Genomic DNA, 139,475 nt, shown 5'->3' with positions numbered 1-139,475 from the left:
CCTAATCTCTGCACGGAGAAATGCTCTAGCCCCAGTCCATAAGCCCCCACTGCTCTGTTACTGACTTCATACCTATCCAGTACATCATGATGCTAGAATATGGTAAGAGGAAAAATGAATCTCTATACTCACTCAGCATTCATTTCTGTAAGATGCTGATCACTCTGGCACCAATCTAATATTTGTGGAAGTGTAAAATCCCATTGATTTCAATCGGAAGCCTTTCAGGATGTGTGAGACCTGGTCTCATAGTAGTCTCATGGTCAAAAATCCTGGAGAGAGTCTTCAGGACCCCACCTTCTGAGCTGAAACAAGAAGTCTTTAGAGCAGACAGACACTGCTAAAGAGATTCTTCCTTTCTTGTGAAAGGAGTAGAAGATCCACTTATCAGAGCAGAAGGTATTCTATTGTTGTCAGAAAACCTCTATGAATCCAGACTAATGTTCAGGGATTGCTGGGGTTTTCTGTGGGATGGTAGAAAGCCAAGGATACATTGGACATCCATAGTTGTCAAGGTCACATGCTCTCAGGCAAACTTAATCCACATACGGAAATAGACAGTCACGTGTTAATGATAAAGTTAAGAAAGGGTCCTATTTCGCTGCAGGAATCCTTGCCGTGGCAGCATTTGCATCTCCATATTCTTAAAGCCCAGCTCCAGACATACAGATATTTTATTTTTAGATAAAATCCACCCCCGCAACAAGAATTTGTTCTGGGCCTGCCATTTCTTCTTCTTTTCACAAGGAGGGCTTAAGAGGTGCCATAAGCATGGAGTGAGCCCCTCTGCCCTGAAGCAAATATCATCTTTAAACCTTTCTAATATATAATCTCCTCTCTGTTACAGTACTACACCAGGCTCTTCCTTCTCTGATACAGTCTGCTCCCAGAATGATTCAGGTTGCAGCAGCAGTCCAAACAGCCAGTGGACTCACAAAGACAGAAGTCCATACCAGTGTTAACTGAAGTATGTTGTAGTTTGAGAGCCAAGGACCAAGGACAAAGGAGGGAGAAACAGCAGAAGTTCAGGCATCCAGCTGCCCTGAGGGCAATAGCAGAAGAGCATGATGGTTTGGTCTGTGGCTCTTCCCTGAAAGTGGAGGTAGGTACATGTTATGCCTGCTGTTTCTGCTGTGCCTGCAGGAAGTCAGAGCTGAGGGTGCTGCAGAACTGCCAGCCAAGCAAACAACATCATGAGATATAAGCTCATCAAAGCACCTCTTGTTTGAGTGAAACAATTTTTAGATGATGAATGGCTTTTGAGAAACGAGAGCTTTTCTTTTCTTTTTTCTCTTTTTCTATAGAAAAATCTGTTCGGAGACACATGACCTGATACTATCACTTCCAGAGGCATGAAAAGATTGAAAACATGCTTAAACATGCTTTCAGGTTTTATACTTCTTTATTGAAAACCTAAAACACATGAAGAAAAATCTCAGAGATAAAAGCAATCCTGATTGTCTCCACATGGAACATTGCACTGGAGAACTGGGGACCACAGCAAGGAGGAACTGTGCTTATAGGCCACAGACACTCATCTGCTCCCAGAAGAACTACATTTCTCATACTAAGTCACCTTCCAGCTAGAATCTCCTTGACTCTGTGACCTGTGCATACGGTGACCCACAGAGAAATCACTCCCTATTTTTTATGTGTAGCAGGAGGCTCTGTCTTCCAAGAACACCACCTCATAAGGAGAATTTTGCACCATTCTACAGATAGAATAACAGGAAAGCAGCTGAGATGTGCAGGCATTAGTCAAGTCATGACTGTATGTACAATGATTTAGCCTGAACAGCTGGCTAGGAGGTCATAAAAGAAATGTGTTTTACTACATGAGTGCTAGATGAAATGACCTTGTTGCCAAACTTGGCTAAGAGCTGGAACAGCCACAGAGCATACACAGGATTTATGAGACTAACCTCTGGATTCCTTCCTGAGCCCAGGAAATTGCATTCCTTTGAGGTCTGGACTGATGTTCATTGGCAATGCAAGATTACGCTCTTCTCCAGGGAGAAGAAAAGAAAAGCAGAAGTACTGGAAAGCCAAATAGCCTTATGTGGAGAACTGAAAGGAATGAGATAATAAATTACCCTCTTAAAAAATTCTATTCTCCTCTCAACCCAGGGGAAGGGAGAATTTGCACATGCAAAGGACAGGGAGCAAATGACTCCTCCATGTTCTTAAAAATTCAAGTTAATTTTCTTAAATTTGTGAATTGAAAGGTAGAGTGGTATTACCTGCCTCAGCCCATTATCATACTGTGTGTGGTGTCTGTTATATGGCTAATCAGGCAGACATACATGATGAAAATAGCCAGAAAACAAATGGAACAAGCAGAAAATGAAGCAGAGAGAGAAGACAGCTCAGGCCTGAGTATGACTGAACCCTCTCTGCCTAGGAACTACTAGGCACTAGCACCTTCCAGGATCAAAGCTTTCTCTTAGACATCAGAAGATGAAGAGGCCATCCAAGGAGATGAATGGGGTTGGCTTTTTCCAAGCAGTTCTTTTGCTAGTGGACAGTGGTTCTTAGGCTATCAAAATGCACTTAGTAGCCAGAGACAATTAAAAAAAAAAGAAAAAATTAATTTCTCTCTGGTCTTCCTTCCACCTCTTCAGGGCATAATATTCCAGAAGAATCAAGGGAAACACAGACAGGGCATGGCATGATTCATATATCCTAAGGAAGCTAAATTACCAAAAGACTAACTTCACATTATATGATGTGTAAGGTAACAGTTGATAAGAGAAAGCTTTCATCTCATGAAAAAATACCAAGATTTCAAAACATATTGGTTTAATGTGGAATAAAAATCAAGAATTTCTTCTGAATCCACTATAACCACCCATGTACCAATAATCAACAACCTGCTGATCAGAACACTAGTCTGGGAAGTGGTAGAAGCTAATCAAGAACAGCTGAGGCAGAAGTCTCAGCCTCCTAATCCCCCTGGAGAGCTCCAACTTCTAGTTTAACAGCTGTTTCGAGGAGACTTTTACCACTTTTCTTTAGGAGGATAAAACAGAGTTACACAACTAAGTGCTAATCTTTTCCCCAATGGGAGAAAAATATTATTTTTTTTTAAATACCATTCTTACGTTAGGACTCTCTAGCAGTTAGAGAACAAAGGACCATATTATTTTCACGTCTGATTACTGATTGAAAAATACGAGTGGAATCAACAAGAAACAAAGTAAGTAGAATTTGTTCCTTGGTTTCTACATCGACCTCAAAGGGCAAAAGGGTTCTGGGACAGGAATTAGCAGGGCTCATTCGGAGAGCTTTAAACTAGATTCGAAGGGGGATGGGGTTGTAGCTGGGCTTGCACCACTGGGGCAATGCTCTAGTGTTGAGGTAGACCAGGAGGCCTCCCATGCCCCTAGGGTGAAACCGGCGTGCTCAGCTCGCTCCCTGAAATGCCTGTACACCAATGCACGCAGCATGGGAAATAAACAGGAGGAGTTGGAAATCCGTGTTCGGTCGGGGGGCTGTGATCTAGTGGCAATTACAGAGACTTGGTGGGACACCTCGCATGACTGGAATGTGGTCATGGATGGCTATGTCCTGTTCAGGAAAGACAGGCCAGTAAGGAGAGGTGGTGGAGTTGCTCTTTATGTGAGTGAGCAGCTAGAATGTATTGAGTTCTGTCCAGGGGCGGATCAGGAGCGAGTTGAGAGTTTGTGGGTGCGAATTAAGGGGCAGGCTGGCAGGGGTGATACTGTTGTGGGTGTCTATTACAGGCCACCAGATCAGGATGAGGAGGGTGATGAGGCCTTCTACAGGCAGCTGAGAGCAGTCTCTCAATTACAGGGCCTGGTTGTCATGGGGGATTTCAACTACCCTGATATTTGCTGGGAGGACTACTCAGCCAGCCATCCTCAGTCCAGGAGGTTCCTCCAGTGCATTGATGATAACTTTCTGATGCAAATGGTGGATGAGCCAACCAGGAGAGGAGCGTTGCTGGATCTTGTTCTCGCTAACAAGGAGGGTCTGGTTGAAGAGGTGAAGGTTGAGGGCAGCCTTGGTTGTAGTGACCATGAGATTGTAGAGTTCAGGATCTCATGTGGCAGGAACAGAATAGCTAGCAGAATTACAACCCTGGACTTCAGGAGGGCCAACTTTGGCCTTTTCAAGCAATGCTAGGGGAAATCCCATGGGACAGGGTACTAGAAGGTAAGGGGGCCCAAGATAGTTGGTTAGCATTCAAGGACTGCTTCTTCCGAGCTCAAGATCAGAGCATCCCAGCAGGTAGGAAGTCAAGGAAGGGTACCAGGAGACCTGCATGGTTAAACAGGGAACTGCTGGGCAAACTCAAGTGGAAGAAGAGGGTGTACAGATCATGGAAGGAGGGGCTGGCCACTTGGGAGGAATATAAGTCTGTTGTCAGAGGATGTAGGGAGGCAACTAGGAAAGCTAAGGCCTCCTTGGAATTAAACCTTGCAAGAGAGGTCAAGGACAACAGAAAGGGCTTCTTCAAATACATTGCAGGTAAAGCCAACACTAGAGGCAATGTAGGCCCACTGATGAATGAGGCAGGGGCCCTGGAGACAGAGGATAAAAAGAAGGCGGAGTTACCGAATGCCTTCTTTGCCTCTGTCTATATTGCTGGAGGCTGTCCTGAGGAGCCCCGGACCCCTGAGGCCCCAGAAGAAGTCAGGATAGAGGAGGAATCTGCCTTGGTTGATGAGGGCTGGGACAGGGACCAATTAAGCAACCTGGATGTCCATAAATCCATGGGCCCTGATGGGATGCACCCACGGGTGCTGAGGGAGCTGGCGGAAGTCATTGCTAGGCCACTCTCCATCATCTTTGCTAAGTCATGGGCAACGGGAGAGGTGCCTGAGGACTGGAGGAAAGCGAATGTCACTCCAGTCTTCAGAAAGGGCAAGAAGGAGGACCCGCGTAACTATAGACCGGTCAGCCTCACCTCCATCCCTGGAAAGGTGATGGAACAACTTGTCCTTGGTGCTGTCTCTAGGCACATCAAGGATAGGGGGATCATTAGGGGCACTCAGCATGGCTTCACCAAGGGGAAGTCATGCTTAACCAACTTGATAGCCTTTTATGAGGACATAACCAGGTGGATAGATGGTGGTAAAGCTGTGGATGTGGTCTATCTCGATTTCGGTAAAGCGTTTGACACGGTCTCCCACAGCATCCTCGCAGCTAAACTGAGGAAGTGTGGTCTGCATGATCGGGTAGTGAGGTGGATTGTGAACTGGCTGAAGGAAAGAAGCCAGAGAGTGTTGGTCAATGGGACAGAGTCCAGTTGGAGGCCTGTGTCTAGCGGAATCCCTCAAGGGTCGGTACTGGGACCAGTACTATTCAATATATTCATTAATGACTTGGATGAGGGAATAGAGTGCACTGTCAGCAAGTTCGCTGATGACACAAAACTGGGAGGAATGGCTGACACACTGGAAGGCTGCGCAGCCATTCAGAGGGACCTAGACAGGCTGGAGAGTTGGGCGGGGAGAAATTTAATGAAATATAACAAGGGCAAGTGTAGAGTCCTGCATCTGGGCAAGAACAACCCCATGTACCAGTACAAGTTGGAGACAGACCTGTTGGAGAGCAGCGTAGGGGAAAGGGACCTGGGGGTCCTAGTGGACAGCAGGATGACCATGAGCCAGCAGTGTGCCCTTGTGGCCAAGAAAGCCAATGGCATCCTGGGGTGTATTAGAAGGGGTGTGGTTAGCAGGTCGAGAGAGGTTCTCCTCCCCCTCTACTCTGCCCTGGTGAGGCCGCATCTAGAATATTGTGTCCAGTTCTGGGCCCCTCAGTTCAAGAAGGACAGGGAACTGCTAGAGAGAGTCCAGCGCAGAGCCACGAAGATGATTAAGGGGGTGGAACATCTCCCTTATGAGGAGAGGCTGAGGGAGCTGGGTCTCTTTAGCTTAGAGAAGAGGAGACTGAGGGGTGACCTCATTAATGTTTATAAATATGTAAAGGGCAAGTGTCATGAGGATGGAGCCAGGCTCTTCTCAGTGACATCCCTTGACAGGACAAGGGGCAATGGGTGCAAGCTGGAACACAGGAGGTTCCTCATAAATATGAGGAAAAACTTCTTTACGGTGAGGGTGACCGAACACTGGAACAGGCTGCCCAGAGAGGTTGTGGAGTCTCCTTCTCTGGAGACATTCAAAACCCGCCTGCACGCGTTCCTGTGTGATATGGTCTAGGTAATCCTGCTCTGGCAGGGGGATTGGACTAGATGATCTTTCGAGGTCCCTTCCAATCCCTATCATTCTGTGATTCTGTGATTCTGTGAAAGACCTTGAGAAAATCACTATAACCTGTCACTAGAGCTTCAGTGATGGAAAGCAGTTATTACCTCTTCATAAAATCATTAGTTGTCAGTGTCCCAAAACAATAACTGTACTAATAATAACTGATTGTAAATCAGTTGTTGATGCAACTGGCATCTCCTAATCATGCTTATTCTACCCAGAGCAGGCAGCGGTTACCGTACGCTCACCTCTGGCACCGCACAGTGAAACCAACCATCTGGTCGGGACCTGAGCCACCTTGCTTTCACTTGCATATGTATGTTTTCTGGCAGAAGGAGGTTTCTGCTGGGGACCTTACATTCTACAAAAAACATACAAGTAATTACAAAACAGATTTTTTTAATTTTCTGTTTTTCGTTTTCTTTCCATTCTCCATTCCTCCCCTCCTTTCCAACACACATTTATATATACCCATACCCACACACACGCACACACACACACTCACATACAGCCTCTTATGAAGGGAAGAAATTTAAGATTTGATACTCCTTGAATGCACTTTTTTCTTTCTTTTCTTTAGAAATGTGCAATTTATACCTCTATTTTAGTTGATTTTTGATTTTGCTCAGCTGGGTTATGATTTTGATTTTAGGTATTGCACATACTGAAATTTCACTGCATGTACTAGACTGGAGTGAAATATTTCTACATATTTTCCTATCATGAAGTACAAACTAGTAAAAAAAAACACTTGTGAGACAGTAGCAGGCAACAGGGCTTGTAACAGATCACTTCTAAAAAGCCACCATGTCTGAGCTGCAGAGTATTTTCTTCCACAGAGCTGAAGGATGATGATAAAATGTTGATAAGAAGCACTGGCAATCATTTGCAAGAGTGGAAAACGCAATAAATCAGTGACTACAGGTTGAAGGCATTAACCTTTCACTGATCACAAGAACTCTGAAGTAACTGAGATTGAGAATGATAAGAAGTCTTACAGGAGCTGTGACAGGAATACTACCATGGCAATCACAACCAAATTTTTATGGTCACACTTTAACAAAATTACTTTCATGGTGAGTTTTGATTTTAAAAGGCAAAACCCTGTCCCCGATAAAATCTAGGCATGTTTGAAATAACTGCCTTCCCTTTTCTATGGGGATGCTCCTGACATGCTCCTGACAAATCAAATGCACAGATTCTTCTGCAGGATACTCTTTTTCCCTTTCTCCTTCCATTTTTTAATAAGGCAAAGGGAGTGATTTATAGAGAGACTTGGACTGTAATATCTAGTCTGATGAGAAGAGCAGAAATAAGCCAGTACACAAAATGAAGCATCACTCAGAAGTCAGCCTCACACCCAGTTTTCTCAAGAATCACATTTTTGCTCTGTTCCAGTACAAGCCAACTAAAACTGCACTATGATGACAGCATTTCGTGCAGCTGTTAGAAATCTCTCATAACTTCAAAGCAAGGGTTGGGTTTTGCTCTGTAGCAATAAACATACAACACCACTGACAGCTTTGGATGGAAGGTATGTTGTGGGTGGCATAGACAGGTTCACTCACTGCCACTTGCCAACTGCTTCTCCTGGGTTTGTAAATTTTCAGTGGAGAACAATAAACAGAACAACATAAAAGTAAGAACTGGTGTCTCCACAGGAGCTACTGTTCTTTTCATTAATCAACAAACCTCTTCCACCACTTAGCTGTACTTTGACATGTACCTACAGTACTCACAGTATTCACTCATTAAAACCATCCTAAAGATATCTTTAAGACCCTCAAGTGCACTATGGAATTGTTTGCCTGCTAGGCCCAGTGGTAGCATCTTTTCAAAACTCTACTAGTTCCTTTCAGACTGGAATCTGTTTCTCCCTCCAAAAAAGTATTTCAGTTCCAGTATGTACTTTCTTCTTCTAAGAGAGTAATCTTTCCTGAACACCTGTCTCAACAGAACTGACTGGAACTGTGTCATTCACTGCCTGGTTAAATTTATCCTTCAGTTTCTATGAAAGAAGATGCCCAAGGCGTGTACACATTCCAGAAGACAGGAGGAGATACTACATACCCTCCTGAAGTACTCATACATTTGCTAAAGGAAGTCATAGATTCCTGTACCTGTTCTTCTGACTGTGGATATAATGCATGAGTGGGGCTTTGAGCAACCTGGTCTAGTGGAAGGTGTCCCTGCCAATGGCAGGGGGGTTGGAACTAGATGATCTTTAAGGTCCCTTCCAACCCAAACCATTCTATAATTCTATGATTCTATGTATACCATTTAAAAGGATAAACAAACATCTGTTTAACACCTCATGAACCAGCCTTTCTATTTCAGGCAAGTGCACTTCATGCTGGGGAAAGAGAATCTGAATATGCCATTTCTTAGAATCTCAAAAAATTGGAAAGGGCTCTCAGGGTCATCTCATCCAAACATCTGATCAAAGCAGGACTAACTTCCAAGGTTAGATCATGTTGCTCTTTTTTTTTTCCAGTCAAAAATGTTCACAGACAGTGATTCCACAACCAATTTGGGCACCTCTTCAGGCACCTCTTCTAGTGTTTAACCACTGTCACTGTGAAGAATTCTTTTCTCTGTTGTTTCCCAGTTTTTCTATGTTGCAAACTCTGACCACTATGTGTTGTCCTTGCACTGCACATTTCCTGCTAGTAGAATAGAGAACACTCAGTCTGTATCACTTTTTTAGTTTGAACTTTTTTTTTCCTTCAATAGTGTCCCAGGTGGTGTCAGTGGCTTAATTAGTTGAACTCTCTCTCAAGGTCTGAGTGTTTCGCGTACCTGCAGATGCAAGATAACCCACAAACTGAATGAAGTAGCTCTCTAACCACCCTCCTCAGCAGAACAGCTGTGAGTGTTTTCCAGCCACCATGTCTCTAGTGTGCAAATTATTGTAGAAAAGATCAGGTATTCAGCAGGGATCTCTAGGGTACCTGATCTTTCTTATTTAAACCCTTGAACACTGTCACAATAATCTATCACCAATACACACTCCAGCACAGCCTGTTTCATATGTTTGTTTATAAGCATGGACCCATAAGCAGGATTTTAACCTTGATCCTGAACTTACAGGGAAGGGTAGCATGTGATTGTGTTCTTGAATTATAATTCATCTTATGGAAAATAGTCAGGAAGGTTATGAAGGCTATTAGAATAATGAAAGGCTTCAGATGGCTTTACAGTGTTAACATTCACCTACCTCATACTACAAACAGGAATATGAATATTCACCATAAAGTTGCAGCCAGATATAGTTTGATAGATACACCACAAAGATTTTTTTTAAAATTGCAGCTGCGTATATTGTAAGAAAGGAGACCATGGATTTATTCAGAACAACAGTCCAACTGAGGCAAAAATTGCCCTATATGAATTGCCACTTACAAACTTTTCTTGTAAGACAAAAAAATGCCCTTACCAGCAAATAAGGTCCTTCCAAACATACCTTTCACTGGAAAACAATATCGTCATGCTCCACTTTCCAACAGACAGTGCACACTCCACTGGAACATCCCTGAAGCTAAAGCAGCGTGCTCTCTCTTCAGTCCATTGGCAGCAGCCCAAAGCTGTATGCCAGGCACTTAAGGGAGGGTTTACTGAGAGTTGTAACAAACAGGTCTCTGTCAGGTGAGAAAGAGACGAAAAATAATTATTTTTTCCTCCTTTAGGCATTGCTAGTTCTGTCACAAGTAAGGGGAATGCCCTAAGTGCTGCAGGACTATGGTGCTGCATGGAAAGACCCACGGCTTCCTCCTGACTTTCAAATGCTACATGATCTGTGTACAGTTCAGCAGCTCCTAACCCATTTTGACACCCAAAACTGAAAAGGATTATTCCTCGTGTGCACACTTCATCTAGAAATTCCTGCCTCCAAGAATATCAGCATCATGTATGTTACCCTTGAAAGAAGAAAGACACACAGATTAAATCCCTGATGTAAATGAGGGACAATATATGACTGTTTCCATGTTAGAAACGGACAAGAATTTCCCCTTGCTGAGCTTTTTGAAGTTATATTCAAAGAGATGCCAACACTCACTCATGGTGTGTTCTATCTAGGTAAGGAAAAACTCCTAATCCACACAAGAAGCAAATGACAGAGTGTCTTAAGGAAAATATCTTCTTCTGCTTTGCTTGTGTTTGCTTTCTTTTCTAATCACTGCACAATTACTGCATTTTCTAACGACTCATGATCACTGCACATGAGGAAGCCCTATTCTCTCCTTCTCAGTTGCTGAGGTATCTTTTCATCTACTGCTTTGCAGTAAAGTGTAGAATTTCACAGAATCACAGAATCACAGAATCACAGAATTTTAGGGATTGAAAGGGACCTCGAAAGATCATCTAGTCCAATCCCCCTGCCGGAGCAGGATTACCTAGACCATATCACACAGGAACGCGTGCAGGCGGGTTTTGAATGTCTCCAGAGAAGGAGACTCCACAACCTCTCTGGGCAGCCTGTTCCAGTGTTCGGTCACCCTCACCGTAAAGAAGTTTTTCCTCATATTTATGTGGAACCTCCTGTGTTCCAGCTTGCACCCATTGCCCCTTGTCCTGTCAAGGGATGTCACTGAGAAGAGCCTGGCTCCATCCTCATGACACTTGCCCTTTACATATTTATAAACATTAATGAGGTCACCCCTCAGTCTCCTCTTCTCTAAGCTAAAGAGACCCAGCTCCCTCAGCCTCTCCTCATAAGGGAGATGTTCCACCCCCTTAATCATCTTCGTGGCTCTGCGCTGGACTCTCTCTAGCAGTTCCCTGTCCTTCTTGAACTGAGGGGCCCAGAACTGGACACAATATTCCAGATGCAGCCTCACCAGGGCAGAGTAGAGGGGGAGGAGAACCTCTCTCGACCTGCTAACCACACCCCTTCTAATACACCCCAGGATGCCATTGGCTTTCTTGGCCACAAGGGCACACTGCTGGCTCATGGTCATCCTGCTGTCCACTAGGACCCCCAGGTCCCTTTCCCCTACGCTGCTCTCCAACAGGTCTGTCTCCAACTTGTACTGGTACATGGGGTTGTTCTTGCCCAGATGCAGGACTCTACACTTGCCCTTGTTATATTTCATTAAATTTCTCCCCGCCCAACTCTCCAGCCTGTCTAGGTCCCTCTGAATGGCTGCGCAGCCTTCCAGTGTGTCAGCCATTCCTCCCAGTTTTGTCTCATCAGCGAACTTGCTGACAGTGCACTCTATTCCCTCATCCAAGTCATTAATGAATATATTGAATAGTACTGGTCCCAGTACCGACCCTTGAGGGACTCCGCTAGACACAGACCTCCAACTGGACTCTGTCCCATTGACCAACACTCTCTGGCTTCTTTCCTTCAGCCAGTTCACAATCCACCTCACTACCCGATCATGCAGACCACACTTCCTCAGTTTAGCTGCGAGGATGCTGTGGGAGACCGTGTCAAACGCTTTACCGAAATCGAGATAGACCACATCCACAGCTTTACCACCATCTATCCACCTGGTTACGTCCTCATAAAAGGCTATCAAGTTGGTTAAGCATGACTTCCCCTTGGTGAAGCCATGCTGAGTGCCCCTAATGATCCCCCTATCCTTGATGTGCCTAGAGACAGCATCAAGAACAAGTTGCTCCATCACCTTTCCGGGGATGGAGGTGAGGCTGACCGGTCTATAGTTACCCGGGTCCTCCTTCTTGCCCTTTTTGAAGACTGGAGTGACATTCGCTTTCCTCCAGTCCTCAGGCACCTCTCCCGTTGCCCATGACTTAGCAAAGATGATGGAGAGTGGCCTAGCAATGACTTCCGCCAGCTCCCTCAGCACCCGTGGGTGCATCCCATCAGGGCCCATGGATTTATGGACATCCAGATTGTTTAATTGGTCCCTGACCCAGCCCTCATCAACCAAGACAGATTCCTCCTCTATCCTGACTACTTCTGGGGCCTCAGGGGTCCGGGGCTCCTCAGGACAGCCTCCAGCAGTATAGACAGAGGCAAAGAAGGCATTCGGTAACTCCGCCTTCTTTTTATCCTCTGTCTCCAGGGCCCCTACCTCATTCATCAGTGGGCCTACATTGCCTCTAGTGTTGGCTTTACCTGCAATGTATTTGAAGAAGCCCTTTCTGTTGTCCTTGACCTCTCTTGCAAGGTTTAATTCCAAGGAGGCCTTAGCTTTCCTAGTTGCCTCCCTACATCCTCTGACAACAGACTTATATTCCTCCCAAGTGGCCAGCCCCTCCTTCCATGATCTGTACACCCTCTTCTTCCACTTGAGTTTGCCCAGCAGTTCCCTGTTTAACCATGCAGGTCTCCTGGTACCCTTCCTTGACTTCCTACCTGCTGGGATGCTCTGATCTTGAGCTCGGAAGAAGCAGTCCTTGAATGCTAAGGAATTTAGGAACAAGCAGGCAGGAGATACATGCGAGAGCATGAACACAGGGAGGCAGCTAGCATGCACCTTGTCCATTGAAGCAGGAGTTGATATATGACTCCTGGAAATCTGAAATAGGACTCTATTACAAGAGTAACCAAATTCATGGCAAACATGTTACGATAAGACTGATTTCTCTGCTTCAGCCCAGCAGACCACCGAGCCCAGCATCCTGGCTCTGTCAATGGTCAAAGAAAACATCCACAGGAGAATGCAAGAACAGGACAAGTCTGTTGCGGTAATTCTCCAGAATACTCTTCCAGACTTGTAATTTGTGGTTCTGGGACTCTGAGAGGCAGAGGTAGCATCTTTGAATTTAGTTAATCTTGATGGATTCCTCTTACATACATTTGTCCAATGCTTTTCTTTTGTATCTAATCGGTACCTTGCATACTTAGATGGTAAATCATTGTGGTGTGGGCTTGTTTGCACAGCATCAATCAGGGTGGGGCCCATTCGTATCAACAAAGATGCTTTGAAGACCAATGGGAAACATGGCTGACATGGTTGAAGCAAAGGACAAATATATTTTATCTATTATTTGCAGATTTAAATCTAGTATTAGCAATATTCTGTCAGTAGCGCAAAGGATCAGTATGGTAGATAAGCATTCACGTCGCACTCAGTGCCTGGCAGGGAACTGATGACTGATCAGCAGGCCAAATGCATTGAGTCCAGCTCATACCGTCATTCCCAAATTCTGCACAGCATCAAGGTGTGAATTCTAAGCCATGGCTTAAAGCTTGAATTTTTAGGCTCAGCATCCAGAATTCATGAACAAATGCAGCTTAATCAGTGCAGGTATTCATCAGTCTAACATCAATCTAATCTGTATAGGAGACTCTCACAAGAATTAGGTCAGGTTGAAAGATTTCTCCTTTCATCTCACTCCAAGCCAAGTTGCATTACTTACATACATCACTATGTACAAATTGCACTGTCACCGGTGTACTTCTCTGATGTCACACAGGGAAGTAACCTTCAAATCACAGATGTGTCTCATTTTGCAAGTTCTGTCACCAGAAATTGAAAGTTGAGCAGGCTGGGTTTGAACAAGAACACTCTACAGAAAAGATAGGCAAGGAGAATAGAAGCATAGTCCGCTGTGCTGTGCTGTGTTTTTTACTTTAGAAGGTCTTGGAGCACTTTGCAAAGTCCAGATACCTGTGTTCTGCTAGCGTGGTGCTAATGGCTTTTCCCAGTGTTTCATTCGTGCTCAGTCATAACAGTTGGTCTATTTAAGCCAGCACTTGGCTCTGTACCCAGTCTTGGCTGTTCTGTGACCTACCAGCTCCCTTACATACAGACATGGTCAAACTAGCTGATTTTTGCAGCAGATGTTACTTTTAACCAAGCACAACCAAAGCAGTGTCACATGCATTCCTTTCAGTAACAGCAAACCCGACTCAAAATTAACAACACGGAAACAAGAGCCACTTTCAGGCTCCCGCTGTATAATTTTACAAAACTAAACACTAAACTAAACCAAATGGCCTCATCTAAATGGCCTATCACTCTCCTAATCTCACTTTTTGCTACTGAGGTGCCACACATGACACACCTTTCCAGTGTTGTTCACCACGTACAGAACATGTTGCATACAATCATCAGCCACTAGAAATATGCTGCAGCATGTCCCATTCTCAGTGCTAGTAGCAGATCATCCCTGTAGTTTTACAGCTCTTAGACTGGCAGAGATGTTTCATCACATCCAATCTACCACTGCAGAGTTGTCTTTCTGACTGACCTAAAGGTAGTTTGACAGAAACAAGACCAGTTTGAGGTCATGTCTTAACAAGACAACATAATATCATCCGGTCTTCACCAGTTGAAGCATCACAATTCCTCATTGCCAATGTTACCAATGGCTTCTGGCTTTGGCCTTCCGTATTGCTGAGAGTGCTCTCCCCTCCACCAGCAGATCATGCAAAGCATCAGGGTGACCTCGAATTGGAATGGCCTAGGTCATGGCCAGCAGGACAGGAGCAAGACTGTGCAAAATGTAGAGAAAAAAAAAGAGAAAGCAGACATTATGCCCTCAGGTGAGAGTATAGATGGTCACAGAAGGAAGAAGATTGCTAGGACGCATGAAAGTGCCTGAGTTGCCCCTGCACATTGCTGATCTAAATGGAGCCTAGGAGGTCTCAACTTTACAGGGAGTGGCATGCAGACTGCCAGGGAAGCAGTAAGTGCTGGGCTGTTCCAGCAATCAGATGCGATATTTCTACTCAAAAGTACAGACCACTGACCTCTTCCCCTTCCACTACAACAGTAGTGATGATGTCAGGTATCAAAGTAGGCTTCCTGCATCAAGAAGAAAAGTATCTCTGATCCACAATGATCCAAAGATGGGAGGATAGCTGGAACCAAAGCACTGCGCAGCCAATGCCTAGGCTAGAAAAATTAATCCACTTTGAGTTAGTGCTTGATGTTTGAGAACATCAAACTGACACTATCCAGGGATGGACTCCTGCAGATGCCATAGGCTTATTGATTCAAAACTGTCTTACTGAATTCATAGCATATTAAAATGATGGCAGTGCATTTGAACTTTCTCTTCTAACTTTAGGCATAGATATTCACACATTAACCATACTGTGTTCCTATGCAGGACATCACATCTCCCTCAAACCATCTAGCCAGCTTGTCTCCTACCTGATACTCATATTTCACAACTTTCTCTCCACTATCAAACACCTTACTCTTTCAGGACCAGATCCATTGTAAACAGGGGCAGCGCACAATGAGGCACCAAGCATTCACTTCACTGTATACAGAAACAGATCATAATTTAGAATCAGATGGACTAGTTATTACAAACATAAATAAAAGCTCTGCTAGAGTTAATCAATTATCTTGATGTGGCATAAGGGCACACTGACTCTGAAAGGTACAGTATCACTCACCCCTGCTTCCCCTGATAACCCCGTGCACGTTCCTGCTACTTCCTTCTGTGTTTCAGCTGAACATTTTAATCTTCTTCTGTGGGCGTTTTTCCCACAGGATTAGCTCTCCATTAGATCAGCAAACAGGAAAAAGGCATGACTGTCCCTTTGGCAGCAAGGTATTCTTAGAACAATTACACTGGAGCATGAAACCACAGCTTTCACTAAAGTGACTTTAACGCAGACATAAATTTACAGTCTAAACACAAGATGTTAAATGTTCAGTGGCCTAAGTCACTGAAAAGATACAAGCCTAAATTAATAGAATGCAACTAATGTAATTATTTTTCTCTAAGTGCTATCTAGAGTCAGGGCCCAGGCATTTTTAGGTTTAATGTAAATTTTGCATGGACAACTTTTTAAGGCTCTGAAAAACAGTGAGTTTTAACATTTTTAATTTTTGTCCTAGACAATGACAAATGGCAGTGATATTTTTTCAGGAAATGCTGCAAAGACCGTTAGTTTGTTGGAAACATTAATTTTCCTTCTAGCCAAATTTCAAACAAAATATCACTTTCTCTGCACTTAATACTACATTTGGCTCAGATCCCACTTCTTAATGACATGTGTGGAGCACAAAAAAAGCGCAGAATAGTGTTTTTTATTCTGAAATGGTAGAATTATAAATTTCTTAGCAAAATACTAATATAGCAAAAATTTTTACTATTTTTATTTTGTCATAAATGTTGGTATTATCCCACAGGTTGATAACAAATGATCTGGTAATGTATTAGAGAACTCAGTAAGCTTTCAATTGAAAAAAAAAAAGTCCCCGATCATCTTTAGACTTCCAAATGCACACAGGAAGCAGAAACAGGGAATGGAGAAAGGTCACCTCTAAATTGCACACACAAAGTATATTCTCATCTTTCACTTCATTCCTTCTGTCCTGTGACCATGAAACAACCTTGCTTGCAGAAGCCATCCAGAGACACTGCTTCTCCTGGGGAAGAAGCTACCAGTGTTACAGGAGCACATTTGCACTGAAATATCCTTGTCCGCCACAGTCCCTAGTAAAATTCCACTGACATCGCAAATACCCACCACTTCTGCAGAGGCACAGTGCTCGATGTATAGCTACTTTCTCAAAGATGTGTCACATCTTCTGTACCTGTGGTTCACTTTTCTCTAATAAAGGCATTTTGACTACTTCCATTCTGCAGTTTCCTCTGAGTTATACTATATGTACACCAAAATGCTTCAGGATCAGTTTTAGCTTGTGTTCAAATAAATACCTGACTGGACCTGGTACTTTTAGGTCTCCAGTGAAGAACATCAGGAACTTCTTTCTTCCTCAGCTATACACAACCTAACAACATATATGGCAAAGTATGGGGAAAGAACCCCATAAGCTTTTTCAAGAAGCCTTGAGAAGTACAGAGGACATTGCTCCATGCAGTGCCCAAATGTTTCCAAACTGTTAGGAGTTTCTGGAGCTTTTCATGAAGGTTTACTGAGTAGACAGGACAGCAAGATGGAGCTAATCATCTGCATTGTGATACAGAAAGCCTACAATGAAAAGGATAAGCTGGGTCCAAAGGTCTCACAGTGTGCAAACAGCCTGTGGCCTGCTTCAAAGACACCTAATTCAAAATAACATGCTATATATGCTTCATATAACTTAGATGCATTCACCAGATTATCTTAGATTCATGGGGTCTGGGCAGTAAAGCTAAAGTAGAGTTTAGAGACATTCCACTCAAGGACATGTTTTTTCACACTAGTTCTCTTCTTTTTTGGGGTAGTCTACTTTCTATGTAGAGAGACCACGAGCTCAACCAGAGCAAAGAAAGAAAATTTTAAGAATGCACTGACACATCAGCAATCTCTATTGTTGCCTGACTCCAAATTAGCTAGGGAAATCATCCTGCCCCAAAAGAGCACTGCAAGATGTACTGTTCCCTTATAATAAATTTGTTCATAGTAGCTTACATGTGGGGAGATTGCTTCTCAGTTCCTTAAGAGAAAACAGCTTGTCACAAGCTGTTCTCATTCTCATAATAGATATGTAGTGCAATGTGCTAAACAAAGGGATGACTGATATAAGCACCAAGCCAAGATCTTTCGGTTTAAGCTAGTCCTTTGATGCTCTGTTTTGTCTGAAGCACTTTTCAATTGCAAGCAGACTACAAGAATAGCTTTCCCCACCCAATTTTTATTGGTTTTATCAGTTGTGCTTGGTATAGGCTCTCTTTTGCAGCTAAAGGCCAACTATCTTTAATTAAATAATAACTTTCACATTGTTCTTGAATAATGTTGTCTGTAAGCCTGGAGAAACTATATAAAGTACCCTGACTCTACATCTGCAATTAGTAGAATTTTTGCCACTAACTTGGAAAAAAATATGATCTTAGCCCCATTTGTTTAAATCATCTCTTCAGCATCTACCATTTTGAGAAAGGGCTGGGGTGGGAAAATCAGAAGTAACTGAAGGGGCACACTCTGCATTGGATGTATTGCATGAGAGACTCTACAGCCCTGTGAGGCCCAACATGCTCATTTTGAGCAACCATTGCTCCCTGAAGCAAGAAAACTGAGGGCATGGTTCTGCCCTTGGCAGGATCCAGGCTCCTGCAGGGCTTGTGTCTCAGCAGGAACTGGAAACCAGGGATTACTGCTCTCTCAAAGGCAAGATTTTACTGCCTCAGTGAAGGCAGAGACCGCCAGTTCCTGCTGGCTTCTGTGGTCAGAATGGGAGCCTTGACCACTCCAGGAAGCAAAATTTTCTCAGTTGATGCCATTTGCTATCTAGAAAATGCCAGCAAGCTGCTGTATGCCACTATCCCACAAATGCACGAGGTAGATCACAGTCATCCTTGGCGGGTTTGGACCTCAGTAAAGGGTGAGATAATGCACGTTCTCCCCAGAAGGCAAGGTCAGTCCTCTCTGAAGAGTGGCATTTCCTAGCCGTCACCGAGCCCACAGCTGTCTGCTATAGCGGCAAGACCGCAGAGACAGCCCACTCCACAGAGATCCTGGGAATTCACTAGCAGCAGTGTTTATTCTTCCTCCCCAAAAACAGGGATAAACTGACTTTCAACATTCAAAAGCAGGTACTTAGCATATCTACATCACCCCCATCTTAAGCACTGTGCAGACCCCTACTGCAAACTCCACCACTCCTCTTACCAATAGGAGGTAAGGACTTCTGTATATAAACTCCTAAGCCAGGCGAAGCGACAGCTTGTGACTACTCCAGGATTGCTGCCTATGTATTTATAGACATAAAGACAGTCGAAGGCTTCATTCAGATAATTTCAAGTAAACTGTGCATTTATTGAGTAGTGCAGTGGAAACTTTACCCTGACATGTAACTTCTCTGGAGTCAGCAGGAGATACAACAAGTGTAACCTGGTTAAGATTCACTACTTCTGTTTTTTGAGGTACCAGAAAAAAAAAAATTATCACTGCACTTCAGAATAAGTCAGCAGAGTGCCTCTTCACTTAGTTGAGATCGGAACTGCCCCAACCTTTTTACTATGAAATGTGAGAAAATTATATACCAAGAGGAAAGGTGTACTGATGTGCTGTCCCAAGAAATTGCTCTTTATATCTAGATTAGTAGAAGGTGCAAGACTAAAAAATTCAATGGAAAACTCCTCCTACGACAGTATTCCTTGCTACGAAAGGAAATGGTTGGAGACTGGGGGCAAAGATAGCTCAGTACAAACACAACCTGCATGATGGAATGCTGGGTTTTTCTCAGATGACTCCAGCACGCAAGCAGATCAGATGGTGCCAATCTACAGTGCAGCTGGGGCCAGAAGACAACTAAAATTTAACTAAAAAATGTGAAGTTATTTGGGGAATTAAAATAAACAACTATGCAACAGTGGGATTTAGAGGAAGGCAGGCCAGGAAACTTTCAATGAGTTTCCAAGATTCAATGAGAGCTGAGATACCAACCCTGGTCAGCATCTTTAGCAGCTTCCACTACAGCTTGCTCTTAGAGATGTCCGAGTCCATCAAGTGTTGCCAGAAAAAGGCCTGTATCCTGTGCCATGCATCTTCTTGGGCTTTGGCATGCTCCCTCCATTGCCCTCCCCAATGCACAAATACCCCAAGCACTTTATGGATCGAAGCCTGGCACAGAGGCAAGTATGGTGGCTCCAAGAGGTGCCCTGCTCCGGAATAGGAGCAAAACTCCACTTCCCGTCCATACTGCTGAAGGCGCTGAACAGCATCCTGGCAATAGAGGTCACTTTTCCAGTTCGTGTCATCCAGTCCGGACAGGAAGAGGAACTTGGCCAAGGACCTCTCCACTGGAATGCGACAATCCCAAGTCGCTGGGTCCGTGTGATCATCTAGGACATCTGAAAAATCTACGAGGCCAGACTCATCACTGGTCTTCATCCTCCCCAAATCATATGGGTGGGGAGGAACAGTGAAGCCATCCCCCCGCAGGGGAATGAAAGAATTAAAACCACTTCCAGATAGGCTGACAGCTGCCTTGATGCCAGGTAGAAACGTGGCCATGGAAAGGGCTAGATCAGCTCCTTTAGACAAGCCCAAAACGCCAATCCCGGTATCTTTTACCTGAAACACAGTTATGAAGCAATGATTATCAACGACTCCTCATTTCCCGGGCTGACATAACATCTCCAGTTCTGCTTCCCCACTCCTCATCCAACCAAGACTGCCCATATTTCACCCCTTCCCTCTCTCTGTTCAGGTTACATCACTCCCATATCTATCCCTTTGCTGAGTCTCCACAAGAGTGACTATGAATTCTACAGCTCCTCAACATTTCTCCTCCTGTAAATTTTTCTTCCTGATGACCTCTACAGACAAAGCCTCTTTGTTCCCTCCACATCCAGGCTAGATACTTGCTCTCAGTATTGTATCTTTTACTGCTCCTGCCTCCAAACCCCCTCATCTTCTCTCCTCAGGTCCCCTTTGGAAAACCACTTTTTCATGGGTTTACTTGCATTGATTTTCTTTCATGCCATTGTTTTTTAATACTCTCCTACAGCTGACCTGTTACCTTGTCAAGCATAGGCTACCCAGGGAAGTGGTTAAGTCACCATCCCTGAAAGTACTTAAAAGACGTGGAGATGTGGTGCTTAGGGACATGGTTTAGTGGTGGACTTGGCAGTGTTAGGTTAACAGTTGGACTAGATGATCTCAAAGGTCTTTTCCAACCAAAATGATTAGATGATTCTTCTGGGGTTTTTTTGAGCACATAAGGTTCATTACACCTGAGGCTGAGTAAGCCCAACAACAGTTTAAATCAACTTATAGTGAAGGCTCTTCACACCAAATTAATTTTGCAATGTGTGTCTTGTAAGATACTCTGGAAGTTTCAGAGCTCCATGATGAACAAGACGAAAAAGCAAGGCTGAATTCTTCTCTCACACTAGCTACATTCCTGGTGTCCACGTGCTTCACAAAATAACTTTGTGAAATGAATACCTCATCAAGTAGCATTCCATTCAAAGCTTAAATACTACTTGATTTCTCTTTGTCTCTTTTGGTTTAAGTATGATCATATATTGCTATAAACTGTCCTTCTCATCCCACATGCTTGTTCAAATACAGCCCCAGCTTCTTAAGACATGGCACACTCTCTAGTGCTACAACTGTAAGGGATTCTGTTGTTAAAGTGTTTTATTACTGTTTTGTGAAACTTACTCGGAATCAAAAGCCTGTAACATTTCAGGAAGAGTAGAAAAAGTCAATGGATTTTTTTTCCCTTCTAAAATCTTGAAAGATGCAAAAGTAGGGAAAAAAATTAAGCAGTTCTGTGCATCTAGTCCAGGAACTGATTTGACTTAATCTTACAGAAATGCTGGTTTGCACAATATTCTATGGACTGTTATAAGATGCTCTGCAAAACCATCTGTCCAACTACTTGCAAAATTGCAGTTGAGGCACGTGCTTTTCCACCTCTCAGACCATGCTTTCAGACAATGCTGTCACCTTGTAACATTTCAGAAACTTAGTTGCATTCAGTGACATATAGCATTTCACATGAGAAAATTGGAAAGTAGTTTCCAACAGGATGAGCACCATAATTTGTTTCTTACCTGCTGCTGCTTCCGCAAAAAGTTTACAGCTTCCTCAAAATAGCCCAGTTCAAGAATCTCTGGCATAGCAGGGAGATCTTCAAAGGCCATGTAAGCAAGAGCCAGAGTCACGAAGCCTCTGCTAGCCAGAAGACTTGCTCTGTATTCAACAAGACCTCCTCCAGATCCATACAAATCGATAAGTCCAGGGAATGGACCAGGTCCTGCAATGAAAGGGGTGTGTGTGTATATATATACATATACTCAAAGAGAAAAGTTTCCACAGTTGTCCTTTCAGTAGTGCCCCCTCACCACACATCAGGACAGTAGATATCAAAAGGAAAGCATCCTCTGAAGCTTTCCATGGAGGTTCTCATTCTCATGCATACATACAATCACTGTAAGGACACTAATTTGGATATTTCTCTCTTAGGAACTCACTATAGGAAGTTCATATGTTGGGCATCCTTCTTGCACCATGAATTTCAGCTGAAATTGGCCTAGATGGTCTCAGGCCATTGGGGATGGATAAACAAACAGTAGTGCTGCATGAGCTGTGTTTCTTTAGGAACTATGCTAGCAAGTTTTCCAGGGAGGGAATACTTGAGTTATGAAATGCACCTACAAATGCCAGCACTGACCGCCAATTCAGGCTTGAGTCTGATCTGGGTAATTACCCCTGGGCTTCTCAGTTCTCCTCCTGCAGCCACAGGTTCTTCCTTTCCTGCTGCTGCTCTATCCATTCTTATAGCCAGACTTCCCTTACAAGATTTGGTGTCGCAGCAGCTGCAGGGGACTTTTTATTCATTACAGAGCAAGACATTCACGTTTAAGTACTGCTCAAGGAACAAAAACAGTTCAGGGCTCAGGGCAGCTTTACACAGGCTCCAGTCTCCCTACTGTCTCCATATGGAGCTGTGGAATGTGACGCCTGTCTAATTAAACACCTTGCTTTTCTCATTTGTCTCCCATCTTCCTAAGTATTCTGTGCAGTCAAGCTGCTCAACCAGGTAGCGACTTCTTTCTTTGGCTTTTCCTTAGCCAAAGAGAGGGACAGAGACACAAGTCCAGAGCCTGCAGGAAGATCTGTGGCAGCTGCTGGAGAAGCCTAGGCTAGCTGCAGCCCGAGTCCAGTGCTCCCACCACACCTCATCACTCCTCACTCCACAGCTGGAGCTGTCATGCCTCACAGCTCTGCTGAAGACCGGGGCCTCTTTGTCCTGTCAGCTAAATAGAAGAGCCAAGAAATAAACACACTTTTCTCCAGAGCTCTCACTGCAGGAGAGGTCTTGACCCCCCTCAGCTAGAGCAAACAGGACATGCCTCATGTTACCACTGCTGCCCTCCCTGCACCCCCCGCCTCAGCACTTGACCCGCCTGGGCAATGCCTGCTCCTCCCCGCTCTGCTGTGAGGATCCAAGTAGCTGGACCAAGCACAGGCTGAGGGAACCACCAGCTGAGGCTTTGCTCTGGGTTCCCAAGTGCATCCAGGGGCTACAGGGCACAATACGTAGTGTAAGTCACACCTGGAAAAACAGAATGGAATTAAAACTCACCAGGAGGGAGGAAGAGGGTTGCTTTCAGATGACCTTCTCGGACCGAAATCCTCTTCACCCCCTCTCCTAAAAACCATCGCTCATTGGTGCATTTTCCCAGCAACTGGCTCATGTCCCCGTGGCCCTCATACACTTCGAAGTCCACACAGAAAGGGGTCAGGACGTTCCTCTTTGCCAGCCGCTTATAAGGCGCTTTGGACTGCAGAGACCACAGCAGCCCCATCGGCTCCACTCCTGAATAGCTGCCTCCCAGTGCAGGGGAGCGGCTGAGGTCGAGCTCTCCGCTGCTCCCAGCTCTGTAGTGAGCGTGAGCTTGGAAAAGCTCCCCGCTCTCGTCCACCAGGCTGGCTCGGAGGGTGACCGCCTGCTGCGGCCGAAGACCCGACACGCGGATCTGCACGGGGTCATCGAACAGACACTTGAGGGAAGGCAGAACTGTCACCTGCACCGCCATCCCAGCTCTGCTGGTGGAGAGAAGAGCAGCCCCTTTCTGAGGCGAGACACGGGGTGCGTGAAACAGGATCGTCAGGAGCCTGTCGCTTCTCAGGCTTAAAATCTCTGCCCGAAGTCCAGGAGGAACCACCGTGACTGCTTCCTTCAGCCGGCCAGCACAGGCTGCTGGGAGAGGTAGTTCAGAGCACGCCTCCCTCCCTCCACACACACTGGCTCAGAGGTGCTGCAGTAACACCATCCGCTTGCACAGACACAAGCTGTCATTTGTTCCTGGCATGCAGTCTTACTTTTGATTATAGAGAGACTAAATTAAAAACCCCAAAGTGACAAAAAGGGAGATTCAAATCACCTCTCCCCCTGACTGTGGGACAGTCCAAATTTGGCTGCAGAACTGATCTGGGTGCCTTTTCCAAGGCACAGTGAACACAAACAACCTGGAAAGCCTGAAGTAAAGTGAAATCTTAATCTAGCCATGGAACAAAGCCTGCCCTTCATCCCTCTTGAGTTTTCAGCAATTTTTGGACAAGCACCACAAGGTAAAATGATGCTTTGTGCTTTAACTATGTTGCTTTAAAAAACAAAAGAAACAGACAAAGTAAAAGGATGATGATCTTTTATCTTCACAATAATCAATCTTGTCTAAAGGGTATCTGTATTTTCCTAATTAATACATGGAAAATAAATTTCCCCCCATATTGCTAATGTTTCTAAGAAACTGTTTGAAGATTTGATGATAAACATCAACTTTTGGTTTTCATAAACAACAATACTACATTTTTGCAATGTTTGGGTATTTAATAGCCTTCTAGTCCTACTCTGCGGGTCTCAGCCACATGAGTAGTCTCATCTCGTTCTGTGGAAATACAAATGAGGATTAAGGCTGCAGAAATAGGCTCCTGGTTCACATGACTCACCTGACCATGTGTTAGGCAGCAATTAATGGCAAAGGAATGAACCCATCAATGAGCCTTCAAGCTGCAGAATCACACATCATGCCATGAGACCACAGGTGATATGCAGATTGACTGTAGATCTGGCAAAGCAACTCTAAAATCACCACTCAGGATGTAAGAGAATGCAGCTACATTTAAATACAACAGCGGAAAGAAATAAAAACCAGCAATAAAAACATGTAGCTTAACATGGAAAATAGCCAGCATTGACTTTTGCATGTCCTCCTAGATGTCCTCCACCCACCATATCATCTGAAAAAAAAAGTAAGAAATTAGTACAGAAATAAGCTTTTAAACTGACCTTTTATTGGTGAAGTTGTAATTTCTTACCATCGAAAGACCACAGCCACTGAACTTAGTGAATTACAACTGGACAGAACTTTTGTCTTATGCGGAATGCATGTATTGGACTGATGCAGCCTGATGCACAGGTGGGTGGCAGAACAGATTCTTCCTTGTCCGCCTGGGTTGTTATGAAAACAATCCGTAGGTCTGAACAAACAGTCACGGCATCTCTTTCAGGATTTCTGAAACCTGGATTGCCTCCCTTCAAATTTTATTTTGCTCACCATCACGGAGGCAACATGCAAAGACCTAAAAATGCTATTATCAAACCTTCTACTTAAAAGCCAAAAAACCTGGTCAATTGATCTGGAGTCTGAAATCAAGCCAAATAACCATGATCTGTTTGACAGACATTGTTGAGGATAATTTAATGTTCAGTTCTTTTCACTTGAATCATGTTTGTACTGCAGTCACAGATGCTGATGATTGTATCACATCAGAAAGAGATCACAAGCTCGAGTCTCCCACCGCTGCTATAACACTTCCATGGCTTTTGTGAGACAATCCAGTAGTTGATAATAGCTGTACTTAAGGTCATATTCCATGTCATACCAATAATTCACTGAGGAGACAAGAAAAAGTAAAAACATTTCTAAGGCTAGAATGTAATGATTTACAAACGTGTTCATAGACTGTTTTACACAGTTCAGCTTTTTCTTCCTACTCACTGAACTTTGAAATGAGCAGATCTTTGACTACAGCCAAAAATAACATAAGCAAACATTAGAGTTCTTTAATCATGCTGTCAATGCAACTCTGTCTTAACCCAAACCAACTCTTCAGACACTATACTGGGGATTTCTTAGAGTAGAAGCGGGCAAAATGTTTAGGAACAGAAAATGTATGCTTTTATTTAGACCAAAAATACCAAATATACTGCAAAGTTTAATATCTGGATAGGAACCTCTCTTCCTCTGAGTGTGTAAAGGATGGCAAGTTCACCACTACTTCACAATGGTCATCAATTAGACAGTGCTTTAATTCTGCTTCTCATTTTAATTTTGGTGTACGTCTCCTAGAAAAAATAAGCCAAGAAGTATAATATTGTACCAATGGTTCTTGGAGGAGGACATACTCTAGCTTCAGACATTCACTGGACCAGACACAGAGAATATAGATTTTTCAAGTGTATACAGACTGTAGTGCAGTTAACCGACTAAAGACCAAATAAACTCATCAACTCTTTAGCATTTCTGCTAAACAGAGAAAAAGAGAGTGGCTGAGGGCTTGCAACTGGAAACAACTCTGCTTTTTCTAAAAAATCTTTAAGGACTGACGCAGCAGTACTGGGAAAAGAGAATCAGAAATACTGCTTTACTGCTAGTTTGTCTTTTTATCACAATATCGCAAATACTGGAAAAAAAGGGCTTGCAATATTTTCAGCATTGCACAGATACTGATGTTATGTTATTCAAAACACTGTATTTACTCTTCCCAGGCAAACAGGATTATTCCAGGTAAAGGACAGTAAAAAACTCTTCCTCAAACCTTGCAAAACTTACAGGATATAATGATAATACTTTGCATCACCCCCACCCATCCACCTGCACCGAATGAGCAACACTTGAAATTCAGGAACTCTCTTTGGGAAGGAATGAAAAAAAAAAGATAGAGAAAGATGATGATATATCCTACAAAGAAAGAGATGACAAGACTTTTGATAAGCGCAGGGGAAGAGTAACACAAGCACAGGCTTATTAGCAAGGTAGGAGACCAGGTCAGAGCAGATTCCAGCTCATGTGACAACAGAGTATCTTCCATGTTGTGCCTACATCCATGTTTAAAACTCATACACTTTGTGGTTTCCTTTTCTTCCCCCAGATCCTTTTTTGCTCATGTGGTAACGGCACACACAACATGCAGTTTCTTTGTGAAAGGTACGTAGATGACCAATTTGCAGTTAGCAAGCTAGGCAGACAAACTGCCTCCATGTTATAAACAGAAACTGGATCATGATCACTGAATTTGCTATCCTTCTCCAGGCTTGACAACTAGAAAGAGTTCTTCTTCTGCTGTATCCCTAGCACTTGGCAACAATGCTATGAATTATAAGCAAAAGACACTGCAAGGAGGTAGCCCCATGGCATCTGTCGAGAGTGCTATTTCCTCATGAGGGGAGGTAGATGATCTTAAAGGGACCTTTGGCCCCAGTTATGCTTTGCTGTGGGATTATCTAGCTGCACACCCACCACAGCTCAAAAACATATCTAGAAATACTGTGCATTTTACCTGCTATACAGCCATGTGATTGCTGAACATGATGGAACCAGAGAGAAGGCAGGTATAACATCTCACCAGCTTTCACTGTACACTGCAAAGGTTTTGCCTGAGCATACTCTGGATACTGTTCCAAATTCGGGTTCAATGGGTCCAGGGGGATCCAGGGCACCTAAAAGCAAAAAAAATATGTACATGGTACTGACTCTGGCAAAAAATTCCAGCAAGCTTCCAGAAAAAACAACTGATAACCAAACTTACTAGGTTACAAAACATGTATATTGCCTAACAAAACACGTACAGCTATCACATTCAACTTCTCCACATTCAACTGGGAATAGGTCGAGGATGCAAGAATTTGCCTCATTCAGTGAAGCATTTCTGATTAGAGAAAAGGTGCTAAATGTCAGCCATGAAATTTCAGTCTCGTGGCATACTTTCAAAACACCTCCAGCCCCTTAAGTCACTTGTTCCTTCTACATTAAGTGCTTGAGCATTTTATCTGCATCACTCTTTTTAGAAATTCCTTTCTTCTTCTAAAGTTCTCTGGTCTAATTTTATTCCCAGGAGCTAACCCCCCCACTCCTGCTGGGAAATCCCTCTTGCCTACATTCATTTCTTCTATGTCCTACAGCGTTATAAGGTGGGGTCCTCAGCACCCCACCTTACTGCATTACAGAAATGCTCCTGTGAGGTTCCATGAGCACCACTCTGGAAACAGAGAAAAAGCCCCAGCTCAAGTTCAGCTGTAGCAGTGGTCACACATTGCAGAGGCAAAAGGAGAGAGATTAGATACAAAAGGCTACTGAGTTTTTGTAAAGTGCCTCCAGATCTATACATTTTAATCAAATAAATATTGCTACTACTAAGAAAACATAATTTATTCATTGAGACAGATATGTTTTATTGCACTGGGTGATACTGCTGTAGAGCAAAATCCAGCCCTGAGTAGAGGGACAAAAGAAAGTGAATGCAGAGGAGTCTACTTCAGTCTTAATGAAATAAATTCCTTTATTTTTGAATCATTTAGAAGTCCTTTACTGGATCTATTTAAGTGTGGTGCACAGAAGACAGTTTATGATATCAATGGTTTCAGGTGTGCAGTAAAAATCTTTTCTGGAAGCTGGGTATCCTTTGCCAACAGTAAAATACAAGTGAAAGATCTGGGCATTCCCTTTCCAATAAAGAAGGATTTCTAAATATCAATCAATATGCTCAATTTGAGGGCTCAGCAGTGCCCAAAACTATCTTTACTGTACTGATCATGTTCTTCATATACTTTTTACCTTATCTGCACTCTTCTCATCCACAATTTCAAATGAGCCATCTTCTGATACCTGGTAGGTTGCTGGCTGATAGAGCTCTGGAAGCACAGAAAGAATCAAATGGCACAACTCAGTGTAGTACTCAGAGAAACTAATGGCAGGGCATGTCACACTTTCACCAAATAAAAGAAAAATTAAGACAAAATCATTTTCATCTTACTGTCCTCACTGTCCTTCCCTTTGTCCATTTCAGTTTTTATCCAGTTTCTTAATTTTTTTTTAAGTCAGTCTGAATACTGAACTGTCTTCCTGTTTGGAATTCCAACCTTCTTTCTTCACAGGAATTATTCTCCTCAAAACCCATTTTACTCCTGGTCTTATTTTGTTCCAGTAACTGTCTTGTTTCCCTTTCAGAAGTCACAAAGGCATCCCTGACTTATACACTGTTCTATATTCTGCCTTTTCCTCTTAGGTCAGTCTAGTAAGACAGCACTCAGAAGAGTTATTAATGACTTGTGGCCAGCCTTTCACTTCTAGTTTTATCCGATAGGGCTCACCAACTGCTTCAGATACTGCAGGTTGCTTTTCTTTCATTGCTTCAGCACATGGGGTTTTCTAAGTCCTCTCTTGAGAGTTTCTCTCCATTAACCTGATGTTCAAAAAGATGGAGTCATCTTTTTACTACACACTATAAAATGGCAGCATTATCTCTGTTCCATGCTTTAACAGTAACTTGTTTTAGAATGTATGACTCATATGACATACATCTATTTCATACATTCACATACATATGACACCACCTCTCCTATGAAGAAAGGCTGGAGAAGAGAAGGCTCTGGGGAAACCTTATTGCAGCCTTTCAGTATATAAAGGGGGCTTATAAGAAAGACAGAGAAAGACTTTTTACCAAGGCCTGTAGTGACAGCACAAAGGGCAGTTTCAAACTGAGAGAGGGTAGATATAGATTAGATATTAGGAAGAAATTCTTTACTGTGACGGTGGCGAGACACTGGAACAGGTTGCCCAGAGAAGTTGTGGATGCCCCCTCCCTGGAAGCATTCAAGGCCAGGCTGGCTGGGGCTTTGAGCAACCTGATATAGTGAATGGCAGGGGGGATGGACTAGATGATCTTAAAGGTCCCTTCCAAAACAAACCATTCTGATTCTATGATTTCAAGGTTGTAAACAAAATAAAACCAGTATAAATAAAATACTGTAGCAGTGCACATATTTAGGTAAAATTATATTAGTGTCCTATAGCACTCTGCATTCATTTAATCTGAAGGTTTGAAAGTCAAGGAATGGGAAAATAAAGTCTTATTTTATGAGGCATAAAGCTGTCCATCTTCTAGATGACACTGCAACATAACAAACTATTACTGTGCACACAGGAAAGCAACATAAAGACACAGAAAGCAGGCAATGCAAAGTAATGCTGCCATAAGAATCTCTTTTTTCATTTCTCCAGCTTTACGAGATTCAGTTAGTAACTTGAATATTTCATTAAATTACAACATATTTTTCAGCTTCCTGGCTTTTTTCCTAGAGAAAAGAATGAGCAGACAGGATCCAAACCTGTTAAACATCAAAGATGACATGCTACAATACTGACAAGATAATTCAATAATTTAAATATTCTAAAGCTGAAGAGACTGCCATAAACCTATTACTTGACAGGACTGGAAAACCTGACCTCAGAATAACATTTGTATTACAAATGACCTGCAGCACGAAATAGAAGAGATTTCTGTACACACTGGAGAGTGTAACACTGCATAAACGTCAAAATGTTATCCTGCTTCCTTTTTCATATCTTTCAATATTTTAGTCTCTCCTCCTTCCAACCTCCAGACATACGGCATAGTAAACTATGTACCATATGGGATGAAGGGACGGTCACTCGGTGGATGCAGTAGAAAGTGTTTCTCTCCAGATATCACACAGTACAAGTTCTCATAATGATCTTTATGTACTAGGATTGAGAAAAAGAGAGATGTGGAGAGAAAAATCAATGTTATTTCCTTCTCTGCATCAGAAACTATAGTAAACTGGAAGTGTCAGCTTGTCCTCTTATTATCAGGCTGCTTCCTCCTCTTGCGGCCACTGAGAGCGGAAAGTAACAATATAACATTGTAGCAAATGTATTCCACGAAGCAAATTGTCAGTGCCTTGCCTGACACAATGCAGGTAGATGCACCCAGAGACACAGCAGCCAGAGGCTGGAGAAGTGCAGGAGAAAGAATGCAAAAAAGCATGCTAAAGCAGAACCGCCTTGTCAGAGAAAATACAGAGCCACTCACTCAAAACAAGCCTGCTGAAACCCGTGCTGAAAGCACACAGAAGACTTACAGAGCCATGCAATACGTACAAGATGTCACAGCAGCTGACTCCCCAAGCCAGAAATTCACAGCATCAGGCTTCTTCCCTGTATGGTTAGGGAACGTTGGCCACAAAAAAAAGAATTCAAAGTGTCATGTTTAAAAGCATTTCAAATAACTTTCTGCCAATTTCTGCCAAATACTGTCCTTTAACTTCCTTCACAACTATGACAGGTTTCATTGCAAATAACACTCTGTGAGCAACAGCAACCTCCTCCTACACTCCAAGTCACTGTAGTGCTGATCAGACTTCATGGTGTACTATTATCCATCCCCAAATCGATGGTTACAACCGTTTGTTTCCACATTCTGAATCCCTAAGACTTAGCTCACAGAGAAACTGCAGCACTTCTACGTACAGTTGCAAAAAGGTGAGATCACAGTAAATCATTTTCATTAACATTTTAAGGAAAGATGTCATAAAATAGAAACCAACTGAAATAGAACAGTGTTTAACTAGAAACAAACATCTGTCATTTCACCAAAGGGGGTGGGGGCTATTTCTGGTTTCCCTTGTTTGTTATGTTACATTTGGTAGCAACAGCATGAATCCAAGTCGAAACGTGACTCTCAATCAGAGAAAAGCCACCATATGAAAAGAAGTGTCATACAGCACTATCACCACATTGTTTCCGTCGTGATGGTCCCAATACACAACTGAGATACTGATCCTGGAGTAACCCCAACCAAAAACTTGGATTACTCTATTATTAAGTATTTTACCACTTCTACTTTATACAAAGATGAAACCAAACTGAGCTGTGGCATCCTGAAACCGAACAAACGTTTACCATGTATCTAGTACGATTGTTTTAAAGCTCCACACAAAATATTTACTGAATATAGCAGAAATAGAAGGTTTACCAAGCGCCTCACTCATCCATGGTATGTCAGGCTGCACATCACAGACAAGTTCAGGGAACTCTTCAGTGAGGTTTGAACACTGCTTCTGCACGTAGAATATGTTGGGAGAGGTCACTTTCTTCTCCACAATGTCCAAAAAGTCCATGAAAGGTATTTGGCGCTCCTCTGGCATGACAAAACGGTCCTGAAACACTGCATCTGCATAACCATTTGGTGTTACTGCCACACTCACTACCTTGGCACCTACTACCTCCCTGCAAAATAAATCAAAGGTTTATAGCCAGACCTGCAATTGGCCCATATATTGAGCACCGGTTACTTTAAAAACAATGTGTTTCATGGGCAGCAAAAATAAGAAGCCTGGCTAAGGACTCTGGCATTCTGCTCCGATTGCTCCCTGTGGTCAAGGCAACCATACCATCTTTCGCCTCTCTAAATTCTCTTGTATCTAACAGGTGAGTTCACAAAGGAGCTCCCTTTTCCTCCGCGCAGGCAGAGGGCCCTCTTCACCCACTACTTTTCACAGAATCATAGAATAGTTTGGGTTGGAAGGGACCTTTAAAGGTCACCTAGTCCATTCTAGATCTAGAATCATGGCAAAGCTTGATCTTCTGGGGACCACGTAACCCAGCCAAATCTGGGTGGCCACATGATCAAAAGCAATAGAGGAGGGAGAAAGGGTGGACAGAGACTGACAGACACACACATCGTGAGGCTAACAGCCTGTATTTCCATGAGAAATATAATTTCAAACCCATAGATTTTAGGTCTAACCAGAAATCCCTTCTCAAAAAAAGAACTTTTTTTTTAAAAAATGGTCATTGTTAAAACACTCATCGTTTGGGTTTTTTTAAAAAATCAAGGTGTACTCAGTCGCAAACAAGTCAGTCTGTTCTTACAGTGCTACAGCCCCACTCCAACTGGGAGGCTACAGGGTGGAGCACTGGCCAGAGCACAGGGGTCCGACTGGGCATTGATGCCTGAGTCTGCCGGCTGCACACAGTCACCACCCACCCTTCACACCACGTAGCAACTGGTCAGGACAGTCTGTTTGCGGGAAGAAATTTGCACATGAGTTTGGCAAGACTGAACACCTTCATACAGAAGCATAGAGCAATCTGAGCTAATCTGAAGGATAAAAACAAAGATTAACCAAAGGCCTTTCACTGAGGTCAACCGAAACTGACCACCAGTCGTGCTCCAAAGCTTGTTCATACCTGAGGTACGCTAAGGTCCATTTCTTCAGCGCCGGCCAGTGGCTGATGGCATTCTGAATTACACAAGGTTTGTTTGGACTCACCCATTCTCGATAAAACTCCAGCGGGGACGGAGGCCTATCAAGATAGGGTACGGAGTCCGTCCACACCAGCTCTGCCCAGGAAAATGAGAAACAGTTTTACTCGGTGTCCTGAGAGAAGCTCCCTCTGCTAGCACAATTACTGGCTTCAAACCCCACACCACAGGCGCTCAGCTGAAAGCAAGTGGTGTCCCCCCGGCTCCAGAAATCACTCTGTTAAAGCCCAGAGGCTGTTAGGGAGGTTTCAGTGGCAGATGGATACCTCAGGCCATCGCTCTGCTGCTGTCAGCCACAGCACATCCCACGCCGTGGGCCCGCAGGAGAGTGGGCACGAAGGACAGACATGACAGGAGGTGCACCTCTGATACAAAGATAATATCACAGGAAGATTTTTGGAAGCTGGAATAATGCTTTGTTTTGCTATTTTATACACAGGAAAATAACTTAAAAGGGCCATTTTCTCGACTTTCGTTTCCTTTTTGCAGCGGCCTTTTTGCTGCTGCTTCACCTTGGAAACGTTTAGCTGAAAGTAGAGTGGGAGCTGGGATGCTCCAGGTCAACCCACGCAGGTGCCACCTGCGGCGGCCCAAGACCGAGTTTTTCTTCCCACAAGTCGGGCTGGGGCCCCCGGAGAGCGCCGGGCAGGCGGCGGGGCCCGGCCCGGCCCGGCCCCAGCGCCCGCCGCTCGCGCACGGCCGGTGCAGGCGGGGCCGCCCCCGCGGCCTCCCACCCCTTTCCCGCCGGGCCGCCCCCCCGGCCCCTCTCCCCGCTCGGCCGCGCCTCCGGCCCAGTGCTCACCGCGGGCCTCCCGCGGGAAGGCGGCCAGGCAGCCCCGGACTGCCCGCAGCTCCGCGCCCTCCGCCATGCCCGCGCCGCTGCCCGGCACGGCGCCGCCTACACAGCCCAGCAGCCAGGCCCCAGGCGGGGGAGCGGAGCAGGCCAGCAGCCCGGCCCCCGAGGAGGAGGTGCCGCCCACCTCCTCCTCCCTCCGCCCCCACCGCGGCCGCCCTTTCTGCCCCCCCCCTCCCCCCCAGCAGAATGAAACCCGGGCGCTGTTCGCGAGGGGGGCGCGCAGCTCAACCGCAGCTCGGTAACAAATGATCACATTTTTATTGAAACAGTTTAAGACACGGAGTACAAATGAATACAGAGTTAAAAACAGCTCCCGGAGGGAGCCTCGCAGTGCAAAAAAAAACAACCCAACAAACGATTTTTATTGTTTTTTTTTCCAAATAATTAAAAAAAAAGGAGAAATTTTAAAGGATTATTTTACCTAAAGACAAAAGTATAAAAACACACATTTATAAATAAAGCAGGAAGGATTTTGTTCTGTTTTTTAAAGGGGTGAAGGAAAAGGGCAGTGTTGGAGAGCACAGGTAGGGAGGTGCCTGCCTGGTGCCCAGGGCACACGCAAGACGCGCGGAGGGGACATGGCTTATTCCTACCGCTGCTGCTCCACGCACCTCCCCCTCCACACTTTACAGCGGATGACCCATACGAATATAGTGCCAGCTGCCCCCGTGTTACTTACATACACGATTTGAAATACGGGACGTGCGGGTCTTATCCAGAGAAGGAAGCACCCGCTCACTCAGGGGCTGCTGTAAGACCTGTCTATTATTTTAATGACATTTTGGTCATTTAGTACCCTGGATGCTACACATCCAAGGGGGTGGGGTGGGGGGAGACACCGTATACATGCATGAATTTACCAATGGTGTTTAAATAACTGTATTTCATTTTTTCTTATATATAATTATATACATATTTTTTCTTTTAAAAAAATTAAGTTTGTATGTTTCTGCTCCTGGAAAGAAACATCCCAGTTCCTCCGAGTCGTGATGAAGTCTGCAAAATGGGGGACTGGGAAGGGGGCTGCTGTAAGGCCTGCCCCGACCATCGCCTGGGAGGTCCCATGGAAAGGAGAGGACAACCTGAGAGAGGAGCTGGAAGAAACGCAGACTCCCACACACACAGCTCCTGGGTGCTACTGAGGGATGGGGAGGAGGAAGGCGTTACCCTGCCTGCAGCAGGAAATAGAAAGAGTTTGCTGCCCCCTCAGGTTGCAGCCCTGCCTTCTGCACCAGTTCAGAGGGCCCAAGAATGAACCAAGGGGTCCCACAGGCAAAGTAACACTATTCACAAAATGGAAAAAAAAACCCCAACAACTATTCTCATTGTGACCAGGAATGTTGGGTTGGAGGGGACAAAACGTATGTGAAGAGGATATCTGGGTCCAAATTATTTTTTCAGGCTTTATGTTAAACAAATAACTTGTCTTAATACAGATATCTGGTTGTGCCTATGCTAACACCCACACAAACCAGTAAGATAGACTCAAGTTTATTACCTCCTCCCACAAGCCTCTTCACTTCACAGGTAGTTACCATTCAGTATTTCTCTACCTGGCCCAATGGACAGCCTGTGGTGAAAAATATTCACAAGGTGCAACAAAATGTAACACATTTATGCGCTCTTTTCTCTGTAAACTAGAATTCTGAGGAATATTTCCTACTGCCAGCAATAGGAAGTTAGCAGGGAAGAATCAGTTGGATCACTCTCGAATTACAAAGAGCAACACTATCTCCTCACCCCTCTCAGCAACAAACTTGTGGCACCAGCATCTCCTTTACTGGGCTTCTACCACTCAATTCATAACACCCAAGCCTTGGGCAAACAGCTCACGACTTTGCCATTTAAGAAAAAACAGTTGCTTAGAGGACAGCAAGTGAAGAAACGAGAGGCCCATTAGGACATATTTAAAAGCAAACCCCTTCCAGTTCATTCTTCAACTACAGATCACCATCTCAGTCCTAAATCTACTTTCCTGAAGCCCTTCTGTACTGTATCTTTCACAGGTATTGGCCAAATGGTGTTCCTCAGGCCAAGACTATCTATCTCTACCTCTACTGTTTTCCTGTGTGTCCTACATACACTATGCTAATTTAAACTACACAGCCATCCTCCAGCTGATCTACTTGCCCGACACTTCTCTTACCATCATTCTGATCAGATTTTACCTCTGGTTTCCCACATGCAGCTGTGACCCCAAGCAAAATCCATTCCAGGAAGCAAAACCCACTCTGATCAGCTTAAAAATCAGATTTGCTTCACGCGACTCATTTCCAAGGAGCTTTGTTTCATACCTCGATGCCAGCTTCACTGGTTGTTGCTCTTTACCTTAATAAGAATTTCATTCTCGCCACTGGCTCTTCTGTATCATCTCTGACCCTTTTTGTCACTACCTCAAAGTTTAAATAACAAAATGGAATAAAATTGCACAGGGAAGTAATATAAAGGACCCTCAAACCATTATAGCCAGTACCAAAAGATACCTGGGTTGAAGGGACTGCTATTTTACCTGAGTGTCTCGTGGCCCCAGTACAGCAAGAAATTTCCTGTATACTAGGACATATGTTCACAGTCTGAAAGTGGAGGAACTGATCACCTCAAAAGCAAGCTTGACCCACACTAACTCCATCACAGACCCAACGTGACTGCTATCATACATTCCACTCACAGCATCTCCTGTACACCTTTTCACTCAAGGAAACTGCCAGAAATTTCCTCTCTGGTTTTCAACTTGCCTTCCTTTGCAAAACCGGTCTGTGCAAGAGAAGCTGCCCATGGGACCAAATGCACCAGCTGACTCAGCACAATGCAATGTGACAGGACTAGAAAATAACACTTGTAGTTTCCGTACAAGCCCACAGAAGGGAAGGTCAGCAAGGACACCTGAAAAGTGATTAGGCAGATTTAAATTACGGGTAGTAAGGAAAGTAGCTGGAAAGCTTTCAAAGTGCTTCCCCTACTGCCAAGTCCTGAAGCAGTCAGCAGTGAAGATCAACTAGCAAACCTGTTAGGGGAAGACTGAGAACTGTAGATTATTCAGCCCTGGAGTTACTTGGAAGAAATAGGTCATCCTACACCAGTTTGGCCAGCCCAGTAGACAAAAGTCTGCACTGCAGATCTCCAGTCACAGAAAGATGAGAAGTCAACAGACCACATTTCTGAGTGCCACAGGGTTTCAAAGAGATGACAGCCAGGACAGTAAAATGAAAGAAAACTGCTTCAAGACTGTAACCTGTGAAACCAAGAGATGCAGTCTAGCTGCCTTAGAGCGACTTCCACAGATGCTAGCAATCTCTCTCCCACTGAAAGCTTGTTGCTTGCATTAGTTTTATATACTGGGATTACACTGCTCTGCCTTAAAATAAATACAAGACAGACTGGAGATGGAGGAAGAAATAAAGCATTTTGTATATCTGTCCCTGTTGTGGAAAGGAGTGTGAGTAAGGGGGAAGGTGCTGAAGAATTTCATTGGTTTGAAATTTTTTTTCTTAGCTTATCATTGATGAAAAAAAACATCACTGGACAGTTTTAAGCCACAACAAACACAAGTCAGCACAGGCTTAGAGAAGCTGCACAGATGAGAAGAGTATTGCACACACAAATGCAAGAAGTGAAGATTTTCTGTTTCTCAGACAAGAAATTAATGAAAAGCAAAGAGGCTGAGGGCAGGGGAAATGGTGGTAATCACATCCCAAAATATCTTGTTCAAAGTTCTTGGAAAACCATTTTCTGTGGGCAGTTGAAATAGCTTTTAAAAAGGCAAGACAATCCTAGCTTTCTTGGGATGTAAATACTCTGTTTTTCTGGAAAAGCAAGAAGAAAACATTTTCCTATCACAGTGAAATGAACAAACGACATGGATGAGCTGTTGCACTGAAGATCTCTCAAATCCAGAGTTACGCTGTAAGAGATGGAAACCAGCTTTTCCATGTCACTTCTCAACAAATAAATCATCACCCCAAATTTCCCAGTCATGATAACATCAAAGTCAACATCCAATTCCTAATCATGAAAGGTGGCTGAAACAAACTTCCATATTTGTATCTAAATCCCATTTTTAAAACATCTGCAGAAAACCCAGTCTGAAGTATTGATATAACGTCAAATTCCAGATTAAAAATACCACTACTGAATTCATTAAGTAATCTCCAAAGCATGGTCCAAGGGTTGCAGAGCCTTCCCCCGGAGGTGAATGCAGATAAAATACAGTGTGGGGACTGTCTTGAAGCAGACAGAGTTGTCATGACAACAGTAGGATTACTCCAGGTAACAAAACTAAGGCAGGAAAAGAAAGAACAGCAAGACAAGATTTAAGCAGAGAACAGTTCATTAATTGCACGGGCACTCCAGCCTGTCTCCCTGTTGGGGGTTTATAATACAGAGATTGTTTCTCGCTGGGATATGGCAAAGGGGTTGACAGTTTTTGTTAAAGGACAAAGATAATAGCCACAAACGTGACATAGAGCAACAGTTGGAAACATAAATTAATAAATAAACCCATAAAAAGTCTGCTTCTTGATTCTTATGAAGCCTGGGAGAGGAGGGGATTGGCTTCACTTGGACTCCTTTGTTTTTAGTCAGTAGTTTGGAATTTATTGGATAAACTGGATTTTCTTTGTTTCTTTAGGTGCCAATCATCCTGACCTCCTGGCTATGAAGAAACTCCTCTTTCAAGATTTCTCCAAACTCCTCTTTCAAGATTTTGTCTAGAGACAGGAAGTTGAAGACCACTGGGGGGAAAAAATATTAAAATTGTGGCCAGCACATTGCTAAGAATTAGAGCAAGTCAGTTGTAGGGGCCTGAGGAAATCAATTTGTAAAGGTCTCCCCACCAGCCCTAGACCAATGCGATGACAGCATCGGTCTGAAGCTCTCTCTCTGGTCCTCTTCTTAGGATTATTTCTGTGTATTCACAAACACCTGAAAGCCACCCCTCTTTAGAGTTTTTTGTCCATGCGTCGTTCCACAGCTTGTAGCAATAGCTCTGAGTACTGTTCCAGCAAAGCTAGTGTCTGCTCATCTCCCAAACTCTTGGGACTCGGTAGATTGGCACCACATCCCTCATTCAGTGGGCTAGTGGCATCTTGTGGCTTCACCACTACCTCCTTAACCTTTGGAAGCTCTTCCTCATCCTTCAGAGAGTCCAATTCTTTCTTCATTGAGGAGAATGTTTCTGTCAGGAGGCCTGCTATTTTATCTTTGTCAGTAGAAGACTCCGTATCATTTAATACCTGAAAATAGAGAGGGAAAAGAAAAAAAAATGCATTGGGGTTTAGGTAGAGCACAAAGTAAGCAGTTTCAGGCCTTTAGGGAAGTGAAGCCACGAAGATTTGCAGAACACTTAAGTGTCATTTTCTTCAACATTTGAGACTGCCAATTTAGTCATATAGCAGGGCATGTACCCAATACTGCTAGTCACACAAAATCCAGAGGCACTACTCCAACAGGATAGCGATGGGAAGCACATTTTCAGCTAGTGCTCCCCTTACACTGGGCCTAAGGAGGTGCTATGTTTCCCAGCTGCAGCACAGGGCCACAGTTTCCTTTTCTTCCTGTCTGCCAGATGCAGCTGGTCACAGGAACAGAGCAAGGTCAGAGAGCTAATGCAAGCTAAGCCCAGAGATGCAGAGGACCACATGGCAGAAGCTCCGTGTGGAAATTTCACACTCATTACAGGAGACTTGACAGATCAGTGCTAAGCAAAGAAACAAAGAGCCACTTTATCGCTCTGCATGTAACTCCGGTCTGGCAGTGAGGGGGACAGGCGAGTGGTTGCATGTTCCCTCTCACAGCTGGATTCCCATGGTATCTCACATTTGCTAATCCTTTTCCCAGGCATCAAAGACAGAGAACAGATGGGGATAATAAAACTTAAAGCTCCTATAATATTCTGTATCTCTGAAGCACTGTATAAATATTAACTAATTCCCTAATACCCCTTTGAAAAAGAGCGTACTGTTATCTTCAGTTTACAGATAGGCTAAACAGACTGAAAAGTTAATTGATTTGCTCAGAGTACCATTGCAAGCCGTTGGAAAATACAAAAGTTGGAAATTGGGAGTTCCTGCCTCCCCAGTTCAAGCTTAAGGTGCAGCGAAGTGGACAATCAGGCAGCTTGTGTCACCAAACACCCAGTCAAGAGAACACCTTGAGCCAGCAAGCACATACATTTGATGCTCACGGGCTGTAAAGCCAACCTGCTGTAACAGAGCCCATGTCTGAGGTCACTCACCATGCGGTAAAGATGAATGGCTTTGCGCATGCTGTCCTGGAGCTCAGATACCACGTGCTCACACTGCTCTACGCTGATGCATGATTCTGAAGGGGAAGAAAAAATAAAAACCCAAACTAAGGCACAGACACACTGCGATATCCGAGATGTCACAGTTGGGTAAGAAAACCTTTTTTTAATATATATTTGAAAGATCATGTGCACACACTTCTCATGCAATTTTTAGGGCTGGTTTGAGTCAATCATTAAACAGGCAAGTTCTATATGAGCTTCTTTCATACTACCTAGAGATGCTGCTTGTTTCAAACATTCCTATTTTTCCAGTCTTTAGCCTCTCCAAAGTCAGCAATTATTTTTCTCAGATGGCACATTTTTGTTACAGTCAAGGATAGTCACAGATTACCCACACCATTCTCAATTATAATTAAAAACAAATTTGAATGAAAGCTTCCAGTGGCAAAAGGGACTGATCTGAGGAGCCTCTAATTTAGCCTCCACCTAGTCAGAAATCTACACTTTCTCCCTCCACAATGTACAACTAAGTGCTGAGGATGAAGGATTCTACTGAATTATTACAGTGTTCTCTAGTGAGGACTGAGGTCCAGAGGAGTGTTGACAAACAAACTCAATCACAACAGAATCACACTTCTGAGCAACCCAGGATATGCACTGCTGATACACTGTAATTCGAAAATGAAAAATAAAAGTAAGCAACTGAAGGACAACATCTTCTGCCTGCCCCCAGCAGATATTATCTCCAAAGCATCAGAGTTGAAGGTCTGCAATGTTTTAATACAATAAACAAACACTTTCATGAGTTAGACATAAACTATGAACAAAGACATGGACACACACACAGTCTGCAGTTATCTTCAAATTGCAAAGGCCTGGACAAAGGCCATTCGACTTCCTTTAGTTACCTAAAACCAAAACTTGGTCACATCAGCACTATTATTTCTGCAATTCTCAGAATGTCGTCTTTGCACAGGCTGGAGGGGACCTTAGCTAATTTTATGAATACATCTAGATGACATATAAACAAATACACCTAGAAAAATATCTATTTATACATAAATCAGACACATCTAGGAGAACAAACGGGCATGAACAAATCCTTTTATCTGCATTTTTTGTTCCCAAATCACCCAATCTTGTAGAGTTTGAGCACAGCGGGTTTCAGTGCAGTCCAAGATTCTTGCCTTTTTTTTTTGACCTTTTTTTTTTTTTGCTGCCCCCCTCCTCCTCTCTTTTTGCTTTAAACACAGCTGTTTCTTCTCATGATCATTTCTGGATTTCTCCTCTGATCATGCTGTTTATGCTGGTCTCTAGCTCTGTGAGCTGCCAGTCTGGAGAAAGGTCATAAACTTGAGTAACAGGCATTTTCTGCCTCTCGGGTGTGCAGAGCAGAGCACTTCAGAAACCAGCAGAAAATATTAAACACAGCAACAGTATTAAGCACATCGACAGCATTTTAACTGTAGTTGTCAAAATGTTTTAACAAAAACATTGTCTCTTTATCTGCAGCTGTTACACAGGCAGAAAAATGGAAGAACAGAAAAATTACGTGGAAACCCAAAGTCACAGAGCAAGTCAGAAACAGAACAGGTCTCTGTCAACCCTATGGTTCTAATATAAACTGCCACACTTGATCCACAGAAGCCACAGTAAATTGTTCACAGCAATAGCCAACTTGGATCTAAACAGCTTTTTCAGCACCTACCACTAAAATTTGGGAAACATGGTTTGCAAGAAGCTGAAGGCTGACAGCTGTCTGCTGAGAAAAAAAAAATTGGGAATCCACTGTGCTAAATCATCTTAACTCACTAAAGGATGCTGCTAAAAATTCTGTCAGAGCATGCTATGTATTGGAAGCTGCTTTAAAAAAAAAAAAAAAATCACTGCTGCAAAAAAATTGCTCTTTCTCTGCACTATGTGTGCTAATTCTGCAAAGAGAGATTCCTAGCAACGGACCAAAAACCATTTGATATGTAGCTTGATTCTCTAGTGGAGAAGACAAAACTCAGCCTAAAGAATACAGACAACTGGACTGTTACTTCTCCACAGTAGAATGTGATTCCACAGCTCCAGGATGCATCTGCTGTTGGAGGAAACCTCACCCCTGTGGGGGTAGGGTTGGAAAGTTTCAGACACACTCGCTGTTCTACAGAGCAGGTATCCCATGGTGTAAAACCAGCAGGTCCCTCAGACAAAACACCACATTTCCTGTTTTACATAAGAGTGCTTCGGTCTTAGGGTGTTTGATCCCTCCAGAAATGCAAAAGAAAAACAACGGCGCATCAAAACCAGATTATCCCTCTGCAATACTCGGTGCAGAAACATTGCACTTAACCATTGTGATGAATGGTGGAGCAGCCAGGCACCACAGAAAGTAATTGATCAGAGGATTACAGAGGTGTCCCTTCTCAGATATGAATAAGAACAACATAGCAAAAGGGATTAAAAACCTTGCACTGTATAGCCCCTTGAAGGTACAAGGTATCAGTGCAGTGGTTAACATCCAGCCTCCTACTGAATGGCTCAGCTGAGTATTTCAGGAAGGTATATGTCCTTTCAGGTTGTGACACATAAGAAAAACCTCTGGAGGTTTTAGCCCCACAGCATGTGCTGTGGGACTAAACTGTGTATTCTCTGCCACTGACGTTCTCCTGACTTGGAGGGCAGGATTTTTGCTTCAGTTTGAAGTTACCTGCTAGTTTTCATTTACTGAAGTACCTTAAACCAGGGCTTGTAACAGATCCAAGAGCTGTTTTCAGCAGGTGAAAGTTTCCCATCTCGGACCTTTTTCTCCAAACTAGAGATAATTCAAAAATTAATCCATGTTCTTTATGCTCAAACCCCAAGACTAGGCCTGCATGTGCATTGCCTACCCAGTTTGCAGAGTGATAGCCACACAGAGACTTTCTTGCTCTCATAGGTTGCTACAGCAAGGAACATACCTTGGTCAAACTTTATCTCATGCGAGAAAACTGTATGCAAACCCTTCTGGACCCTGCACACTTGTACATCAACAAAGCAAAGTCTGAGCGGCCTGGCATAACTTCACTCTCACTATTATCTGTGATTGCTAGGTTCAGCTAGCACATGTTGGCCTGCACCTTCATCTGCTGGTCAGACATGCTCCAAGAGGGGCACAGGGCATGTAACCTGCACCCACTCATGGGGATTCTCAGCACATCAGCTTTTAGCATTGACCAGAAAGAGGTTTGAGCCCCTACAGGTAATTGTATGACTGAAAACATGAGAGTTCTGAGGTCTACAAAACATTCAGCTAAAATGACCTTCAGACATAAGACCCAGAAGCAATGGAAATTGAAGACTGAGAAAAAGATGTCAGGTTGAAGAAGTGTCTCACCATTGACAGGATGGCTTATGGAACGAGACAGGTGCAGACAGGACAAGACAGGCCAGAAGCTGGACGTAAAGAAATGTGATGGGATCGTGAGGCGGTTCACAAAGACAGGAGACAGAAGGGGGAAGATAAGAGATGGGTATCCATGCACACCTGAGACCTGTGCCAAGGCAGTTACAGATGTAGGAGACCTCGGCCTGATGGGGTCTAGTGGGCAAAGTCCAGGCTGGTTGTCTAGCACACAGGCGATGCCAGTGATCCTCTCCCTGCACCTGGACCTCAGGTGCCGGCCCTCTGACAGCTCCCTCTGTTTTGGATTAGTGATCCCTGTCTCATCCTGGCAACCTGTCCTTGAGACTGGACTCTCCACTGTGCTCTCCTTAGAAAGTCCTGTTGGGATCTCTCTACCAGGAACCAGAGACCCAGCAGTTTGATTCTCCCTCTTGGAGGCTCGGACCTCGGGAAAAGAGGGTTTCTTTTTACAGGCCCCAGCAGGTGACTGTGGTGACTGTGGCTCAAGCATGGTTTTTGTTTTGGTAGTGGGTGAGAAGGAAGCCAGTGTGGGTCTATCAGGCAATGGCTTGGGAATGTCAAGAATCAGATGTGCTCGGTTTGATGACGCCAACTTGCTGTGGAAGGACTTGGGAGATGAGCAGTTTACAACTGGCTGAAGTGTTGGCTTCACTGGAACATTTTCTTTCACTGGTAGCTTAATCTTCTCAGCATCTGTTGTGGAAATAAACTGTGTCTTCTCTGCCTCTGGAGGGCTAGTTCTCCCATCAGTCAACATTTCGGTGGAGTAACCAAGGTACAGATTTTCCCCTACAGACACACTCCTTGACATCTTAGCCCGGAAGCTGGTTGTAGGGTTCATGTAGGACTTTGGTTTTGCAGCCCTCACATCTTTGGCCAGCAGAGCACCAGACCCATCCATCTTCAACATACTGGCTGATAACACCCTGCCATTGTTAGGTCTGGGATCCTTCTCAACCACCAAAAGAGTCTGAGGACGCTGCTTGGCAGAGGATATCACTCCAGGACCCTTATCTGTGAAAATTAAACAGACAAACATACCACAAATAGACAAGACCCTGCAGTGAATTCCAAAACCAGAAAGTAACAGAGCTGCTCCAGCCTATGTGCCTCAGCTCAGCCCGTGGGAGAGGTGTACAGAACCACTACTTCAGCTTAATATCACCAAGCCTCAACAGCTTGCTTTTTTGCCCATCCCTCATCCTGCCCACACACTGCTGCTTACCTGATGAGAGAGACTTGTTCTTAAAGTGTAAGGCCAGAAGACCTCAGACCACTGTGAACATTAACCAAGAGGCCAGAGGAAGCAGGCAAAAACTTATATATGATGTTGTGGTGATAAGGTTTATTTTTTTAAAACAAACTGAGTGCTTATTGTTGGTTCATGAGTTGATTGTTTCAAAAATGAACATAGAGTGCATGGATACAGTAAGCTCCCTCTTTGTGTCTCCTCCTTCCCTCTTTCTCTCCTCCCCACCCTGGGGAGCTTCAGTCTTGGCCTGAAGCAACCACCCACAGCAAGAGAGAATTTATTTGCAAATAGTTCATTTCACCCTTGGCATTGCTCCTCCCACAGCTGCCAGATAAATACTATAAGAGACTGATAATTAGGTGACTAGCATCTGCATTACAAATTAAAAATATTTTCTCTTGACAAGCTAAGACTTAGAAGACATGCAAAGCCTGTAGCTCAGACCACAGAAAGACATAAGCTTAATTTAAATCTCTACTCAAGCTCAAAACACCCCATTTCATTCTTGGGTTTATACCATCATTCCAACCTGTGTCCTTACCCTCATGAACAAGGTCATGAACTGACTGCGTCTTTCTCATCACAGGGCCTTCTGGAAAGGATGCAATAACCCGCCCAGGAGCCATACAAACTCTGCTGGCCTCCAAGGCTGATCTGCGTTTTTTCTGGACATAAACAGCCCGATTTGAATTTACACTATCCAGGAGTTGACTGTTCTCCAATGCGTCACCAGGATGGCTGCTGCCATTTTTCAACAGGTCTGGTGTAAACCGATTGGTCTGGATTGGCGGCTCGATGGGCTTTGAATCCAGTATCAGATTTGACGAAGAGAGTGACAATTGTCTAGAGAACACGATAAAGAAATCCCAATTAAAACAAGTAAGCATGGTGCCCTGGACAAACAGGCACACACATTAAGCCAGTTTCTCTAGGATAAAGAGCACTTCCCTATCTGGATTTTTTAAAGTCAAAAATGCCCTAAGCTGTTACCACTTCATTCTACTGGTCTTCAGGCATTTGACCTTAGGCTGCATTGGGTCAGTGTTTCCAGGGGGGACACTGTAAAAGGTGAAGGCAAAAGAGAAGGAAAAAATCCAGGCAGAGGGAAGACTGGGCAAAGTCAGGTCAGGGCTTTTCTCTCAGCTCACCTTACTAACAAATATTTTCAATTCTTCAATGAATCTTCAATTCAATTAAGATACCCTAAGAGAAGGTACTTACACTTTCCTAACATTATGAAAGCATAATTACTAGGAAAGCTGGTCAGTATCTTCAAGAGGAAAGCCTAATTTCCTTTTCCTCTCCACTTCAGACAAGCACAATGAGCTTACTTCAGAAAGGAAGCAACTTTCAATCTGGCATGTTTGAACAGCTGAACAGATTAAAAGCCCTGTTTTTCATAACCTAAAACTACCTCTCTTGTTACATCTCTAGAGCACCCGTGACTTCCTCCATTCACCACTGCAACTCTCCAGAAGCTTATGACAGCTAACCACTGGCCTTCTTCCCAAACATACAGTCCCAACGCAAGACAGACTGAGGCACTCCTGACAGCAGCAACAGAAGCTGAATACAGCAATGACAAAAAAATTTCCCTAACATGGTGAATCTAGACAAAGCTAGTGAACCATAGACAAGTACCCAAATCTGCTCAGTCCTGTACAATGAAATTAATTTAAGATTTCGGGTTGTCATTTTAGAGGAATACAGGAGCATTTGTTTGTTTTAAACATTTATGAACTCAAATCAACAAAAGTATTTACCCAATTTTTTGTTCATTTTTTTTGTTTCTTTATTTGTTTTGTTGGAATTTTTTTTTAAACAACAAGGTAAACAGCCTGGAGAGGCCTTTTGGGGTGCTTCAGGGTTGAGTTATTTTCAGAAGAATAATATCCCCATGAGGCTTTGTATGAGACACCAGAGCACCCTGTGAAGGCATGGGACTGAGAAACAAAGCTGAGGAAGAAAGGACTGTAAAACAAAGGAAAAGTTGACAAGCCTACTTTCATTGTCCAAGCTGAATGAAATGCAAAAGAATAAACAGAGCATAAACAGTGAAGAGTAAATTAGACGATTAGCGATTCCGCCAGCTTAATCAATCAAGGCATTAATCATGAAACAATTAAGCACATTGTTGAAAGAGGAAAAATAACAAAACAACACTGTTGCTTTAGGAAGAAATAGAACAGCTAAAGTGACACAGGATGGCCTGTCCAAATCGCAAGGGTCTGCAACCAGCCTGCCAGGTGCTATGCTAACACTTTGGTGTGCCTAGGCACACCAAGGCCAGAAGTTTGCTCAACTATTTTGACCCAGGGCCTAGCACCAGAGCTACTCACACTAGTAAAAATAAATAAGACAGAAACACTCAAAACAAGCAGAGCCATACCTGAGAGCTGGGGACTGGGACAGAAAACGAGAGGAAATGCTGAGGTTTTCAGTTCTTTCCAGATTCCTACATGAGCCACCTAAAAATTTTGGTTAAAGGAGAAAGAAAAAGGGAGCAGTTTAGTTATAAAACAAACATTCTGACACATGCATTTTCTGACCACAGAGACTATAAAATGTTCCCCCATATCCAAGGAGATTTTTTGAGCTAAAACCACAGAGAATTAAATAATTTCATTGCCTTTGCCTTTTCTGTTCTACTTAGATTACTCTGCCTTAAACTGCTACTCTCGCTAAGGGTACGCCTCCTCCTTTTTAGCTTCCCTTTGTGTCCTATCCTGCCTGTAGGACTGTGCGGCACTGGCATCAAGCAGAAAACAAACCAATCAAAGGAGGCGGGGGGAAAAAAAGAAAACAGACAACTCACATACATATTGCTGCCTGCAACCATTATCAATTCTAAAATGATACGCTTTGTTCTGGAGCTGGTCGATAAAGACTAACCAGCTCCTTTGCCACTCTGATGTCTCCTCTTATTCCCTCCCTCCACCCAGCATTTCAGCCTTTTCTTTTGTGACATTTGTTATGCCTTAATATACCACTAGAGGCCACTACATGTCACCTATGGGGGGGGGGGTGTGAACACACAGTTAATACCTTCATATACAACAGGAAAAACCAGTCCGGGAAAAAGAGAATGGCTCTTCAGGATTCCAGGGACAATACTTAACCCAAACTGACACAGACCCCAGTCTCATCCACACAAACTCACACACAGACCGATGGAGTTAACAGATGTCGCTCTTCTTGAGGCCTCTCTACATTGGGTCCCCATTTTTGTCCCTTCGTACACACACACCCACGAAAGCCTAGCAGAACTTGTAGCCTAGTTTGATTTATACAGGGGACAAATCTGGAGTGACCTCACGAAGTCCCCTTGCCGAGCAGAGACCTGTACCTTTCCCATCAGTGCTGCCCAGAGTCCCAAAATGCTGCTTGAGGAACTTTTCCTGATCAGGTGCCAGGGGGATTTCTCCCTCTGGCATGCTAGTACCCACGTCCTCCTCTCCTTCCTCTCCCTCCAGGTCTGAGATCCCATCCACACTTAGGGGCTCAGTGCTTTCAGAATCTGGGAAAAGGCAAAAAAAAACAATGTTATAGTAGCATAATCACAGTAACATTAGCCAGGTTAAAAAAAAAATATTACCTAGAATGGTAAAGCAAAAGTTGGTCAGCATTAAGTGTAATTCTCTAATCTACCGTATCCCACAAACAGCATAGCCTACGGGATAATCAATACTAAACATGCCTCCCTACCTAGCAAGCTAAAAGAAAGCCAAAGGCGCACAAGGAAAGTGAACTTCAACCAGCTCCTGCTTCTACAGTGGCTTCACTGAAGTGCCTGTTCAATTGCACCTGAATCTTTACAGCACTACTAGAAAGACTAATAGGAGTGTGACCTCAGTTCAGCTCATGAAGAGGATCAAGTAGTATAGATCAGGATAGCAACTGATAAACATGGCACAGAACCACCCCAGCAAGTTTCTGCAGTGTTCCACATCACATGTAAATACATTTATAATGTCTTTGCATCTTACCTTCATTAGGATGGTCTGGGCTGGACAGACGACTGCTGCTGTAATCTACAGAGCAGGCACTGTCAGGACTGTGTTTGTCTGGGCATCCATTACTGTGATAACCTCTACTTAGCTTCCCATGGGGCAATGCTTTTACCTGGAACTCACTACAAGAGAGACAGGAAAGATACAGCACTAGAAGAGATTCTTGTCTTACATGTAAAGAAGCACATTCTAACCTTAACAAGGCCTTACCTGTGTTAGTAAGACCTTTGATTACAAAAGTAAAGCCTTAAAGAGAAAAAGTAGTTGATTTCTCTCATCGTTATACAGTATATTTTTTGCATTTCATTAAGCTTGGACAGTGAAGTCTCAAGGGGACTGTCTGACTTTCTGGGTGTTGTCAGTTTCCCATGATTACCAGGCACCAGCACAGCACTGCCCTGGCTTGATTTCCAGCACAGGTGAGGAACAAATGTAGAGGTCTATGTAATGAAAAAGGGACCAAAACCAGGCCTATACCTGCATGATAGAAACTCCAGTTTGCCATAGATTTGAGCCCTAATATACTGTTTTTTCCATGCTTATGACCTGCTGCTTTGGGCAACTTCTGTGTTGCAAAATAGAAAAGATTCTGGGTTTCAGCAAGACTAATTTACTGAAAAACGTCGTACTAAAACACAATATTGTAGGACAGGGTTCCTGATTTCTGCTGTGATTTCACGAGTCTTATTTTGTCAAATGACACCAGCACCGTTCTTTTGCCTGATGCCTGAGGACTTCCATTTTCTACTTTATGAAATACTTTGGTTTTAGATATACTCCAATGCAAGGTAGGATGCAAAGTCACTCAACGGAACTGTATGGCAATCACCCCTGGCAGCTTGCAAACTCTGCATACTTTGAGATGTGTCCAGTCTGTATCCAACATCACCAGAGGGCTTCCCTTTCTTACATGAGGGAGCAGCACATGGGTTTGCTCTATCCAAAGGTTATCATAATAAAATTTAAAATTTAAATAAAGAGAAACTGAGAGAAACCTAGCAGCTTCAACTGCAAAATCTTGGCATGCACTCTCGCATAAAAGCCCGTCTAAAGCTATCAGCCCACTCTTTCTAACAGAGCAGGAGGAGACAGAGGAAATTAAACAGCTATTAGCATCAGGCTAAGAGGTGAAGGGAAGAAAAAAATTCAGGGAAGGAAAAAAAATGGAGCACAGAATGAAACAGAAAATTAAGTGAGGTAAAACTAAAACAGAAGAAACAGCAGAGGAAGAAAAAAAGGTCTCCACTGTTTCCAGTGTCCTTTTCAATTCCACCTATCTCATGCAAGCCATTCTATAAACCACAACAGGGTGATCACATACCACATTTGCTAAATTCTTGCTCAATTAAGTTTGAAATTGTCATAAATAATAGTGTCCTGTCATTTCTCCTGGGCAGACATTTCACTGCGACATATACGTCACTATTGGGTGGTTTTCCAGCTTCCAAGTTTTCCCTTGCTTATTTCAATCCAGTTAAGGGAGAAAGCAAAAACGCTGCTCCCAAGTTGTTTACTCAACTAAAAAACCCTGGAGGAGGCTGCCAATGTGCAGTTTCTTCCAAGGAAAGATTATTTTAACAGTACCTTCTTAGTTTCAGACTCCTTCAGCATCAGGCTGGCATAAAACTCTCAACTAAACATGCCTGGCATCAATCAGGCAGTAAGTCAACTCACCCAAGTTACCACACAAGCTGCAAGCAAACTAAAATAGAAACATCTAAGCCATGCACAGCAGAGAGCGTATTTTTAACCTGCTAGGGTCTGTGGGATGGGTTTCATCTTGCTCAGGGTAGATTACACACTCCTCACTCTCAGAAGGTTCCAGTTCCTGAGAGAAAATCCCCTCTTCACAAGACACAAGCCGAATCACTTGGGGTCGCACACAAGACTGGTTATCTTGGGGAGGTAATGAGCTGCCAACCTGGTTTTAAAAAAATAAATAAAAAATAAAAATTAAAAAAAGAGAGAGAGAAAACTAGACATTACAAGTGTTCTTCCTGAAGTCAGCAAGTATTGTGCAGAGCTAGAAAGTACGCATTACAGCACGGAATATGATCAGAAATCTGAGATCAGAAGACACAGCACTCCTATGTCTTTCCTGTTCCTTATCTACTAAACTTGACAGACTACTGCTGTAGTTTCCTATTTTGTTTCGTGTTTGCAATCCCCTAAAATTCTCTGGTAAAGTACTGGACTCCCCATCCTGCTTTCAGAACACATCAGGAGTGTAAGCCACGTGGCAGCAGGTTCTTCCATTACCTTTTATAGACTGATCAGACATAGTTCAGAGAAGTCTGTGGGCCACAGTTGAAAAACACTGTACTGGAAAACAGTCATTAGCCTTCTGAGGTATGAGCATGCATTACTTGCTGCGACCCATCGACACTGAGATCTTGGAAATGTTCTAAAGAGAACTTAATAATCTACCACAGCCCACAACTAAGGGCATCATACGAGCCACATTTCAGTGGCTACTGGAGTCAAGAAACTGCACTCTAGCAGAGTGAGCTAACAGGTAAACAAGTACACAGCTGTAATTCCAAGCTCAGCTTCTCCGCTTGCTTTTGCCATAAATAATCAGCTAAAAGAAAACATGAGGCCTTCCTCTGTCATTGGAAAGAAACCTTGATCCCATATGGGCTCTGCTACAAGATGGCAGAAAAGCCAGAGTCACACATTACAGGAGTACTAACTACAAAAGAGTTATCTGAACAGGTTTCTCAGAAGGCATTTAGAGCCACGTCTAAAGATATAAAGAAAGGCATCAGGTAGTAATAAATATAGGTAATAATAAACAGAGGCAGGACAGATGCACTCAGAGTAGATTCACCTCCTTACAGTACTGCCCTTACTTTGTTGATGTGCACAGGAAGATCTGCCTGTTCTTCTCTGTCGTCCCCATTGCTGTTCTGAGACAGCGAGTCTCGACTCGGAGAACGGGAAACAGAGAAAGACTCCAACTGACGCAAGTCAAGCATGGATTTCACAGTCATCTCTACGTTGCTGGTTGGCTGGGACCAGCGTCCACGTTGCCGGGGCATCTTGCTCATTGGTGCCTCTGAGTGCTGGATTGCCGCTATCTCTTTGGCCTGAAGGAAATTGAAAGAAAGACAGTCTTAGGGACTGAGTTCTGCTGATAGAAAAACAGAAGACAAAACAAAAGATACACAGAAAAATACAATTATATCCATCTCCATAAAAGCCTCAAAGCTGTCAGTGAGACAGCTTAAAATTCCTCCCTTAATCATAAAGACATCAAGTAAAGATGATACTTCTGTTGCTGCTTCTCACATAACTGAACGTTTAAAGGCCCCACTTGGATACACGTATATGATCAGCTTCAGCACTGTGACATTCAGGCCAGAAATGAAGGGGACAAAAGCATAACATTTGATGGAAACATACTGATGTAAAAATCCCAAGTGAAACTGTCTCTTAACTAGGCTATATTTTGCCATGCCCAAGTCATTCTTCAGAGAGGCTTCTCAATGGTTTCCCACCACGGCTGCACCTTTCCCACCAGTGAGAATGAAGTTTTCAACCTCCATGAGAAGTTCTTTTCTGGTTTCCTAATGACAAGAAATACAGTTTGAAGGTTTCACAACTTACCCTCCTCATTTCCCAATGGGAAAGGCTTCTTGAGAGGGTAAGATCTGGATCTGGAAAGGGAAAAAGATATATACCTAGTTGACACCCTTGGCCAGCAGTCCAGCTTTCTAAAGACCTCTGACTTCATCCTTCCTCAAAGGCAGCGTACCTACACCTTTTGAACCAGCAGACCACTGACAACACAGGCTTTCCCATAGACTACCAAATCATTGTATCAAAATTTTAATGGAGATGTACTGTTCTGTATAAGATTTTCACTGACTCAGCAGACCCATTACAGAACACTTGCCACAGTACAGTGGCCCACCAAAGGCTTGGGAAAAAACCGTGCTCCAATACACTGTAGCATCTGTGGTAAAAATACCTCAAATTAGTAATGGTAATCTCTACCATTAAGTTTTATCAGACATCTCTAGAATCCTCAGTGATATCTTTTTTGGCTTCTGTGGACTTCTATAGCTTGTAGACCCAAGCCCAGGACACTAATTCAAAATTTGTTTGGCCAGTTGAAACTAGTGGGAAACTTGGCAATTTAACAACTGAATTTCTGATCAGAGAGTCCAAAATGTACCCCTCTTCAGATGCAGGAATGGGCAACTCCACATGACCCATTGACATCGATCCATCTGTTTCTGTCTTGGTCTTTCTCTTTCTGCTGATAACTTGTTATACCTAAACCAGTGTTCTCTCATCTTCTCCCTGCTTCACATTCATGCCATTTTTCTCCATCTCTCTCTCTCCATCACCCCTCTCACATTTATACCTGAGTCTCTCTCAGTGTTGCAGTTGGACTGAACATGGAAAGACTGCAGCCCACGTAACTCATCTTCATCATTCCCTTCGTCTTCACCATCCTTGTCACTGTCTGATGAGAGGGCAGGCACAGAGGACAGGGCAGAGATGGACTCATGCCTGGGAGGCAGGAATTGGAAAGAGTATTATGGTCTATCTCAAGAATTGCCCACCATTTCAACCCCTACACCAGGCAGTTCTCCAGCTTATCTCCATCCACACTCAGCAGGCTGTCTCAGCTCTCCCAAACAGCCCTCGCTCTAGCAAAACCCATCTCTGAGAAACAGGGCAAGTTAAACCCTGGACAAAGGTGTGTAGAGCCTGCCACAGCAATTGTCTCATATGTGTGGAAGGATGACAGAAATCAGAACAGAAGTAAACAAGTCTGAGAAAGTCGAGTGGAATGAAACTTGGCCTTCCATTTCAGACCCTGCCAATTCATAAGTTCAAGATGGTAGAGCATATTTGAAAGGCAAATATTTTTCCCACTCTTAAGCATTTCCTCTATGGAACTGTTTTACACATCAAAAATGTCATAGAGATACTCCCTGTTTGACAGCAATTGGGTATACGGCAAATTATCACGTAAGAGACAGGTTCACATCAAGGATTGCACCATGCAGAACCTGCAGGCACAGCCCACTCACCATAAGAGTGCTGTATTGCCTTTTTTAGCCTTCAGGCACAAGGAATAATGTAAAACATATTTTGGGCAGATCTTTAATCAAAGTAGATCAGACAAGTGTTCCCACACAGATCTCAGAGGCACTCCCAGCATAGAATTCTCCAATATCACTCAAGGGCACCTACCAACAGCAAAGTATCTTCCTCTTTCTCCTCCTTCTCCCCATCCTCCCCTCACCCCTTGAGTCAACAGAACCAAATGAACTAACCCATACTGGACAATAATTGAACAAATGAAGAATTCCTAACAAATAAATTTGAGTAGCACCCACTCCATGGCCTTGAGCTAGAGTGCCAAACTCATCATTAGTGACATTTACAGGATATCACTGGTGGGTGCCAAGCATTATTCATGAAATAAAAATAGCTCATCCACCAAATACAGCCTGGCCAGGGACCAACTTCTGCAGCTGACAGACAGCAGGCAGTATTGAAACGTGGTAAGAAGTAGTTAAGGTATTTTAATCTTTTCTCTTCCCTTGTAGTGGCAGAATGCTAATTTCCATTTTATTAGGAGTGGCTGAGCAGTAACTAGCCAATCCTTTCAGATGAGCTTTGAGGTGTTCTGGCAAAAAGAAGAGTGAAACTGATTGTAGTCTGCAGAGTCCTCCAGTGAAACAGTTTCATGTTGGCTACCCTCATCTACTTTTGACATTTGTCACTCTTCCTCTTTTCTGCTGTTCATCTTGTCACTCTCAGGTTCTTATGCCTAAGCAGGGGAATCTCAACAAAGTTCAAGCACCACAGTACATTTGAAGTTATGCCATGTTTCATCCTGTGAGGTATATCACATTTACATAGGATAGACTTTGTATCAGTAACTTTGATACATCCTTCTGCTTGTATTCTTCATGGTTGTTTGAGGAGTTCATTGAGGAAGAAGGGTTGGATTATTAGACATTTTAACATCCAACTGGTTGAATACCTCACTATGATGAGGTGATATGGCAAGGCAAGGTTATGTGTTTGCTAAACTTCTGCATGTACTGTCGTTGGTGTAAATGGAGAAGGGAGGACTGCTGCCAATGCCTTTTATGTTACAAATAGGAAGATGGCCTCTGTCTGTCAGATGGTGACTGACGAAATCAGTAAAGGGGGAAAAAGTATTGTCAAATATCCTCAAAGAAGCTGAGTAAGAGAATGCAAAACGTATTTTGGAATTCAGATGGACATTTTTTCATACCTCACAGGAAGTGCCAAACAAATTATTGTCACGTGTCTGATACTAAGGTAAGGTTATCTTGCATTATCCCAGCAAAAATTCATGCCCGCCTTCCACATCCTCCTTTTTACAACTCAAATATGCTTTTCAAACTCAGTCCTGTGACTTGAAGTGAGATAACAGAATGGGGTTTTCGAAAGGATCTTAGGCCCACTGACTCGAAACAGAGATACTCCTGAAAATTAAACATAGGTTCACGAGGTCTTGAGTGTTTTCGCTGTTGTGCTTGCCCAAGTCAATCCCTCAGTTCGGGCTTTACTGCTTTCTCCTTTCTTTCCCTGCCTTCCACTATGTACTTTGGATTTTCTTCTAAGCCCTCTGTTGCACACTTCTCCTCAACACTCTTCCTCAGTTCTTGTTCATGCTTAGATGGAAGTCAGAGTAATGTAGGGTGAGGTTTCAAGCATGGGAGCTGCTTCCAAATAAGCACCACATGAGAGCATTCTGAAAGCGAAGGAGTAAGACTTCTGGGTTTTGCTGAATTCCTGCTGAGACCAGGTTCAGCCAAACCCCAACAAAGCATCATTATACCAGAATGAATGTTTCAGAGTAGCTATTCCAGAATAGCATGTACAGACATGGCCAATTCTCATGATACATGTGACTCACAGCAAGGATTTTAATTGTCCTTTCTCTTGTCTTCTTCCTTTGCTGAGGAACTATCCCATTCTAGTACCATGTCTGGGTCTTGTTCTGTACACATAGGCAGAGTCAGCTACACTTCAGCTCCCAGTTTCTGAAGGGTCTGCCAGTACAGGGTCATCGGCAGGGAAGGACCTTCAGTTAGAAAGTCTTCAGGACACATATATAGACTTAAAAGTGCCAGTTAGAAAATCTTCAAGATACATATACAGACTTTATAGTGCCGCATGTCTTTATGGAGTTCTAGTATTAAGACATCTGATATTAAGTACTCTGTATTCTTTTGCGTGTCCTGAATTCAGCCCTACTTTCTTTTCTTAAAACAAAACAAAACAGACAACAATGGTAACTATCCATTTAACGAGGTATGTTGTCAGCATTCCCACTCTGATCTTGTGCTACTTAAATCCTCAACTTTAGGGGCCTATTTATGAAACTGTAACATCTTATGTGACAGGGATCACTAGCAGATTGCCTCCCCCACCCTCCCTGAAAAACGCCTAAGGGTTTTAAAAAGAAAGTTACCCTGCTTTTCCCCACAGAAAGGTCACAGTGCTGCTGACTTCAGAGTTTCCCTGGTGTTATAACTGCAGTAGTTCAGCGCAGACTCAGGCACCACTTCTGATCTGGCATCAAAAGCCTGCCCCATTCTGAGCCCTGGAAATGGCACAGCTTTTCTGGACCGGACCAAAGCCTCACTGAGAATTTGATAAGAAGCTCTTCTTTCCAAATGTAGGGCACATAGTACTTCTTCAGCATACATACATTAGTTTTAGACAATTTAATTTGGATAACATTTCTATCTCCTGCTATTTATACTAGAACTTCAATGAAAGTCTCAGAAAAAGTTACTTTTAAAATTAAAAAAAAGAGCTTAGCTAAAACATGACTATAAGCCCTGCAAACATTCCACAGTAAAATCAATTTAAAACTTCCCTTCCAAAAATTTGAGACAAGCTTTTCTAAACAATAAATGCATACTTGGATCAAAATCAAAACTGTATTAAAAGGCCTTTACATGGTTCCTTCTCTGAAAAGATAAATGCCTCAAAACCAAAATGTACCAGCAACATCAGCTGAGTACAAGTTGTGTTATCCTGAACAATCAAAGCTCCTCATGTTCAGCAGATGAGAGAAAAGCACATATCTGCCATTATCACAACCAGAGGCAGAACTGAAAGGCTCTCAGGGGCACTATGGAGAACTGTGGGTCACACAGGTCAGATCAGTTCCAAAATAATCCAATGTCCCATTAAAGCCACTCAGAGAAATCCTTCAGAGGAGAAAGTTTAGTCTCTCTAGAAGTTTTTGAAGGGACTGAAAGGGCTGTGACTCTTCAGTTTGGAAAGAAGGCTGGATGGAGAAAGGTTATGATAGAGGTTTACAAAACCATGGGGACTACAGACAGCTGGATACAGAACTATAGTTCACCAAAGCTAACAATATTCAGAAGCGGGGAGCTTTCAACAAAACTAGCAGGCGTGTTGCTTAATAGAGACAAAAAAAGTCCTTCTCTCCACAGAGAGCAGTGAACTCCTGGAACATGTCACCACGGGAGGCTGCAGAAGCAGACAATATTACAAAGTTCAAAAAGGATTTATACAAATTCAGTGGACAATGGGTCCGTGACCAAAATACTAAAGGCAACAGGCAGAGATGTACCTCCTAACATCCCCGATACAACTGAGCATGAGGCAAATGGACCACAAAGGTCCATATAGCAAGGCTCACACAGTGGCTCACTAAATAGCATCTTCCATTGCCACTGTCAAGGCAGAATACTGGGCTTCATGGAGCACTGGTTTCACCACGAAAAGCATTTTTATGCTAAAGATGTTATTCACCTGGGCCAGTCCCTGCCCTGCCAGTCACAGTTGGATAGGGACAGCACTGTCCTGAATTGAAATCTTCATTTCCCCACTGCCTCCTCAGCTCAGTTTTGTTTCCCCAGTATTATTTTGATTATTCATCTTGTCATACATTCACACTATGAAACTAGAAGAATGCATTACTACCCCCACAACATTCTAGAAATACCATTCTAGAGAAAATATATAACAAATGATGTATCACCAGGCTGGGACCTTTCTTATACTACTATGTAAAACCACAACAGTTTTACACCACAAGGTGCAACCCCAGTCTCCACTCCAACCTACATAGACAGACTTGGAAACACAACCAGAACAGGTACAGGGCATCTAGAAAACCAATCTTACTCAAGTTATTAGTTTTTCTTCTCCCACCTCAGTAATGCTGGTCCAATAGGCTCTTCCTCCATATTCAGTCCCAATCCAAAATGCTCTAGAGTTAGGTCTTTGCTGATCTCCAGTGACCACAGCGGTAGACCAAAACTGAAAACAAGCTTTCAAAGCTGACCAAACAAGTAGATTCCAGGCTTGCAAAGAGGTTACCAAACAAGTTTAATAAAGTGCTGGGTTTGGCGTGGCACTAACACCGCCCTTCAGCAAGTGTCTGTGATGGAAACAAGTATCACCTAATGCGGAAGAGGACTGGGATTATCTGTCATAGGCTGAGCCTCGGTAGGGTAAGGCTGCAGCTGCTGAAATAATGAGAGTCTGCTATAAAAAGCACATTGCTTGACAGCTCCAGAATTTTGGCTAGAAAAAAAGGACTTCCTGAGTTCTCCCAGCATCATTAACCAAAAACACTTATTAGACAAGACTCATTTCAAGAATGAGGAGATCAAGACTTTTCCAAATGAAACTATGCAGACAGACTTGTTTCAACATTACTCGCTCCCAAAGGGAGCGGGAAGGTACCTGTGATACTCTAACAACCACTGTGGTAAGTCCTCCAATGCTTTGACACTTTTACATCCAGAACTCAATTTGTAGTCATTTGGAGGAGGAAAATTGTGAGACATCGCACGAAAAATCTGTGCTTATCCTTTTTTTCCCCACTTTGATCCCATATCAGCTCGGTCAGGATTCTCTCCTTGCATTGCTTACAGTCAAATTAGTCTCAGCTACTTACTAACTACAGAGAAACCAAATACATTACACTAATAATCCATAATCCCGCCATTCTTGCTCTGTTCAAAAACAGGGTCTGTGTTTAAGTACCACTTTTTAAAGAAAGGTCACCAGATAAATTTAGATCCATTCAGTTTGTAGGCTGTGGTAGTTTGTTTTTAGATACGTTGTTTACCGAGAAAAAAAAATTATTTAGCTGCCAAGAACTTTTCCCATGGAAATTATATTTATTATTTATATTATAATTATTTTTAGGTGACCTTTTTCAAAGCCTCTGGAAAATAGCTAACAAAGAAACAGCACAACTGTAAGGACTCTTTGAGAATTATGATCAACATGGCAAACTCATACAGCTCACAGGTATACTTCAGTAATGACACTGGAGAAAACAGCCTTTAAATTGCATTCAGCCTAGATCCAGAGAACTTTATTCATGAAGGAGCAAGGCTTCTGTCCTGGGATGCTGTGTGCCAGCCTCAGTATTGCTCGGTAGACTGCTTATTAAAGTTTCTGATCACATCATTGAACTAAATTAAGACACAAGGGGCATTACATACACATTGCAATCAGTGAAGCAACACTAAGTAAGTCTGTCTGGAAGATAACAGCCGGGCTTCTATATCCAAAGAAGAGGGGCACAAAAACCATTGCAAATTCAACAGAAGAGTAAGAGAACTTTTGGAAGACACTATCAGTGAAGACAGCAGAAGCCTTACAGTCGAATCCCAGTGCCACACTTTTCACATTAAACCCTACAAAGCCAACTGCCTCTTCTCAGTCTGCTCTGCTCACCTCATGAATCCAGCTGTCTTGTGCAGAGGAGACTTTTCTGCCTGCTTCCCTCTCTGCTTCATGTCAGACAGTCGCTGTCGCATGTTGATGGTCATCTCTGAGCTCAGACGCCAGATGAAGATACAGCTGAAAGAGTGAAACATGAAGCTGGGGTCAAGGCTCAGTTCAGTTTATTGATTTTATCAGTTCCCGCTGCAGAGGCAGTGTCTGTGGCAGGGAGACACATGCAGAAACAGCTTCACAGAAACTCAATCCCATCACAAGCCTCATGACAAAAAGGTAAAACCTGCCTAGCAAAGACTGCCTGTGGGTGAGAGCAACTGCAGAGATATTTGCACAGACTCATCTCTGATCCTGTACCTTTATTTGACTATCTGACCACCTGCTGAAGGAAATGCCATAACAAGTCCCTCCATGGTCAGCAGGATAAGTGGAGCCCACAGATGTCCTTTGCATCCTCTAACAGCGGCTAAGCTGCAGCCTCTGATTGCAACTACCCTCACAGGCAAGGCCTTCCTAATGCCCACCATCCCATGGAGTCTCTGTGGTGTAATAATGGTTAAGCTTATGGTGAAGTACCTTTTGCAGTCAGAATACTCCTAATATTTTACTTGGACTCCCTCCAGGAACCTTCTAAAGAATTTGATTGAATTTAGTCAATGGATTCAAAAATGTCTGAGAGAGAAACAAACAGCCTGATCTCATTGGTCTCATTTTCTTCAGAAATCTGGCTAAAAAATAAATTAAAAAAAAATTCCTCATCACATTAGAGAATACTGTATCTCATTTCCAGCTTCTAGAAAGTAAAATGACCAGCATTTTCTTTGAAATTTAACCTCAGTGCTAACTAACTCTTTTCATGTCACTCATCTTTCCTGTCTAGCTGGGTACACTTACACTGATGTAGAAACAGAGGTGGTGCTTTTACTATCATTTATAGAATCCTGCACGCTACTTCAGAATCCAAAGAGGATTTAACACAATTCTTCAAGACCCGTCAGTGCCACCATACTCATGGGTACTCCAATTCACCACAGAGTTTTCAATGAGGGGTTTTCCCCTCTTCCTTGCTACTTTGTAAAAAATTAATTTGCTCTGCCATTTTGAACAATGGCCATGAACTTTGGTCTCCTGGACCTAAGGCAAATGACAAAAGCACCAGGATCTTGAATGCCTCCATCTTCTCCATTTTTTTCCTCTCATGAGAAGACATTTTAAAAGGTTTTATTTTCATGCCACACAAAAAGAAAACAGAAACCCCACTTTGCAGTCTGTGGAGATTTTAATGAAAAATTAAAAACTCCCTTCTTGCCCCCAGTGCGACTCCCTTTGTGACAAAGCTCAGGTGCGTCACTCCCAGCTACCGAAGTCACACAGACACACAGACGCTTCCCATCAACAGTGAAGATGCTGTCATCCTCCCACCCCAGCTCTTCAGCCAGGAGAAAGTGGTGAGGCACTGCATCTGGGAACTATGGCAACTCAGGGGCAGCCAGCTGCTTGCCTTCAAGCAGCAGCTCTCTCGAGCGTAACAGCAACCATAATCTGCTACTGAGAAAATACTGAAAAGCAGGAAACAATTCAGAAAGCAAATCTGGCTTGCTCATTTATCCCACCCCCACAGCTATCAAACCTAGAGATAAGCAGCAAACAGTATGAACTTGTAAATACATTAACATTCAACACAAAGCTCTACAGAATCATGCTCCCACCTACCCCTTTTGCTGCTTTTTTTTTCCCTTGCAGTACTTTTCTCACATGGGTCTCCCAGTCCTTGTGCTTTTCTCCATCTCCATTTCTCTTTCTATTCTCAGTTTTATTCTCTGCACATGCTGCTGTGTGTGAACAGGCTATTTTCCCTGTTCTCCTTTGAAAAACACGCTTTCTCCTCTCCTTACAGCCAAGTTCTTCATTAATCCTTTCCTCACTTCTCATCCGCCTTCTCCACACTCTTAGTGAAGAAAATGACCCTTTCACTGAAGGAAATGATCAACAAGGGAACACTGCACTAAATCACCAGGATCACTGGGGACCTCAAACCATCCATGTTTCTGGAATTTATCAGAAATCCACAACACAAGGACTCCTTTTTTTCCACAACTTTTCCCCTAATCTATTTACATACATGAAAGGTAAAGAGGAAATCCAAATTATTTATTGTTTACTGAAAGACAGAAATAATCAGCTGATGCAATTTAAGGTGATATATTGTACGTTCTATAACAACTTACCCTCTAAAACTCTTTTTCCAGTTCAATTATGATTTATTAATAGAAAAGAGAAAGAGAGAGAATCTGGGTTGCTCCGGCCTTGAAATAGCACTCCAGGAACCATCTTTCTCAAAGGTAAAATTTTATTCGGTACAGCTGATTTAAGCATTCACTGATTCCAGAAGTAGTGGGTCCACTCACCTCTACAATTGTCACATTAGGCATGTATTCTCCTTTTCCCCTTGGGCTCAATCTGGTGATTACTTAAGCTTTTGGTGATCTGATTCAGCTCACTAAATCAGCAGAAAATTCAGCTGCGGGGGGTACTGATATAGTGACCTGAATCAGCTTAATAAGGGGTCAGTTGCACCGTAGCTGACTTAGGGGAGTGGGGAAGAAGACCATATGGTCAGGAGCAAATGTGGGACAGGGCTGTGCCTTTTGCTCATAGACAGTCTCATCCACCTGGTGAAACCTCATCAACAGAAGTACTGTAAGACAAAGTTTTGGCACCACTGGTCAGAATATCACAAGCTGCATTACATTACAGACCTGAAGGCTGTTAAGGAAACAGGCCACATCCCTGACTCCTTTCCAGCACAGAATAGTACCTACACTTGGAAAACCACAAAGGAAGCACTTCACACGGGCGTCTCATTCCATGGAAGGATAATATAAGCTCTGTGAGCTTTGCCGACAGCACACATTTAGGATTCAGAAAGCTCTGAGGTTTCTTCAGAATTCATAAAACATTCCTCATTAGAAAAAAAAAAATCTACCTTACTTCAGGACATACTTTAAATCCAGTGTGAGATGGCATGAGCTGATATCACAAACAAGCAAACCCCTCTTACCTGTCACCAGAAACAGAGATCAGATGTTTGCAGTCATTACTGAATTTCATCCCGGTTACAATCTCTGTGTGAAATAAAGCACAAGAAAAAAAACACCTTCCCTGAATTATTCCAATGGGCAGAAGAGATCATTAGCCAAATAGCTTATCTGTGCTCAGCAACTCAAATTCTGATTAAAGCCAACACACTTCACAGATCAATATGCCCCAATTACCATAACCATTTAACAAAGAATCTAGGCTTGACATAGAAAGGGTATCCCACAGCAAAATAAGCATGAAGACTGAAGTCTCTCTTTGCCCCTGCATGGCAGAAGCTGAGGGTATATCATAATGAAACTTAATATATGCTGAAAAACTACAGACTACCTTATAGGCTATTAGAAAAACTGTGTAAACAAATACATGGCCTGACATGGAAATGCAAAATGAGGTCTGAAAAAAGTTGCAATTGCAATGAAATAAGCTATTACACTTCATCCAACCGTAACCTACTCCAAAATACCCGTTGGGTAAACTTTGGTGGGGAGGAACCTTCAGAAAGCTTTGACTAGCACCAGACCCTTCTATATAGTCGTCAGCAGAAAAAATGCATTTCCAGAAGTTTACGTGCCTTACCTGAATGTCCGTACATGGTTGCAACACACTCGCCAGAATAGAAATCGAAGATGGAGAGGTTCTTGTCAGAACAACTGGTTGCAATATAAAGACCAGAGGGATCCATTTGCACCTGGTTTAGGAGATAGAGAAGTGCAAAGATCTGGTAAGAAAGTGCCTTCAAACTGCATGAAAACGGTCCAGAATACTCAAGACAGTCACAATAGTTAAAAGAATAAAATGCAAGTAGCTCCCACAGGACTCCAATTGAGTATCAGTCTATCCAGCATCCCAGGACAAATCTCCAGCCTGACTGAAGTATTAAAACTACCTGCAACCTAATGAGAGACTAGAGGCACTTAGATTACACGCCTTCATGACTGTGAAGGCACCACCACCAATGGACAGACTTCTACCTCTCTCTCCTACCTCCTTTTAACCACTGGGATCTTACTTTCTTCTATCTTAAGATCAAAACAAGACAAAACCCCACACACGCCGAAACACCCCTCCCCTCAAAAAATAATCAGAGCTAAAAGAGTTAAGTGAAATATTAAACAACTTGAATCTTGAGGAGAGAAACCAAAAAAGAACTCAACACTGCAGAGAAATTGTCTTTGATAACGATGCTGTCAAATCTCCAGCATTCGGAATTCCTGGTTTTGGGTTGTGTTTTGTTTTTTTTTTTTCATATACACCCATTTGTTGCTTTATCTTGGAGCAAACATAAAACCCCGTCCACAAGCCTCACTATGTCTAAAGAAGCACTACACAGCAAATACAGCTATTGTCACCAAATGCCCTGCTTTGTCCTTTATAGAACTTTAAGGAACTGAGAGTGAAAATGTCTGGTTTTTGAGGGCAACATGGTATTTAAATAATGATAATTTTTTTCGTTATGCTTATTTTGTTGCTGTGTCTTTTGCTTCGCATGTCACTGCTTGGGTTCTACTTGTTAAACTGCGATGTATACTACTATCTCTGAACAACATGCCAAGAAAGTTTAAATTCCAGAGACAACCATAATCCCTTAGTTACATAATTGTCCTAAAAATGAACAAAGCAACATTAAAAATAATTGAGATTCCCTACTTGAGCTACACATGAAAAAACCAAAAACATAAAGGATATTAAAAACAAAAAATGCAGCTCCCAGCAACATATCATGGTTTGTGGTCAGAGAAAGATATAATCAAGCACCTGAGCTTACCAGCAATAAAGTGTAGCATCAATTTTTCATTTTCATTACTGTGGCTTATAAAAAGCTTTGTAGGAATTACAATAGGCAAAGAGAAAGAGAACTTATCTTTCTCTGTAAAACAGAAGAGGTGACACTGAACAAGCTATTTGCTTTCCTCTCCCTTTTTACCCAGTTATTTACACCCATCAACAATACTGCTGGCCTGTGCAGCTGAATAGAAATATTTGGTTTAAAAAGGAGAAAAATTATCACTGAAAACAAATACGATGAAGAAGTTTGTTTGGCAACTTGAGAGAGATTTTGGTTCTGTCAGTTGGCCTTCTCCCTTTAAAGACAAGAATGCAATTCTTCCACAGCCCAATTTGCTGGCATCATTCTTAAGGCTGAATCTTGAATGCACCTGGTTTACCAGGGGAAGCCCAGGACAGTGGCAGAAGCAGGCATGCTACCCTACCCCAAGGCCTGGGTGCACTTAACAGGTGGGAAACGTGAACAGACTCTCTCTAAGCAGTACCGGGATTACCCAGCACTCCAAGACCTGAAGAATACACGCTTTTGAGGGCAGATGCTACTCAATTTCATCAACTCATAAAGAGTTTCACTTGTATTTGCCCTCTGGCAACCATAAATTTCTCAAACACACTCAACAGGCAGCTCCACCTTAAAAATCCTAACAAAAATAGTCAAGAAAGCCAGAATGAGCTCTCTGGAGCAGAAAGTAAAGGATTAAAGTAAATGGACTAAATCATCTCCTGACAGACACTGGCCTGTGCCTCACTTCAGAAACAGGACAGAGAAAGAACTTATAGATCAACTTCAGCATTCATTGACTCTTTTCCTGTTTTAGCCTGATGGAACCCAAACACTTTACCAGCCCTTAAGGATGGAGTTAGGAGGAAACAGCAGCAGGATAAGGGACAACATATGGAGCAAGTGAAAGAAAAAAAGTTACTGTGTTCAGATTTGTATTTCATTTTCTTAGCCCTGAGCTGCATTCAGAAGAGCTGGAAAAAAGGAAGAGGGAAGAAAGAAAGAAAACAGCTTACTTTGATGAGGGTGCCATCTTCACCTTGGGATCCCTTGTAAAGCTTCTTCTGCTTCCCACTGCTTATGTTGAAAACCCTGAGAGACACAACATAAGACAACATTGCTCATATTGCCCAGGTACTGCTCTGTGGCTCTTGTTAGCAGGATTCTTTTCTATTTCTGCTCTTCATTCCACATGAGATACAGGGAACAGGCCCAAGTCACAGGAAGTGGAGAAACGACCTCTATGAACTATAACCACCAATCATTTAAATGGTTCAAGAAACAACCTCAAAAGTAACGTAGGGTCCCAAGACTGGATGATATGATATCAAGCAGATTATCTGAATTAAAATTGAGGCTTGTTTCTCAAGCCGATAATCAAAAACAACTATAGCATCATTGCACTGAAGGAGAGGTCAAATGGGAGGGAGAAAACCTTGCCATGCCTTGTAACGGCTAATGGTTATGTAGCAGGAATGGCTCTTAACAAGCTTCAGTCAGTCCTCCCTGCTATAAAAATACCTGTGGCTCCTTCATACTAAAGGAAAGGGTTAAGAGAGCAAAACCCTTTATTTACATTAGAATACAAAAACAAATTACATTCAGCAGTGGTATTCAGCTATGACCAAAACTCTTGGCATCTCAACCAGATACAACAGGAGAAGACACACAAGTACAGAGAGTCTCCTTTGCTTTGAAGGTAGAAGCAGACAGATTGGAGAAATGGATAAAAAGGGAGCAGAGAATGGATTCCACTGTCCAAAGACAGTCACACCTAGCTCAATTTTAGATTCTTACAGTCCCAGCTATTCCACAGGACCTCACAGCTTCTCACTAGACATACCTTTAAAAGCAAAAAAAAAAGTGCAGAAGTTCTTGGCCCACAGCTCAATGATGTGCCAAGGAAGGCACACTTGCTCTCCCAAAGGAAAAAGGAGAAATGTTTTGCTCTACAGAGCAACCCAGCAAGAAGCCAAGAGTCCCGTGGGAATTTGCATATATCCACAGCTTTTTATCAGCGAGGGGACAGACAGAGTTCAGCCTCACAGAGTGTGAGGTGAGGCCTCAGATCTGTCTGAAAATGCTGTGTCAAAGAACCTAGAGGAACAATGATGGAGATGGGGCCACCTTGGCCAACTCATTTATGACTGCAAAAATATTTTCAAGACAAGAAGTAAACCAACCTGATGTTACGATCCTGGCATCCAATAGCTGCGTATTTCCAGCTGGGGTCCACATCCATGTCATACAGAGTGGTCTTCCGAACAACGTGATGTGTTCGGGTAAACTGAACCCCTTCTCCTGTCTAAGCATGTGGGTAAAGACTGTGTCAAAATCAAGCAGTTAACCCATTATTAAAAACTTCTAAATACAGATGAGTCCTCTCACACAACCAGCACAAACCAACCAGGTCTGCTGGGAGCAGCTGGGACTGGAGGCGCAATGAACTCCTCTCCAGCCCATACTCTTTCACCACTCCTCACAACAGCCCTGGCAGTGAAAGAAAAACAGATATCCTAACAGTTCTCTACTTTGCATCTTGCTGAGAGAGGTCAGGCTGGGAGCAGCTGCATGCTTCATAGATCTAGTTCTCCAAATGTTATCTCTTGCACTGAGTCAGTGGGAGCCACTGAGGCTGAAATAGCAACAAGGTCATACAGAAACTTTGATATCACTCTTTAAATTAGTTCCTTTGTGGAGAGGTTATCAAAAAAAAGTGCACAAAAAGCTGTAATAAGGTTACCTTCTGCGCAGTGCGGAAATAGATGCTCTTGTCTGCCCCACAGCTGATCATTCGCACTTTCCCATCATTGGCTGGAACAAAAAGGCGAGAGCCGATCAGAAGATAAACACAAATACAAGGTGGAGGAAATATTTCAATTTATACCAGTGCTCATTTATTCCAGTCCTGATTAGCCAAGATTGACTCCTACCCAAGCAGCAGGATGCTGCAAGCAAAACAGAAGACCCTTCTCAGGGACAGCATTTGTTAATGCTCAGAGTGCATGAGACTGTAATACAGAGGCTTTACACAACAGATTAGGATGTAATTCTGTCTTCTCTCCCAACACTATGCTCACGTGCTTATTCTCTATGTGCCACAGCACTCTGTGGCAATATGACAGGTTCACACTCAGTATGAGCTGAAAACAGGCAATAGGCACTTTTCAGTCATCAGTCACATGTTTCTTGCTGCCCTTTCTTATAGCAGGATCAGGCTTTCCTTCTTCCCTTAGCACTCTTTTGTAACCCCATCTGCTCCTTCAGCAAAGCAACACCTGATAAAACTCCATGTAATGAAAATGGATCCAATATCACACAAGTCCACTTGAACTGTACCCACCTAGAGCAGGGCTGCACTTAGTTCAGAGACTAGCACAAAGGCCTTTGCTGCCAGAGCCTTGAGTGCAGTTCCCTCATCTCCTAGGAGTTTAGCTGGCTGCATTCAAGGCCAGCTCACTGATAAGACAGACCTCTCAGAGAAACTTTTGCTGGCCTTGGAGCTCCTTGAGAAAAAACTTGAAAAAGCCTCATAGTGGCTTCTGGGAGCCTCTGCTATGAAGCTTCAACAAGGTCCCTGCCCTTCACTTGGGAGAGAGTTTCAAGCTGAGGTTCTCATCCTTGAACCCCAACTGGGCTACACTGCAGCAGCATTGCAGCCACACCTGTGCCTGGCCACATACCTTGTTGACCCGAATCCTGACCCTGACCCATGGACTCAGCTTCCTGATTTGAACCCTCGAACCTGCCTTGCTGCTATGTGCTTACCTGGCAGGCAGTGAACTGTGGCTGATCCTGCTCACTGTCTCCAGACTGATCCTGACCTCAAATTACTGACCTGTCTTATCACTATGGATTTATCTGGTGATCTGGACTACTGGCTGGATCTAGTTACTGTCACTGCACTTGATCTGTTCCACCTTGTCCAGATACTGTGGGACTTTCCTATTGCCAGTGAGGCCACTACCTTTGCCTGCCTTCCTGTCACCCTTGCCTACTTGCTCCCCTGGCAGAGCAGCCAGCCCTTGTTGTTCCCCAACAATAGCACAATACATCACACTTATGTCTGACCATCAGTAGTAACTGAGTGCTGGGGATACGATGTGCTCCATTACCATGAATGCAAAGTCTTATACTGGTTTGCAATGACAAATTTACTTGCGACTAGTTAATCCCAAAACATTTTTTGTGGGTTTGGGGATTTTTTTTGAGGACGACTGTTCCACAGTTCTCCTCACTAAGAACTGCATGTAGCCATCTCACATCAGTTAAAGGGAGTAACTCATTACAGAAAGCAGCTTTCCAAAGAAATGCTGAGGACTTCAATCAGGAGAGGTTTTTTGAGTGGGGAGGAAGGAGAGAAGAAAAAAGCAAATGAGAAAAGAAGGCAAGTATTGTCAAATATCACCTTCTGCTAGGACTGCAGCTACAGAAGATGACAAAAGAGCAGCTGTAGCTTCAGCCTGGCCTAACTCAGTGTTTAAGCAGTTGAAATTACGTTACAGCCACAACGGGACAACAGCAGTGCTCAAATCCAGCTTGGGAGGGAGGCCATGATTCTCTACCTGCAAACTTCACAGCAGTGATTGAAGAAGAATGTTCATCCAGGGTCTGCTGCAGGCTGTAGTCCTTCCCAGCATCCAAGACATGAATCAATCTATCCCGACTGGCTGAGGCTAAGAGCTTTAAGCCTGTCAGAAAGTCAAAAAGAGTGCAAGACCATTACTAAAAAGTCATTTGCTCTTCCAGTCACTATTTTAAAACAGTTTCTCAAGTTATCTTAGGGACAAAACATTATACTGTAGCTAACTGCATGGATAGACACAAAGGAACACCCTTGGATTTCACACCATAATAACAGACAGAACAAGTTGCAATCTCAACCTACAATATTCCAAGGAAAAGTATGAGAAAGAAGTCTCTTTCAAAGTCCAGCTCTACTGGCCCAACACTACAAGCCTGCTCTGAAATCCAGGAGTAGCTCACCACTGAAAGTTCTGACATACCATGGCTGGACATTCTGACTTGCTCAACACTACATTCACATGCAAAAGGGAAGAAGCTCAATTGCACTTACCTGTGTTAGGTTTGGAGTACTCCAGACATAGGATCTCGGAGTCATGGGCTTCCACCTTCAGCGTTTCCCTCAGAGACTGCAACTCATATATCCTAAGACACAACATGGCTGATTTCAGTATGTTTAATAAAATTAGCAAGACCTGGTTTTGATTCTCATGCCTGCCCAGCCTGCAATCTGCACAAGAAGATCTATGGGATTACCTGAGAGTGCCTATCCTGTCCCCTGAGGCCAGGTGCTCCCCACTGGGACTCACACAGACAGTGCGTATCCCCACCTTCGTATCCATCACTTGTGCATCAGCTTTGTCTGTACTTCCTGCTGAGTTGTAATCAGTGTCCAGAAGTACCTGAGTGTTGTCATCTACATAGATGATCTTCATCAAGTCCTGGGAATACAGAACACCCGGAAATATTAACTAGTTACAAAATATTAAAGTGAAGCACCTGCCTTAGAAACTGGGCTCCTGGCCAACATATACACTTCATTGGCAGTAATGCTCTAATTGGTGGGAACTTTTAGCTAGGAGCAAGCACTCAGCCCCTTCATATCATAAGATGAAAGTTTCACAGCTATGTCTCACAATCACCCTTTGTAAAAGATTCTCCTTCAAGCTAGAAACTAACAGCACCTCCTGCAAAACAGACAAGCTCTGGGATTAGTGATTACAATGTAGTAGGGGACACAGCAGGAATCTGAAAGACTTCTAGCAATCACCCAAGTCAGCCCATGCCTTTCGAGAAATGACAGAAAAAGCAGGAGCTTCTTCCACCATGAGCAGATTGCTGACAATGGGTAGGTCAGGGTTGCTATGCCCATGGATCTTCCAACACAACTGAGAACGGAAGCAAATGTCCATAAGTAATCACTGTTCTGTATGAGTATCCTCCCTCTTATACAGATGAAGTGAATGTAAACTGTTTCTCATTGAATTCTCCTGACCCTCTGCCTCATTTAATGCACCTTTTACAAACAAATCTTAAAGTGGTTACACATTACAGAGAGGGAGAAAAAGAAAAACAGCTCTCCTGAAGCATATGGCATGAGCCATTTTGGAAGAGACTAAGCTTGGCGAATCCTTGGGTGGTTTATGGAAAAAGCAATAGCCCCCAGGGCCATTTTGGACAAACTGTCTTTCCATCTGATACTCCATGTTTCTTCAGGTTCATACATTTTACCAGACTTGTGCTCCATTTACAGAGAAGCTTGTGTTGACTTAGAGATCCAAAGAAGTCTGGGCCTTAACTTGGGAATACCTGTGCATGAGGAAGAGCAACCCAAAGAGCAAGGAAGTGATCAAAACCTGGGATCTTACATTGCTGAGGATGTTGCGGTGCAGGGCTGTGCCATGAATGTTGGAGCTCTCTGTGTTCCACAGACGAATGGTGTTGTCAGAGGAGCAGGTGATGAAGGAACCAGGAGGAAGGCATGACTGATTGTTGTCCTTCACCTCCGGATACATCTAAAGGCAGGTAAAATCAACCCTTGAATGAGACTGCCTAGCAACTGGCATCCTAGACACTGCTAGCAAGTTTCAAAACACAATGAGATAAAAGGGCTGTCCTCTCTGTTTTGTAAAGGCAAGAGCCAGCCAGTTCTCCTAATGAAAACCTGTTTGCAGACCAGAGCTTCACATTCACTGCAAACAAATACTCACTGAGCTTCCCTGAATGTAGAACATCTCCTTAAGAAGCGTGCAACAAGCCAACATCCTTTGTTTCTAATAGTTCAAAGAGAGCATCTCAAAGACCACACAACCATGACCATGCAACAACAACCTTGCACTGTTGTTTGCAACTTTCAACTGCTACTGTCAATTTATAATCCAGAAGGAAAGGGTGAGATGCAATTAGTAAATAATAACAAAAAGAGTCCTCAACCTCTTCCCACTTTCTTTCTACTTCCCCTTTTCCTGGCCAATGTTGGACACATTTCAAGATATTAACAATTACATTGTTTCCTATATCTCTCTTCCTTCCCTCTGTCCCTCTGAGGGAAAGTCAACTAGACAGACTGGAAGATGACAGCCACTTGAGAGGCTAATTCAGGATGTCCTGGTAAATAGGTTAAGAAGGATCAGAGCTGAGATCTTATCACTTGTTTCATTCCTTTGATTTTGGAGCATTTGCTCATCACCGACCTCAAACAAGTTTTTTGAGGTCGGCAGTAAACTCTTGTGCATTTTGTGAAAAGAGCCCCTGAATTCAGCTTTGTCCACTTGTGCTCCTTCTCCCACCTCTCACCTTTTAATGGTGAGATGTTTTTTCCAGTAACACACTGCATCTAACACATTTGGTCAGCCATTGCAGTGCAGGCAAAGAACTGTTCCCAGCTCCAACTCAAGCCCTCTAGCAAATACACTAACCACAAGAGGAAATTTGAGTCAATTCTTTCTCTCTGCAGTAAGTGTTTGCATTCAAATTTGGCAGCTCTTCAGATGAATTCCTCAGCTGCAACTTGCAATCCAACACTTGTGTCTGCAGACAACGTACCTCAATGTTCCACACGCAGGAAGAATGGTACAAAGCAGAGTACACCTTGCCCACTTTCTTCGGGTCTTTGACATCCCACACATACAGGCTGTGGTCATTGTATACACAGGAAAGCCACTGGTTGGTGGGGTCAAAGGTCAAGGCAATCGTGTCTGGATACTTCGCATCAGCCATACCAGAGAAAAGACGACTGCACAAAGAGAGAACAACAGCCTGGTTAGCTTGCGCTCTCTTGGAGTCAGAGCAAGGAGGTATCTCAAAACAAAGGGGAAGGAGGATCACCTTTTGGTGGGTACTATATTTTGTTTACTGATTGCAGGAACTGCTCTTGTGCGTGACCAAGCAGAAGAGTACCGCACTCAAAAGACAGGAGCACGCCAGCACAAGGGACAAAGGAATGATTCATTTCAGCAGCCGCTCGTCTGACATGCTTCCCTTCCACCCCTGCCCCACAGCAGGCCAGTGTGGTGCTGCTTGCAGCAGCTCATGAGATGGGAAACTGCAGACAGTCCTTTCTAGACAGGCAAGCTTTCTGGTGCAAACTTAAACCAGGAATTTTGCAGAACAAGGAGACATCCCTTTCCCCAGGCTAGACAAAGATCACATCAAGTGAACCCTGTATCTCCTCCACAGAGGTCCTCTGTTAAGTTCTCCTGCAACATGTACATAAAGGAGCTGCTCTCTTGACCTAAGGTGAACACAACCATCCCGCAATGCTGCTAATGGCATCAAACAAGGTAATTATAGCCAGAGTGCCAGGGTGTTGAGAATGGGTAGTTTAAAAGGACTGATGGAGATGCAGGGATGAGAGCCAAAGCGCATGTAGCACACCAGGCAATTTGAGCCCTGCTTCTGCAAGTGCAAACCTTTGAGGGCTAGAAGAGCGCAGCCCAGATCCTATCGAAAAATCAAGTCATTGATACAGTTGTGGGCAGTTCATTGTGGGCAACTGGCATCCCACAGAGAGGCTCTGGCATGCATGGGAGTATAAGGAGTCCTGTGTTTCCAAGCTTCTTTGGAAGCAATAAAAAAAAAATGTTGTTAAGATTGTAATCAGCACTACAAATGCATGCTTAAGAACCACATGAATATTTCTGCTCGACTGATAGATGAGAGCAGCAGAGAGTATTTTTAAAGGGTCTGTGCTAAAGTCAAGCATACAATTGCTTGACTTTAGCACTACCAGAAGCTGGTAACATTTTAAATTGAGAGATCCTTTTCCAGCTCCCTTACTGGAATATCATTATCTCCCACTGATCTTCTAGAGGAAGACTATACAGTGCACTGTTTGAACCTTTACCTCAAGTTCCCAAGAGAAATTTAGAGAAAACCTGTTGAGACACAAGGAAAAAAAAAAAAAAAAAAGAAAATAAGGAAGAAAAAAGCCCAAAAAGAGAGTATATATCTGTAGACATGGGAACTCCAGATATCCAGCGGAATGATGGCTGGTGGATTATTACACCTTTGGATTTCTTGCCCCACTAGTGACAGAAGTGAAAGAGGGCAACAGAAGAAGATTGGGAAAGCCTCCAACCAGGACTGGCAAACAGCAACACATGAAAGGTTTTCTCTAGCATAAGCCTCTGCAAGCTGGCAGACAGAACTGTATGGAAATCACATTACCCATTTCAGAAGGTGAGAAATAGAGAGCCAAGGCAGGAGATACTGGACCAAGGCAGGAAAAGAAGACAACAGAATTCACAAGATTGGGGAAGAAGAAAGACTACAGACAATAGTAGGAGATTTGGGTCTACAAAAGATTGCACAGGAGCCTTTGAAAAAATGCCCCATGAGAGCTGGGCATCTCTTACCAACATCATTATATTGCTACAGAGGAGTCTTCAGCCCTTACCAGTGATAAGCAAAGGACGAGCCATGGTATAGGAACAACTGAAGTGTGCCACAGCATCCTGTGCCCTCTGCCTGCCTGCTCATAGCAATGAATGTCGAAAGGCCAGCAGACCCGAGCAACCCCAGGGAGATGAGGAGCAAGATGTGTTGTCCATCAACCAGCTTTGGGCTGTAGCCCAGCCACGCAAGGCAAGGCTGCAACAGCTTAGGGAGATCTGCAACAGGCTGCCAATTCTAATCCATAAAAAGAGCACACTCCAGATGGCAAAGGTCTGGGTAACAGTTCTAACCCCCTGAAGCCTCCCTTGCTCCCTTCCACCCTCTCCGTGGTACCTGGCCTCAGTCACACTCGCGATGTCTGTTCCCAGGAAGTGCGGCTTCGGCAGTGTGGTGACAAAGTGGAGGTTCAGAGGATTAAAAATCCGCACGGTGCCATCAGCACAGCCACAGAAGATGTAGTCATGACTCACAGAGATGCAGTTTGCCACAGTGGTCTGAGGAGGACATAGGACACAAGAAGGCGAGTAAGCAATGCATTCTCACTTCAAAGGTCACCAGACATAGGACAGGGAGAATAGCAAATTGACAGACACAGGAGTCATGTTCAGAAGAGCTGGAGTGAAGTGAAGTCAAGCCCTCGGAGTAAGGAAAAGCCTAAAAATCCAATTTTCCTTTCTGAGGAGCTTCCCAGCCAAGGTCCATTGCAGATTCCAAGTGGATAAGGAAAATGTCCAGTTCCTCTAGGTGGGAGGTCACTGCAGTGGAAGGTCAGCAGAGCTACACATTTGCTCCAGCTGAGTCTTACTCTGAACATTGTTTTTTGTTCCTCTGTGACATTCAGCACTACTGCCAGGCAAGCAGCACCTCACCCTGTACTAGTAAGCCAATACATTACCTGTCACAAGGGGATAAGAAAAGAAAAAAATGGATTTTCTTCCCCCTCCCATTGGGATTTGTACAAATGACACAAAATGGTACAAAATGGAGTGTGGTGATAAGGGGATGAGTTCAATGCAAAACTTTTTTCCAACTTACTGTGAAGCTGTCTGTATTCTGAGCAAGAGTGAAAGGCAGATTTTAGAGAGGAAAGGAAAGAAAAGAAGAGGCATTTCACTTGAGTAAAAGCGTGGAAAGGTTTTTCCCTTGATTTTAATACACTGGATCCTTTCAGGTAGGCATCTTACATTCAATTGAAAGGAAAATAAGCACGATCAAATTCTTAACTACAGGCCAACCTCATGGTTTAAAATAGCCAAACCAATTAGTCCCTCAGGAATCTGCATTTGAGATGCACAAGCCAGGTAAGACATTGCAGAGTGCGTAGAGATCAGAATGCTTCTAAAACCCCTACTAGTCCAGGCCAAGACAGGAAGGACAACACAGGGGTTGCCAAAGCTACACCAGGACACTGCTTTGCCAGAAGGGCAGTAGCTGTAACACTGAGGCTTGAGAATGAAAGAGCCTCAATGATTAATAAAATCTCTTTGCCAAGAAGCAACACTATTTTTGCCTGGCCTTCCAGAGTAAATAACAAAGTGGCAGAAGCCCAATGACTTTCACTGCTGGTGGTCACCTTGCACTCCCTGAGTGTCCTTATTAGTTGTTATTCCTGCTCTGCTTCAGCAGGCACAAATATTGCAGGATAGGAGGATGTAAAACTTACCCTCAGTTCCACCCACTTGTCTAGCAGCCTTTTTTCATTGAATTCACAGAGCAGGCCTGAGGATGTGATACAGAAGGTGCTGTCAGCTTTTTTGCCCCTTCCACATGCCACATCCGCAAAGAAGTTGTTCCTCAGTTCTCCAAGCAATCCCGAGCGACCTAGCAAAGGGACTGTGGCATTGACCTACCAATAAAAACCACTTTGTTAGAAACAGAGTGAGGCATTCCAGGCAGACAGACATTTTCTAGAACATCAAGCCTTGAGTGCTGAAGTGCCTTAAAGAAAGAGAGCTGCAAACAGCCTACAAGGAGAGGTAGTGACACATTTTACTTGCTGCAGACCCATTGGTTGCACAGTGTATTGAGACCATCAGTATTAGCACATCAGTGGAACAGAACACTATTAGTGCCACCGAAACTACAAATCCAGACATATGACCCAGAGATAGCAGATCAGCCACTGGAAGAACAACCCTTCCACAGCCAATCTGTGATTTATACTAAATGCCAAAGCAGGGCTCAAGCATGAATCAGGAATATCTGTTCAGGAGCATGCAGAAAAATGACCGTATGTGGATTCTGTCCCCCAGAGAAAAATAGAACAGCTAAAAGTTTAAACACTTTAGCTGACACTTCAAAATAACACTCACAACCTTCTGAGATGCGTGTACCAACATCAAACAGCTCTCCCCACCTGTGTGCTTCAAGTTGCTCAGTAACTGCAGTTCTTTTCTAGTTTTTTTGTCCTTTGGTATATGTGACTACTAAAGAACAAGCATGCTGCTACAGAAACCCAGGAGCCATGCCCCTACCTCAGTGCAAGATAAGACAAGCTTCTGGTGCTACCAGCCCATGGGGAGACTGAGACTTAAGAGCCAGGGTTGGAGGGCTATCCTTGAACCCCAGCAAAATCAAACAGTTCCCACATCCCACAGCTCACCAGAGCAAAATCCACCCCACCAAAAGATGGAAATGCCTGTTCACAGCTTGGCCTTGATGCACCTTCTCTCACCTTGGACGTTTTGCTGTCATCCAGGTACCAGAACTTGATGTGTCGATTTCCAGCAGTGACGAAGTAACTGCAGTCCTCTGAGAATGACACAGCTGTCACTTTACTTGAGACTTTGTTGGCTGCCACTACAATGTTTTTCTGGAAACATAATTGTTTAGACAGCTTAATTTCTTTCCTCAGAAGCAAAGGAAACCCATTTCAATTACAGGCACATATCCAGTACAAACGCTGCAGCAGGGAAAAGATGAGGCCCAAACTATTGCCCATTCATCGCTGAACACAACCTCCCCAGCATCAGCTGGGAGCATTGATTTGGCAGATAGTACAATTCACATTTACATTCAATTCCACTTCCACACTGACTAGGATCTAGAACAAATCAGCGGGCACTAGTGCTTGTGGGAACTTGCTGTCTGAGCCATGACAATCATGTTGGTTTCACAATCGCTGGGAGATCAGAGCAAACCCATTTCCCTTTCTAAACAGCAAAAGCATATGTAGGCCAGCACAAGAAGGAGCTCTCTCAGCCTCCAGGCAGCAACGAGGACAAGGCACTCAAGATGGGGAACAGGTATTTTCCACAGGAAAAACAGTACTGGTTCCTCCGTATATTCTCTGTTCTCTTTAAAGACATGACGCTTTATCACAAGAACCAAAACACAAAAAGACCATGCCTATAACGGAAGGGACAAAGCAACATCTGCTACATCTCAAATGTCCACCTCAAAAAGTCAAAGATTTGGGGAAAGGAGGAAGAAGACGGCAGGGACAGAAAACAGGAACAGACACTACCCAAGCAGATTGGTCAGATGGCAGGAGCTCCCTGTCCACAATACCAGCGCTCAGTTTTCCTCCTCCTGCCTTTCCCCAGGGACTGGTAGAAGTGAGAATAAAAAAGTTTTCCCCTCTGCCTGTGGAGGGTTTTCAACCATGCAGCATATGGTTGACAACAGTGCACCACTTTTTATTCTCGCTCTGTTTCCTTTACCCTTCCTTTTAGGGATTCGGTTGTTCCCAGTCTTCCCCATGCAATGCCCTCAGCACACGAATCACATCACTCCAAGGTCCCACTTGACAGTGTGCTGACAGAACTGAAGAAACCGGCAATAGAGGAATTTGGGCTGCTGCACCGTCACCACGGAGGACGCCCCAACCCAGATTGGGAGAAAAGCAAGGGGGACAGCCATTAACATAACTTCTTTCAAGATAGCACACAGAGAAAGGCTTAGGACCCCTGCAGATCTCAACATCTGGATTGTTGCTGTGATCTTTCTTTAGGGAAGCAAGGGAACCCTACAGACAACCGGGGTTTTCTTTTCCATCACAGTCAAATGACTAAGTCTCCCAGCCAGGAAAAACAGGGAAATCAAAGCAGCAGCACAGTGGATTGAAGAAGGGTTGTGGTTATAAGTGCAGGAAAGTGCTTCAGGAGATCTGTTTTCACATCCTGGTCTCTTATTCTTCTTTGACTTTGGTCAGGTAAAGTCTCTCTAGTTTTGGTACCCAGCCTGCAAAATAAAGGCTAGCTGGACCTCCCGATAGTTACAGTCTGGAGCATAAGCTTAAAGTGCATGTTCTTCAGCGTAGAAGAGTGGGACAGTCCTTACCTCACCAGCTCTCGTGCACATAATTATAAATAGGATCACAGTGAACAGAAAAGCCTGCATAAGCAAGGGAAAACAAAGCTACTTGTACTGTCCCACACATGCCATGCATTATGACCATCTCCATGTCACTACTTTCATTTGTATAACTAGAAAAAAACAAAAGGCTGAGCACTCAGTTTTCGTCACTGACATACACACATTTTATCACTACACAGTTCAGCTATACAAAAAAAATAGCAAGGTCAAACTTCAGCTCATGCAGGAGAGAACTAGCAGTGAGATCTTAAATTACAGCACAGGAAATGTGATTAAGAGAATAACATACTAAATGAGCACAGACTTACAAGCTGCAAGAGAAGAGAAAGCTCCGGGGAGACCATATAGCGGCCTTCCAGTACTTAAAGGGAGCCTACAGAAAAGACTGGAAGAGGCTCTTTATCAGGGAGTGTAGTGATAGGATGAGGGGTAATGGTTTTAAACTGAAAGAAGGTAGATTTAGATTAGATATTAGGGAGAAATTCTTTACTGTGACGGTGGTGCGGCCAGAGAAGCTGTGGATGCCTCCTCCCTGGAAGTATTCAAGGCCAGGCAGGATGGGGCTTTGAGCAACCTGGTATAGTGGAAGGTGTCCCTGCCCATGGCAGGGGGGGTGGAACTAGATGACTTTTAAGGTCCCTTCCAACCCAAACCATTCTATGAGTCTATGATCATGTGAAATTTAAAACAGATGCATTTAAGTTTTTTTTAAAATCGTATCTCTTCTAGAGAGGGTTACAGCACCTGAAGAGGTAGCAGGAACTGAATAAGTGCTTAGCATTTATTAATATAGAAGACTCTAAGCCTACTGACAATAAATGTTTCTTTTCTTATATACAAACACCACACACTCAAATGTTTTCTAGAGGATAAGACACAGGCTTTGTTTCCACAGAGTGCTGCCCCAACCCAGTGGCAGGCAGAGTGACCTCCATCAGCTTTCACCCACTGTGATTTCTCTATGTTCTCTTTCTCAGTCATCAAGGATGGGATCACAGCATCACAAATACTGACACAACAAAAACAAAACAAGCCAAGAGCATCCACTGCACCACAAAAGAAATCCCTTCCTCAACTTCACAAATTAGTTTTTAATAAGCCTCTAAAAAAGCACAAGACTTTGACAAGGTTTCAAAGTCCAGGCTTTTCTGGCTGGACAGCAAGATGTCACACATCTCCAAGTATAAAGAATATCCCTTCACTGAAGCGACTCAGACCTTCTCTAAGGGACCACAGCTCTCTCTCATGTCCAAACTTGTCTCTTTCTATGAATGTCAAAAAACAACCAACAACAACAGAATTTTAAAAAAGCAGAAAGCAAGATGGAACTGAAATAGTTTACAGTCAGACTGTCCACTCACTCTTTTTAATTTAGCAGCACCTTGTGGTCTACTGAACCTCGTGGAGAACTTACCTTCCACGACCACACGTTGACAATCATGTCATGCTGGTACCCCACTGAAACAATGTACTTGGAGCTGGGGGAGAAGGCCACGCAGGCCACGCCGTACTTGTGCTCCTGGAGCTCAGCTACCTGGGTTCGCTCAGCCACATCCCATACCCGAACTGCTGGCATGTGTCCACTCTGGAGGGGACAAGAACAGACAGAGAACAGGAACCACAACCCCCAAGTTCTGTCAGTTATGTCAGATTATGTCAGTTCTGACAGATTCGAGCATGGAAATGTGTGGGGGCTTGGAAAAAGATGTCTAGATGGTGCATCCACAAGAGGGTTAGAGGTTCCTTCAATTCTTTAAAGCCCAGGTTGAGACTGACAACCTAAGGAGTATATACATTTCAACCGGTGTCTGAAAGAATTAATACGATCTCCCCTGCTTTAATCCTTTTCTTACGCTACTCACGAAATAGCCAGAGACTAGAATGATACTTTTCATGCACATCCCTGATCTTTGCAATGGGAACTCACAGTCAGCTCATGAAAAGGATTATAACAGATCATATCTCTGGACTCAGTGAATCAAAAAGCCCTCACATCCTCCACTCCTAACACAACGTGGACATTTGAGATCTCAGGTCAGGTCATGCCATACAAAAACATGACATGACTGTCATGATAACTATCACACACCATTTGAGGGAGGCCTCTGGGAGACGAGCAGCATCATTTCTGTCACAAAGGTAACACACGGATGCATGCTGCCTGAAAGAGTATGGGCAGGGTAGTATCAGAGAAAGCCACTGAGGCAACAGAGCCTCCAGTTTTACAGTTGTTCTCCAGAGAAACAGAAGGTCGTAGACTTCAGAAATGCCAATTCAGCACCTTCTGCCAGACAATTCTATTGTTTTGTTTAATTCTTTGTAATTAAACCAAAATAAAACAAGGCACACAAGATGAGCTGAAATGCTGGTCAGAAATGTGCCTGATGGGCAAATCCTACTCAAGAGCCTGCTCATGATTTCACATTGAAGTCTGTCAAAACAGTAGCTTGCAAGATAGCATATCCATGGCAACACAGTAAAATGGTACCTTTTCTGATCAGTTTTAAGTAAGTCATTTGATTGCGTGGGAGAGGCAAGTCTGATCACAAGGAGAAGCCAAGCTTTAAAAACTCAGAATGGTGCATGTTTTAATTGTCTTGTTCAAAAGCTTTGCCAAGCAACTTGGAAAAACGCTGTGGTCATATTTTACTGCAGTTGGTACAGTTCTCCCTCCTGCAAGGCAGAACTCAGGTCTCAAGATGGCTGGCAAGATGTTACAATGAGCTGAATCAGCTGCTCTTCAAAGCAATCACTGTACTTAAACACATGCATACATATGTGTGTACATACATACATATAGAAATTTCCCAGCATCTTAGCATACACCCCAAGGCCTCAACAAATTGAATTCATATTTCATCATTTTAGAAATGCTCACCAAAAGTGAGCTCTGTGTGACCCCCATGGATAAGGAATCTATGCCTCCATGGGAAAAAATTAAAAAAAAAATAAATAGAAGAAAAAAAAAATTCTATTTCAAATCCGGAAGAAAAGACATTTAATAAGTACGGTGGCCAAGGACCAACCTCCATGCTCTCTTTCCTGAAAAGTCAGCCATGCAGAAAACTAAGGTGTTACTGGGCAGAATTAGCATGAGTCTGCTAAAAGTGAGCTTGACAAAGTGAACTCGGAAAGCGTTTCCCTATGGGGCAGAGGCTGAACTAAGATGAGACTGCTGACACCGGCAGGGGACACTGCTACACTAAGTAATAACTCAAATGTCAGACACGTGGGAAGATCTCGAAAAGAGAAATGGTTTTACAACAGGGCAAGAGGAGACATGTTTTGCAACAAGCAAAAAAAGGCTTTCAAGTATAACTGGAAAGGCTTTTTTTTTTTTAATCTGAACTTGCCATTTACCCCAATTAAGTTTCAAACTGATGAGTTTTGAGTTGTTAGTAAGAAAAATACCCATTTCATTTTTCACCACTTTTCCTACCCAACATGAATAGAGCACCAGAGATTTAAAAAAAAAAAAAAAAAGAAAAGAAGGCACCAGAATCATCAGAACTAAACACCAGGGAGAAATACATATATATATATATACTATATATATTATAATTTTAATATAAAGGGGTTAATGTAATAACATTAAGACTTCTAGAGTGTAAGGAGGCATTAAAACAAATTACAGCTACAAAACCTCATGTTTTCACTAAAAAGTTAATAACAACAACAATCTCTGATACTCTGACAGAGAATTTGTACTTGCTTTTTCTGTGTCAAGGTCGCCTCCATCCCAAAACACCGTTGTTTCTCTTCTTGGCCTGATCTGTGCAGGATTCAGGCCCAGCTTGGGAGCCCCCCTGGTAACACGACAGCTGCCATCACAGTGGCTGCACTAGGGACCCCTGGAGCGAAAAGCCTCCGCCTTGACAGCTCCGACACTGGGCTGTGACATACTTCTGTTCTGTGTGGCTGAGGCTCAGGAGGGGACCTGTTTCACACATGTTCCCTCCCTACATCTTACAGAGGCACAGAGACTAGTGGTAAATTACCATTAATCACACACAAAAGCAAACTGTGCCCAACCATACGGGGGACAGTCAGCATTTCTGTGGATTTCTAACATCCAGCAATTCCAGCCTCATGACACAGCCCATGTCTTGAACTTCTAATGCAGAACAGACACAAAGTGCACTCATCCTTATTCTCCCCCTTGGGCATGTTTGGGAAGACGAAGCAATTGTCGCACCAGCCAAACATACAATGCCAAACCACAGGCACCAGTATCTTCTGTCACCATTCCTAAAGCTCCATTCCACATGCACTTTTCACTTTTTCCACGACACTGTTACTGGCTTCAGTTACTTCCTGAAATCCTAAAGGGGCATTGCTAAACTCAGACCAAGATTAAGGACCACCCAAGTACTCTTCATTGACACTAGAGCAGAGCCATGCTGTGTGACCTTCCACTTATTTTCACTCTACCTTCAGCCCACAGACACCACCCAGAAGACCCACCTCCCAAGCTGATGAGAGACAACATGCTGAAAAACTGTCAGCAGGAGCACCCAGACCCACCCATAACCCAGTAGGTCCACCAAGAGATGCAATGCTGAAATAGATTTGTCTGTGTCAAGGAAGCTCGCTGGCTTGTTTCTTCTAAAACTCTCTGCCCTGCTTCAAAATGGGATAGACAAAGTGTGCCCTCTCTCCTCTCACACTTACCTCTCCTGTAACCAAATATTTTCCATCTGGAGAGAAAGCAAGTGCTGTAATTGTTTTCCTAAAACAGAGAAAACGATACTGAGAATCATTTCCAACACGTGATTTCATTCAATACGTCAAGACTGGGGAGTAGGTTGGGACGAACTGGAAAGAGTCTAAAATCATACATAATAGCCTGATGCAATGGCTTTCTTTACCAGAAGTCTAACCCTTGCCATGGGGATTCCATGCTGCCCAAGTCTCAAGCAGCATGCCTACAGCACCAGAAAAGCTCCAAAAGTCAAGGTTCATCCTTGTGCCTTTATTTCAGATGCAGGACCACATCCTAGTCCTGGCTTCAATAATGAGTTCATAGTTTCACGTTCAGAAAAAAAAGTCAGATACCAAGACCTCCCCCATGTCATGCCTGTTAGCAGTTCCTCATGGGACCACAATGTTTTTGAGGTGGTGCCTCATCAGCAATAGCACCTCACATTAGAAGGAACTGGAATTAAACCAGCAGGCAGCCTCTCCCAAGGCAGCTCTCAGTCAGGAGATTTAGCCTGGAGCAACAGCAGCTCCTGCATTTCACTCAAGCCATAAAAACCTTGAAACTCACCTCCCACAGAAAGCAAGCCCAGCTTAAAGCTTCACTCACCTGGAACTGTTTAGAATATGGTGTTGCTTATTTTTTCTAGGGTTGAACAGCACAACAACACACCTAGACGGAGGAAACAGAAGAACAAAAAGAGTTGACATGACCATGTGTATAAAGAAAACCAAAGAGCTATCCCTGCTGGCAAAGCAAAAGCAGCCCCAAAAAAGCAGTTCCATTCCCCAACCTCACAGGCTGAGCTGGGATTAACCAGAAATCACAAAGGAAAAGAGCAACCCAGAGGGGAGTCACAAGTCTCTCCCATGTTGAGGAGCATCATGTGCTAGTACCATAATTAATTACCTTTCCAGCATCTGAGAGCCCTGAGTCTCTGATTGCTCAAGCTGGACAGAAAGGTTAACCATGAAAGTTTGTGCACTGGCCCTAATCAATTATGTGCCCTGCCATGAAAATGACCCTACGGACTGGGCACTAAACCAGCATGCCTAGAACAGAGTAAGAAGGTCGGGAAGAAGGAAAGAGGGAATCTTTAAGAAAAGCTCTCGGGGGGGCGAAGAAAGAGATGTAGAGGGGCTAAATTTCTGTGCCCGGCCATAACACTAGACAGGAGAGAAACTGTTGACTATAGCACAAGAAGTGGCTGGCCAGTTGAGAACTGAGACATATGATGACAAAAAATATTGACCCAAGAGACATATCTGAATAAACAACTTGCTCAGGGGTTGCAGAAATCTCTCAGCAAGACGAGATCACCTCCATTGGGAACAAAACAGCCACTGACTGGGAGGGAGGGAGGGAGGGACGGAAGGAGAAGAGGCCCCACTTCCCCACTAATCTTGCCTTAGTGCCTCAGTCCACCAGAACCAGCCTGGGGCAGTTCCAGGTACTGGAGCCTTCTCCACTCTCTACAAACACTCTACACACAATTTTTAAATCCTCACATAACACCATTTGTCCCATAGCAGAGAGCAGTAGCGTCCAGTAACAGAAAATGCGTGGCCCTTACTGCCCCCTCCCAAAAGCATAACTGTCAAGTGAATAAAAGGAGGCAGAACAGCAATTGCTCTCATGACCTTATGCCCTATCTCTCACTTCACGTCTAAAATAGAAATTGTGGTTTTCGCCTGTCCCTCTGCTAGTGTACACGCTGCCAGCGCTTGGAGAGTCCCGGCTCCTCCTTTGCTGCAGTGCCAGGGGAGCACTGCAGGATGTCCAGCTCCACTGCCAGCAGCCCTTGCTATGCTGGGGACTTCATTCACGTCACTACTGCGCTGGGGCTTGCCCACAATGCATGCCAGGCTACAGACGTCAGTCATGGGGAGAAACGTGCAGGACAGAGAAGTAGAAGAGTTGGCCTGAAGCAGCCAAGCAGAAAGGCAAAAGCTGAGGCATTACAGAAACCTACTGCAGCACCTCACCTACAGACCTCACCAACATTTCGAGACAGGCGGTGCACACTTATGCACAGGACTAAGCACACCTTGGCACCGTGCTGCCCAGGACAAGAGCCGCATCCTTCCAGGCCCTTCTCCACGTCCCCAGCAGCAGGCAGGGCCAGCAGTGCTGCAGGCACAGCTCAGGGTTGATCGGGACCTGCAATGTCTCTGGCATCTCCTGGCCTAGCCCAGGCAGCTGACCTTTCCCTTGGTCTGACCGGGCTACTCTGCCAGAAGCAGTGTAAATTTTGAAATGGAAAAGAGAGCAGAAAGGAGGACTGACGCACCAAGACCTTGAGATCAGAGTCCTTGGCTGAAGCTGTCACGCTCCATTAACATTGCTAGCTCAAAACAGACACCGTCAGAGGGTACCAAAGCTTTAACCTCCAAAGCACCAACCATTCACAAAGACATGCCCCCACCCCTCCATTTAGACTACTCTACTCCTCTCCACCCATGCCATTCCACCTACTCTTCTCCACTCATGTGCTACACAGAAGGCAAAGGCAATAAAGGCACCAAACTTTCTTGATGGTTAAGGCAGACAGCCATGGTTGGAGAGGTAATCTTGTGAAAGAGCAGGGAAAGTGTAATAAGCAGTTTGTTCAGACCAGGACTGATCCTCTGCACATTTTACCCCGGGGTACCAATCTGGAGAGTTTCAAGTCAAAGCTATGCTATATACTTCTGAGGGATTAGTGTAAAGAAGCAGGTGGCTTGTGATCCATTAACAAGTCAGGGGAGGTTAAGCCTCGCAAATCACGAGATATGAAATAGGAAGTTAACAGATGTGAAAAGCTATCTAATCCCAAGCCCCCAGCTAATCAGAAAAGCAAAGCAAAACCCCATTATGTGGAGTTGGATAGGGTTAATGGACCGAAATCCTGCTGAGTTATGACAGGGATGAATTGTGCTCAAAATAAACTTCAAAAAAACCAGAAAGAATAAAGGAAAGACACGAAATCCTGTCAAAGACTTTCCTATGAAGCTCTTAAATTTAAGTTTCTGTTTTACTATGAGTAAATGCAGAAAAGCAGGACTTCAGAGAAGTGAACACAGTCTAAAAACACAAGAAAGATGCAAAATACAAACCATGGTCTTCAAATCAGGCAAGCAAACAAACCACTTCCTAGTATAGTGAACCATGAAGGTCCAGGGCTTTGCCATTAGTAACTTACACGACAGAGCCTTTGGCCACTTAAAATAATGAATGTTAGCTCAGTTGCACTGGGGAGCGGGCTGTCTGCCAGCAGGCTTCCTCCCCTTCCCAGCCCTCAGTCAAGTCCAGAGCCCACAGTGAAGGTAAGAGCCACCCAGCTCACACACCAAGCCAAATCAATAAACCACTCCAAGAGCCACATGGCTTCTAGTGCCAGAGCAGCGGTCACAAACACAGATATTTTAACTTTGCCTTAAGTCAACCCTATGCTTGATTCACTGAGTTTGACCCATAATAAACTCTGTCTGGAGGGGGGAGGAAATAAATCACAGTATTGCCTTACTGGTCATCAAGCTTTGATTTATGCCACAAAAAGGTAATTTTAACTCATAGACTCAGTGACACAAGATTGCACATGGATATGTTGAGTTGTAGGCTAATAACTAACATACCTTGCTAACTGGTTATGATCTTCTATACCAATAAAGTTATTTAGTCAGGATAAATTAGTCTTCTAAACTTACTTTCTTAAACTAGCTGCTACCTAACTGCTATGCTGTCCCATGCCAATTTTCCACCACCACTCTCCTGTCTGCCATACACAAGGGCAATGAAGACTCCAGCCAACTCCAAGGACACCTTATTCAGCAAGATGGCAGGCCACAAACCGCAAATCTTATAGTTGGACACAAATACTGTTTTGGGAGTCAGGAGCACCCAACTTTGAAAACTGGTTTCCTCTCAAAATGCTGGGGGAGGTGTCTAGTCCACCCCATCCTAGAGACCACATCTCCTCACCAAGCTGAAATTAACCATTTCTAGCTCTTTAATCTCTCTGAGTGTTCAGAGCAGCCTCAATTGCCTGCTCAGACACTCATAGCTCAGCTCAGTGTGGCCCCAGGGCAGCTCCTCCACCCCACGCAGCCAGCAAGTCGTTCTTCAGCAGAACCTGCAGTGGTTACCCAAACAAGGTGGCTCAGAGCCCATTAATTCTCTGGGCGTGCTCTGTTTTAGAAAAGGAAATTGGTCTAGCAAAATAAAGGGAATGGAGACAGTGAATGGTCAGATCGCTGACCCACCTACTTCATGCTGCCTTCAAGTCCATCAAGGCTACCAAGCCCTCAGGAGACTCAAAGTATCTATTCCTTTCCGTTTACGCTGGCTTTAATCTCACAGCAATTAAAATAATAAAAATAATTACCATGGAAAATTAATTGCATACAAGAGCATACACCCATCTATCCATCCTCCACCTTTGCCTGCTCCTTTATAAGACTGCATTCAGCATTTTGCAGCCAGAGGGATGGAAAGGACGCAAGGGAAGAAAGCACTGATCTTTTTGTTCCGAGCTTCCAATTGTGGATGTAGACCAAACAAAGTACTTCAAACCTGCGCTTTTATAATGGTCACACCATCTCTTCTACCCATCCCAGCCCTTTTCCCAAATTGAAGCTTTCAAAACAAACTCAGGTTCTCAAGACACCTTTGTCTGAAGAGACCTTTTTAAATGCTAGTGCCGACATGCAAACTATGACTAGCTCCAAAAGCACCTCACATGGGACCTACACAGAGACATACTGAGCCTGGTGCACACCAGCTGTTTAGAAGGACAATGTTAGCACCCTTGTTTCAGCACAAATCCTACCTCCTCTGCAGCTGCAGGAAGAGCTCTGCGACCACAGCACCTTTTTAATCCACAAGTATATTCTGATTTCCAAGACATTTATAGAAACTATTCACTGCCATATGGATTACTGCTTTACGAACTATCTATCAGCGACCTGATATCAAGTGTCCTGTTTGTTTGCATCCTGGCTCCTGCAGAGGCTGTTGGCAATGGTACACATATTTAAAGGTATTATTTCTGGGTCTATGATGCCACCCCACAATCTTTAAGTACACCTTCCTGATGAAAGCAGCTTTTAAAAACAACTTGGCTGTGGAATCTCTCCCAGTTCTCCTCTTTCTTGTGGGACAATCAGGTAATCTCAAACACAAGGGAAGGACAGAATCAGCCCTCACTGCGATGTCAAAGGTTTTTCCAGACAACCTGAGCTCTCTCCATCAGGGAGCCCATTTGGGTCAGACAACAAGAAAGTGGTGAAAGGTTCCTTGCAGAGCTTTCCAAACCTCCATGAAGGCAAAGCCCTATCTTATACATGCACAACCGTGCACCATATATGCAGATAAAAAGCTGATGTTGTTTCAAACGGGGGAGCGGGGGGAGGAGGTGTCACAGCAGTTTCCATTGGATCCAGCAAGAGAGAAAAAAAAAACAAAATATAAAAAAGAAGCAATTTCCCTAAGCTAAATATAGGAGCAGGAATGGAGAGGAATCGGACGTCAGTATCACATTTCCACAAAGTTTCTGACTCACTAAGTCAGCAGCAGCGGGTCACTCCATGCAGCTCCCCTCACCTTTACTTCTGCCTTTTCTCCTACTGGCTTCACTCCTGCTCTTACCAAAATCCTAGTTCCAGGGCATTTTACTCTTCTCATTGTCCTCCTGTTTCCCCACACATCCCTCTAGTCTCAGCTGCCTTCCCCCAGCCACCTCCTTCCTCACTCTTCTTCAGCAAGCTAATAAAAAACAGATTTCTGCAGAAGTCAGTTTTCCTCTTTCCTTCCTCTGCAAGCCACACTGCCCTCCAGGGCACCTGGGAAAATTAAAAGCCTGTGATAGCATTCCTTTCCAAGTTATCCATCAACTCAGCACTGCCGTGTCTTGTGGGACACATGACTGGAGGCAGAGTTCACGGTTTAAGTCCTCCTTGGGTCAAGTCCTCCTCTCCTAAATGCATGCAGCCTATGCTATAAAGAAGATGCTGTATGGAGGAAAGAAAACTGCATTAAGACATCAAAACAAACGTTGGCTTTCTTTTTTTCCCCACAATATAGTCCTTTCATGCTGCTGCAAGAATAAATGAAAAGAGCAAACAGTCCCATCCCTTCAAAATCAGTCCATTTCTCAGTTTTTGGCTCATACTCTGTTCTCTTCCCCCCACCCAAAGCTATTCAAATGAGAGTGCAATAGCTTCCTACGCACTAAATGCATGAAAAAGAAAAAAGACATTGATAAGAACAAACTCTTTTTTACACTGCACTGGTTGCCAAGGGAAGCTCGGTCAGAGTGAAGCAGTGTCTACAAAAGCTGGTGTTAATTTTCTATGTGGCAACTCTTCCTGCCAAAACGCTTCTTTAATTCACAGCCAGTACTGGGAGTGGGTTAACAGTGATGAGAGAGGATGTGCATGCTGACTAAGCAACTGAATAGGTATCTTCATGCAAGCCATGTTAATTAAATGCACACTGAGAAGAAAGATATATCTGTTGAGAGGTTAAGAAATGGGTGTCACTGCCTGAGCAGAAAAGCCTTCAGAGCTCCCTGCACCAAACCATGACCAAGAATACTGGAAGGGTGGGAGCCTGAGAGATGCAGCTAAATTCATGCTTCAGAAACCAGCACAGGCTAACGAAAAGCTGCACATGCTGCACAGGAAACCCACAATGAAAAGGAAAGTGATCGATACATTTAGAGTGTCACCAGGCTTAGAGTAGGAATTTCTGATTGCCAACCAGAGACGTGTTTGTTCTGTTTAAAAGGCTGCATGGCACCCCAAATCTGCAGGAGTGGGAGCTCAAACACATCACAGAACAGGCTGTGCTCCAAAAAACACAAGAAGAATGGCCACACCAGGACAAATTAAAGTCCAATATCTTGCCTCCAAAAGTCCAGGCCTAGGGAAGAACAGGGCAGATTTTAGAGACACTTGTCTGGATTATTCGCCCAGAAGCCAGTAGGCACCCACACACAAGGAGAGGGAGAGCAGCACAGTAAATAGAGTCTACAAGAAGGCAGAGCAGAAGGATTTGTAAAGGTAATCCCCAAAGGGACAACAGCACCCTCTGCTCCCCCCACCATTTCAGCCTACTGAATTCACGTTGCCCATTGCATTGACTGATAGGGCAGACACGGCCAGTACGAGGGAACACGAGATGAAGGAGCCAAATAGCCTCTCTCTCTGTCTCTGCCCAGTGTCATTTGCTTTGCATAACCGTAGCATAGTGCTCCAATTACTCTCCTCAGCTGAGGTAGGGTAACACAGCGCCAGGTCCCTTCCCATTCAGCCTTCAATGGACTGAGACAGAAGAGCAAACCACGCAAGAGAACAAATACTACATCCTCAAATATGGGAGCCTCAAAATGCCCACCCCCAAAAAACCCACCAGTGCCTATGTGAACTGATGACATCCAGAAAAACAGGCAACTGCTCTCCCCACCACCTGGCAAAGATGCTGCCATCCTCACGATCTGCTGCTGCCGGCGTGATCTGTGCCTGCCTACACGTACAGGCTGTGCTGCAGATGAGGGGATAGGGCTGAGTGCCCAAGAAGCTCCTCCTCAGCTCCTGCCCTTCACAGGGCCAACACAAACTCCTGCCATGCACAGCCGACAGCTTCCACCAGCAGCTCTCAACAGCCCCTTTCTACCTGCCAGACTGTATCTTTAAAACAACCAGCCACGTCTCTGACCTCAAGCTGCAGATGGCAGAGAACAGATGCACAGATCTGAAAAGACACCCAAAACACTTTAAAAAGATTTAAAAAAACCCAACACATAAATAGATTAAAAGATCCCCTAAGGAGCAGAGACTGTGACTGTACACTGACCAATCCAGATGTCTCTTCTTGCATACAAATAGACACCACTGAAGTTTCAGCTTTACCAGGAACACAGAGGAGAAACTCTGCAGGAGTCCTCCCGCCTGCCTCTGACCAGAGCAAGGGCAGTGCCTGCCCACAAGGACTGGCTGCAGTGATTTCTAGCAGGTCCAGCTGATCTTACTGCAACATATCCTCACCCCCCTGAAACTACCACATGTGGAAAACTCCATCTTAGCACAGAAACCTTCAACAGTAGGTTATTTCAAGGTCTCTTTTTAAGGGGGCAGAGCAGAAGAGGAGGAGGAGGAGGAGTTTTAAAACCGGCAACCCTTCAGACACTGTGCAAACATAAGGCAGAGTAATGATTCAGGAAAACAAACTCAGACTCCACGCTTCGCATGAAATGGATTCAGGGACAGAAGACAGCCCGGGTCCTGTTTCCCGCCGTCTAAGTTGTCCGTAACTCCACAGCAGCCACACTGGAGCTGGAGACGCAGCATTAGTGCCCTCCGGAGAGTGACGGCTTTTCACAGAGCTGCACAATAAGGAGGCACCTTTTCTGGGAGGCAAAGAGCTAGGCCAGACAGAGATTGTGAAAGACCTGGGCAAGAAGAGCGTGTGGGGAAAACAGAGGGGAGAAACAGGCTCAGAGGGAAACCACAGAATTTAAACTAGCTTACCAATTGGGAAGCATTACAGTTGCAGGGAAGATGAAAATGATTCCAGTTAATTGTTATGGCTCACGGCTGCCTAGTCACCAGTGATTCAGCAGGAACTTCACCCTCAAAACATCCCGATTCCCTTTGACACTCCAAAGCCAGGAAAGGAAAAAAAAAAAAAACCATGGATGAGAAACCAGGGATAAACCCCTGCCCCAGCATGGGGACAGGCCATCTCCCCTGCCTCACAGAATATCCCTTCTCTCCTCCAGCCTGCAGCAAAGGTAGGTGGAACAACGAAGCCACACAAAGCAGCAGCTGCACACACGTGCTGAATTGCCTGTCAGCTTGCATGTCTGACAAGCTTCAGAAGACATAAGGCATTGGTGACAAATGCATGTGCGCACACATATATATATATATATATGTGTGTGTAGGTATATATACACACACACACTTACATATGGCTCTTGGTTGACTATAACACACACACATAGAGAGAGAGAGAGAGAGAGTCTACATTCCTCCCTCCCTCCCTCCCAAACCACTCACTTCCCTAGGGCCAGGGAAGCAATGCCAGCAACACACCTACATGAAGCTTTAAATGAACCAGGCTGGGAGTAGGAGTTGCAGAGCTGTGTTTTATTTCAGCACTCTTGGCAAACGCCCACTGAACACTGCAAAGGAGCAGCAGCCCCAGGGGCTAGAGCAATGGGCAACTGATGATCGGAAGGCTGGAGGAATGAACAGATCACTGAGACAGTTCATGACAAGAAAATGTGCTGATCAGTCAGACAGGAGAGAGTGAGAAGCAGTAGAAAATGGAGCCTTGAACAGAACCTGGCTGGTCCCAGGTGCAACCAAGAGGAATGAAACAACTAGCCAGAACATGGCTGAAAACCTGAACATCTTTGCACCAAGGCAGGAAATGCAACTTTTTCCAGGATGGATACTACAGAATCACAGCATACTGTGTTAATTATTGAGAAAGTAATTCTTGTCTCCTTATGCTGAGGTCTCCTCCCAAAGTTACGGCGGTCACAGGCACATCAGCAAGTAGAAGAGACCAACTCTCCGTCCTGACAGACCAGCCAAGACACCTGCTTCAGGGATCTCTTGCTCCTCAGTTGTGCTCCACCCCTCTGCTTGCTCTCAAGAGTCAGTCCCTCTTTGATCAGCATCTGGCTGACAGCCCCTGATTTGCCATTCTCAGAAACAGGCCGTAAGCTTTGTACTGAGTCTGAAAGGCCTCGGGCCTCCTGGGCTTGCTCGCTCTGAACTTTTCTTGACCTGCCTGTAGCTCTGTTTTACTTGGTTGAGCTGTGACAGCAATTTCTCTAACTGATCAGGTGTCTATGGCTAATTTGTTTTACTTCTGTTTATCTTCATGTGATACAACCATAGTTTTATATAAATAACAGTAACAAGCAGTTATTTTATGTAGACTGAGATATTTACAACTAACACAACAACGTAGTGGAGAGAAATGCAGGCATGGTATGATAGCAGAGGCCTTGAGAAGCGGAGATGTGGGATGCAGCACAAAGGAGTACAGGCACGGGATGATAAGAGATGAGGCACATGCTTGGCAGCAGAGACCCCATGGCTGTGAACAACTCCCCACGGTCCGTTAAAGAAATACAGACCTGGAGCAGAACAAAACAGGTTTTAGGGGTAACAAAGAAAACAAAGAAGTAATATCCAACATGCATGAAAGACATACATGTCTTTCATAGTGAATTCAGTAGCATCACAGAGCTGCAGACCAACTAAGAAAGAGAAAGGTGTGAAAGTGTGTTAGCAAACATATAAAAAATGACCCAGGTGGACCCTGGAGTGGGAAAGAATCCAGCAACATCCACATCATCCTCCTCCCAGTGAAGGCCTATGAAGGCTGAAGATTAACAGTGTTACCCTCCAACGACTGACTTTAAGATCCAGAGGAGCAACACAAGGGTGAACATAAGACCAGGAAAAATGAATAGAAATGAAGAAATGTGTTACAGTTTTAGTTCATTATCACAATTATTGAGACTTTTTCCATATAGAAGTATTCTAATGCATTATTATTCTTTCTTTCTTTTTCTGTAATAATTAGTGGTAGAGTAAAATGATTCTTGAATTAGTGTTAAGAATTCAGTTACACTAACTTGCCTTTTTTATTTATACACACACACAGCCTATATATATAAGGGATGCTTTCCTCTTTGCCCATAAACAACACTGAGTGTAACAAAGCCCAAGGGAAGCGCCTCAGAGAAAAGAAAATGCACAGATCTAGGGGAAGAGGAAGCAATGGAAGACAAGTTGAAGAAAAAAAGAAAAAATATTTTAAAACCCAAGGCGAATAGCAGTTCAGAGGGAAAGGCAAGAAAGAGATAAAGAGAAGCAAAATTTACAATAAAATTCCTGCACAATAATCAAATCTGCCATCAAGCGCTGAGCAAATTCAGCTCTCCCAATGGCATAATACAAGAAGATGGGAGCTCTCTCTGAAGGCACCCTCCTGGGAGTAAGCAGCTCCCTGCAGAGATATGCAGGCCCAGCTGGGCTTACACGGGAACATCTGGCTCTTCAGGTCTGCACCGACTTCTCTGCAACAGCAGTTCCCACCACACCACAAAGTCTCTAAAGCTCAGTGTCTTCCTTTAAAATCAAGTTCCAAAGGAAAAACACGTCCCACTTGCAAGCAACTGGCCGACACCTCTGTTTCCAGCAACAAGCACAGCCAGAGTATTCCTTCATTGTGCCTGAGCAACTTGGGAGCAGGGAGAAAGATCTATACATCAATTTAATCATCTGGGGCAGATGAACATGACAGCTCATGGCAGATGCCTCAGGGCTTTAAGTGTTTTACAATGAGCACACAGTGTAGTCAATAGTAAAGTGGCATCAATCAAAGGAGCAAAACAAAAAAGTAATACAATTTAACTCTCTCCCCTCTCATCTAATTAACCTTCAGAAAGAAGTAGACTGAGGCAGGTCTGTCTCCCAGCCCCCTCCTCACCACCACCTCCCTGGGGAGGATGGCCACGCAGGGGTAAGGCACTGGGCAGGCCCCTCGGTGCCCATCGACCCGTCATTGATCTCTCCCACGTTCCAGAGCAGACAGCAAAAGCCCCCACTGCGGCAGAGAAACTGGAGCAGCTTTTCCCCTTGAAAGCTTCAGGAAGCATAATCCTTGACATATCTCCATAAGAGTGTCAGAGACAAAAAAAACCCAAACCCGCTTCTTCAAAAGCATGGAGTTAAAGAATCACCCGCTCAAACGCTCGGTCTTTTTCGGCTCCTCTAGGCACGGGCAGAGCCCACAGCTGTCTCAGGCAGCAGGCTGCCAGGGCCAGCAAAAAGGCAACAAAGCCTCCTGCCAACCCTGCCTGTTCAGAGCCCTAGGAGGTCAGGCTGGCGGGTGCTGAAAGAAGGGGCAGGGGGGAGCCTGCTTCTCCCCACAGCTCCCGTCGGTGCCACAACCCATGGGAAGCCTGGTGCAGCTCCCAGGCCCAAACCTCCACAGCTCTTGCCAGCTCCCTGCCCCATCCTTGCTGCTTCTCAGAGCAGGAACAGCTCAGACATTCCCAGATTGGTAAAATTCAATTCTCCCTACGTTAACTTTTTAGGAGCCTTGTGACAGCTCTGGCTTTAATGCAAGATGAACATTTACCTCAGCTTTCCCGGTTTCTCAGCATAATATAGAGCATTTTAAATGCACTAAAATTTTTCTTCGGAGTAGCTAATGAGCATCAGTTGTCAGGAGACCTGAAAACACAGCTTTCCTGGAAGGAGAAGCAATCATGATAAAACTCAGTTTTCCTTTCTCATACATCTACATCTCTTGTCACAGAGAAATGTGGCCAGGTTAGAGTCCAAGACTAAGAAGCATTAGGTCAGCATTGCGAAAGCATAACAACTGACACCAAAGGCAAGGAAGTGGCTGGTATTACTGCTCCCGGTCCTTGACTGCCATCTGAAAGAACAAGGTTCAGGTGCACAACAGGCATGTGCATGTGTCGCAGGGCACAGCTGCCAGTGCAGGGCACGGCTTCCAGCACTAGCCTCACAGGGAGGGCCAAGTCCTACATCGGGTTCCTAAGCAACAGCCAGGGCACTTCTGGGCATGCTTACAATAAACAAAATACACCACTTCTTGGCGCTTCTTAGCTATCCTAACATGATGTTCCTTCACCTTTAACTTGCCCTTCTGACACCGAGTGAAATCCAAGACCATCTAGAGTGCCAGATCTTCCAGGAAGAAGAAAAGGACTGACTCCCTGTTGTTCACACCTGGTAATGGGATATGTCCTTTGGACTGTATGTACTTCTTTTAAGTTAAATTCTATGATTTGTGTCAAGGTTGCCAGGAGACACAGTGCCTGTTTTGAGATTCTTAGAAAGGGTGGAGGCTCAGCTGGGGCAGCTGGTATCTCATTTTCATCCCAGACTTTGCTATTCAGTCCCCATTTCGCTCCCTCCCTCCCCCCCCAGCTCTTATGCAAGCTCAGGACTTGGCTCACAAACAAGTTGTGTTGCCGCATCAAGACGCTGGTTGCTAGGAGGTATAACTGCTGGAGAGATACAGAGCAGGTAGAGAAGAGAGCACGTTGCTACCTGCAGGTCTACAGGCTTTCGGGCACTCCTGCTCTATGCCATCCCCCTCCTTTTCTCAGGCAATGGGCAAACCCCAGAGAGTTGCAGAGCTTCAAGCTGAGAAAAAGCCTACATGTTCCAAAATAGCCAAGGCAGCGTGAGCTTTGCAACCACTCCTCTGCCCTACTTCGCTAGCATGCAATAGCTTTCCAAACCTGTCAAAGCTTCCCACTTGCAGAGCTCTACCAGAGCATTTAGCTCTGTTATTACATAAAGCGGACATGTTTATTCTCTCACTTCAGTTTCTTTGCGCATAAACTGCCAGTGACCCTCACCATGGGACTGCTTTTTATTTTGCTAGATTTTTTTTCTTTAAATAGTGACTTCCTTTTAGTTCACATGCTGGTTAATGAGATCAAAGCACAAAGTAATAAACTAAGCATCTACATGGGATTATTTCTAGCTTGCCTCCCAATTTAAAAATCAAATTGGTACCAACTGGCACAGTGAAAGATTGAGGACAGTCAGCATTTCTCTTAACAGGGCAGGCTAAAGTCAGATATGACCAATACAATAATTAAACCAGCAACTGGTAGACATATTCTGACAGGCATGATAACACTCTCTCATTGAAGGAACTGGAATATTTGCCCTGGAACTAGGACAGAAGCAGTAACAAGCATGTACTATATAGTTCTCCTTAAGATGGTTTGTCAGGCAACCCAAACAGCAGCAAACTCACAGGACTCCTCCAAGAAGCCCCACCTTTCCCTGCTTGCAGCCTCAGGAATCCAGCACAGGGAAGCTTCAAGGGCAGTTAAGTGCCTTTTCTTTGTCACAAGAATCTTCGTTGCAGCCTTGCAAACATAAAAGCATTTCCATTTCCCTGCTCTCACTCTCTTCATCGCTAACATTTTTGGCAACAGTCAGAATCCACACTCTAACATAAACTTTCTTGAGGGCTCAGCTAATACTTCTGTCCCCCTCAACACACACTGCACAGGCAGTGCCTGGACCTGCCACGCCAGCTGTGTGAGGCAGTGCAAGACTGAAGCTACCTAACTAGACTCGCCCTACTCGCACTACCAAGCTTTATTTACGGCTCACTCACACCATCGCAGCACAGAAAGAAATCCACTCTCCAGGATTTCCATCACTGGAGGTGAGGTGACCACATTCACACTGCCTGCCCACATGCTGCAGGCAAGGAGCCTTCTTTGGCCCAGAATAAGGGTCCTGCAATTAATTCTTACACTAAAAACCATCCCCAACTTCATTGTCAGTTAAGCACAGAAGTTGCTTATAGTTAACACAATTGTGTGCCATGCTGTGGTACTGAAGGGTCAGAGTTCAAAGGTATACAGTATGGAAGAGGACAGGGGTGGAACAAGAAAAGCTTCTACTCATTTCTTTGAAGTATTCAAAGAAGTTGCATGTGAAAATGTTGTGGTGTTCAAAAAAATGCAAAATGCACCAATGAAGTGATGCCTATACATCCTCCATCCAATTTCCTTCTACAAAACCATTCTGAGAGCATTTCTTTCCACCACTACCCCACTCTGCTCTCCCCTCTCTGTCAAGAACCAGGCTTGCTCAGCACTGGGAACAGGTACAAAGGAAGACACAGAGGCAGTGGAGTCGGCAGCATCTGGTGTTCTTTGCCTTAATCACGTCCTTAACTTTCTGTGCATATACCTATCACCACATCACCTGAGCTCACGTCCCATGTGTGGAACCAGCTGTGGGATGTTCAGCAGGAGCAGCACACTGCAGAGGCTCTTAAGAAGCAGCACAACATGTCTTTGTGGACGCTACTGCCTTGAGAGCTGGCTAGTGTGTGATGTTGGGAGAAGAGCATCCAAACTAGCAAGGGTAAGGACTGCTGTACAAGACAGCACTTTTTAAGTCATCTTTTTTTAAGTCGTCTGTTTAATACCCAGCTCCTATTATCTACAGCTCTATAAGGGAGAAAACAGAAAACTGTGGCTCTTATTTTTAGAAAAAGACGCAAGCTGGGAGAAGCCAAGTGTTTTTCTTTACCACCCAGTCCCACGGCAAACTAAAAATAGAGGAAAAAAAGTCTCAGTTCTCCTTGTCCTTCAATACATTGCCTCTTCCCCATTGCTGGCTTTTTTCAGAAAGTCTTCCTGTCCTTCAGACAAACTCTCACTATCATCCCAAATACAGAACAACATACAGAACAAATACAGAACAACATACAGAACAAATACAGAACAACATACTTCTGGTGAGACCCCACCTGAAGTACTGCATCCAGCTCTGGAGTCCTCAGCACAGGAAAGATGGACCTGTTGGAACAGCTCCGAAGGAGGGCCACAGAAATGATTAGAGGGCTGGAGCACCTCTCCTATGAGGCAAGGCTGAGAGAGTTGGGGTTGTTCAGCCTGGAGAAGAGAAGGCTCTGTGAAGGCCTTATTGTGGCTTTCCAATACTTAAAGGGGGCTTATAAGAAAGACGGGGACAAACTTTTTAGCAGGGCCTGTTGCAATAGGACAAGGGGTAATGCTTTTAAACTAAAAGATGGTAGATTTAGACTAGATATAAGGAAGAAATTTCTTACGATGAGGGTGGTGAAACACTGGAATAGGTTGCCCAGAGAGGTGGTAGATGCCCCATCCCTGGAAACATTCAAGGTCAGGCTGGATAGGGCTCTGAGCAACCTGATCTAGTTGCTCATTGCAGGGGGGGCTGGACTAGATGACCTTTAAAGGTCCCTTCCAACTCAAGCTATTCTATGATTTTCCTGCCCTCAACCCTGTAATTTTGAAGGTGGGGAGGGGAAGAAAGAACAGAGTTTCCAGCTTATCTCTGAACTGAGCCCAGTTTTCTGCTCAACTCAAAGCAGAGTTGCCCACATCCCAAGGAGATGTTCTCAGGCAATTTGTTCTGGCAAACAAATTTGTGAAACATTTCCCAACATGCTTCATTGCAATTGGACCATTCCCTTGAAAAATTCTCAATTCGATCTAAATATCAAAAAACACCTGGCAATCTAAACCGGTTGCGGCTTTTAGGGGTTTGTTTGGGGTTTTTTGGTTTGGTTTTGTTTGTTTGTTTTAAACAGCAGCAAACTCTGCTACAAGGGTCCCCAGTCTTCAATTCATCCCTGAGCCTAGAGAGTGGGTACTGCCTGTCAACAGGGTAGGTCCTCCCACTGGAAAGACTGCAAGAGGAAGCACAGATTTCTGCCCCTTGCTTAGGGGGGCGGGGTTCTATAGCGGCACTGGGATACAGCAGCACGCTCCTACGCTGAGCAAAGCTGCAGAGTCCAGCCCTTTCCTGATGCCTGACAGAAAGGAGGAAGCACAGAAGCATGGATGAGCCCAGGCTCACCCCAGATAGGATAGGGCATACAAAGGAAGTGTTTGGGGAGAAAGGGCTCATATCACATGGCTTCTGTGGAAAGACAGAGGATAAATGGGCACATCGGTACCTGGCAGCTTGAGGGAGGTGCAGTATCAGACCTATTGCTCCTGCCAGATCCTCAAATAGTAACTGTGGGACAAAGCATCACATTTCATCTCTATTTGTCCCGAGGCTGTAGCAGCTGGCTACAGAATAGCGACCCACCCCCTTGTAACTTGAAGGCTGGATTAGCATATGGCAGGATTAGCATATGGCACTCTGGAGAAGTAGCCAGAAGCTCCACATACATCAAAACAGCAGCTCTATGTACAGCAAAACAGCAGCTTGTCTCAAATGGAGCTGGCAATGCCAAACATTAGTGCTGCCCTGACTAGTTTTTCAATACCAAGTGTGACACAAGGTACAAAGTCGCACAGGGACTGAAGCCAAGCATCCCACAAGCTTCTCAGTCTACTACAAGAGCTTCAACCTACTGCACTGCTGGCAAAGATGGCATTAACCACCTGCCCAGCCAGCAGCTGAGCTCTTGGAGTCAAGGGCTCACGCTCCCAACACCTTCCCTCCAGCAGCCTGACAGCACCTTGATGCTGCAGTCTTCAGCGCATGCAGCACAAACAGCAGCACTTTTGGCAGAGGCTTGGCACGGTCTCCCTCTGGTTTAGTAAGAAGCTTTTCTGCCCAGCTATTTTGAGGTTTTGTCATATTTTTCTCCCTTTTCTGCTGGGTAGCAAGTTTGCTGCAGGACTGGAACTTTGCGGCTATCTTATTATTTAAGATTCTACCAAATGTTACATCCTCAGTTGTTTGTCGCAGGTAAAGATTTTGAATTAATTAGACATGACATCAAAAGCCCACACACACACTCACACCTGGGGACTGGCTGATGGAAACTGCCTGGAAGTCGATTGGACAGGCTTAACTCCATTCTGCTAAGGACTTAAACCAGGGGAGTTTGCAGCTCTAAGTGATCGCTAGTACTGCTTCGTTTGCTTCTTCATCTCCTCTTCTGCCAAACCAAGTGAGATTACAGCTGAACTGGATCAATATGTAATCATTCAGCAAACAACTCTACTTTTGAGGTGCAGTTTTATTACAGAGACACGGATTCAACGTGGAAGAGTCTCCAGCACTCACAAAAAGGGAGACCAAGCAAAAACCAATGTAGAAATTCTTGCCTAGCTGTACGGGCATGTGGAAACAGCTTAGACGAGTAATACTGCACCTGCTCCATTAGGCAGGATCTCTTCTGTACGAAGTGCAATGATGGGGATTCAGGACTGGACCCAGCTGCTACCTAGATGGGAAGAGGGCAATTGCTCCAGGACTGCATGATTGTTACCTGTGAATCTCACAGGCCAACAGCAAGAGAGCAGGGGAGAGACCATAGCCCCCTTAAATCCACCTCTGCAAATTAAAATATCAAATTTATGATGCTTTGGCCTGAGAATAAAGCACTGTTGCAAATGGGATCTCCATTCTCCTGTCCCAAGTGCAAAGGGTTTGCTCAATTGCCAGAAACTAAGACTGCATTAGCCTTCCTCAGCATACTCTCCCTGTCTAATCTACATAAATAAATGCAAGCAGTGAAAGGAAGTATATTATACTTAAGATCTTCATGCCTCAGTGTAGATATGCTCCTTTCCCTCCAGTGGGTATTTAAGACAGGGAGATTTAAGAGTTAAACAAAGTATCCCTGCTTCTTTCTGAGAGATCTGCTATTGCTGGGGAAGGAAAGGAAGCAAAGGGTTTGGCTACTTTTCATCATCTTTCTGGACACTTTCAGGACACTGAAACCTGGTGGTGTTCCCTCTTGGCATGGAAAAATTTGTTTGGTTTGCTTGTAATGGCCCAACTCGAACCCAGCAGCAGTCACAGCTCTTCGATTCAAATTGTGTTTAACAATCTCAATGAAGGGGATTTTCTTACCTTCCTCTCTGGGTCCACCACCACAATTGTGCCAGCTGGAAAACCTCCTCAGATGGCATGTACAAGCACAGTAGCCTCACAGAAGCAATTCATTAACAACAGTCCAGATTCGCGGGAGAGGGCGAGGGGAAAAAGGTCTAATTCTTGAAAGGCAACTGTCCCATTTTAAAGAGGACAAAGCAAGCTGCCCCTGGTGTGGCCAAAGATGCTGAAATTTGCTTTGAACCAGAGATGAGAACTTCTCTTCATTTTAGGGCAGGTTTCTACAGTTTACAACACCGTAGGATTCTCCTCTAGAAAAGAACACACAAAGAAGGCCCAGAAATTCTCCTTCAGAGATTTGGGTAAAGCAAACTTCAAGGATCCAGCACCAGCAGAACCGGATTTATCTACTGGCAACCCAGCAGTTCAAATATTTCAGTGTCCCTGTACCCATTTCAAGCTGCATTTGGAATACAGCCCAATAGCATTAGCATTTATTCCTGGGAAAAATGAGTGAAGAACTGTACCTGCACAGAGCAGCAGAGCTTTGCACAAACTGCACATGTACCAAAAGGTACACTGGGTCTATAAAGAAGTGGATTCCTTCTATGTACCTACAGCTTTCTAAAGGCAACTACCATTGTAGCGTCCAAGTACAGTGATCAGTTAGTTAAGAAAAATATCCTCTGAAATAAGGCAGGAATACCTGTTACCTTACAAATTAGGATTTCACTGTCCATGTAGCCACCAATTCTAATCTGGCCGCAATGGTCATAAGTCTTGAAAAGATCCCAGTTCAGAACAGCATTTTGCCTCATTCACCGGCGGTCATCTACTAAGATCTGCCTCTCGCAATTCAGTCCTGTACCCCACTGACCAAAACCCTCCATTTTAAAGAGGAAGAAAAGAGCAAGGCAACATCATGCCTGGTAAAGTTACACAATGTTTATCCTAAATGTTATTCTTCCATTGTGGGTTATATGCAGCTTAAGGTAAACGGAAATTGTTCTAAGCTGATAATTTATTATGTTGTACAGTAATTTATCTATATAATCATGGAAAATGATGATTAAAACTTTCCAAGAGACTCCACATGTGGATGGGTTGGAAACCACTTAGCCTTGCAGCCTATCTACTGGAACTGGAAAGAGGTATTTGGGAGCAAACCAACAACAACTTCTGGAAAAGAAAAATCCTCACTCTTTCAGCTTCCAGTGGGATTTACTACTCAGTTGTGCGAGACAGCTCCACACGTGCTGAGCAGACTCCTGGCTGGATTAAAACTGATTGACTCATTTCCCGCTGTGCTCCTCCCCATCCTCCCTTCTCTGTGACACAGACCGTGGTCACTGCCCTGCCTGTGCAGGACCTCACACTTACCTCCCTGGATCAGTGGACGGGGAGCCAGGAGGGGTATAACTCAAAAGGGCTGACAGAGTTAAGAAGCCTTCACTCAGTACTGCAAGACAGCCAAGGACAAGAGGTGGAACAGGGGGAGACACAGTGAAATGAAAAGAGGAGACGGTGGCTCAATTCTGCTGCGGTACAGGCTGACACACGAGGGGCTGCTGCGCTGACATCCAACATGCATGGCACACTAGCAGTAAAACAAGATTTGACCCAGACAGCTGTGCAGTTTTCTGATTTTGAACACATCACACTGCTATTCACTTCTGAATATTAGTTGTCCTATCTCAAAAAAACCTCCAGGTGATAAAGCAGGAACAAGTCTAGCTCTTCAACAAGATCTTGTGGCAAAAAGCAGCAGGAGAAAAGACTTAATATCTTCATCTTAACTTTGATCATATAGCTCCTTCTTTTGTTGTCCCTCCCTTCTCATGTACAAACAAGGGTGATTCATTCTGAAATGGTACAGAATATTGGGACATCAAAATAAGTTCTTCATCAAATGTACCATGCACACACAGAGCTAGCCATGGGACTGTGTCTGTACTGGCTACAGCAATTTCTGAGAGAAACCCAAAGAAATTAATTTCACTAAATCTCAGAGAGGATTGCTATATTAAAACCGTGTCTGCCTTTAGCAGGAGTTGCTGTATGTAAAGAGCTACGCTAGAGAGCTGAAGGGAAGGGAAGAACATGCAAGCTGAGACAAATCAACTCATTACACGTGCTACATATCAAAGACCAATTTCCCCAGCAAGGAACACTAATGTGAAAAACCCCTGACTTCTATCAGAGTGGCTGGGAATTGACGAGCAGAGCTAGAGAGAGGCTTAAGCTTGCCAGAACATAACAAAACACAGTTTAAAAGACATTACACACTGAACAGCATGAAGCACTACGTTCCTGCTCCTAAGGAACAAAAAGCAGAGGCTGCTGCCTCAAGCAGGCAAGTGACTCACATGAAGACAAGGTTCCCAACCAGCTATCATGGCCAACTGAGAGCCAAGGAAAGAATAAAGAGAAGCAAAATAAATCAGTCAGTCGTCACACCAACCTACAAGGCTTAAAAAATAACAGCAAACACAACCCCAAAACAGATAAGCTGACTCAAGCTATCTGAGCAGCTGACCTAGAATTTAAATAAATAGACATCCCCCCCTTTTTCATTTTTCCCTTTTTTAATGCTAGTCATCCTCAGAGGATTTTCTTAGCTTTGTTTCCCTTTTTGTTTCTAGGAAACAGGACCTCAGCTAGCTACTGCAAAAAAAAAAGAGAATAAACCAAAATGAGAGAAGGGCAGGGAAAAAGCAAAGGGGAGAAAAAACTGAAAGGAAAGGAGGACAGAGCATCAGACCTGCCACAAGAACTAAAAAATTCAGTACATTTCTGTCCCACTCACTCCTCCCACAAGACCGACTTTGTTACTTACTGCATAACCCTAACACAGATCAAATTAAGCAACTGTGGATGTATTTCACTTGCCAGCATAAGAACAGGTGAGTGCAGGCAGCAGTTGTTAAGACATTTGGAGAGGATGTCATTTTCTCTCCTGTGTTGTCTTATCTCCCAAGACAACAGCCTTATGTGAAAGCGGAGGCATAGAACATCTGCAGCACCCAGTGCCTTTAGCCTTTATGGCAGACATGAAGACAAAGGCTCCTGCAACACTAGCAGACCACCAAAATAATACCAGGGTCAGCAAAGCTGCTGTCACACACTGCGGGAGCAAAAGCCTCATTAGGGTCAAAGAAGAGAAAGGATAAAAGGTTTAAAATCCAGTGAGAAGGAAAGAAAGTAATAATGTAACACTCAGTTCTTTGGCACCACTGTGGAGTTGGAATGAGCTTGGGTTGCCTTGGGAACTGCTTCTTTCAGGAGGTCCAGAATCTTCTCAGGAGATTCAGAAACTCCAGGAAAGAGAAAATCCAGAAAAGCAATTGTTTGTTTGGTTTTTTTTTTTAATTACTTTAGGCAAACCAGAGACCAGAGTTAAGATTCTGCTCAAAGAACACCAAAGCTTCTCATGCACAAGTCCTCATTCACATACGCATTTGTATGCCTGGTGTGGGTGAAGTCAGGACGCCTGGGGCAACTGTTTTGATCTCAACCAAATGAATCCAGGTATGTTGAAAGTGTTCTTAGGAAAGTAAGAGTTGTTATGTAAATTCAGCTTTTACAGGTAGGACAGACTGGAAGAGCAAAGCATCTGCATGTCAGGATTGTAAAACCTCAGTAGATGAGCAGAGGGCTGAGGAAATCACTGGAGTACCTGGAGCACAGCTGAAGGTGACCAAGTTGCATGGACAGGTCATGAACCAACTGTGCATGAGCCATACCCAGTCTGCTACATCAGCCTCATATAAGAAGCTTTGGTGTCCAGTAAATTCAAAAAAATAGAAACAAAAATAAACAAAAAAAAAGCACCCATGTACCAGAAATGCCAGGATTCTTGCAAATCAAGAGAAATTCATTGGAAACAAGAAAAAAATAAAAACCAAAAACCAACAACAAACTGAACTTCCATCAACTTAGTAAGGCCTGCACCAGTACCCCTCTCGTGTTTTGACTCCTTAACTAATGCAAGTTTTGTTAGAGATTGTCTTGACTGCAGCAAATCACAACAGCATCACAAAACAGGCCAGTCGTGGCACAAAAGCAGCAAGTCATATAAGCCATTAAACTGTTACAACACACATCTGGTATATTCCATAGGTTTCCTGACCAGGCCATGAGATGCTATCACCAACAAGTAAGAACAGGAATTCCCCTGTAAAGCCCTAAGGAACCACATAACCTTTTAATTACCCAAAAGAATCCCCAGGTGTCCTCATGCTTGATTAAATCAATGTTAGGCATGCACAAGCTCATCAGAGGACATCGCTATTAACAAACCTAATCTATCTTTAGCTATGCAAGAGCCCAAAACATCTGTTTACTGCACTTGATTTCTTCTCTCTCTCCTTGCCCTCTTCAAGCACGAACATATTCAGCATCAGAAAAGATGCAGAGGAAGAGGCAACACACACTTGAATATATTTGCCTGGCTCCAAAGAGTTCAAGCATAAAGGATGCTGTCAAGCACAGATGCAGATCTCAGATTGTCTGCAGTTTAACAGGCTGCACACTGACAGAAAAAGAGGCAATGGGCAGAAATTAAAACACATGAAATTCCATTTGAACACAAAGGAAAAAGAAAAGAAAAAACCAAACGCCTCACCTCTTTTTTTTTATTGTTACTGTGAGAGTAGTCAAACAGTGGAATGTGCTGCCTGGAGAGGTTGTGGATTCTCCATCTTTGGAGATATTCAAAAGCTGCCTGGCCATGGTCCTGGGCAACCTGTGCTAGGTGACCCTGCTTCAGCATGGGGGTTGGTCTAGATGATCTCAAGAGGTTCCTCCCAACCACGATTCTGTGATTCTGTGAACTACAATATCGCCAGGATGGGCAGAAGTTTCTAGCCAGTTTTACTGACCCCATCTCTCATTTTGGCCACAAACACAGAATACTTAAGTGTTGCTAGCCTGTTTCTTGTTTGCTTCGAAACGTCATCTATAATTGTTGTGGAAGTTCCTTTCTTCTAATTCCAGCTTTCATGGCTTAAGAGTATGCCTATGCAATGCCACCTGGAGATACTGCCCTTCCTCTTCTCCTTTAGCTTGCTGACCAGCAGAATAAAAAAGTCCAGAGGAAGAGCCAAGCTCATATGGACTTCTGCAACCAGCCAGCTGGAGTATCCCCACATAGTGCTACATTAGGCAGTGAAGGCTTTTCCTGAAGTTACTCTTCTGTCTTACCGATCTATTCCCACTACAGTATCACATCTTTTCATCTGAGTCATAGATATACCCCATCTCAACAGCCACACTTTCAATGGCAGGATAAAATGTTTTTCCTCCTCAGCTTTTTCAAAATGCCATCCACTATGAGACCTCTACCTGCATCTTTCACAGTTACTTTAAAATTTTTCAGGGGCTACATTCTTTCAGACAAGTCCCATTCCACAGACCAGCAACTCCAACATGCTCTGCTCCTCCATAGGCACGTGGCCTTTGGGCAAGCTCTACCTTCATCAAGATCAGGATCTGGCCCCAGATGTCTATGATTTTGCTAAACGTGCAACTCACAAAGCCACTACTCCATCCCTCAGCTATCTCCCTCTAGGTAGCTCTTTTGCTGTCCATCGAAGTCTCCTTATGGATATCTCTATCTGGACTTAGACTGCAGTTGCTAAATGTGTTGCACTCCAGAGAATCCACATACAAGCAGCTGTAAGCCTGAAACCTTTCTCTGCATTTGGCTGAGGAATATGGTAAGTCATAAATTGCAGGGCATATAGAAAAAGCTTTTGTTGATTCATTGAAAGCATCACCTGCTCCATTAGGTACTTACTGGCTTGAGAATTGCGTTGAGTTATGTGTAAGTAAGTTCACCACACTACAGAGCATAGTTAAAAAGTCCACAATGTATTTAACTCCCAGCTTAGAGCAAGAAGGAGAGGAGTTCCATTAAAATGGATCCCATTAAAACTTGACAGGTAAAATGCAATCCCTCCCCCTTGCCAATTACACTAACAGTGCTGAGTCTCATCATTCTGTAGTGTTAAATGACTAAAGAACAGAAAATAGCCTCGCTATAGAAGACTATAGGGGTCTTCTGATCTTTATGTTGATGCATCAATCCTGGTTTATCTTAGCTTTGAAGAACATGGTTAGTGACTCACCCTGCCGGATAAGCAACGAGGCCAGTTCTGGGGTCGCAGGCTAATCCTCTGCCTCCCGACACAGTTATCCCCAACACCTTCTCCAAAGTCACCTAGTGCGTATGAAAAAGAAAACAAGAAGTATCATGAAATATGAGTGCAGTTCAAATGGACCCATACACAGATGCAGATGGTCTGGTTCACACTGTCACTGAGAAGAATCACAGCTCCTAAAAATTCATTGACAAGCACCCAGGTACAGAAGCAACCCTCCTCAGTTTTCAGCACAGGCACAGTAAAATACTGCCAGGGTACAGAGAAGGAGTTATCAATCCACTGATTATTTGTCTACGCCAGAGCATTGCAAAGCATTACAAAGACAAAGGATTGCAAGCAGCAGATAGTACTAGTGAGAAGCTGGGGTGCACATCCACCACCCACCAATTTCTATCCTCCCAGCAAGAGCAGCAAACCACTTTCTCCAGAGCTCTTTCCCAAAAATCATTTCCAGGTTGACCCGTTCTCTTTATCTCCAGGCTGGTTCAGCCTGGTCCCAGCCCTGTATTCCTAGGAACTGAATAGTCAGTTTTTCCCACAGTGCTTCAATTGGAAACCACATCCAGTGGACCAGGGCATCCCTCCCGAGGAATCTCAAGAGAGAGAACAGCTTACATGACTGGGTTCTCAAGCCTGCATACCAATGACCCATGCAAGAGATAGTAATTCAAAATGCTTGCTTTCACCCTGGAGCAAAGATCTCAACTATTTTTAGGAAAAGAAAAGAAATGCAACTGGGAAGAGCTACTTGGAAGATACAGAGATTCATAGTCAGGCCTCTGTGGCAAGAAGCCAGGAAAAGCAAAAACAAAAGGGGAAGGGAGTGGGACAGATGGACACGACACAATATTTTTGGGAATGCTCCCTGGCAGAGAAAGCATCAGAATTTAGCAATTACCCCAAAGCAAAAGGTTACAGTGGGATTACACTGCACAAAATCTGGTCTGTGGCATGACTCAACCTCTGAGCACAAACCAGTTCTCAGCCCTGGAGTTGTTTTGACCGACATAAAATTACTCTCTTTCCTTTACATTTGCACAGCTTGACTTTATTTATTATATATTTGATTCATACATTCTTCCTCAGCATTGCTGTCCCTGCCAAACTCATGGATTTTACTGGGTCACAGTCTTCTGTTTTTAATTATCACCGTCTAAGTTATATTTGGTTAAGGCCTTAAGGGCATGGACGTGGCATAAGAAGTTACTATTGTAAAAATTACTACTATCTTTAATAGCTGCCCTGAAGACGAACATCTTGTATTTATAGCAACGTGGCACACAAAAGGCAAGGGCAGGGCAGGTTCCCCACGCCACCCTGACCACACAGCTCACCAGACTTGAGGAGGCTGTAGGGTGAAGAAATGAGGTCTCACTGAGCTCATGGCCCAGGTTACTAGAGAAGGTTACAGAAGTAATCCCACACAGAGAACCACCTTGTTTCAACAGGTAAAGCAGGGCTGAGGTGCTGCGGCTTAAAGTGAGCCATTCATGCTTCAGCTAGTTCAAATTTGGCCTGCCTTCAAACCAGTGACATAGAAAGTGGAGGATTTCATATCCCAGTCTCTGGAACAACTGGGTCTTTTTTTCCCTTTTAGTAATAATATACCTCATATGCTTTGAGACAGTATGACAGAACACCAAATTGTCCCCTTCCCTTGCGAAATGAGTATCTCTGGAAACATGGCTTTTACAAAACTCTAATGGATTTTTTTAAGTATAAGAACCTACAATTAAAAATGCATTTACAAATCCACTGGTAAAGAAAGGAAATAGTTTTGTTCCAACTTAATGATGGACCAAAAATGTTGGGGGAGAAGGAATGAGGGAGGCTAGGAGGATATCTACTCTTCCAGGCTCGTTAACAATACTTCAAAACATATTTATTTTTAAAGCAGTCTCACAAATGCACAGAAAGAAGGACCCAATGCTTCTACTGCTGAAATTACAGCTCATATCAGCAGTTCCCAACCCATCAAACTAAGAGAGGTTTAAATTCCTATAGAAACCGCATTCTTGACAGGGAAGGAGGAAGTGGAAGAGACATGTGCCATTCAAGTGCTCCAATCTAGATAAGGCATCAATTACTTGACGCTGTCAGCAAACATCAATTTAGCAATGCTGTGCTTAAGCTGCTCGGCACAGGCTTAGCTCAGGCTGGCTGTAATTGCAGCTATCCTGAAAGGCACTACTTGACCTTGGGTATGCAGCTATTCAGCAGCAATGTCACCAACAGGTACATTTTTGCTCTGCGAGGATGTATATCGCACCTCTCAGTGTGCAGCCTTACACCACTCCTGAGCTGATCTTACAGCTGCCTGCTCTGGAGGGGGATAGTTCCTTCCTCCCTCATCCCACTCATCCCAATGACACCCCCGGCCCTTTCCCTTGTGCCAGCACTGGCATGGCAACTGCCTGCCCGGCAGGCCAAAGCAGCAGAAAACCATGTTGTAGTTTTTGTTTTCTGTTTGCCAGCCTGGGGAAGCCACAGGCAGCTCAGAGACAGGGAAAAGAAAAACTGTCCCCTTTCACTGGCAACTACATCAATCCAGCTGTACCTCCAAAACCCACCCTGTACTCGGTGGTGTGGAAAAATCTGCCCCCTCCTTGTCTTTAAGAGGGAGAGAAACCAAACGAGCAGTAACTGAATCATCTTGGCACTCTCACCCCACCAACAGCAAAATGTCACACTTGCTCCAGCTTCCTCTCTCGCTCCAGGTCTGTGGAGGCCCCATGCTGCTCTGCCAATAGACTGACTGTGGCATTGCTAGGAGGTGGTAAGTCTACCTGTCTCCTATGGTCAGCACACAGCTTGACACAAAAGGAGCAGCTCAGTCTTCAGGTCCAATTATTCTACTGCCAGGGAGCATCTTCTGGCCTCCAACAGATCACTCATTCCATTAGAAAAAGACAACAGCTATCAAGGCCATACCACTGGTGTTGATAGACCTAGTGCCACAGAAAGAGATATCTGTGTCCAGAGACTCATAACTAACCTTCTGAAAAAGACTCCCCCTCCTTTGCTCCTAGTCTTAGCTTTAAAACCTTCCTAATGTAAAGAATCTGAAAGGCAACCCCATAAGCCTATTCAATGGATGCTCTTACAACAATTCCACGTGATAATCCTTGAGTATTAAAACCAACTTGCTCTGAAAAGGAGTACATGCAAGTTTAAAATTTGGTCTCATGACACTTGTGAGCTCCACTCGCACCACCCTGCCCACAACACACCACAGCTTTATCCCCATGACCAACCTCCAGACTAGGTGACATAAAAGCAAGAGATAGTCAGTCACTTGTCACAAAACTTGACAGAAGAATGAAAAACATTTCAGAGAGAAAAAACAATAGGTAAAAACGCAGTATAAACTGGATTCCTCTCAACTTGCCAGCTAAAACCAAGAAATGATTAACATAGTTAATTAGGGCAGGAGTACACCAACTTTAACTTCCTAACCTGGAACTAAGATTTGTCAGCAAAGGGCAAATTTGCTGCTACAGGTCTGCCATTATCCCACCTCTGAAGTTATGACTTACAAGGTAGGAACCCACCTCCTCACGTGGCAACCGCAGTTTCCCAGTCCTACACAGCCATAACCACTGCCATTTGTACAAGTCTCCCAGGTGGTACTTCAGCACCTCCCAATCAGAACTAAATTCCCTGACACACCTTTTCAGGTCTGATCTGAGCTAACCACAGGACCTGGAGAGTCCCCCTGCAGATCTGAGACACCGTGTTCGTTACCAATAGCTCCTACGTTGGCCCAATTTGCTTCCCACAGTCATCAGACACATTACTGCTTGCTCAGGCCTTCACAGGCAATCAATGGGCTACCTCATCACTCTCATCCAAGCCTGGAAACAACTGTAAGATTAAACCTGTCATTTTGTGCACCTAAATTAGAGGTGCAGAGAAGGGGCTGGCTACCCACATTTGTTATTTCATCTCAAGGCTTCTATTAATAGTACTTGGCACTTTCAGTCAAGGTTCTATATGCAATTTGCAAGCATTATCGAATTGATTCACACACAACATGCTTCTGCAGCTCACTTTGCATTGCCACTACACTACCTGTAACCACCCCATCTCCATTCCTTTAAGGTCCACTTTTTTTCAAATTTGGAAGCTAAATACACACTCTTAGGCACCAAAACCAGAATCAGCTGAGCAGCTAACACCTGTCTTGCAAAACCTGATATTCACCCATTTTTACAGGCTTAAATCTAAATTTGGCTGCTTGGAGTTGCACAAATGTGTAAAGAAATTTTAGTGCCTAAGCAGATCACTTACTCTCTTCCTTCCACATCAGATCCCAAGATGGCCAGATAGTTCCCACACCTGGTAGGACCAGCCCAGCAGAGTCCTGAATTGCAGGACTTCAGGTACCAACAGATATTCATGGCAGCCAGGCCTTTCCAGGGAGAGGGGCCTTGCTGCAGCCCAATTCCACCTGGAAGCCAAAGGGCAGGTCTTCGTGGGTCCTTGCTTCCCTCAGGCACAGTCCCACAAAGCATGAGGGGAAAGCCCACACTTGCATGACAAAGCCATGCCACCTCTGCCTTACTACTGAGGTGCAGATAGTCCTTTTGGCAAGGCTGGTCTAAACAGCCCCTGCCAGCCTTGTTTGTCTTTTCTGAAAACACGATGTATGACCAGCTGCTCCCAGCTCTCAGAGAGTGAGTTTCGTACTTGCGTGAGCTCTTTCTGTTGTTTTGAGGAAGTTACCACAAGCAATTGTTTCCACATGCTAAAAGGACAACACAGAAATCCTTGAAGGATCAGCACAACTTCACCCCCTGCAAACACTCTCCTCCTTCCCATCGTTTGCATCCCTTTGGGACCGTCTACACTGCAAAGCCACACAGGAGGTATAGGAGGCAAACACTGTGGCCTGCACATCTAGGCAGTGTGCTGTTAGAAAGCAGTAGTAAACACACCCAGCACAGTAATATTTTCCACCAAAATGGGTGCCAAAGGGGACAACCCAGTCACAGTGACAGTCCTGCCTGACCTGAGCTCACAGGCGCTCTCTCTACAGCTGCACTGTTTTACTACTGAGCCACCACTGCTGGGGAGGAGGTCCTGTGACTATGCCTGCTTGCCCACCAGCAGACTTCTGCAGCCTGGCTTCACCTTAAAGAAAGAGAGAAAAAGAAAATTTCAAGAGAAAGCCATTTTTAACACCAGGCATCCCTCAAAGAGTTTCAACTGTAGGCTGAATGATGCTGCTACTCATTCCCATCACCCTCCCTAGGCTAGCAAAAGACTAAGTAGGAATTCAATAGTATTTCAGCCCCTCTCCCCCATGCTCATATGCTCAAGAAATTAAAGAGTTTTCTGACTCTATCACCTTAGCTCCTGCCTTCTAATACTATTCACATTCTCTTCTGGGCCCAAAACTTCATAATTCTCTACAAATGCAATTTATTTAAGCATGGAAATAAAGAAGCAAAGCATTTCAGAGAACACATGCAACTCTCCAGTGCTCAAAAAGACCACCGAGGGGAGAAAAATGATGTTACTGTACAGGGCTGCCCACATGTCCCAGTACCTATGGCATTAGGCAGGAGGCTACAGCCTGGGAAAACCATGTCCAGCAAGCAGATGTGTCTGTTCCAGACTTCATGAGATATTGGCCATCTTGGATCAGATATCAGTATCTAGCCCTGGTTCCTGTTTCCATTTGCAGCCATAAGGGAAGGAGAAAAGTCAGGAAGAAGAGCATCATAAATAAATGTATGGATAAAGTTTAAGAGAAGGGAAAGCAAATTTGATTCTTTCTCACCTCCTGTCAATCTCCCAGTCTCAAAATAGATTCTCAGTTTTTAACCTATTTCAGTAGAGTTCTCTACCATGAACTTATCCACTATGACTTTAAAAGCTTAGCATTCACAACATCTTTTGGCAAGGAACTCCATCAATCTGGTACATGTTGCAAGAAGAACCATCTTTCACTTCTTGTTTTAAATCTGACTTATATTAGTTTCATTTGATGTGCCCTAGTTCTTGTACAGGAAGAGAGAGTGAATAGTCAATCCCCACATACCATCTTTAGGTGGCTCATGATTTTGTCAGGAGCCATGCTATCACCCTCAAGTCATCGTGTTCCAAGTACAAGAGTCTTCACTTACTCAGTTTATGGCTCTCCTGAAAGCCAGTTCACATCTTTGATCAGCTGTGATGCTCTTCTGTGAACCACCTTCCAGGTCCACTATATCCTTCCCAAGATGAAAGATGAAACACCAAGAGTACACACAGCTTTCAAGGTGTGGTCACAGCAAGTGTTTACAGAGCAGAATAATAGTCTTCTGTTTTGTCTTCCATTATTTTTTTACACTCAATCTGCCTTTTTGACATCTAAGATCATTTACAGACAGCAGTGAAGAGGTCACCCTGCTCAACAAAGTCACAGATAAGAACAGCTGCTTTGCACTTGGAAACTTATCCCCCATTCTCTCCTCTCTGCACCCCTATGGAAAGGGAAATTCTGCTCTTGAACCAACAGCTTGATTTCATCTTCCCCCTTGCTCTCCATGCCTTTGTGAGCACTTATTTATGAAGAAGAGCATCCTTAGAGGGAGTTCTTGCAGCACAATTATTCCATTCCACTCCAGAATGGCTACTTCAATAAATGTCCACATGCAGACAAGTTCTGTTTTAAAAGCCTTCCCACGGGCCTGTGTATAACACAGTTAACATTCGAATCCATTTAATTAACTAGACACATCGAGTCAGCGTGAAAAGACAACATCCATCAGAGTTCATCTATCATCCACTGCACAATGTCCATACCCTCATCCCTCTCCTGCCTGAATATGGGCATATTAATAATGTATGTGTAAAGGCACGCGTTCCTGAGAAAGTGGTGGACACAGAAATCCCAGAGATCCATAACTGATGAGGGTTCCTTTGGAAAGCCTTCCCTAGCACATCAAGTAATCTGTTACTACCTTATCTGAAGAGTGGCTACATAATCATCTGCTCTTTCACCTTAAAAAAATGCTTTTACAGCTCGACTTGAGACCCCAATACTCTTTCGTCCTGGCAATACACTGACACAGGGAGCTCCAAAATCAGGCCTGAGTTTCACAATGGCACTGTGCTTTTCACATCCACCTCCCTATATTCTGCTCCCACAGTTTTCAGCACCGCTGCGCACACTCCAACGTGTGTTCCGTGCTGCAACACAGCAAAGTTGTATCAATGCACTCTGGCATCCGATACATGAAAATGCATCGTAGCTGTACATTGTCGGCATCAGCATTTAAGAAATAGCTGTCTACTCCTTACACAAGCGAAATTTGATACGGAGCGCCAGATCTCACAGCTGGCCCTGTTTGTACATCTCTCCTGCTGCCCCTGAGCCCCACTGCACAAAAGCACGTTTAACCTCCAGGGACCAGCGCACACGTTGTAAACTCTAATCCACCGTCTGAACGTGCTGTTTGATCTCCTGTTACTGCTGCAGAAAAACAAAGGCTTGAAGTCTTACATTTAGCTCCGCTGTGCTTCGTTTGGCACATTAAACACAGAATACTAATTACAGTATACTATTCTACTTAAGGGGCTGTCAGCATTTCCACTGCAAAGCCTTCATTTCAGGGCTTTGTAACACAGCTGTGAAATACTCATTTTGCACTTGAGCTTGACTTGCAAAGCTCTGGTTTTGGCCCAGGTTCCTCTGCCTGTTTGTTTTTTTGGGAGTTGGGGTTATTGTTGTTGGTCTGGCAGGGAGAGGGCTGAAAACGGGTGGATGGAATTAACTGCAGGGGTTGTTTGACTTACAAGAGCACACAAACAACAAAACCACTCAGCTCCACAGCTGGTTTCTGTTCCTCACCTCCCCAGTGCCTCCCCCTGGTTTTGTATGTGCACATAGGATACGCACTTTTAAAAATTGTTTTTAATATTTTTTTTAAAAGAGGCTTTTCTGTCTTCTCCCTCCTCTCCAGCCTGAGCCTTCCATCCCTCAGCATCCAGTGCTAGCAAAGAGTACTGTCTTGACAAGCCTGGAGACTGAAAATATTCTACCTGCAAAAGCAACAGTAGTAAGCCAAGTTCCAACATAACAAATTCAGAACGTCTCTGGCTTGACAGAGCAGTCTCCATATCTCTCACGGCAAGTCTCACAAGCCTTGCTCACTGGTACCATTGCAGATTCACATCTGTTGCCTAACTGACCCTCTAGGAACTACTCCAAGACCATCAAACTGGTTTCATGCAATCCACCACACAGACTTGTTGCAACATTTCAAAGTGTTTCCAGCCAATGCTCAATTTGAAGCAGCATTCATAGGATGAAAGAATTCAGGGCTATGTCTGACCACTGAACAAATCCTCACATTTTAATCAATTTAAAAACAAAAAAAAAAAAACAACCCAAAGACTCAACCAGAACATCATCACCTGCAACAATCAGTTGCCAATTCTAGGCAATTTGATTTCAAGATAACCACTTTAAGAACATCAGGGAATGATCTCCCACAACACAAATTATGAATGATGCACCTTGGCAGAAGAGTGGCAAGGGCAGAAACCGACTTGCCCAAAGATTTTGAATCGCTGAGTTAAGGGAAGCATTGCACTACATTAGTAAACCTGCACAAAAGCAGAGGTGGGATGGGTGGGTGTTCTGATGGAAATGCTGAGCCTCAGCTCTAATGGCTCTGCCATGTGTCACTACAATGGCTGCACAGGGGTGTCCACACAGTTACTAAAAATGATCCAGGCAGTTGAGAGAACAGAGAACAAAACAAGGACGGAGGTGGAAGAAAGGGAACGTGAGCAACCCAGGGTCCCTGCAGGCTGTCTTTCCACATGCGCCTGCAAGCAGTGTGCGTGCGTTCGTCCATCTCTCGGCACAGCCTCTCTTGCCTGCTCTCCCCTCCTGGCCTCCCCACCGTGCTGGCTGCTTTCAGTCCGATTACAGCTGTCAGGACTGCATTCCTGACCTGTCAGCCCCAGCTGTTGGGGGCTACGTGCTGAATCTGCACTCTGCCTTCTTTTCCATGCACCTGGAGTAAGGCAGTCCCAGGGATGCCATAAATACCGTTGCGTAGCCCCAGGGAAGTGGGTGGGAGGCTATTAAAAGCACCTCTACTAGGAATCATAGTGAGGGAATTCAGAACTGACAGCAGCACATATCTGCAGGTGTCCCTATGGCCTGCAAAAGAGAATACATAGAGGGTTAATTTCCTACCAGATTCTGCAGCATGACCTAGCCATCACTAAATAATTACCTTCTGTTTCTTCACTTAACACCAGCCTGATCCCCCAATTTTCTCTTTCCCACCCCCACACCAAGGTCCAATTCCTCCTAAAATACTGCAGGGATGAGGAGAGGTACATATAACCTTATCAACCCCCGCTAAAGACATGGCAAGCAGCAACTTCTTCTTCTCCCATCCAGCCATCATCCTCACCGTAAAAGCAGCCCCGACTCAGGTTTTCATGAGACTGCACAAAACCTTCAGAATATCTGAGCTTCAGAGATACAAATGTGGTGAAGGGACAAGGGGTGGAGTGTGTGTAAATTGTCCACCTTCGCTGGCGTTGTGATGATGCTATTTTGACTTTTGTGTGGGGAATTCTTTTTGTTGATGTAAGCGAAGTTTGTGAAGATTGTGTGATGAATGTATATTTCAAAAAAGAAAAAGGGACATCAAACAAGCTACAGGTTTGCTGGCACTTAAAGAGTCAATCCTGATTTATTCCAGAGTAAGCATCTGCACATGGAGTCAATCGGACTGCTCCACAGGCAGGCGAACCCTATGGGACGTAACAGACACACACATCCTGTGTGGGCAGGCTTCAAAGAAGGCATTCCTTGAGCTCTCAGGACCTGGAATTGTGCAGGATCACTTCTTCAAAAGGAACAGATTTTTCCAATTTGCAAATGTGCGTTACTTTTTCATAAGGAAAGAGAGCAGGCAAGATACCAGATTTTACGTAGGGGGTGCTTTTGCCCTCTCGTATAGGCAATTTGTCCAGTGATTTTTTTCTTTGTAGTAGAAAAAGGAACCAATTCACCTTCCCCTACACAGAGAACTATCTGTAAGAGGATTAGGTACAAGCGAGGACTTATAAGGCTCCCCCATCAATCTGTCCCAACAGTGGAGATCAAAGGAAGCAACTTCTGACTTTCTGGCAGTGTTATATATTGGTCTTCTCCAAATCTGTGCACAGGGCCTGAATATAGGCAAAGAAAGTGCTTCAGTGAGGAGTAGTAAAAAAAAAGTAAATACAGCTCCCTTGAGCAGCATTTCAGTTACTCATATAAGGGTTTGAAATCAAGCAGGAACAAACGGTTCTCTTGGCGTAAGGGTCACTGTTTATCATCGTTAATCATCACTTCCCAGATAGGAAAGGCTCTTTCCCCTCTGTTTCGCCCAGGCTTTAGCACCCACGAGAAGCGAGAGACAAGAACAAGGAAAAGAGCCAAACAGGGACTCAGGCACGGGCTGGCAAGGCTGCTCCCTCTGCAGCTCTGCCAAAGTCCCTCCCCACAGCCCCGGCCCTGAGCCGGGTCTGCTCCTAAATACAAATAGCTGACGGCTAAAAGGCCACAGCTTCGTGTTAGAGACAGGCACCTACTCCAAGGAAACCGTGGCAGCTCCACATAACTCCTGAGTCCAGAGAAGTCAAACACATGGGCTGTAATGCCGTTTCTAACACCGATACCACCGTGGCGAGGAGCTCCGTCCTAAATCACCTCCTGCTGAACTCTATAAACAATGCACATGTTCAAACTAAACTTGGACACAGCGAAGGCAGGCCGAAAGAGAGGGCACAGAAAGCCTTCCCCACAGTTAACCCTGCCAAGGGGAGCCACAGAAGGAAAGCCACATCTCAGTGCTTCAAGAAAAGCACCATGTTACAATCCCCTTCCCCTTCATTTCTCCTCACTGGGGTTTATTTTTGGTATAAACGGATCAGTGCACTGTCTGACAAGGCTTGGGTGGGGAACTTGGTGGTCGACCTTGAGTCCAAGAGTAGAAACACACAAGCTAGAGCTACGCAGGGTGAAGAAAAGCCTTTTGATCAGCCTGCCTGAGGTGACACTCATGATTCATTTGTGATTTCTTTATTCATGCATAACGCCCCATGCCAAATCAATCTATTTTTGTCCTTCACCACTGATTTGCAAGCAGTGCTGTCCTAAAAGTTATTGACTGACACTTCTAAATTGTGTCTCTAGATCTCATCCCTACCTACCTAGCCCTTGTTGCCATGAAGGCAACCACGCAGGTCTTTTGGAGAAGGGGACACCTCTAAATAGTGTATTTAAGTCCCCAGGAAAGATTTAAAGAGATTGTCTGTATGTAAAAGCCTCACCTTTTTATGCCCAGGCACCTTACATAAAGCAGGTATCTGTCCCCTCCATAGGAGGTTAGAGAGTTCGCCTCTCCCAGTGCCTGAAGACTCCTGCCTATAACACCTGAACCACTCCAGGACTATACACCTTGTCCTCCCATGCATGCATCTCCATGAGACTGCAGTGATGCTATGGGGGAAAGTAGATATTCACATCTTCAGGGGATTAGAAAATGGTTTTGTTCTAAGCTGATTTAAATTATATTAAAAAAACACTTATCAGCAATTTAAAAGATGCTAAGATTGGAATAAATACAACAGGAGGGACAGAGTGAGTACACAGCATTTATCACACAGACAACATCCCTACAGAAAGAGGCAGGTGGTGAAGAGATTAGCATTCAGTCTTTCCCTAAATATTGTCTGGACTATTTATTATTTGTTTCACAGTACTTGCAAGAAGTCCTAACAGACATGGAGGCCTCCTGTGCTTACAGCAGGTAGCAACATGTACTCTCACACAACATGCAATCTATAACCAGATATAAGAGGACTAGATGGCAAAAAAAAAAAAACAGAAGCACTGAAGTAAAATGTCTTGATCATGGTCATGCAACAAATCAGCAGCAGAGCTGGAAATAACCTCACCTCCCTCCCTAATTCCAGCAGCTGTATGGACCATGCTGCACCACTGCTGTATCTCGCTCCTGCTTGAGGCTAGGGACAACATTTTAAAAGAGTGCTTAAAAATGAATCAAAGGAAAGGACGAAAGATTTCTTTTTTCCCCAAACCAGTCAGGATATACAGAAGGAACCACCCAAGCTTCCTGCCCACCCCCAGCCACCACTCATCACCTAGCTCTTGGCAATCCCTTCCCACACTCCCTGCCCTCTGCCCTGAGGGATAAGCTTTACAGAAGAGCCTCATCTGCCCTTCGTGCATCCTAGAATTAAGGAGCTCTTCACATCTGTCAGTCAACATGCATATTGAGTACCCAAGAGATCGTCCTGTCAGCCAGAAAGGAGACCATGTCCTCCAGGAAAAGCAATAGATACAAACACGGACCAAAGACTGAGAAAACAAACTTAAGGGAACAGCACAAGCACTGATTTCCATTGTCTCCTCAACAACCCTGCTGCCACCTCCTCCTGTTCCAGTACAGCTGGGAAGTCCTTCACCAGTAATACAGTGTTGCCATCACTGCACCTGCTGCTCAGCTGCCAGCAAGGACAACTCCAGCAAACCCACATGTGCTCACTCAGGTATGCATGGCAGGGCCATCTTTCTGCTTCAAGGATGCAAACTGGTGCCACAGGAGAGGCAATCATCATTCACAGTGACAGCTATCCCAGATGCAGAACTTGGTTTAGTCTTTTCCAAACAGTTAAAATTTCTGGCAAGTTTTATGGCCTAGATCCAGCACACCAAAGACCTGAATAACTCCCCCTGCAAAGTCAGCAGCAAGAAACACCATTGATTCTCTCTCCCTCACACACACACAGAGCAAACCACCATTAGACAATAAACCACACAGACAGAAAAAAGGTTATAAAGACAACTACAAAGCAATCCTAAATAAAGCCATTAAATCATTCACTCAGCCGACTTTCCTTCTCCACATATTTTGCCCTTAAATCACTTCTTCCTGTGATTTTTCCCAAGCACCTTTTCAGTTTCTTTTCCTGAAGGAAACAAAGTCTGTAAATGAGAGGCACAAAAGTCCAACATAAGCTCACTTATTTGAGGAGGTCACTAAAGGTGACTTAACCAATAAAAAAGGGGAGCAGGCTGCCATCTAAGTGACTTAAAACCCTGAAACAGGGGGAGTAACACTGGAAAAGCAGGTCTCCTCTAGCCTACCTTTAGGCTCAGGAGCATGGCTAACTGGTAGAATTACCAAACGTGAGAACTGAGGAAGTAAAACCACACTCAGAGGAAGCAATTTTTATCCACAGGCTTAAAAACTCCTTTGTTTTTGTTACCACCTAGCTCCTGCCATACTTCAAGAAATCACACCGTTACAACTATCACCATTTCTTTACTGCCCTTGTTTAGACATTCAGAAAGCCCTAGATCCAGGCACACAACCAACTCCTGTTCCTTCAACACTTCACAAAGTACTTCTGTTTTCATGTGTTTAGTTCTCAGCAAAAATTGCTGCTGTAAAAAGCAGAACACAAAAAAAAAAGAGATTATGGAACTCCAGTCTTCAGCAAAGAGTCAGTGCTCCCAATGCATGACTTCCCGGTCAATGGTTTTAGACACATTCACCTCCTCAGAAGCATTTAGCAGAAATCTGTCTTGTTAAGAAATAACTTCGAGCGACACATGTAGGTCAGAAATACCTGAACTACTAGTCCTAAATACATTTCTACAGTTTAAACAAAGGATATAAGAAGCAGACAAACACTTGAAGGGCAAGCAGTAAGACTGAACAGCAAAGCAATGCTTAAGAGTCAGAACACCCGTTGACTGTCATTTGTACTGAACCACTATGATAACCCTGCTCACACTGTATTTCATGTCCTCCAGCAAAAAGACAGCTATAAAGCTTCTATGCAGTTTCTGTCCACTCCTTGCTGTGGTGCACTGGCAGCTAAGGTAGTGGGCAACAGCTGGATACGAGATTTACTCTCACCCCTGCGCAGGGGCTGACCCCTGTGTGAAGCCAGGCTGCAATTCCCATCACTGACCAGAGAAAAGGTGTTGGATGAAATGGAGCTGATTGCCTGTCAGAGTTGTAAGAACACAACTGATGATCTGGACACTTAAAAAAAAATTGCAGAAACAAATTATTGCAGAGAATTGTTCATGGAGCACTGAACCCTGAAAATGTTCACACAATGCCCAAAATCTTGCCTCTCTTCTAATTGTATCAGTCTGTTTAAGGAAAGATATCACTTCCACCTGCTAACCTTGCCTCTCTTAAGTCCTTAGAACATCACAGGTTGATGCCTGCAATAAACCACTTAGGAGACAATACTGTGGAAGGATCTGTTTACAAATTAGCCAAAGATAAACAAGCACTTAGAGTTTAAAGATGGAATTAACATCAAACACAACTGAAGACTAAAACTCGCTGCTTGGTGCTTATCAGCACTTTCTGCTATTTCTATAGAGGTCACTTCCTACATTTCTTTTGGGTAAGACAAAAATCTGTTGGTGACAGAAAGGACCAAAGAAATTGGCACAATCTGCTACAGCAGCCAAGGTGACTGAGCAAATACTTGCACTAAACAATCTGGCACAAAGAACCAGAAAGGTACTTAGAAATTGCAGAAGTTGTTTTGTTTACAAGCACTGTCTGGGAGAAGTCCTATGCACACTTCACATGGTTCAAAAGATGACAGCAGCATTCCAATCCACCTGTGAAGCACAGCCACACAATGATGTCACTTCAAAATACTGCCCCCTACAACATGTCACAACATGATGACCAAGGCAACTAGAAGCTCCACATGTACCCAGAGTACTTGTCTAATAGCTAGAGGACAGAAATCTCTGCCAGAAGGAGTTCCAAGAAAACTCAGCAGCGGTTTTGGAGTCACAAGAACCCAACAGACTGCCACAGGCTAAACCCTATAGCTTTGGGGGACCAGGTCGCTGCAAACAGAACTCTCTGGGGTTTCTGACAGCTGTTCCACCACAAGAGAAAAGAGCTGGGCAACCATCAAGTAGGAAGTCAATGCTCCAGACCCAAGTGTCTTGCACTTATGCTCTTCCCTGAAGGCTAGGTATATGGCATTTTGTTGCTGCTTTCAGTCACATTCCCCAGCCTTTTTCACTGAAGATGGAGCACCGGGAAGTCTTCTCAAATCAGCTCTAAGGAAGGGAAGCCCTGGTGCTACCCCTTTCTGCTATTTTTACCACCAACATTACTGCAACAGTTCAAACATATTTTATATATAGCTCCATGGCTTATTTCCAGGCAGAAGTAACTCAATGCTGGTGTACATATGTTTAGACCACCGCAATTGGAAAGCATGTCCCACAAACGCTGTTAACTCTGCTGTTCCACTGTGTCCCGAACAGGCTCTACCACTTCAGAAATACAAGCCGTGTTAGGAAAATTTTAAAAAATCATCCACCCAGAAGCTAAGCAAGCCACTCTCCATGTGCACAGCACTGACAGACTTCCACTGTAGCCCCAACAGATTTATAGCTGAAAGTTAGCAGCCAGCTCTTGTCACATCAAGATATAGTGTCTGACTGCCCAGAGACCCCATAGAGGTGACCAGGGTGTGTGCCAGCATAAGGGCAGACATGCAATACATAAAGCATCTGCCAGTATCCACTTGCATTTTAAAGTAATCTTATAAACTTAAGTGCTGGACAAACAGAAGACAGTCAGATTTGCACAGCCCTATTTGCAAACCCTGCTTGTACTGAAAGTATCAGTAGTGCTACCATATTGTAATGAGTCTGACTTCATTCCAATACCCCTAAGCTCATGCACTGAAAAGGAACAAGAAGAGCAAGGTGCAAGAGCCACAGACCAACATCCAAAATGTACTTCCCCCAGTGCTGGTCGCAGTGACCTCAGGACATGTAGATGAGAGAGGCTCCTGCTATAAACCCACAGGATGCTGATCCCAGTGCTAGGCCTAGGTTTTAACATGACCCCTGGTGAGCCAAACCCCAGGCAGCAAGCCACAGATAGACACAGTGTCTCCTATATTCCCTCTCCTAAAGGAGGGTGCTCCCGCTACCACATGTAGACAACTACCAGGTGACGACTACCATGCCTTTCACCAGATTGTCCCTCTCATGGGCTGCAAAGACAGCTCTGCCAGTCTTCCCAGAATACATTAAAACAATCTTTCATCACATTTTTCTTTGCAATAGCTAAATACTGGGGGGGGCAGGATTAATGTGTTTAAAAAAAAAAAAATCTTGCCTTTTCTTATGTCCGAATCCAATGGGACTGGACTTTAAAGAGGAGGAAAGCATAATCTGCACTTCAGAAATATCTAAAAAGGCACGACATCTTTGGTTATGTGATGTGGAAAAGTTAATGACCACCATCTCACGCCTCTGCAGAGATCAGTGTCTCTTGTCCTGGGGTATAAATAACCTAGCTTTATCTTTGCATAAACCTGTTTATAACTTCAGGGATGAAACCGCCCTTCTTGAACATGTCAGGTCAGCATCTTGCTTAGATCAGAGGAGGCTCGGTCAGGTAGCCTCTAGCTGGAGAGAAAAGGGAAAACCAAGTCCACGTTTTGGGGATGATGATGGCAGTAGAAAAGAAAAACGGAATTTCTCTGGTTAACTGCTTATTTGGGGGATGGGAAACATGGAAAGAGAAACAGTCTCTGTTCCAGGCTTTACAGGACTGGTTAACAACATGCCCAGGGAATATGGACTAATGGACAGAGTGCAGCTGAGCTGGTCACAACATGATAAAGACAACTGCATGATATACATATAAGGCATGCACACACATACAGTTATGCGCATGAAATGAATCATCATACATAGACTCTGATCTTGTAGTTGGCCACAGAGGCACTTATCTTTACATCCATTGGGTGAAATGGAACTACTCATGCTCATACTACTTCACACAAAATTAAGCACATGCTTAAGTACCCACAGGAACGGTGCCAGAGTTTACATGCAGTCTTCTTTTAAACCCTTCAAGGTCACCTCGACTGTAAAATGTTAGATGAAGACTTGTGCAAGACTTTGTGTACATTACAGCTGCAACACAATACCAGTGTCACATTATAAGCAGGGAAAAAGAGTGGGTTGTAAGTTACCGTACTAACAGGCACACTAGGAAAAGTAACATACACTCAACCAGAACAGAATATGTTCTTCCTGTTAAACACACACATGCAGAGAAATAGAAAGAAACATACTCACACCATCATCCAACCAGGCCCCAGCATTTAAGTATGCTCTCTCTGCAATGCAAAATCCTGCTTGGCAGCTGTTTACAGTACTTTCCTTTCTGGGGATCTGAGAAAAGCATCCAAATTAAATCACACTAGAGTGGGAGGGCAGGACATAGGACAGAACCCAGGCAGACCTGGAAGTAAATCCCTCTTCCAGAGGGATGGCCACAACATGTAGGCAGCATTCCCCCTGCTGCCCAGAGACGAGACCCCCTGCCCCAACAAGGGAAATCACCCGCTTTGACATTTTATAATGGCTTTTGCTTCTAAGCCCTTCCTTCAGCCCTAACTGCTTCCACAGCTTACACAGATCACTTGATGATTTACAGTTCTGCCATCTCCTCAGCTAGAGAGCTCCCCGACTCAGCTAACCCCAAATGCTACACAAACATGCTTCAGGACCACAGCTCCCTTACCCACAGCCCACCACAGGAGTACCAGCTCCTCTCTGCCTGGAGAGTTACAGTTCTGTTTACACAGCCTCCTCCCCTCCTCAGCCAGGGGTTCTGGCTAAGGCAGGCCGGGTCGCTCCTCCCAGTACAACAGGCCCAAAGTGCCAGAAAAAAATACCAGTAGAAAGAGTTTCTGTTGCTTGCCAGCAAACCTTGAGGCAGTAGGTGATGAGTGTTCCCAATTGTTTTAAACCTCTGGAAAGCACTGACAGCAAAACTAAATGCCTTATCGCAGCAAGCGCTCTCCTCTTCCCACTGGAACATGACAGGGCTCTCTACAGCGAGCAGTATTTCTCCAACCCGTGGTGACCTCTGAGCTCCCCAGGTGTCTGGTACCCTGTAAAACCCTTTTGTTTCACAAAAGAAAGAGGCAGATTTTCCCAAACTCACAAGACAATTCAGTTCCCTTGGCAGAGAGACAGAGCTGGAAGCTGCCCAGTGCATCTCATGCAACCATATCCTCTACCACAGAGGACAGTGTTATTACTCAGGACAACCTGGTGCTCTCTTCCAGCCTTGCTGGTCAGCCTGGAACCTCAGTGTCCTGGTTTCATTGGGATCTTGTTTAGTTTGTGGCCAGCCATGGTGACCAAGACCCTTAGCAGTTAAATGCAGGGCAGCTGACCCAGGCTGGCCCACAGGTGTATTCTATATCATTAACATCAAGTTCACTATAAAAGGGAGGGCTTGCTGGGAAGAGGAGGTGTTGGTTTTGCTCTCCTTTCTTCTATCCTCCTTCTCATTACCAGCAATTAGTATTCCTGGAACCTGCTGCAACTGTAGTTAAGTATACTTTTGTGTGTTTTGTGTTATTGTTGATACTGATTTCTTTATTTTATTAAATCTGTTTAATTTTAACCCACAAGTCTCCCTCTTTTTCCCAATTTCCTTCCTCGGTTGGGGAACGGACATTGGGTGAGAGAAAAACTGTTATTGTTTAGCCCTGGGTGCGGGCTAAATGAGGACACTCGGTCACCAGAGCTCCACCATGAAGGACTAGACACTGTCTGGAAACGCAGACTATGAGTATATTATATAGGGTTTGCCTAGACTGGAAGCTTGGTTTGTGTGTTTTTTTCCAAAAGCTGTGTTTAAATTAACCGGCATGGGCATACCCAAGGGTATATGGGGAGAGCGGTGCCCACGGGAGCCCTCCCAAGGTCGGCAGCCGCCTGGGGGCGGAGCCTGCCCCTTGGGCCGGGCGGCGTCTCCATGGCGACGGGCGGCAGCAGGCTCCGCCCCTCCCGCGGCAGCGCGCCGGGAGCCGGCCCTCACCCCCCGGTGAGGGAGCGGAGCGCGCTCCGGCACGGCTGCAGCTGCGGAAGGCTGGGGGGAGAAGCGAGGGCAGAAGGCACAGGACCCCACTGCGAAGCTGCCAGCAAGCAGCCAGGTCAGGCCGTGCAACTGCAGCCCGGTGCTGCGTTGCCCACCGGCTCTTGCCTCCGCTCCAGCACGCCTTGCAGGAGGCCGTATATCAGCCCGCTGGCCATTTTATTAACGGTCGCGTTTACATTCAGACGCTCCTGGGCAGAGACGTTCATTCTAAAGACCTGGAGTAGCTCCGATGCACAGCAGAGATAGTCCAAGCGCTACATCTCCTCCCCCCCACCCGCCACACTGCGCTCTGTTTTCCACTGATGGCTCCATCAAAAAAGTATTTATCACAGGTCTCGGGCATCAAAAAGCTTATTTGCAGCCCCGCTACAGAAAGTGGGCCAAGAATTTTGCAAAGCAAGCATCTATAAGCCACCCACCACAACAGTGATGCAGGACATCCACTCTTCCAGAAGTTATGGCCAAAAACTCAGCCAAAGCAGTCGGCGACGAGGAAGCTGAAGGAAGACACCTCTAGCGCAGAGTACCTGACCCTCATCCTCCTCCAACACCAGTTATTCGCACCGCTGATTGCGTGTAAAACGCATCTCAACAGCTTATCTTGGGAAGCCTGCAGAGACATGCAGTGCAAACTGTGGATTACCAGGGAGGAAGATTATCCTCCCTGTGCAGGAGAAGGTCTCCCAGTTTCGACCTCAAAAGCAGCTCAGGGTTTTCGAAGCAGCTACGTCCATTGAGGTACGCTGCACATTCATCAGATCATTAAGAGCGTTTTATGTCGTCTTGTCCCCATTACCCTCCACCACCACCCCCATAGCGGGGTTTGGAAAGCAGGATGGGGAAACACCCTCCAACCAGCCTTCACGGTTGGGCAAGAGACATAGAACTATTCTTGAAGCCTGTCTGGCCACAATTCAGTCCAAGAAAACCACGTGAGCTGCGACCAAATGGGCTTAAACAAACGAAGAAGATCCCAAATTTGTCAGTTCCAGTTCACAGTCAGCAATGCTTTCGGACCCAGCTGCTCAAGAAGGATGACACCCCAAAGCAGGTTTCAAACAACTGCGCTTGAGACCACTAGATCTAGTTTGAAACTGGGAGATAAGCCAAACACAAAGAGCTACGCAGCTGTTTTAAAGCCCTGGATGCTGGGACACTTTGCAGTAAGTGGATAAGTATCCTGTCTGTTTTACATTGAGGGGAAAAAAAAGAGGCCCAGAGACAGCCTGAAGAGCAGAGCACAGAACCCAAAACCTCTAACTGCATTTAGAAAAAAAAAAATCACAGCTCTGTTTCAAGGTTCGCTCTACCTTTACACATTTCAGCAGCACAGAAGCATTGGTGAGTGTGAAAAACATCATTCTTAGCCCAGGCAAAGCTCTTGCAGAAAAGACACTAATATTGATGCAATATAAATGGCAAAAAGAAGTCCTTTTACTGGTATAGCCTGTTTCTTTGAGGGACAGGATCATTCAATAAACTCCTTTTGATGCTGTGTTACCATTAAGACAGCTTGTTGCAGAAGCTCAGCTTGCAAATTGTTTCTAGCACAGGCAAGTGCTTGGACAAGTACTCATGCCCAGTCTGGATACCTCTGACACCATCCCCATCGCCTTATGATCCCGGTCACAGCTCCACAGCATGGCTGTGGCTGAAACACAGAGCACAGCAAGTTCTGAGCACCAAGAGCAGTCACCACATAAGGAGGCAGGTCTTGCACACACTCCTTTCACCCTCAGTCCTATTCAATGTTTCAGCAACTCCAGCATCTAGATTGCATTAGGGACCGCATAACACACTCAAGCTCCTTTGGTGCAAAGCCCTGGGCTCAGCAATGGTGTGGGTTGTTTTTTGGGGTTTTTTTTGCAAATGAAAGCATCCCTAGTACAAACAAGACTTCAAAGGCAAGTGGCCCTTTATGTGCTACTCAAAGGTGAACAAGCAATTTCAAAGCCCTTGGGAGAGCTCAAAGGCAACCACCGTTGAGCACAGGAGACGTGGCTAACACTTCAGTACTGACACCTCAAACAACCACCCTATGCTGGGCCTGCCTGTCCATAGGGAAGGGTTTCTGAACAGGCAGCACTGTTGTTCACAGTGCCTACTTGGAAGAAAAACAGCAGCAGAGCGCTTTACAAGCCTGTATTTTTGAATCCATTGACACTGCAATAACATAAAGTTTCTTTCTTCTTCTTTCACAAACTCCTCCACCTGCCTGCTCTCAAGCCATTTGTTAATGTTGTGACTCTCTACTACTATGCAACCTCCAATAATCTATTTTCTTCCAGAGAAAGGACTCTCTCTGGATCCATGATGGAGGAAGTTTCAGCCTAACTACGCAAAATGTTTGGGAGATGCAGAAATTAAAGAACTATCACTGTAAGGAAGGAATGTCATTTTTCAAATTCTACCAGGTAGGAAATCTCTTATTAGTTGTTAAATCACATTAGCCTTCTTGACCAACTGTGAATTTTAATACTGTATTTGGGAGAACAAGTGGGACTGGCTTTTATTGCTATTGGCTTGGAAACACTGAATACAACAGCAGTTGATAGACTTTGCTATAGTACTATTTTCAATCAGAGTTTCCCCACAGTAACTAACAACAGTACTGGTCTCCTGGGACACTAGCAAAATTACAAGGCTTACTGGTGTTTCCACAGCTCTAATTCATATGGTGCTTAATCTGTTTGAGCCTGTTGGAAAGTCATCATCACCCAAGCTACTGAAATCATAGTGACAATGGAACCAAGTCAGCATTTACAACAGCACAGTTTGGGGACTTTTAAGCAAATAATCCTAAATAAACACACAGTCCTCACATGGGAGAGGTGAGAAGCATCCCTGGTAATCTGCAAGAGGCTGGGCTTTGTGGCTAAGGCTAAGATTTGGCCTCAGAGGATCAGGATTCAATTTCTAGGTCCGCCTCAGACTTCCTGTGGGAGTCTGGAGCCATGTCTGTATAGGAAAAGCATGTCCCGTTCACCCCACACCTTTTTTTTTTTTTAAGCCTGAAGCTCCTCTGGGCTGGGTCTACTTTATCACATGTCTGTCCAATGCTCACCAAAGCAAGGTAGAGATGGGATGCTCCTGCAGCCGATGGTCATACAAATACTAGCAGCAGCTCACCTTTACACTAATATTTTTGAAGACAGATCACATGGCACAGATCCACTGCTGGTTACAACAGCCGCAGGCCTCAGCTGTATTTTCCTTGCACAACATGCAGACACGCTCAGGGCAAGGCTAAGCAGCACTGTGGTGAAAGGAAATAGTGGGATGTTTTTCTGAATTGCAGTAGCCGCCCTTTGGTGGGTACAGCCTCAGCAGAGCCCGCAGGGTTTCAGGCACAGGGACTAGCCCACATCTGGAGCTGGAAACCAGAGCAGAGAGCGCACTGCAGCCCTGCTATGCACATACAGGAGCCCTCGGAAACTTCCAGCTCTGCAGAGGCAGGTACATCAGATACAAACAGAGCCTGAAGTGATTGAAGCTAGGCTTCGTGTTAGTTAATTATTCAGACCTTAGCTGGGATCACTCAGCACTAATATCAGGGCTTCACTCTGCTACATGCTGTTTGAGTGCCATGTAAGCGCCACTCCCTGCCCCAACCATCAAGACGAGATCTTTTAAAAAAGCCAAAGACTAGCTAGTACATAGTGTCTGCTTTCACTCTCACAGAGAAAACTGCACCAAGGCTAATCAAGCAACTTCTTCCTAAGACCTGATGAACAGGGAGCAAACTATCTTCTCAGCTTTGCCAGGCCAACAAAATGCTGACCACCATTTTCTGAGCTGTAAATGGCAGCGGTGCCCTGCGGTTGCTTTCCACTAGACACAGAGGAGAGGGAAAAAATATACAAGTCATTTTACAGGTAGATGCAGAGCCTTGAGCAGATAGTGGTCTAACCTGGCCTGACTCCCAACTATCACTTCAACAGTTCTGCCTCCTGAATCAAACGAGGTGATACCCTACAGGTAGTGCCAAGCACACAGCTAGTGAAACAGATGGTACACTTTGGAGGAGGTCTCTTTCCACTGTGTCTGTGGATGCCTTTCTCCACCAGCCTTTCCTGCACCACACTGAACAACAGCTCTGATCAGCAAGCAGTAAATGTACCACCTGCAACATCTCTGACCAGCCCTGACCTCTGCCATCCTACCATCCCAGCCAGGTTGCTGGCAAGACACTACATGCTTCACAGCCCACAAGCAAAATGGGTTGTCAGTCTATATGGGTACCACTTATCCAGCACAGCAGGGATAGAGTAAAACCTGCTTACAAGTCTCTCCAGCCAGGTTAGCTAAGTCCCACATGCCTTCTCAGAATACCCAGCTCGTCTGAAGGAGGTGAAGAACATGCAAGCCAAGACCTCGGCAGATCTAAAAGACCATCCAGGAAAGCAGCGTGTAACCACCCAAGGGAAGGAATAACCATTTAAACTCACTCAGCAAATGACCGGGTTTGTGTTACTTACGTGACTGCACCCCAGCTGTTAACACATCATCACTTTCCCCCTGCCATGGAGGGGTCTTCCTGCTGTCTTTCACAATAAAGACACCACATTATTTAGGGGCAGACAGAAGGGTGGATCTTTCCAGCAATCTTGTCTCAAGATTGGCAAGAGGGTCACAGTGGTTCATGGATACAGTTGCAGGCTACAAAACCAAACATGTTGAATTGCTGTATGCTTTTATATCCACCGTACTTCAAGAACCAGGAGCAACTGGTGCTGCAGTCCACCAGCAGAAAAACTTTGGCTTTGATATGCCCTGTGGCTAAAAGTCACATTTAACACTCATGTTCGGCTCCAATTCAGGCCAGGAGAGCTAGCCAGATCACCCTGTAATTTCAGGACAAGGCATAACATGCAGGGAGCGAAGAATGGAGCAAGGAAAACCTGTGTGTGAAATTGTTAACAAAAACAGGGTCATCTTAAGCACCACGCATTTCAGGATGAAGGAGAAAGGACCAGAGCAGCCCAGCAGGGAGGGATTCAGCCCCTGAGCTATGACACTCTCAGTTGTTCCACTAACTCTGTCCACAGATACAGACGTGCCACTGAAATGCAGGTCTGGCTATGGAGAAACGAAACAGCCTTTGTCCTCTGCTTTAAGAGACACTGTTATAAGCCTGACCAGAGACAGACATGAAATCCATGAAATCCCTTCCATCTCTGGACAGCAGCCCCTAAGCTGTTGAAGCAATTGGGTGTGTTTAGACTGAGGGGTGCAGAGTTGTGAGAGCAATCCCTAGCTATCAACCTGGGCCACGCCACATTCACGGATATAAGCTTTGAAGCAGAACAGGCACAGCAGCAGAAGGCCAGACCAGGGTTAAATGTATCCTCTCAGCTGTGCTGCACTGATCTCGGAGCTGGTGGGCTGAGCACTGCTCAGACTCCAGTGGAGAAGGGGAATAGGGCAATAGTGCGCTGAACAGCTCCTCCAAAGCACCATCATTATGTAAAAGACCCTTCCAAATCCTGCCAAAACAAGAACTTGTGACAGCATCAGACAGGCTGCTCTCTACCTCACCCACACATCCAGGCTGCTCAGCCCTGCATCCAGCTCCCTGGGAAATGCTGCCCATGAGGACCCAGCAGGCTCTGATGCTGCAGGACCAAGTTGTTCCCAAAGACTTACAAAGAATCCCACTCTGCAATTAGCCTCAGCTGCACGTTAAATGGTTTAATAAGAGGTGATGATTTTTGAAGCATTTATATCAGTGAATCAAACTTGTATGTTTTTTGGTTCTGTTCCAGTTCAGGTTCAGCAATTCCCAGCTGATCCAGTTAAGACCAGTAGCAGTCTAAACTGATTCATGTTGGAAGATACAGTATTTTCAAACAAAAAGGACTGTGTACTGAAGGCAGAAAGCCAGACCAGAAACATTACTCCACTCTCCTGTGTCCAGGACAGTTTGTGGTCCTAGCCGAGCCCCTGCAGCTTCTCGGGGGATTGAGGAGCTGGAGAACTGTGTTGGGAACGTGAGGGGCATGACAAGGCACAGCAGGTCTCAAGCTTCCATGGATCTGCTTCCCTCTTAAATCTGTGCCTGCATACGTCTTGCTCACTGGCAGGACGCAGAGGTGTGCGTATGTATTTCTGCTGCCCTAACCAGGGAGCTCCCATCAGGCTGCTGGGAGCCCAGAGGCTGGCAATAAGAACAGACCATGCCTCACCAAAGGAGGACAGGAAACCCTGTCCCACTAGGAGCAACTTAGTCAGGGCTCATTTTCAGAACAAAAGCTCTCAAAAAGGTTTTGCAGAGCCACCCAGTCCAACCTGGCATCACGGAGTGGGAACAGGCGCTCTGGCTGCACATGCTCGCACGACACTTGGTGGGGGGAGATCACAACACAACAGTCCCTTCGCTGAGTGACTTCCCGCTGGGGAACATCAGGGTTCAGCCAAAGCGCTCTTTTGAACTGGCAACTTGAAATATTTCTGGCTTAGAAAAAAACAGGAGAGATCAAAGAAACAAGCAGCAAATTCCAAAGGTGTTTCTTTCTTTGACTCACTGGATTACAGTTTCAGGGAAAAGCCTGTAGCAGGTTTTGTAGCAATTTGTTTCTACATTGACATTCATCATCTGGTATGACTGGGAATATCCCCCCACACACACTCTAAAATAGGCACAGCGACATCAGTTAAAAAGATGCTTGTATTTACAAGAGTAGAGCTTAACAATACGAACATCCCCTGCAGGAACTGCACCTGCTCAGGTACATTACTTCTGTGAGCAAAGATTTGTGTAGCCAAGTTGCAGGGTACTACGGCAACCAGGGCATATTAGCAATGGGAGATGGCTCAGCCCTGGAGCTTCCCCACTGTCCTGCTAGTGCCACTCACTCAGGGTGACAGATGCTGCTTCAAAGGCGCTCAGTGCACAGTTTCTAACTCTATGTCTCTACTGGAATCACAAGCACGGTGACCAGATGCATGGCTGGGTTTCTGGTAAGGCCAGTAACCCTCTAGAAATTGAACCCAGGCCAGCCAACTTATCTGAGGAAATTTTAGCTTCCAGCCACCACACTGACATGTTACAATCCCAACAATCAACAGGCCTAGACTTAAGTCACTGTACTCTATGTCTGTATTGGTTCAACACAAAAACAGAGATCTGGAGAGGATGGGAAAAGTGGATTCAAGCCATGAACAGCAGAAGACACACAAAAAAAGAAAGTCTAAACACAGAGCTAGTCACACAGCAACAAAAATCAAGACTCCCACAAAACACAAGTGGATTTCGAAAAGCAGCAACAAAACCAAACACTACATCCAATTTGTCAACAAGCTTTACTTAAAGAGCTCCTGTTCCTTCCCATTACTTTTTTTTAAATATCCATGATTATGTATTGGTTCCTTAGTTTTATTCCTGCAGAGATCTCCTGGGGCTGCACAGTAAAACTATGCATTAATTATAGGCGAGAAATAAGTCCTAATAAAAGTCACAAAACAAGTTCTCTCTTGTACAGCTCCCAAGTAACACACTGCATGTCCTGCACAGCCCTCATGCAAAATATCTGTACTTACCCACACTCCCCCTTCCAGAGCAATGCACAAACAGGTCTCTGCGGAGCCAGCCTCCCACAGCCTGCCCACGTCCAGCCCAGCCTTACACGGCTGCTTCACTGAAAGTAGCCAGTTTTCACAGGGCTCCTCTTCAGCATGAAAAACCGCCCAAGGGGTCTGTCCCTAACCGCTGAGACAGCCTGGCAGGCCTCACACTGACACAGGGTTGTTTAGGAAAGAGCAGGGACACCAGGGACACTTTCCACTGGAGGGGAAAATCACAGCTCATGTAAATCAAGGCAGTGCCAGTGAGGGTGCTTGTCCATCTTAAATTGAGCACCTGGTTGCAATAAAAGCTTGAGGTTCTCCGAGGAACCACAGAGCTATTGAGGGCTTGCTCTTCACCTACATCTGCATGTACAAAGCACAATATCACCTTTCAGGCATTAATCTAGGGCAACAGTCCTGCTCCATCCTATGTAACCAAGCAGCATTCAGCAGAGATGACCAGCCAAAGCTACCAGCTTCATAGGCCCTTCCATACTTCCATGTGACTACAGTCACATGCATCTCTTGGTGAAGTCATTTCTCAAAAAGCCCAAGAGAAAAAGATGCCTGAAAAAAACCCTCCCTGCAGGTCAGCAAAGATCGTAGAATCATTCAGGAGCAATGTGTATGATGCTCAATTTCAGTCCGAAGGGATTTACACTCACACCAAATAGCAGGCTGAGAGGATCTGCCTCCTGCTATTTTAGAAAAGTAGAGCTGCTTCTTACCTTGGAAGGCAGAGAAGCACATACATAGCAGAGGGAGCATCTCCACAGATATCTGACATACACTGGATCTTTGGTAAGGGGCCCACACCTTTTTGCCTTGCCCACTCCAGCTGTCCCATTGAAGGCAGGCCATAACTCATTTGAGAGAAATTCAGAGCAGATCACTTTAGGAAACCAACACCAGCATCTAACTCCTCATCATGACAAATTGCTTCTGCCAGCAAACTCCCCAGCAGTTCCTTTGCATCTCACTGATTAACTGCTCTTACTAATAAGATACACAAAATCCAGCCCTCAAAACTTAATTTGGTGGTGTGGAATGAATCCATGATATCCCCAGGGGATCAGACAGCCTTGGCTGCACATTGAGAGACTGCACAAGGGATACAACGGAGCTCTTCCAAGAGGCACGTGCAAGGAAAAAAAAAATGAAACAGGTAGCAGAGAAGAGCCGGGGTATGTAGCAGCAGGTCCCAGCTCTGAAAAGGCGTGTGCACACCTCAGCTCCTATTCACAGAGCCAGAATCCAATGGCCACTGTACACGATGGTACGGGTGGCTTTTAGCTCTTTCAATAGAGGTCTCTGCAGAATACAGATCAACAAACTGCTCTTCAGCAACAGCTACAAAGCACGTTTCACTGGCAGTCACCATGCTGCATCAAATGCAGCACATGCATGCTCATGCACACACCGAGGTCACGCACAAACACCAAGGACTCTCCTCTAGACAACTTTGAGCAAGCTGAGCAGGTTTTTCTCGTGCTTGGCAAGAGAAGAATATGGTGTTCCTTGGTATTAAACAGCCATCTCAGGGGACCTCTGATCTGAACCAGAGTTCGAGAACAGGATTTCATGCTGGGGACAGGCCATTTAGGTAAGGTGTCATTTATTTCCCTTGAAGTTTTACACACACTCTTCAAGAGATAAATTTTGAAGCATTACTATTTTGAGACAAATGTACTTTGCAGTCACGGATCAGAAGCATTGCTTATTTATTAGTGAGTCCTCACACAGGGGGAGGGATTAAGCTTTCTATTTATGGAGGGAGAGAGCTACGCAAAGGCTGAGTGATTTGCTCAGGGCTACAAGTGAATCAGTGGCAGGGACAGAGCGAGGTGCCCTGACTCAGAGGCACCTGCTGTCAGCACAAGGCAATGCCACCCAGCTCCTGTTCTCCCTGCAGCTGGGGTTAAGTCATCCTCCTCTCCTCATGACACCAGTCAATTCCCAGTGAATGACTGTCTGTCAGGAATTCTCCACAAGACCAAGAAGAATGATGGACTTCTCAGGTAGAAGTAGTTATACCCCAGACAAGACATCCCCAAAGGAAGGGGGTCAGAGGCACGCAGAGGAGGAACACGAAGGAAAGCACATCCAGGCCTGTGGAACACAGACCTCATCTGAACAGTCACCTCCGAGACACGTCTCGCATCCTCCATCTTTCAGACCATCCTACCCTTACCTACATGCTCACAGAACACATCTTCATGGAGCTGAGAGCAATTGCTTACACAGAAGAACAGGTCTTTGTGTCTCGTTAGCTGCCGGTAATGCAGGTTAGCAGTTGGAAACATGGAGGAAGAGGCAGCATTATATTTCTCCTGTCAGCCTTCTGTAACAACTCCACACACCACAGTGTGGGAAAAACTCAAAGCTTTCTGACACAGACTGGATACATACTACACAAGCAAAAAGAGTGGTTTTCAGAAGAAGGACCTGGGCTTTAGCAAGGATCTGAAGCACAGTAAAGATCCCAACTAAAAGACAGAGTACAGCCATGTATCAGTTGCTCTGCATGGTTCTACAGTTACACCAGGTCTCCCAAAGCAGCATTGTTAGTATAGATGGGACCTTAGGCAACAAAGTTAAAGCCTGCTGGCCACTCACCTTGCTGCCTATGTCTTCACGCTTGTTCCCAGGCTTGCTTCTTCTCAGCTTAATGGAAGGGGAGCGAAGTAGATTTTTGATCCGACTTGTTATTGTAGACCCTTCGACCGACATCATCTCCAGGTGCCAAGAGGGATTTACCCCCCCCACAAACTGTGCCTGGGGAATGAGCCCAGGTTTGAGGCAGAAATACCAATGTGCTTAGCTTTGCTTATGCTCGTTCACATCTCTCTCAGCAATTCTGCTCGGGAACTCCACTCCTCTTACACTGCAGAGCTATTCACAGAGGCTGGCAGACTTTCCTTTTGCAGATTCCAGGGGATCAAATCAGCAGTAATCTAAAGTGAAAGATGCACCCGTGGGTCAATACGACATTTGCAATAGATTCTAGCCTCATTGTTTGCAAGAAATGCCAAATGCAAGAGTTTATGATAAGAATTGGTGCAGTATTACTTATTCTCAGAGGCTTCTACAATAATTATCATCCTTTTAGTATCAATTAGCACATCTAAACCAATTCTCATATCCAAAGTTTTGACGTTTTTAATCTTCAGTATTGGCGTTTATGGCAAATACAAAAATTCCCCACCATTGGAGTCCATTAACGAGGTCCATCCAGACCCTTGGTTTTGCTCCATACCCATCCATTCCACCTTAGGCTCTGCAGTCTAGAAGGCACAACGCTGTACTGGATTATTAAACGCCAAGTCACAGAAGCACACCGAGAATAAACACGAGGGAGTTTTTAACTCCCACAAATTTAGCTCTGTTTTAAGTACACATATATAGGGTGCGATATCTGTTAATAAAGGCATATAATATTTCACATCCTCGCACCCCCTACTTATGAAGGGGATCAAGAAGGAACTAACTGCTGCCAACGATTCCACACCCCCCGCCAAACCCCTCACCTTTCCCGAAGCCCCGGCGGTGGCGGGAGGGAAGGGGGTAAAGGAGGGATCCGGTCAAAGCCTGCAGTAAATTATCCTCCCGGCTTCCGTGCAAAATGGGGGCGGGGGGAAGAGAGAGCGAGAAAGAGGAAAGGGGAGAGAGAGGAGAGGAGAGGAGGGGAGAGGAGGGGAGGGGAAGAGCAACGTCCAAGTCAGCACCGCCGCCAGCCCCTCTCCCTGCAGCGGCAGCGCTGCGGGCTGAGGGACGCGCCGCCTCCCCCCGCGCCCCCAGCCCGACCCGCCGGCTTAAACCTCTCCTACCTGCTTCCCAGGAGCGGCTCTGCCGGCGACCACGGTGCCCCGCAGCGCCTGCCCATGCAGCCGGCCTCCCCCGAGGAGGGGCCGCGGCGCGGGCCGCCCCCGCGGGCGGGGCGGGGGCCGTACCCTCGGCGGCGGCGAAGGGGCGGCTCCGCAAGGTTCAGGTCTCGGCCCGAAGCGGGGCGCCGCGGCCGCCCGCCGAGCCCCGCTGCAGCCCCGGGAGCCCAGGGGCGCCCGCCCGCCCGCGCCGCCCAGCCGCTCCCCCCGGCGGCCGCAACGCCGCCCGCAGCCCCGGGCCGGCCGCGCTACGGCGGCCCGCGCGGGTCAAAACGCGGCGCGGCGCGGAGCTGGGGGGCGGTGGAGGAGGGGGACGGGCCCTGTCGGAGGGATCGCGGCGCGGCGGCGGTCGCTGCAGTGGCTGTTACCGGGCGGCCGTGAACGGACGGCGGGGTGGGGGCTGGCGCTGGTCAAGCCCCGGAGCTCTGTAACGGGGGGAAAATGGAAGTGCGTGTCCCACCCGAGAGACACGCGGGACCCGGGGGCAGGCGAGGGCACGTGGAGAGCTGCTCTGCAGCGCCTGCCGCCCCTCGGGGCCCGCGGTTGTGTCTCCCGCCCGGCCCCGTGCCGGGGGGGTTGCTGTGGAGGGGGGTGTCGCGCTGGCCGGTGTGCCCCATGCGCCTGGCCGGCCATTTCTGCCTCGGCGCCACTGCCTGCTGACGGGACCCCCGGGGGCGGCAACAGGGCGGGGGGCTGTGGGGCTGCGTGGCCCTGCCGCTCGGAGGTGGGAGAGAGGACGGCGTAGGCGGGTTAGTCGTGCCCCCCACAGCATTGCTGTGACACCCGTGGGGTCTCCGGGCTGCCTTGGGGACAGTGGTGCTGAGGGTGCTTCTGGAAAGATGGGGGTCCTGCATTTTACTATGGAGGTGAAAAAGTTCTGGAGTGGCAGCCTTACCTCAGGGTGGCCAGACTTGGATGATACACAGCTTCTAAATTGCTGGTGTGTGGATCCTTTAGTGGGGCTGCGATGCTCACAGAGCGAGCTGGTGCAGAGGCTGCTGGCGAAGCCAAACCCATAGCAGCCGAGCTGGGCGTTACTGGATGGCCACGGGACTCCACAGCCCCACAATGGCATGGTAGGACTCCACTGCAACTGCCCCACAGCTCTCTAAAGCTGAGAGTCTGGCAGCCCATTGTCACATCAAGATGTGGGGATGGAGCCTGTGGAGTCAGAAATTTGGATGCTTGTGTGCTGGCTCATAGCAGGTGAGAGTCTGGAAGCAAACATACACCAGGCCAGCAAGAAGGTTTTGCCCTGGAGCTGCCTAATAGCTGTTCCCCATGGAAGAGTTCAGAAGCCACTGCACTAATTCTTGTGCTTCCCAAATGGGGACAGGCAGCTGCCCTACCATGCCGTGGCAGGTACTAACCACCTGAGAGGAGGTATGGAGGCAGATTTCACAGGCTGCCAAGCCTGAATTGCTATCAAAGGGTGTACATTGAGGATGTAGCATGCTCTCTAAGAGTTCAAAGAGTCTGTACATGTCCACACTGGCCTAACATACATCTCCACACCAAAGTCCTAAAGGAGAGAAAGGAAACCAGCATTTCTTAGGGTGCTAGTGCCCTGTTCCTTAACATGCTCTGCCATTTATTGCAATCTGTCCTTGGAGCATCTTTCTGGCTCCCTACTTCCTATTGTGGGTGCTCTCCCCCCCTTTCCCAACTTTGGTGACAGTCCCATCTTCAGTGACTAAATGCAAACCCCAGAGTATTCACAGCTATTGGAGATGATTGTTCCAAAAATACAGTC

General features: G+C 44.7%; 3 protein-coding genes across 7 annotated transcripts; all 3 read right to left on the bottom strand.

Annotated features, from left to right (window-relative positions):
- Window positions 1–18,868: 18,868 nt before the first annotated feature.
- Window positions 18,869–23,624, bottom strand: LOC137663142 (acyl-coenzyme A thioesterase 1-like). The gene is made up of 3 exons (XM_068400045.1): window positions 23,162–23,624; window positions 21,627–21,829; window positions 18,869–20,136 (listed from the first exon to the last, which is right to left on the bottom strand). The coding sequence occupies exons 1-3, from the start codon at window positions 23,613–23,615 to the stop codon at window positions 19,534–19,536; spliced, it is 1,260 nt and encodes a 419-aa protein (XP_068256146.1). The 5' UTR covers window positions 23,616–23,624; the 3' UTR covers window positions 18,869–19,533.
- A 1,761-nt stretch (window positions 23,625–25,385) lies between these two features.
- JMJD7 (jumonji domain containing 7) lies at window positions 25,386–33,818 on the bottom strand. Its single transcript, XM_068400046.1, has 8 exons — window positions 33,731–33,818; window positions 32,853–33,006; window positions 31,636–31,889; window positions 30,762–30,818; window positions 30,270–30,365; window positions 28,416–28,492; window positions 27,142–27,301; window positions 25,386–25,474 (listed from the first exon to the last, which is right to left on the bottom strand). Exons 1-8 carry the CDS (start codon window positions 33,795–33,797, stop codon window positions 25,386–25,388), a joined length of 954 nt encoding a protein of 317 aa, XP_068256147.1. The 5' UTR covers window positions 33,798–33,818.
- Window positions 33,819–34,019: 201 nt separating this feature from the next.
- MAPKBP1 (mitogen-activated protein kinase binding protein 1) lies at window positions 34,020–137,735 on the bottom strand. 5 transcript variants are annotated; one of them, XM_068397851.1, is made up of 31 exons: window positions 137,669–137,735; window positions 136,458–136,795; window positions 107,239–107,330; window positions 83,355–83,417; window positions 82,718–82,775; window positions 79,461–79,631; window positions 76,404–76,541; window positions 75,393–75,575; window positions 74,063–74,223; window positions 71,879–72,068; window positions 70,702–70,848; window positions 69,590–69,774; window positions 69,387–69,478; window positions 68,875–69,000; window positions 67,053–67,123; window positions 66,493–66,614; window positions 65,326–65,401; window positions 63,100–63,211; window positions 62,483–62,546; window positions 59,419–59,544; window positions 53,054–53,202; window positions 52,291–52,340; window positions 51,534–51,770; window positions 50,433–50,602; window positions 48,658–48,803; window positions 48,018–48,188; window positions 47,061–47,139; window positions 45,213–45,514; window positions 43,540–44,433; window positions 40,017–40,102; window positions 34,020–39,015 (listed from the first exon to the last, which is right to left on the bottom strand). In XM_068397851.1, exons 2-31 carry the CDS (start codon window positions 136,572–136,574, stop codon window positions 38,722–38,724), a joined length of 4,872 nt encoding a protein of 1,623 aa, XP_068253952.1. In that variant the 5' UTR covers window positions 136,575–136,795; window positions 137,669–137,735; the 3' UTR covers window positions 34,020–38,721. The 5 variants fall into 5 exon arrangements, with proteins under 5 accessions (XP_068253952.1, XP_068253953.1, XP_068253956.1 ...); XM_068397852.1 differs by lacking the exons at window positions 136,458–136,795; window positions 137,669–137,735 and adding exons at window positions 98,076–98,220; window positions 103,477–103,512 and having other exon boundaries at window positions 107,239–107,286; XM_068397855.1 differs by lacking the exon at window positions 43,540–44,433.
- Between the last annotated feature and the right edge of the window lie 1,740 nt (window positions 137,736–139,475).

The sequence above is a fragment of the Nyctibius grandis genome, chromosome 4, assembly GCF_013368605.1.
Source record: "Nyctibius grandis isolate bNycGra1 chromosome 4, bNycGra1.pri, whole genome shotgun sequence".
Lineage (NCBI taxonomy): Eukaryota > Metazoa > Chordata > Aves > Nyctibiiformes > Nyctibiidae > Nyctibius > Nyctibius grandis.
The sequence above is the reverse complement of the archived record's forward strand: the minus strand, read 5'-3'. Positions and strand labels throughout refer to the sequence as shown.

Bases quoted from the DNA above. Each gene is read 5' to 3' on its own strand.
- MAPKBP1 (XM_068397851.1), bottom strand. From the start codon at position 136,574: ATGATGTCGGTCGAAGGGTCTACAATAACAAGTCGGATCAAAAATCTA. The intron at 70,849-71,878 runs GTACGTTGTCTG...ACCTGCCTTTAG, and splicing joins CCTGCGTGTGGAACATTGAG to ATGTATCCGGAGGTGAAGGA. The intron at 67,124-68,874 runs GTAGAGAATCAT...TTTTTGTTCCAG, and splicing joins CACTGCTGTGAAGTTTGCAG to CCAATGATGGGAAAGTGCGA.
- JMJD7 (XM_068400046.1), bottom strand. From the start codon at position 33,797: ATGGCGGAGGGCGCGGAGCTGCGGGCAGTCCGGGGCTGCCTGGCCGCC. The intron at 31,890-32,852 runs GTATGAACAAGC...TTTATTTTGCAG, and splicing joins TGGACCTTAGCGTACCTCAG to GGAGGTAGTAGGTGCCAAGG. The intron at 30,819-31,635 runs GTAAACCTTCTA...CTAACCATACAG, and splicing joins ATGGATGAGTGAGGCGCTTG to GGAAGAAGCCTGATGCTGTG.
- LOC137663142 (XM_068400045.1), bottom strand. From the start codon at position 23,615: ATGGCGGTGCAGGTGACAGTTCTGCCTTCCCTCAAGTGTCTGTTCGAT. The intron at 21,830-23,161 runs GTGAGTTTTAAT...CTTTCATTGCAG, and splicing joins AACCCTCTTCCTCCCTCCTG to GACCTGGTCCATTCCCTGGA. The intron at 20,137-21,626 runs GTAAGAAACAAA...ACTGTGTTTCAG, and splicing joins TTTTGCGGAAGCAGCAGCAG to GTAAAAGATACCGGGATTGG.